Source organism: Diplotaxodon limnothrissa, linkage group LG10 (assembly GCF_057381915.1).
Source record: "Diplotaxodon limnothrissa isolate DT_005_m linkage group LG10, D_limnothrissa_male_GT1.1, whole genome shotgun sequence".
Taxonomy (NCBI): Eukaryota; Metazoa; Chordata; class Actinopteri; order Cichliformes; family Cichlidae; genus Diplotaxodon; species Diplotaxodon limnothrissa.
Genome location: NC_140605.1, coordinates 27569842 through 27675551, shown reverse-complemented (window position 1 = coordinate 27675551; position 105710 = coordinate 27569842). Strand labels below are relative to the sequence as shown.

Here is a 105710-nt window from a genome sequence, read left to right as displayed (position 1 = left end):
ATATGACATCCCCTAAATACCTCACCTAGGAACCCTTACAAAAGCACCTTTTAATGCACAGAAATGTCGTCTCTATGCCAAACTCCTCGTCAAGCTTCTCACCCTACCTAACACGGTAAGGTGAGACCATTTGTAAAATAACGAACGAATAAAAATCAAGCTCACTCTCAGTTCCAACAAAGTGAAATTTAATATCTACAGAAAATGTGGGAGAAACTAATTTCAGTCAGAGAAAAAAAAAAAAAGCACACTTTCTCAGTAACATGACTTGAATATTTTGGTATTGTACTGGAGATCATTTCTAAATGAACTTTTTTCTGATCCTCATTTTAAAATGCAAAATTAATCTGAATTCTAGACAATTAAATTAACTTGTATTCACCATGTCCTCTTCTTCCTTGGAAAAAAAAAAAATCACTTGATATTCTCTCCATGAACAGTATTTTTCAGTCTGCCCTTCTCTTTTGTGGCCTACAGGGGGCATACAGTGCACATTTTATGTTTATGAAAAGCTACAGCCTGGCAGTGAAATTCAAAATGTGCAAAACCACTCTCAGCATTTTTTTTTAATAGGAGGAATCCTCAAAATGCTCTTTACAGTAATATTTCCAAAAGGAGATACAAACCTCAAATGTTCACCTGCATTTTTTGAAGCTATGATTGTTTATGCTCCCTCGCCTTAACGTGTATACGCTAAAGTATATACAAGAACTTCAAGACTGTCAAATCAGTAATAAAAACATGTAGAAGGCTTCATCAAGAATACAGGTACAGACAGTATACCCTCTCTGACCTTTAAACAGTTAATCATAGGGGGCTGTTTTTGCTTCACAAAATGTCAAAATAAATACCAGCCTTTACAAAATTAAATAGATTCTGAAGGCAAAAGAATACGTTCACAATGTCTCACAGGTTTAAAATGGCATTTGAACTAATTTGTATGTAAAATCAGGGAAAGAAGAAATGAAGCTTTCTGTACTCAACTTTTTAAAGATCTTTGTCATTTTGTTTCTAACCAGTTCATAGTCTATACAAGTAATATGCATTCAGCTGTAGAATAATATGTCGCACAACTTCAGGCTAATGATAAAGACCGTATCACTGAAATCTAAAAAAAACAAACAAACAAACAAACAAAAACCTGACGGATTTTAAAAATTTAGAGATGTTACATCTTGCAGATAACATCCTAAGATTTCTAATGCCCTTTCAAATGAAACAAAAAAAGTTAATGCAATAACAAGCCCACGGATCAAACAGAAGAGGTGTAGCTTTCTGATTGATCTGTTGGAGCTGGGATCCACTGGGGAATGTTCAACAAACTGCAAGGAGTGTTTGTGTTAACTCATATATCGCAACTTTTTCAACACCTGACTCTGCTCGATTTTTTTTCTCTACTCCCAACAGTGTCCGTACAGATGCTGCTGTGATTTTCTTGTACAAATACTGAGATCACAACATGGTTATCTCATTATTTTCTCAAACACATTCTGTTTTTCATCGGTCCATCTATGCATCTATTTTCTGGAGCCCCAGCCTATCGCAGGGCAAACACAGAGAGACGGACAATTTTGTGTCACCAATCACCCTAACATGTACACCTTTAGACTGTGGGAGGAAGCCGGAAGCTTTGAACCCACCTGTAGGGTACTGGTGCTACTTTTTCATCCACCAAATTGACAATCACACTGACTATACACACACATAAAGTGTGTCCTACTTACAAGTTTGGCCATTCACAATAATGACATAATCAAGCAGTGATCTATACCTAATAGAAGACCAGCAAACTTGGCTAACGGTGGAGAAACTCCTTTGTCTACTGATGCTGTGAAATTAAATGGGACCTTCTGCAAAGGCTTGTTTTAAAAAGAAAATATACACCTTCCTAAAGAAAAACTGTGAGAAAACAGTCAAATAACGAATAAAGAAGCATATATCAGACAATACTTCTCTGGTATATTGTTACTTTGAAAGTTGTTACAATGTTAAAGCCTGCTATGATCTGCACTGAGCATTACAACAGGAAACCTATTCATTACTAGTGAAACGTTCTGACATGGTGTGCGTCTGTGTGACCCAATAAAGGTAAGTACCACAAAGAAAACAAAAGAACTCAGCATGCAGTTAAAGGACTAGTGTCACGCGTAAGGCAGCTGAACATCTCGGTCGACTTCCCCGTTCAAAAGCTCTGCAAAGACGCTGCTCGACAAAGACGCTCATCAGAACAGAAGACAGAAATGTGTTAATGAGCATTTGGTGTTTTTGGCAGTTTCTTCTGTTTTTAAGAGCCACAGCTGTACAGCAGAAGAAGAAAGCGGTGTTTGAGGAGAGCGCATGAGCTTTAAGAAGAGGATAATTAAGCGAAGCATGTATACTGCTTCTACCAACGTTTCCCCTTGCAGTCAATGACACGCTGGGAGGATTTGGTAATTTAACACATGAGCAGCATTGATAACTTTGAGGAGATTTTGACAGGGCTGCTGGAGTGTCTCAATAGTTCCACTTGAAACATTTATCATCGAAATTTCTACTTTGAGGCTATTAGATATGCAACTTCATCATGAACTTCTTTAAAACTGAAGCTCTTCTTTCTTGCTTTCCTCTGTCTCTCATAATCATCGTCATCAATAATATCAATTATCATGCACAGTTTGTCCCGATAACCTACACATTCAAAGTTCATTACCCGCCCGCCCCTCAAACTTCAATACAACATGCCACAGGGTACAAAACAAAAAGAACACAAAAGGAAAAACAACAGAAATCATCACCTTGACAGGTAACATAGCTTATAATCAGTCTAAGGCAAAAAAGACAAACTAAAGAACAAGTAGTGGGTTAGTGAATTTAGGAGCTTTCTGAAAAACACTTTTCGTCCTCGTCCTCACCAGCCTTCGTCGTGGGAAACCCTCTGCACTCCTGCACGGCCTGATTTCCTGGCTGGCGTCTACATGGATTACTGATGTGGGGAACGTTACACCCTGAAGCTCTCTCCTTTGCCATCAATATGGCGCAGACGCAGATAAACATCAGTGCCAATGCCCTGCATAGACTGAATAGACAGAGAGCCACCGAGGTACTCCGCATAGGCCCTAGACGTGGGTAGGCCGAAGCCAAACCTGTACAACACACAGGCAACAGGTTTAAGGTGATTACGTGAAGTGACAGAATCACACCAGGCTGAAAGTGATTTACTGTAGGTGAAACATTAAGCTGCAGGTAAATACAGGCAGCCATCAGAGCTTTTACTGGCTCATAAAGAAGCCTACTGGAATCATCGAGACTGGATAAAATCAATACTCCTCTCTTATCTCTGACACAAACAGAAGTGCATCAGTAAAGAGCTTACCCATGCATAGGGTTAGACTGATTCCCACTGTTGGTGATGTTGTTGAAGAGGTTGCTCATGCGGGGATCCTGTGCACTCTCCTCAGCTGTGCTGAAGTGGTAGTCCATCACCTTGTCTATGATATTGTGAGGGATACCGCCGCCGCGATCCGAGATCCTGAATTAGAAAGAAATGGCAACAAAAACTTGTAACGATACCTTCTGTTACAGGAAGTCTCCCCTGCAGCAGTGAGGAGCGCACAGATTTGCAAAGGAAGTACAAATTATTGGTCCTACACATTAAAAGAAATCAACTGGGCTGGTTTGGGTATTTGGTCATCATGCCTGGACAGGTAAACCTGCTCAGAGGCTCAGGACACACCTGGATTACAATTCTGGCACTCACCTGATGACAAAATCTATGTCGTTATTAGCAATGGTGACAACCACATCGGGGAGATTGTATGGGGTGTCCAGATGGCTCTCCATGGTGGCCCTGAAGATGCAAATTGAAGATCGATGTGACAACTGTACTCCCATTTAATAACAATCCACTATGCAAAAAAAAAAAAAAAATCTTTTTAATAATACTTTTGTTTTTCTACAGTCTGTCAATCAGAGGAGGCAAGAGCAAGTATTCAGCTCATTTAATTGATTAACTGATGCAATCCACTTTTAAATTTAAGTTGTGTGCTAAAAAGCAGATGTGTAGTCTAAACTACATACTTTTTCAGGCTTTTGAGCGAACAGTGAAGATTCTGTTGCAAACCTGTTCTTCTTGTGCATAATACTAAATTAAATTGTGCCAGAGCCACTGTTGTGACACATGAAAATCTCAATTTTTCCAGGTGGATGACACACAATAATCTTTCTAAATGCTGGTCCAATAGCCCAGTAAAAATTTTTTAAAAAGGACCTGTGTGCACACCGACTTGGACTTGGCTTCTATGTCCAAGCTGAAATCAACAACATTCTCTACACTCGTTAAAAGCTACATCAAAAGAGCCAGTCATTTTCCAAACTGCACCCCTTCTCTCCCGCTGTTGCCCTGGAAACCATTAGCAACAGCTACACTGGTGCCAACATTAAGCCAGCTCCAGGGCTCACTCACACCAGTCAAACAGCACCAACTAAAATCTTCACTGCTCTCCCTCAATGATCCTTTATTGCCATCACATTATTGCTCATCTATTATTTTACTGATTCACATAATTTTTCACTGTCAGACAAAAAAAAAAAAAACCCAGCCAAATCATTCAATATAACTTTATTTAACACAAGCTGATTTGAGGTCAGTGGACATCTCCGTGGGTGAGTGAGTGGTTAGTTTACCTCATGGCGTTCTTGAGGAGCTCTGGCAGGATGTAATCCAGAGGCAGAGGGATGAACGGGAAGCGAGCTGCTACGTGTCCGTTGATCCTCACCCTGGGCGAGTTACCGTACTGGTGCTCGCAGAGACGTCTATCAAACACCAAGAACATTTCTCATAATATTGAAGACTACAAGGTCAAAAATATATACAAATTCTCTGCTTCCACACAACGAGTGAAATGAAACTGTTTCATGACACTTTTTAAAAAAATATTAATGACTTTTTTACCTGATTAAAAAAAAGGAGGAGGAGCCACACGTAGTGTAGGGTGTTACCATGGACAAAGCACTAAGTAAACCTCACAGTTATGGGAAAGGTGTTAGTTTTGTCTGCGTGGGATTAGAAACCAAAGCAGTGGACCTACTAATGCTGCTGGATGACAATTACAGTTCATACAGTTCATTAAATGGAAGTCCAATTTCATTCATACAAATGTTAAACTGTAACGACAGAGAACACGCTGTATCTCTGATTGTTTCTTTGCAAACTTCCTTTGAACTTGGTTAAAACAAGTCTATAAAAGGTCACTTGATTAGATTACCAAAGACAAACAAGAATGAGAGCCCATTCACAGCTCCACATGCCATTTCTGAAAGGTTATCTGATGAACTCTGGTTTGCCTCGGTCAGCACAGAGACAAAGTCACCGAAAGGTGAGATAAACTAAGCCGTACCAAACACTCACCTGGCAAAATCCACCCACTTCTCGATGATCTTTTTGGGTGAGAGACGTCTGCATATGATCCCAACAAAATCAGGCTGGAATGAACAAAAAAACAACAACGAAAAAAACAAACATTCTTTTTAGTCAAGTCTAAAAAGTATTTCACAAAATAACTAAATCCCCGCTGATTAATCAATACGGTTGGTTTAATTACACAATAGCGTTTACTTAAATAGCCAGCTGCCAAAACAAACATGACGTATTTTATGCTTCCTTGTAGCTGAAGGTAAACACCATGAAACCAGCAACTTCTATTTGACAGGATCCTGTTGTCCCAACCAGAGATGGGCAGTAACGCGTTACTGTAATCTGATTACTTTTTTTCAGGTAACGAGTAAAGTAAGGGATTACTATTGCAAAAACGGTAATTAGATTACCGTTACTTTCCCGTAGGAACGCTGCGTTACTGCGTTACTAAAACCGTGATTTTTTTTGCGAGAATGTCTCATGTCAGTGACGTAAGCGAGTCCGTGACAACAGCTGTGTGCAGATCAACAATGGATCATATATTGAGTGCCGGAGAGAGTATGAGCGTGCAGCGTTTAAAGCGTGGAAGTACTGACCTTGCTTTGAGTTTGATTCCATAAAAAGTGACAAAAACATTAGCGTCCGTTGTGCGTGGGAAGAAAACTTCTTTTTACAGCGAAAAAAAAAACCCCTAAACTTCCAAGCAAGCACCGAGTGCGCAACGACGTAATGGGAAACTCACAGAGAAACTCGCGGATTCTTCAACTGACCGCGGCACACCTGCACCAGGGTAAACCTCCGCCTACCCAACTCCTGCTTTACAGGTGAAAATAGAGCAACAGGACCGCTAGTCTTTGATGTTATTTATTTTCTGCTGTGTTTTACTTGCATCTATTTGAAAGACTGAGTGTAAACACACAAAAAAAAAAAAATTTATGTGCTGGAATGTGCAGAAAATAGGTTTAAATGTTAAACAAATTTCTTCCAGTCAGAGAATGTTGCATATAATTAAATTTTTGCTTGATGCATAAAGTTAAAAGATTAAAACTGATTAAACAAGTTTTAAAAAAGAGACTTTTCCATTTGATTACATTTTGTATGATGGATTATGCAGATAAAAGTAGAATTGGGCTGAAAGATCTATCGCTTTATCACCTATTCAGGTTGTAAATTGTGTTTTTAAAAAGTAACTAAGTAATTATTTACTTTTGAAAATAAGTAATCAGTAAAGTAACGGGATTACTTTTTTGGGAAAGTAATCGGTAATTAGTTACTGATTACTTTTTCTAGTAACTTGACCAACACTGGTCCCAACCCAACATTAATCCCATGTTTGCAGAAAAGCTGGACAACTATCACCTTTCCCCTTAACAGTTACCGCATGATTTGCTGTGGGTAACCGTCACCGTTCAGAGGTTTTCAAATCCTTTGAATAACAGTTGCACGTACATTATCTTCATGAAGGGCGAGATGGTGCGTGGCCAGCATTCGTATTCCCAAACGAGAGCACAGCGTTGTATCCAGGAAGTTGCGGATGACCATCTCATCCTGTGACAGCAAATAAAAAAAAGCAACTGAAACTTCACAGTTGAAACTAACTTATCAACTCTAACAGCTTTTGGTGAATCACAGCAAATGTTTTATTTTAGCTCTACCTCCCATAAAGGTTCTGACATAAAGATGTGATTTAATGACCATTAGAAAAGTTTCCAGGTTTTTCCTGTGTAGCTGCAAATGCAAAGACCGCCCTCACTAACTTCTAATGCAGCCCCAGTAATTTAGTTCTGTAAGCAGGCCTGAAATATGACATAAAGAGCCTCAAGAGTGACTCCCTGAAAGCTTTAAGGAGTAAAGAGTTAAAGGCAGATCAGCAGCTTTCTTAAGAAAACACATCATTGTTAGCTGAGAAAGCCTTAAATAGTCTTTCCAAATAATAAAATAGTGTTTAATTAAACTGAATAACAAACAAACTGACATTAATAACCTAACCTGTGCAGACCGAGAGTAAGTTGTTTTAGTAAGGAGTCATTTCCAGCAAATGGTGAATCAGGTCAGTCTTAGTATCTCTGTACCTGGATGTGTCTGCGACACTCCCTGAAGCCCTGTGCCAGCATTGTGACCACATCCTTGTGGTCGTCCAGCAGCTGCCGCACTAGTTTGCAGAAACGAGCCTCCACGTCCTGATCCTTGATCTGCAAACAGAGATGCTTCACACTAAACCCGAGAAACCCGACGTTTAAAGAAACAGCCTGCTCTAAGAAGAGCCTTTTAATTATTTTGGATTTTATATTTATTCTGGCTTGAATGACTCAACGCTTCATGTTTACCTGCTGCACTGATAGAGTCAGCTTCAGCGCAGCAACGGCCTCATACTCAACACTTCTACTGCACAGAGATTTTTTTTTTCTTCTTTCACAGAAACGCTGCTTCCATTTATGAAATTGTCCGTTTCTGTCACGACTGGAGCTTCACATTAACGGTTGTTTAAATCCATAAATGGTGTATTGAGAAATAAATAAAGAATGCACAGGACCAGTGACTGAGAATCAGTCGAGCAATTCTGTGCAAACCGCTGTCATTTTAAAGCCACCAATGAGAGAATTCAAATGTAAAAGCAAAGCAGGTTTCAGGCATACAGATAAAAGCCGGGTGAGCGTGACCTGCCTCTGTAGCACAGAGATGTTTTTAGACACTATGATTTCCCCTGAGAGCTATTGTAGTATAGGTGACTCCAACCCAGAGTCACATTATCTGATCCTTTGTCTCTGTAGTTTCCTCTTAAATCTAGGGACCTTTTATTTTTAGCTAACCTTGCGTCTGCCTCATCTCTTTAGAAATGTGTTTACACAAGAGAACAAGAGGAGTCTCAAAGTCTCAGCACAGTGCAGTGTTGCAACGCTCCATAAAGAAGGCACACACCTTTATAGGCACTGAAATAGGTGTTGTTTTTTCTTAACCTGACAATGTTAGGGTTACTTATCAGATTTTAGTGTTTACATTAACACAGAGGAAAACATGTTCAGCCAGTTTGAAATCTCCAATCATACATGTGTGAACACACTGAGCAACTGGGTGTACTCGTCTGCTTTGTCCAGACCTAAAAAGAACAGAACACAATGATCACTTTGCTACTGCATGCAGCAGTCAGTGAGACAGTTTGGCACTGATAACCCAGGAAATGCATTACATCTAGCAAGCAAGGATGACTGTGATGGAACACGTGTTATAGCCCTGACAGTACACAAATAAATACAAACAATAATCAGTGTCGTAGAAAAGCTACAAATCCTAAACTCGATAGCAGAGAAGAGTTATCCACTAACCTTCCCTCTACGACCTTTCAATGCCAAACAGAATGATTGGCGAGAAACAGATTTTTATTGACTCGAACAATGCATACGGCTAATGTTTCATTAGTTTTAATAACAGAGTCACGGCTTGTTTACTACTCAAATGAGCCAATCCTAAAGCGGCTGCGGGCAGATTCATCACACGTCTCGACAGGAAAAAGGTTCACACTTCCTGTTTTTGCTCATGAGCAAACCCACTCCCTGAGAAATAAAACTAACTTGTGACCCGTGTTTGTGCGCGTGTGTGTTTACTGTTCGTGTTTGAGTGGGTCGGGCACTCACCTCTGGAAAGTCACTGAGCATGTGATAGGCTCTGATATACAGTTCATGCTGTGAGAAAAGAAGAGAGATGCGGGCTATGGTTAGACCGATTTCTCTGTGATCGTTCACTCAGCCAGAAAACATCACACCACAAGCACTGTCCCCCCTGACTGGGCCTCACTGTGTTACTGACAAGTCCATGTGAGGCTTACACGTGGCAACTTTCTCCAAGCATCAGTGGGATGAGTTTTCTGTTACTTGCAGAGTTGAGCAATTTCTCTGAATCAGAATTCTGCATAAATGACTAGACTGGCTTATTAAAATCCATCTGATCATCTTGATGTGCAAAAGTTGGAGAGTTAAAATCAGTTCCAGCAATTATTTCACTTCTGATCAAAGAGCTAAACAGTGAAGGTACAGTCACTCCGACGTCACAAGTAGTGGCACAGAAAAGGAGCTTTTGCTTTATGTAATCGACACAGAGCGGTTCCGTGATACCAGAAAAGGAAGGAATCTGGGTGAAAGTTCACCAGCAACGAGACATGCAGAGGCAGCGAAATACTCAAAGTGCTTGCAGGGGAATTAAAGGCTCAGCGGGAACAATGACAACAACAATTCTTTTGGTGTCAAAGAGTCTGTTATATCCAGACACATGCGTATTTTTCTCGTTAAGTTTTTGAGATCTATGTATAAAGGAGCTTTAAACCTGACCTCTGTCTGAAATGGCATCTGAAAAACTAAACAGCCCTGCAAGATCAGAATCCTGCTGATGTGGACAGTTTCTGCTGGAAGAAACATTTCCCATGAAAAATTAGGAAAGTAGAGAATGACAGCATAGTCATTAAGTATGAGTTATTGATATGACAGGCCTAAGTCATGTGTGAAATAACAGTATCAAAATTATTTACTGGACAAGGTGTGGCACTGATGTCGTTACAGTTAATCAAAAACAACCTTGCCTGCAAAAAGTTTGGAAGACTGTCAGAAACTTAAATAAAACAGTGTTTTCGATGTCATTTAAACCCTATTTATGATTTAAAAATAGTACAATGGCAAATATTACCAAATCTGAGAAATTGCATTGTTTCAAAATATTTTGCATTTGGTGCCAGAAAATCATTCCAAAGTAGTTGCGACAGCTGGCAGGAAAGTGGAAAGTGGCAGGAAAACAAACCACAATTAAGTGCCAAAAGGCTCCTCGAATGGCCACATGAGGTTGTTTCTGAAAGTGGATCAATCTCCATAGACTCCTGTGTTAAAATGACCAACTAAACAGCCCCGGAAAGCATCCAGAAAATAAAAGGTTTTGTGGGACTTTTTTCTGCTTCCTACATTTGGATACTGTTGAAGCTAACCGTTAAGGGCACGGCAGCTTAGACTGACAGGTGTGCTGACACCTTACTGCCTGCGCTCACCTCTGCTAACTCAAATAAGTGAACTGAACCTCTCCACTGTGTTTGCAGTGTTGGTGCCTTCTGAAGTTTTTTTTTTAAATGACAAATAATAAGACAAGCTTTCTGATAATGACCATCCAGGCAGCCTGTGCTTCAGTTTTGTGTATTTGTCTGTTACTAAGCACCACTTATGTGTTTATAAGCATGTTTATGATGCATATTGCAAACCAAGCTTCCTAAAAAAAAAACAAAACAAAAAAAAAATCAGATGATAACTTAAAACCCCATCACTTTGTCCAAATATGGGAACTTCCACCTAAAAATGTCAAATGTGCAATTTGTTGCGGTAATATGCAATGCTCTTCCTGAAAAACAACATCTGGGTGGCAGAAAACAAAACCTGCATTTATTGTTCAGCATTAATAGTACCCAGGACAGTTTTACTACAAACCTGAATACAAACATGTGCTTTCAAATCACAAGCTGCAGCTCCTGCGTCAGCCATTGATGCTCTTTATTTTAATAAAAAAACAGAACGGTACAACATTCCTGGTATGACCCATCTTTACAGGATATGGATATCCCATAAAGAGTCTACAGGTTGTTTGATGTCACCATTATGTGTATAAATAAAACCCCTCCTTTCAGTTCTTGCAGTCGTATTTCAGCTTGGTATTGAACCATAAACCTGCTGTACCTCTTAATGCACAGCCATACCTCCCTGTCCACTCCCGTCAGAGTGGACAGGGAGCATCTTAAGAGCGCTTTCTGTCAAGACTTTCCTGCGCAGTATTGTTACTTTCTATTTATATAATCAGTTACAGGGCCCACTTCCTGTATAGCTCAGCAATCTGTAAACTGTATTTGGGTGTGTCTGGAGAGCTGTGCGCTTACCACTTGCAGAATCGTGGGGTTGCAGCCAATAATGAAGGGCAAACTACGGAAACCCTTGATGCGATGAGCGATTCGTACAGGCAGCTCCTTGTGGAGGTACTTGGCACTGCTCTGTGAGCGTAGAAACACACAGAAATAACAATGAAGAGTCTCAGAAGTCTCATTATTGTTACACTTTACAGAAATCCCAGCACGGCTGAAATATTTACCAAGATGTGGTGTCCATCGGCAGACTTCCCAGAATACAACAGGGTTGCTAAAGTCAGTCGAACAGAGGCCTAGGGAGAAAGCGGCACATAAAATTACACACACAATCATAACAGCAGGGTTGAGATTGTGTTTTAGTTTCGAGTGTGCAGCCGTAAAAACACACATGATTGTTATCCACATAAATGACTGGCTGTTTAGCCTGTGACAGATAAAGTCCTTCAGGCAGTTCATGCAGATTTTTAGCTGGGACACTGAAGGACACTCCATACTTGTCTTAGCTGTACACTCTGGTCCAGGTGACGAGCAGAGCTGAGTGTTCGCAAAACATTACGAAACATTTTCACTGCGGTATATAATTTATATTCAGAAAGTCCATAATCTGGCCTTCCAAACTGCAGTAACTCAGAAAACTAAAGCATTACTTTGTGATTGTTTGATGGCGGTTAAGTCTACCCAGACACAGAGACCTGGAGCTGTGAAAGCAGAAAAGACAGCTGTCTTTATCCAATCACTACATTTCTAAAAAGTCACACATGTAAAAACATTAGCAACTTTTTTTTGTCTGTGAACTTATTTGCCTGGTCGTGAAACAAAGGTTCCTGAGACTAAAAGCTCTGGGCACTTTGAAAAAACTGCAAAAGTGCTCGGAGCGAAACATCTAAAACTCAGCTTGTTATACGCTCGCTGCATGACTGTGTGTTTTATTTCCTCTCGTGAGGCCAAGCCTTCAAAAGCATGCACCGATGTCGAAGGCAGGATATGGATGTACAAAACAGCACTGCTATTTTGATGTGCTTGCAGCAACAATGATGCATTTGCTTAGTGTATTATTATGTTCTCATTTGGTCCATTTTGGTGCTGTAGATAATAGAAAGAACACATGAAACACTCCCTTCATATCTGCACACACAGAGCCTGAAGCAGAAAAACTGGTCTGCAGAGAAAGTTGATAACCAGCTTCGTGATACCTGTTATCACTGACTAGGCCTGTAGATTTTGTTGACTCAATTTGTTAAAACAAAGCCTTAAGACTGTTAAATCACAGTTCTGATAATTGTTTTAATTTAACAAAATGCATTAGAAAGAAAAGACGGTGGCTGCAGCAGACACCCTTCATTGTTTTAAATGCAATTAAATGTTAGCACTTCGCTCTTCTCTACACACAGCCCACAATTAGCTATCCTGTCTGCTAACGCACTGCCAACAGAGAACCATGTTCAGCGCATTACAGCTTCAACATCACCTAGACATCGTTGTTAGACTTTCTTGTAAGAATACGTTTGTTTTCAAGAATTATTTTCCATCTCTATATCGATTAGAATATAATCAGATTTAAAGAAAAAATTATCGATAGAAAGACAGGGAAGATATATATCTCTCAGATAAAGTCAGTGTCTGACAGTGATAGTTACTAGAGCAGGGCGATATGGCCAAAAATATTTATCACGATATATATTTGAAAATTTGCGATAACGATATAACCGACGATATAATTGATGCGAGACAAAATACAACTCCACAACATTACTAGCGCAAAAAGACAACCTTCCATTTATATTCACTTAAACAAGAAGCTGGTTTTTATGTACATTAAAGCTTTATAAAAATGTAACAGTACAAATGCAAATTGCTTGCTGAAAGTTTAACCAAAAGGCATTTCCACTAGAAATGGGCTGACATGTCCTGAGCATAACCATGTATAATATCCACTGAAGTTAAAAAGAGGTGCTTTGCAACATTAAACTGCAGTGTGCAGTACGCATTTTTCGGACCATAAGGTGCACGGGATTATAAGGCACATTAAGCGAAACAAAGCAGTCAGATACATCAAACTTTATTAAACTCATTCTTCTTGCTTCCTCCATTTCTGTACCATTGATTCCTTAATGTTGAATTCTCTGGCAGCTGCTCTATTCCCATGTTGTTGCAGTATATTAATGACTAACCTCGTATTGTGGATGGATTATCTCAGTTGTTCTCCTGACTGAAGTTTGGTCCGTTTACAGCATCCTGCCATGCGATTGCATTTGTCTCTAACCATGAAGAACCTTCACGTTAACTTTTATAAGTGGAAAAGTGTTAGTGTTCGTCCTCCAGCTTCAGTTTATGTTATGCTAACATAGCTGTGTCGCTAGCGATCACGTAGCACATCATTATATACCAGCTAGCCCAACTTCAGTAACCCTACAAACGTCACTGCTGTTTAGTTTCCTGTCTTCATTTATGTTGCAAGTGATAGCAGAGGTGTACGTTTGATTTTTTTCAGAAATCTCTCAGTCAGAACATGCAATATCATGCTTAGGTAACTAGCGAAACTAGCGAGCTAACTTCCGCTAGCTTCCTGCTAACTTCTAACTCCGTTAAATGTAATAACTTTTGTTTTCATGGATGCCTGGAAGTTAAACTTTATAGTTACACCTCGTAAAGCAGCAATGCTGATCGTTTTATTAAAGATGAAAGAATTTAGACAGTTTTTAACTCTAAGTGATGCTGCAGTGTTGTTTGACCTGAAGCATACGGAGTTTAGGACCCAGATTACTCCCAGATTTAAGAGCATCTTAGTCCGACAAATACGACAATAACAACGGCCGCTTGCATGTTCTGCAAAAAAATGTGCTTTGTTGTGTATCTGACGGACAAACACCAAACCAGTTCCACATCACGGAAGTTGCACCATTTTTACAAACCAATTCTGGATCATCTGTTTCACTCAACAATCGGCCATGTGCGTATGAAAACAAAGGCACTGCGCATGCGCGTTTTACTCCCATTCTATCGCGATATTTCATTTTCCTATCGTTGCCTAACATTATACCGGTATTACCGTGAACGGTATAATATGGCCCAGCCCTAATAGTTACAGAGGCTAAGATGGAGGTAAGTCACTGTGGTAAAGCAAGTCTAACATTTAATACTGTGCTCAGTCATCACTGACTAATGTATGTAAACTTGCCACATTATAAAACCTTACAACGGAGCCACAACTTCACCAACCACAGGCATGTGCACTATAACAGTGCACATGCATGCATGCAATGTTACGGTGTGCTCCAGTACTTTATAGCACTCCAACTCTGCTCACCAGCTGGAGCAAGTCGTGGCATCAGCTCCAAAATGGATCCGAGGGTGCCACAGCGAGATGCCAGTAGCACAATCTGAGCTAGCTAGAAAGACAAGAACACTAAAGAAATGGTTCATGGTTTGGATTTCCTGTTGAATCACTGCAGTAGCCTGATTAAATCAAACATACTACAGTGTGATAAAAAACATAAAAACTGTAGTAACTGTTAGAATAATGCATCTTTAAATTGCAGGTCCAGTCAATAACATTCATTCACACCCCACAGTAAGATGCAATTTGCAGGTGCACAAGTAAAAAGCATTGTGTAAATACAAGCAGAATGCACAGCTGTATGCCTGGTGATGGTCTACAGATCTGGGAACAGATCTCAAGTTAGAACCCAGGATAAATGGAGCCTAACAGGCACACCTAAGTCAAACAGGCATCAGTTTTATAAGCTCTAGCTGTGTTTACCCCAAAAGGACACTGACACTCCAGTGCTAAACCGACATGCACAAGTGGAGAATGTACAAGTGGAAAAACACTACTCATTGCTCCAGGATCTAAATGCTAAGTAATGTCAGTGCAGTCCTAATGTTTGCAGTAGGTCCAGTGGGTCCTACACCCGCAGGTAGGACCCACTGGAAACAACAATCTGCTGGATTGGTCGTATTACATTATGTATACTGATGCAAACATTAAGCCATCGCATCGATATCACTGTACAAAACAATAACATTTGTCTTCCGTAAAGTGAAAATGTTGTCGTTGGGTAGTGTTTTGTTTCAATATTTCAATTCCTTCCTCTTTTTTGCTGTAAGAGTACTTCTTATATTCACTCCAGTAAGTGAGTAAGTAAGTAAGTGAAAAAAAACTGAAGAATGTGACCAAAAAAACAAAACAAAACTGAGCCAGGAGGAAGAAAAGCATCTATGCTATTTTTATTGGTAACAATAACAATAATAATAATAATACTAGTTAACATGGCGACATTCATTCAGGAGTTGTGTTTTCTTTCTTTTATTTCACTTTAAGGCAAAGTATTTTAGAGATTGGCAGAACAGATTGTTAGACTTGCTTCTCATTAACTGGGGCAACGTCAGCTCTGCTCCATCGCTGAAACTTTACACCATCAAGTCTCCTGTTACTGGACAATCGTCTTATGTCTATAGTGTAGCTAATATTACAATTTTGCGTTGGCACCTCGTCTGGTCCGGTAAACATCAGCGACAGCAAAGAACCGACGTTATAATTTGTCTAGAAGCTCAGCAGGCTGCAGATAAATTTACCCGGGCGTTGCGTTCAGGTCTTCGGTACCGGGCATGTCAGCCGCTTTACATTATTACTGAATTATTATTATTATTAAATAGACCATTATAATTCAATACACTATATGACTTAAAACAACAACAACAACAAAATAATAACAGAACAAAACACGCTCTTTTCTTTTGCTAGAGGAATCTCCGAAATATTAAAGGAAAATTACAAATTACAACTACAGACACTGCAATGTAGGTGACAGCTTTATTCCTCTTATAGAAGGAATTCGTTTTTAAGCTTCTAACTGACAAAACATTAGTTCTGAAGGCTAAAGCACTGCTCTTTTAAGTAGCAGCATGTCACTGTTTTTCCACCTGCCCCTGAACGTAGCACAACCCTGCCGCAGCTAGCTACAGCTAGCTTAGTTACCCAAGAGTTCTGAGACCTTTTCAGGAGAAAAGACCGGGAACCCGTCACATTTATTACCTTTTCTGCAGAAGAATCTATTGCAGACTGGTTATAAAACGACGTGACAGTCTTCGACCGCTCTCGTGCCATCTCTGAATATCCCTGCATCGAGGACGTTGACCGAAATCTCTGGCTCCCCGTGCCTGCCAGCGGCGGTACTGTTTTGGTGGCGGGGGCCAGCAAGAAGGTGCCGAGCCTCGACCTAGCTCTGCTGGCTGCGCCGCTCAGCATCTCAGCCGCTACACCCGCCAGGGCCAGACGCATCTGGAGATGAGCTGTGTGTGCGAACAGGGCTGCCCTGCTCTCATACAAACACGGAATATCACAGTCGCTACGAGGCCATTAGGGTCGCGTCGTACTAGAGCACAAAGGCATGTATCTCTGAATACAGTTGCGTTGAGGGTGCAGAGAGGGCTTTGTGCGCATTGGCCAGTGGGGAAGAGAGCTGGGGGAACGACATGACAGCTCAGCCAATCAGTCCACCAGAGGCGGAGCGAAGCAGCATCAACAACACCCCGGAGCCCAGAGTCTGCAAAGCCCCCCCGCAATGTACTGTTCTGTACTGTACTGTACTGGAGGCAAAGCAGGAACAGCCGATTGTCAAATTGCACCAGTCATAAGTTTTATTGGCCGACTTGAGGCTGAAGGGGACATTTTAACATGTATGTTACTTGTGAATCGTTTATGCAGGTAGAATCGAGCTCAGGACCATTAATTAGAATGCCTTTTGCTACTTAGGATTTTTCCTGTTTGTTGAAAAAAACAAAACGTGGTTCAGGGACCTGCAGTTAGTGTTTGCTGTGTGCCTGTTAAGAAGTGAAAAATGCAAATCCCACAAGTTTCACTTCCTGTTAAATAAATGTAAATAATGATAGAGAATGTCCCAATAATCCGCCCCAAGAACCACGGATTGAACCGCCCAGCCTCTTGCCTTTTACTGCCACCCAACACACTTTGAACCCAATCCTCATTGGGGATCCTGTATGTGGTGAGCCCACAGAAGACCCTGTCCCTTAAGCTCCTTCCCCAGACCCGGCCCAAGAGTGCAACTCCAGTAACCCTAACCCCCTAACCCTAATCCAGAGTAAACAGGTCCCTTCATTTATTTATTTTTTTTATCTTTCATGGTACCCTCATCCAGGATTTGCCTTGGGAGACCCTACCAAAGGCAAAAGCCCCCTGACAACCCTGGGATCTTAGGATACATAGATCCCAGAAAATAGCTTCCTCCAAACGGTAGATCGCTTCTTGCTTAGAGATAGGGTGAGGAGTTAATAAGTAATTTGGGAGGGAGTCCCAAATGAGTTTTCCAGGCATGTCCTAACAGAAGGAGGGCCGAAAATAGGTGTCACAGGATAGGTGTTAGAAAATGAAATGATGAATAATAAAGAATGATGTGTCATCATTGTGTAGAATTTTTTCAAACTACTGGTGAGAGGGCACTTCTTAATACCTGCTATATTTCAATGTTAGGAAGATGACTAGGGCAGAAACACTGAAGGTGAAGAGAAAGACTCCCTCGGTCTTGTTTTGCACTCATATAGCCTTACATGAAGTGTGGTTGAATTAATACAAAAGTGCATTCTTTCTAAACTGTTAACAAAGGGACTCTGCTGACCTATGAAGACAAAACAGGACAAAAGTCTGAGGTAAAAGTTTGGACATCCTGCATGGTTGGATAACCTGCTCAGTAAAACTTGTTTGGGGAAGTTTTTTTTTGTAGCAGCAAGTCTTTTGATTCTTGTGTAGAGAATTTACAGCCATCCCTGCCAAAGTCTTGGGTTCCCAGGAGTCTCAGAACACCTTTAGGAGATTTCCTATTATTGTTTAGGTTTGTGGACCGGGAGAGTCACGTCAAAACCTTCATCTTACACTTTCTGAGCTGGTCCATTGTAGATTTTTCATAGTTTTGGAACATCTTCTTCTTTTCATCTTTGTCTTTTACAGATACTTCAATGTTTACTCCTGGAAATCATTTGTGTAATTGAATCCATTCTTCCTTGTAGCACCAAAGTACTCCCAGTAAAATAAGCTGAGTGGTTCTTTTCATCTAATTTTTGAACCCCTTTTCCAAACATATGATTCTGTAATGAAATCTTCTGTTTTTATTGTTTGTTTTTTAAGCATATACATTACTGGGCACAGTGGGTAGCAAGCACCCTTCAAGTAAATTCCTTCCAAAGAATGTAGTCTGTGTTTTCAGAGCTAAGGAAAAAACAACCATGCCAGCCACCAAGTGGTTAAAATGAGAATAGTCAATACCAGGTACAACAGAACAACCTGTTTACATCTTTGCTGTACTTCTTAAGAATTCAGACATTTGATTCAACAACAGAATACACTTAAAAGCCAAAAGCAGTTAGAAGCAAGCTAAAAACTTCTTTAATTAAATAAAATAAAAAAAACAGTCCACTTTCAGCTTTAAAGCATAAAAACACAATAAGCACACTGACATGAGAAGTATTCAGAAAAGTAAATGTTGCAGCAGTTTCACTCTTCAGTGTTATCTGATCATTAAAAAAGTAGCACAGGAAAATAAAAGCCTCAATCATTCACATTCAAAAACTATACTTATCAACAAAGCATATATTTCAAAAAAGAAACAAGCCGCAGACTCTTGACGGCTTAAATCTGAATGAACCAATTTAATGTGAAACATGAAGTTTGTTACAGTGAAAATGTGGATAAACTGTAGCCCTTAAAACATCCTGCAGACACTGAGCAGTCTTATTATGTGGAGTCACAATCTGCTGTGTGCTAGGACTGCTTTTTCTGCAAAAACCAGGTCCTTACTGGTGGAAACAAGGGTGATGGAGGGGTGAGACCTTACCACAACACATCATTAAAGTTAGGAATAATTCTTTGACACGAACTCGTGACCGTTCTGACATTACACACAGATCTGCTAAAAAAAGTTTAACAAAGCTTTAACTAATTCAAGTTAAACTTAAACCAGCTAAATGGCTTTGTTAATGTTGGGCTCGCTTGTACTTTTACACTGAAGTTTGCACATCCAAACTGTGAAACTGTGCCAGGGAGTAGAAACAAGAAAACAAATTCAGTCATCAGCTGAATTTTGAAGTCCACGGTTCATTATTGTAACCATGTAGATCTAAATGGAGCCGTTTCTGTCCATTCTGGACAAATCAACGGATAATTCTGTCACAGTCAAAGTCACCTAGCTATGATCACCTATAACTCATAACAGCAGCAACTTTAAGTAAAAACAAAAACATCTGAAAATTACAGTTTTATGTTTAAACTCCACATAATACATTATTGTGTAAAAAAAGTAACAGAGTTCTTTTGTTCTTCAGTCTGTGATGCTTTTAGATGCTGATGTAGCATCAACACTCGCAAATTATGAATGTGCACATTTTCAGTAATGGGGCACACTCAGATTCTTTATGGCTGTGCAGTCCATGGTTGCTCAGGGCGACTCCTCTCTCTTCCACACTATCACCATATTCTTGTCACTAAGGGCAACTAGATAGCATAGCTCAGGGTCCATGGCTACGCTGTTGATGGAGGGGCCTTCTACCTTGCCGTGGCCGTTCTTAACTGGGGTCGGCCACTCCAACACCTGCCAAAAACAAACAACATGTTAGTGCTGAGTGGAGAGAAAAGCGAAATGCATCTGAAGTTTAGGCTCATTACACGCAGCCGACGTGAAGCTTTGGAAGTCTCAAATCACTAGTCTTTACATTTCATGTGCAGGCTGAAAGAGGCAAGCAAACTGAGCTCTCTTTAAAGAGTGAAGATGGATAGTGACATTTATTTCATTGAAATGTAGGTTTAAAATGTCTCCATCCTTTACGTTATCTTAATGGCCTGCACAGGCACTCCTGTGCACGATAATCCTGTGTTTATATGTGAGAGCTGGTCATTGTGTAATCTTCCAAAATGAAACAAAAATCAACTACACAGCTCAGATCTCTCATATTTATGGTGGTTGCACACATCTGTTATCAGAGATGCAGACAAAATCTGAGGAAATTATGCTGAAGCTAAAATAATACTTGAATGGCCCGTGTTTATCTATTGTAAGCTTCCTGTGTGCATTCCTGTGCACGTGTATTTCTCTAGGAACAACACAATTAACTGCTTCTGCAAATTTAAATGTCTTGTGAGTGCAAGACAAAGAAACTCTCTCTTTACGGGACTTCAGTGGATTCACACATGAAGGACAATGTTTCAGCCCAGTGCTGAGATCTGGGTATGTTGTGACATCACCAGAAATCCAGCTGGAAAACAAACAAGTGGGCGGATGAAGCTCCATGTGTTTTCACTTTTCAGAGCTAAGATTGTGAAACAACTTTAATAAGACATAAAAGTAAAAGAGAGCAAAAACAAGGACAACGAAGGAAAGTATAACTGATGATTAGGATAACGTTCACTAATCTGAGAGTTTGTTTTGTCTGACTGCAACTACCTCCCAGACTAATTTAATAGACTCATTTTTAGGAAAAAAAAGAACAAAAAAACAATCGATATTTCTCTAAACAAGAATCGTAAGAGAAAGCTACTGTCTGAGAATACAGATACCTCAGTGGGCAGTATGGGTTTCCCAGTGTGGAAGCTGTTTTTCTGGAGGTTGGGGATGTGGTATGTCCATATCTTGCCTTTGTCATCACCGCACACCATGTAGGCTTGACCTAATGATAGGAATGAGAACACAGAAAAGTACACGTGGTGAGTATCTGTGATGTTCTTGGTCTAAGCACTAAAGTAGTTTTTTCACAAGTTACTACCAGGAACCTTTAAATGAACTTTAAAGTCCTTCAGGTCATTAGCTGTCTGCATTTCAAGATCTTCTAAATTAGTTCACAGCATAGAGTGATTGAGTTACATCAGCTGTCCTCTCTGTTGTTTCAGAGCTGCAGGTCTGAGTGTGTGGCTTCGGTGAAGGTGTGCACTCATCTATTTGTGCTTTAGAATGTTTTATTTATCTGATTCACCACAATCTGGAGGGTTAAAATCATAACCCTGGAACGTAATTTAGATTGTAAAGTGAAAACATCCAGTTCTACAGTAAAGCCGACAGTCAGGGCAACTATGGAGTGGCTTCAGACCCAGTCTGGACTGTCCTTCTGTGTCCCAGCTCCCAAAATATCTGTGGTGACCGGAAGATGGCAGTTAATGAGCTTACTGCCTTTGTCTACACTGATGATGACCTGAAATGACGACTGAATGTTAAATGCATCAGAACTGATGAGATGAGGTGAACTTACCAGGACAGGTGTTGAGAGCCAGGTAGGGAATCTGAGTGTTGGTCCACTGCAGCTCAGCCAGAACCACAGCACACACTGCTTTGCTCTTCTTGTCAGGCCGCTGAACCTTGGTCCTGCTCCAGCTCCACAGGTAGATGCAACCATACAGGTAGTTCTTGGATGCTATCATAATTGACAGAGCGCGCAAAAGATTAGGAAAAAAAATGAGAAAAGGGAAGTCAGGAATAGTAATAAGCAGGAGATTTTAAGCTAGACAATTTTATTTATGTAGCACCAATTTACAACAGAAGTCACCTCAAGGCGATTGATATTGTACAGTGAGACTATGACACTACAGAGTGCCAGAGTCAGATCCTCAAACTTAAATGAAGTCAGGACCAACCTGGACTGACTGCCAACGCCAAGCATCGCTGAAAGGTCTAATTATATCCAGCATGAGTCAATGTTTCCAGCTCAGAGTGGCATGTGTTTAAAGGCACTGTAAATAAAACTACAGTGGTATTGTGGTACACTTACCCACTATGTCATCATTAAGAAAACTCAGGCCGTCCACCGTGTGGTAGTCATGGTCTTTGTCTTCCTTCTTGTATATGGGGAAAGTTATCTCCATTTCCTTTGACCTACCAAGGAGATAAAAACAAAAACACTGTAATTGTTTCTGGGTGGGCCACATATGTATTCATAGTTTTCTCATTAAAACATCAGTGAACAGATATAGTGAGCCAGTATAGTCTAGGTCACTGACTGTCACCAGAATAAAGGTAGACTGGGAGAGATTCAAATCTCACCTCTTACTGGTGTTGTTGGCACCGAGCTGTGTGTTGTAGCAGTGCAAGCCGTCCTCACAGGCAGTCAGTAGGTGTGCACTGGGAGCAGTGGGGGGCAAGCAGATGTGCAGAGGGGTGGTACCGATTTCCAAGACCAGCAGCTGACTGGAGGGTCAAACAGCAAATTTTCAACATCACAGTCTGAACCGTTCATCTTAATGTCAATGGTAGCAGTTTGAAAAAACATAAAAAATATATTTAAAAATGTATTATTGATAAACAGTTATATATTTTAGAAAAGTCAGTACAACAGATGTGATCTGCTAAAGAAATTGCATCGCAAACACTTTTCCTGGCAGAAAGACTCACACAACTTTGAAGTTGTACTGGCTGTCCACCCCGCCGATATCCCACATCAAGATCTTGTTGTCGTACGATCCCGCTACAAGACAGAAGTTGAGGCGGTGTTACTTTACAAGTAACCCACTTTAAACAAGAGCAAATCAAACTATGTAAAGCCCACTACTCTAACAGGTGAGCAAATTATTGCTAAAGCAATATCAGTGAGATGTGAGGACTTAAGAGCAGGCATAGCTAAGAATACAACTAGAACACAGAGACAGGAGTGTCACTTTCCATAGCCAACTGTTTACAAACGGCATCAGATCCCTAAAACCTTAAAAAATATATCTAACAGAGAGAAAAACATGAGCAGAAAACAGTCCAGCAAACATTCAAAGAGGTGGTAATAATTCCTAACTGGACAATTACACTACATCAGATCACAGCTGAAGCAGAGGTTGATATGTAAACAATGGTAAATGATTACAACAGACATGGGTAATCACCTCGCTATTCATTTGTTTTCTCTTTATAAGTTTAAGCCTGACAAAAGATTTATTTACAAACCATCTGATTCTCTGTCAGAACTTTAAACTCCCAATTTTTATCCATACTCGCTATTATGGTTTGAGTTTGTGTAATTAATTACTCACTGAAGAGGAAGTTTCCCTGCTGGTGGTTAAATCGGAGGACAGACAGCGCCTTTCGGCTGGCTCTGAACTCTCCGTAGGCCACGTTGTTTCTGGGATGAATCAGTTTGACTATCCCTCTCTTCCCACCGGCTGCAAGAATGCTGCAGTGCTGCGCTGAAGCATTGCCTCCTCTGGACATCAGCACTGTAGTCCAGGCCAGGGAGAAGAACTCCTGGTGTAAAGGAAAGCAACAGACAGAGAGCTTTATTGTTTTCTTGCCATTATGAACCAAGTATCCTACGAGTCTGAGCAAAAGACAGAGAGAAAATTCAGGTTTTTAAAGCCTAACTACTGCAGACTAATCCGAATAAATGGAGCATACCTCCCCGGGAACTTTGTACTTCTTCATCACCATCCCCATTTCACAGTCAATCAAACAGATAGAGTCTCCTCCACAAGTAGCGACCAAACGACTTCCTCCAGCGTTGCCTGTTAATAAAGATAAAAAGCCTGAGTTTAATCCCACATTTACAAAAAACAACAACTTTCAAATCTCTTTCTTCTAATCCTTAAAGCTTTGTTTGACTTGGAGATGCCCTGCAACTGTTTTTCAACGTGTATTCAAACAATACCAGCAGAATCAGGCAGTGGCTGGAAAGCACAGGCCCACAGCTGGGTGGAGAAGTCCTCTAAGCTGTCCTGTTTGCTGTGGCACTGAAGAACATGGAGCGGCTTGAGATGCACCGGCTGTTGGAGGAAGGAATCATGAGATGGAGAAGGGAGATAGGGGGAGAAACTTTAATGAAGGCACAATCTGATGATACCTATAGTGATGCTACCAATACTGATGCACACAAAGCTCGAGCAAAAAAAAAAGAAAAGTGGGGGGTTCACAGCTATTTTGACAATAAACCAGGTTATTAGACAAAAGAAAAGACCTGTTGGAGCTAAATGAAAAATTAAAGAAGAGCCAAATTACTAAAATTCATCAAGAGGGGACATATGTTCTGTACCAGCTGCCAGATGTACAAGTCTGCATGGAAACACAGACTAATACTGCCACCTACTGGCTGTCTCAAGATACATTTTGACTTCAGGTATGTTTTTTCCTTTTTTTAGATCTTTTGTCTTGGGAATTCAGGCAGATCAATTTTCCAGTGATCAATGGCATTGGCAGCAAATTTCCTGAGAATCTGACTGGCCAGACTAAAATTTAAATGACTGCATTTAGCAAAGAAGGTATATTTCCCTTACCTGTGTGTCGCTGCGAATTTCTACTGTTTGCAGCATGTCAGCATCTCTCCGTGAATCCTTTTTGCCCAAACTTTCCTTCCGTTTCTTCTGAGCATCATCCTCGCTGGTTTGCTGCTCTTGAAAACTTCTCTTGGGTCTCTCTGATCTCCTCTCTCCCCTGCTCGGGGTAATGGGAGGCCGACTTGTTTTGCTGGGGACATTCCTGATTGTGTCGATTGGATCTTGTGTCTGAGGCTTGAGGCGGAATCTCGACTGGCGTGGACTGTCTGAGGCTGCAGAGGCTGCGGGATCTGTGCGAGGCTTTTTGTGAGGCCTCAGTCTTATGCTGGTGTCTATAACTGATTCAGTTTGTTTCCTCTTTGCGGGCTTCGAGACATCCTGTGTAAGACGAAGCCACTGTATGAACTTTAAATCTTCTAACGTCATCATCAGCTGACTACAGAACTTTGGATATAAAAGCATATTCTGGACTAAAGCAGAGACACTAAGTAGGAAGCTGCTGATCTCTGGTGCAACTTCATTAATGCAGCAATATTTAGTGCACACAATGACTCACAGAGTTATTTTGAGTGCCTGTAGTCTCCACGCTATCAACTTCTTTCTTTGGTTCTGTCAGTGAGAGAAGATACTCCTTAGCTAATATCCCCACCTAGGATCCAAAGGAGACAAAGAAGAAGTTATTAAATGTAACAGAAAGCAGCCAAAAACAAGTGCTAAAGCACTCTAAACTTACCCTCCACCTGGTGAAGTCACTGACTGAATTGGGCCCAAATTTAACTTGATAAGAAGCAGTGCTGACAAACTTGCTCTCCAAGACATCTATTTTCTCTGCTGTGATGGGATCAGGGAGGCAGAAGCTATTCTCCCAAAGAGCAGCAATCTAAAATAAACAGCAATAGTTAGGACAGCGATTCCAGGCTACGTGATGAAACGATGACGCATTGCCACATCTGGGCCAGAAGTTGTTTTTTTTCCCAAAACAACAGCTGCTAAAAATCATTTTTTGGTGCATGTTATGACTTTGTACAGTATCAAATGCAGGAACATTAACACCAACACCATGAAGTAGAGCAAAATAAGATATTAGTTCCATACCCTGGTCCTCAGATTATCACTGTAGACATAACGCAAGTGGTTGGCATAAGTACTGACATCTTTACCGTTGTAAATCCTCAGATTGGGCAGCAACACCATCAGCTTGTAAGTGTCACTCACCTGATAACCAAAAGAAACGTTAACAATTAAGTCAGTGTGGCGGCATTTTATGATGAAGGGACCTAAAAAAGCAGTCTCTCTGTGAACACTTTCAAACATACTGTACATTTGATATGACTGTGCAAATGTGGAAGACACTGGAGATCACAGCAAAAAAGGAAAAGAGTTTAATTCCTCCATTATTTGCAGTTCAGTGAATGATTTATACTTCAGAATTATTATGTAATTACTCATTCTGATCACTGAGCTGACAAAGATCATATATATTTGTTGTGTGCCAGCTATTTGATCTTGTTTATGAGTGGCAGCCAATCAGAAGCAAATGATGAAAATGAGCGGAAACCATTTTTAAAAGAATTTCTCTGCTAATAATACAGTTTTCATTGGGGCACTGGGATAATAAGAATGCAGGGATGTGTTTTGCTTTATCATATGAATCACCTAGAAAAACAACCAGATCCTACAGAGGAGCAAGGATTTCCTTATTTCCATTTATCATCTGCAGGATAGTGGGGGCTGAAACTGTGTCTCTTTCACAGTGGGGGGAAAAGGCTGGACAACAGTCTATCTTAGAGTTGACACAAAAAAGAGCCATTCACACCTACAGGACTTCATTTCACATCATCAGCATGTGTTTGCATTGCAGGAGGAAACCCTTAAGACAGAATACACAAACTCAGCAGACAAAGGCCTGAGCTGGCTGAGGGAGTCAAACACATGAATATTTTATTGTCATGACAACTGATGCAGGGTGCTCCCTTGCAATGCTAACACTAATAATCAGCTGATATGATCATTCAGCAATGTGGCCTGACTCAAATATTTCTCCATGAGCCAAGCCAGACAGCAGTAGGTGTAGATGTATGTGATTTTATGAAATACTGATGACAAGTGTCAGTTATAACCTGTTCATGTATTTGCCATTTGTGCTGTAGCTGCAAAGAGTGACACTAAAACAGGAGTGTAAGGAGAAAACAAAGCGATGTGCTCACAGTGATGTAGAGGTTGCCATCCATCCTCAGCTCTTCTACGTTGCTTAGCGAGTCCAGAGTGGTAACGTCCTCGATCTGGTTGTCGCTCAGGTCCAGGAAACGAAGAGCAGGAAGCTCCAGGTTCTTGGGAAATTCCTGCAGCATGTTTCCAGAAAGATCCAACTTCTCCAGAGACTGGAGACGGGACAGCAGCTTGACAGGTAGATCCTGAAGCTTCAACCTCATCTTAGACAGGCTGAAACACAAAGAGCACCAAAGTTAGTGTTTCCATGGGGTATGAAATAAAATTACATATGACACCGTTTAGTGATTATAGTATTACATCTATAATCATTTATTTAAATCTTATTGCATACACACAAATATCACAAAAGTATAAAAATATTTCCATTAATTCAATGTTTTATTCCAGTTTTTAAATAGCCAACTGGAAAATGTCTTTGACTATTAGGGCCTTAGCTGTTTATGTGCACTCAGCATTGGTATAAATGTCATGGTCATTTAGGGCTTCATAATTTCCAGGGTGGAATGAATGGATACATTTTAATTACTTTAAAAAAACAAGAATCATCATAAAAATACCATGACAATCATGCCCATGATGAGTGGATGTAAACTTGTCACCACAACTGTAACTAAGCATTACCAGTTTACTTCAGTGCAACTTTAACAGCAAGACAGCAAGACACCTACAGGGCATAATAAGAAGAATAAGAATAAGAAGAATAAGAAGTCCTTACTTCAAAGTCATGATTTGCTCCAGTTTGTTGGCTTTTGGAGAGGCTTTCTCCAGTAAAAGTTTCTCAGTGATTTTTTCCATCGCTTATCTGCAGGAAGAAGCACAACTCAGGAGTGAAGATGGCAAACTGAAGCTAGGGCTGAGAGAAGTGTCCTCCTAGTTTGTTTATATTGTCAATCCTGTTCTAATCACACAACCAGAGCACCGCCCACATGGCCAAAACAAACTGACTACATCAAGGACTGAAACTCCGTAAAAGCTCTTTAAGAATAATAATTAGATACAAACAATAGGGTAAGGTCTGTAACTGCTTTAGAAGGCCTGATTAGTAATCAACACCACTGATCAGCCTCGAGAACAATGAAAATTCCTGTGGATGAGAAACGCTGTAGTACAGACAAAGACTTAGAAAAGTAGATTTGTGTTTAATATTATTACACAGATATTGTTTACAACTGAGCTTGTTCCACTTGTTTTAGCTGATCTAATTACTCTTTTTTGGCATTTTTTCCATTTAGCAATTAAAATCCCCTCTAGCTCCTCAGCATGATGAATCTGTTAAAGAAATGGAAGATTTCCTCCAAAAACAGTTTACAATAAATTAGCGGCTATTCAACAATAACAGGCTAAATGCGATTTCATAACGCGCTATCCTTTAAGTAACGTTATCATAACGTCTATATAGAGATCCATACATACTAAGGTGAGGAAGGATATTTCACTTAAAGAAGATGAGAAAGTGTTATATGAGAATAAGTTTGAGTTTCTTCTAGCTAACCACGTTGCAGTGCCGACAGCCGTATATATCTCTATATATTTATATTTCTCGGCTACAAACACAAATAACAATTATTGGCTTAATTAGAGCAAGCGTTAGTGGTTTTGATTTTATTATTAAACAACTTAAAACTTGCCAATATCTGTGATTAATATCACTTACCAAACACTTGAGCGAACTCAAAACACTCTTGCCGAAACCGAGCTTTCCCGGGGAAATGTTACGTATATCCGGTGGGCGTGGTTTAAACACGAGATTGTTTTTACAGCCTGGGTTTTGCCTGCCAGGCACTAACCTTAACCCTATGACAATTGTACAATAACTTAGTTTTTATTAATATGATTCTTTTTCATTTACTTTAAGCACATTGAGTTTAAGTGTAATTAAAAGTGCTGTATAAATTAAATTGACATTGATTTAAAATTACGTTATTTTAAGTTCTTTGGATCACAAAGAAGTGAAATAGTATTGACATTTCATTCCAAAAAGCCATCATCTGAATATTTTCTGCTTTTGTATAGTTCCAATGTGATAAAACAAAAAAGGTAAAATTCATGTCATTTTTGAATGATTTAGTTGAAGTTGTGCCGTTAATCACCACTCAGAACATTTTCAGGATGTGGTTCAAAAGAAAGGGTCTAGAACTGAAGAGTAGATTATGCTGTCTGTAGCCCCTGAAATGCATTCATTCTGGCACTCCCAGTTTAGAGCAATGAACAATGAAGACTTTAACAGAACGGCAAGGAGGGGCAAGAGGTCTAGGCAGGGTGGCACTGAAGTATATGAAAATCTCTTATATGTTAACGGAGTCAACAAAATATCCGCAAAAACACTTTAAAATTATTTATTGTACCATTATCTGTTCTAAGAAAACAAAGGCAATAAGAGGCTTTTGGACAAACAAGCAAACAGTTTTTACAAGTATTTTAAGGACATAAAAGTTGGAGGGCAGATTTTTAAGGCAGCCACTCCCGACATTTACCCTTATATCACGATCAACAATCTCTCTATATATATATATGAATAAATATATATATATATATGTGTGTGTGTGTGTGTGTATTTTTTATATTCAGAAATGTGTTTTCTTATTTGCATCCTCTTTTAGCTTTGGTTGGATAATTCTCAAACCCTGAAAATACCCGCATTCTCCGCTAGGTGTCGATAAAAAATGTTTTCGTTTGCTGCCTCTTCCTGACACAAGAAGAAGATGCAGGATAATGGCTCCCGACACCAGTGACGACGTGCCTTCATGCGCTTGTAAAGGTGTCCGCCGGTGTCTCGTTTGCGAAGGGTTGAAAGAGAAAGTACAACCGGAGGCGAGTGAATCAAAGGTACTGTTTTCCAACAGAATACTTATATATTGTGCTTATAACAGTTAAAAAAATAATCAAATACTGCTAACAGCAGCGCACACACAACAAGCTACGGGTGCCCTCTGAGGACATTCCATCCTTATTAAAGGGATATTACTGCGGTTATAAATGTGTGCCAACAGCTAGTGATGGCCAAATGAAGCTTTCCGAAGCACTGAAGCTTGTATTGAAAAACGGTTCATTACTCGAAGCTTTTCAACACAGTCCTCTCCGGTGACATCTGGTGGTGAAAATTTTGAAGAGCAGCTTGAATCTGCAAAATAAAACGGACTGCTCAATTATCACTGCTCACTCAAGAGTGGAGTTCTCTCTGATATTGGGCCACCGTTCCGTTGCTTTGAACATGTAATTGGTTTTGTTTTCTCGATTGGGGGGCTGAAAAAAATGTAATGCGTATCTGCGTAATACATTTTGATCAATAAACTTTCCCTATTTAAACATGCACTATGGTGTGGCCTTTCTTTGCTCATAACTCCTTGATGTTGGTAAATACAATAAGTGAGCAATATATATAATATACATATGAGAATGCACAGCACATTATGGAGTATGCCCCTGCTGTGAAGTCCTGCCTCCATCTACTTGTCGTTTAATCACTGGACAGCTGGACAGGTTCATACAAAATATTAGATTAGGCCAATTCCTATACATATTTTTGACCTAGGGGTGGGATTGATTGTGAACTGGAAAGGGAAAATGCTTAGGGGGCTGAGTACGGCTGCATCGTCACTGATTTGTAGAATCATTTTGATTCGATACAGGATCCGATTCAATTTGATTGGAATCTGGAAAGTTTTGCCTCAGTCAGAAATATTACAAGTCTGATCATTTAACAGTATATATCCATAATTTCGTATCTATTAAAAGAAAGCTGACACATGTGAGACTTAATTAGAGATGTAAACAGAGAGTTATGAAACCTGCAGCTGCAGAAGCCAGCGGAAAAAAAAAGAGGCAAACACAGCGCGGACCCGACGACGCATCAAAATCTGATTCTGACGCGTCGGGTCCGCGCTCTGTGTTTACGTTTGTATGCAGAATCCGTAAACCTGCTCCCAGTTACTGTTTTAGCTGTATGGTGTTTGACGACATGTTGTGAGGTTTAACCTGAGATGCTGGCGTTTCAGGCATAATAACGTTAATTTACAAATCGACACGGGATTTTAATGAATCAATATCACTTATTCAATTTAGCATGGATTGTAATCAGAAAAGCGATAATCAAAACCCACCCCTAATCAAGAACTTGCAAAGTAAAAACATGATCTATGTAAGGTAGCCCTTTTGTTATTTACATTTAAAAAGAGGATTAGTGTTACTGTGCGCTGGCTGAGTCTGTTTCTTTTCTTAGAAATAGTTTCTCCTGCCCTGGAGAAAATCCACTTGCATGGAACAGAAGAGGCTGTGGAGTGCAGGAACTACACTGCAAGCTGGTAGATATGCAGGTATTCCTGGGTCCTGCAGACTATCACCTAAAAACAATAAACAAAATGATTTTCTAAACTGTGTAGCAATGTAATGTACGTATAGTGTCAAATACATTTTTGTAGTCTTCATTAGCTTTAATTCACATGGAAGTGTTCCTAAAGTCATATGCTGTAATGATATTTACATTATGAAAACATGATTTTGGACATTTCAAGTTTTTCACTTCGGCAGATAAAATGAATTGAGCAAAATCAACTCAAAATATTCCCACACGCCAGAACGTCCTCTCTTCCTCGCTGGCTCCATATCTGTCAGTGGAATGATCACCTCGTCGCTATCTGTCACCATCAACACACTCCACGAATCCCGTGGATGATTCACTTCCTTATATCCGTTTGAATCAGGTACCGAAGCAGTTACGTGCGTAATGAAGCTTCGGACGTCACTGGTCACGTGACTTTTGCCAAACGAAGCAAGCCTCGACACAGTGCTTCTGAACCAGTGTGTTGTTTTTTTCGACACACGCTCCGGAGCGTCAGCTTCAAGCGGGCCATCACTACCAACAGCGTTTGTCATTATAACAAAAAGGAATTCACTACAAACTGTCAATTTCATCGCCAAAATAATAATAATTCTAGGAATACATTTGCGTTACTGTATAAATAACGATGTTTTTCTATTTATCTATCTTTCTGTGAAGATTGTCCATCATTTCCTCTACGATCCTCAGTCGAGGCTCGCTGTTGGAAAAGATGCCCAGGCTGCATCCTTCCCCTTTTCTGGGGTCTTTCTGTGGGAGAACTTCATATCAGAAGAGGAAGAGAAGGAGCTCATATGTGCGATGGACCAGGATGTGTGGAAGGAGTCGCAGTCCGGTCGAAGAAAACAGGTTAGCATGTTATCAAATAAAAACAGACAAAACATTTTTGTTTAGACTATGATTTATAGAAGCGATTATCAGGGCTGTAAAGTCAATATAAGTGCCAGTCCGAGTTTACTCAGGTCATCAACAGTGATTCACAGAGAGTTTGAGTCATACTTCTCCATGCTGCCTTCAACACTGTTGATTGTTGATCGTGATATTTTAATTCAAAGGCTTCGTGATTCAGTTTCTCGATTGGGTTTCATCATGACTAAAGGGTAAATGTTTCTATGTGTCAGTTAATATTTTTAGAACTGCAGAAATAAACATTCTGTCAGTGGTTACTTTTTAACCTTATCATCTAACTCACAGGTGTCGAACTCCAGGCCTCGAGGGCCGGTGTCCTGCAGGTTTTAGATGTGTCCTTGATCCAACACAGCTGATTTAAATGGCTAAATTACCTCCTCAACATGTCTTGAAGTTCTCCAGAGGCCTGGTAATGAACTGATCACTTGATTCAGGTGTGTTGACCCAGAGTGAGATCTAAAACCTGCAGGACACCGGCCCCCGAGGCCTGGAGTTCGACACCTCTGAAACCTGTTCACAAATTATGAAGCTACGTTGATGACATTAACTTGTGGATGTCTAGAATCTTTCTAGAAATGAATAGAGACAAGATAGAAAAATCCAAAAAAGTCAGAGACAGAGAAAATTTGTTCATATTTATTATCCCTTTCTCTGAAACACAATGAACAAGTCAGGCACCTTGGCATCATTTTGGACTGTGGTCTCAGTTTTGATAATCATATTAATAAAATAACCAGAATTGCTTTCTGCTACTTAAAAATGTATAGGTTAGAAAATTCTTATCTTAAACTGACTCTGAAATTGGGCCATGCTTTCAGATCAAGCAGGTTAGATTACTGTAACACTCTTATTCTGTGGGTGGGACATGAGATGAATTACTACTGTGTATGTGTTTTATTGCCTTTAAATGTTGTAGAGCTACATAGCTTTTTTTTTTTTACCTTTTATGGTAAGCATACTAAGTGTACCCATAATAAAATGTACTATATAGATAACATTGTTGTCAATTCTATTTGATATATGTAGTATGGAAAATATATATATATATATATATATATATATATATATATATATATATATTAGTAATGGAGTCCAATATTGTTGCAGGACTTTGGCCCGAAGGTGAACTTCAAGAAAAAGAAAGTGCGTGTGGGTGGCTTCAGTGGACTCCCTGCTTTGAGCCATAAACTTGTGCTTCGGATGTATCAGGAATCAACTCTAGCTGGCTTCCAGCCAGTGGAGCAGTGCAACTTGGATTATCATCCTGAGCGAGGTGCAGCCATTGATCCACACTTAGACGATTCTTGGCTATGGGGGGAGCGCTTAGTCACCATTAACATGTTGTCAGACACTACACTCACCATGTCTCTGGAGCTGGGCCTGCCAGAGCTGGGACTAACAGGGGAGGTCCATGTAGCTGTGCACCTTCCTCGCAGATGTTTAGTAGTTTTATACGGCGAGGCACGGCATATATGGAAACACGCCATTCACAGGAAGGACATTCATATACGTAGAGTCTGCAGCACCTACAGAGAGCTATCTGCAGAGTTCCTGCCTGGAGGGCAGCAGGCAGACCTCGGAGCCCAGCTGTTGAATATCGCCTTGAACTTCCAAGGCTCTCCGGTTTAATCTAATTTGATGGATCCAGAGGGAGCTGCAATCTAAATCACTTGGACTTGTCTTAAACTGTGAAGATGTGTCCTTTAAGGCACCCTAGGGCTTGTTTGCTGGATCTGTGCCAGCTCCCCAAACAGTGAGCAGTGCTCACGAGGCTTGTGTGCATTAATTAGTTGAACATCTGCTTTGCTGCGAAGCCAAGCTGAAGTCAAATTGCTTTGGAAAAAATGTTGGGGAGAAATTGTTTTAAAATAGCTGCAATGTCATTATTTTATTCCACCACAAACTTCAATTTTCTTTTTGTTTTATGACAAATGGAGAGAAAATATACATACACACTTATTTAGTGTTTGGATGATGGAGAGCACAGCCTTACACATCTCTTTAATGGTTCAAATCTGGTGAATGGTATGGCCAGAGTAGATACCTTAATAATAATAATTTAGTAAGCTTGATTATTTTTATTGTGTCAAAATAATTTTAAATATGGCCTTTAAAGTGAATTGTTGCACTGAATTGCATTTCTGTCTCTGTCATTCTTGGAAATAGACGGTCTCAAATTACAGATGTTTAAAAGTGGAAGCTTTTATTGACACATATAAATATGTGTGTGTGTGTAGAGAGAGACTGACACAAACCTAATCTTTGACGTTGTGATGATAAGGACAAATCTTTGATGACAAGCTGAATAGAGAATTATATACTTGTTGGGATTGAAGCTTTTTTTTTTCTCCTTCAGAACTGCAGTTGTAATTGTTAAGTTAAACATTTAACAGTAAAGTATGACTTAAAACAAAAACAAATCTGATTGCAAAAGTGAATCAAAAGATCTGTCACCTGAAACAATCATGTGCAATAGCTGCCCTTTAATATCTGGCTTTGTTGAATCAGCAGTGGCTGCGAGTCATTGTTCGGAAACCCAGTTTGTCCAGTTCCCGATGAGTTCTCAGACACAGAGTGAGAACTACAAACAGGATGTGGCCCGCACACTCAAAACTGACTGCCTTTACAAAGTTTTTGTGTTCAAGTCATTCTTCTTGAAGTCATTGTCTATTTAAAAGAAACAGGAAATGTGCAATGGTGTCAAAGCTTTTATTTTTCAGTTCTCTAAATGTGTTTTTGAGGTTGCTGCCGTTATCCACACATTTAGCTTCAGTGGTCACAGATGTCTGTATTCACAACACGTCTCCGGTTCATCCAGCTGGCAACATATGAATTTGATTAAGGACTACAAACATGAAGACAAAACCTTTATTGTTACTGTGTTCAGGATGTAGAGGGATTGGTAGTGCCGCTGCTGCTTAGTGATTTACTTTGTGATATTTAAAGGAAAAAATAAATTATATTGTAAAAGAGAGAACTTTTCAATAAAAAGCCAGGGTCAAATGAATTATTGTCTTCTGTATTTCCTGAATAGAGTGTTATTTCTGCTGGGGTTTGGAGCAATTTCTAATAACATTTTTCATGTTGGGGGAAATGAATTGTCACTGGAGAGATTACTTTACTAAACAATACATTTTTAAAAGAAAGCAGTTAAAGTTATGGATTTCTTTTTGCAGCTCATGAGTCCTTTGAAATCACTTGTAAGCTCAGTATTTTTTAAAGATTTTGAATAAATGGCAATTTACTTGAAACAGCAGCTTAATTTAAATGCTATTTTAGCTGTTAGCAGAGTTATAATTGATTTATATTTTCAATTTTTTCTTGTTTCGTTTTTGCTTTTTATTTTTCTAAAAATGTTTAGTTTTAGTTTAGTTTTTTTTGTTTCAGTCTCTTTAATTAGTATTATGTGGAAAGCATATGGGGGGTGCAAGATTGAGGGAAAATTAATATATCATAGTGAACTGAATATTACAGTAAAAACATTTTTTTAAAGCAGTTGACTCATAGTCTAGTTTTGTTTTGTTTTTTTGAGTTAATTTTTTTTTACATTTAGATTTAGTTCTTAGTTTAGTTTCAGTTAATTATTATAACTTTGGCTATTTGGCTCTATTACAGGTAATTTACGTTAAGCCAGTTTTAATTTTCCCAGGTTCTGCGTGTTTGTTGACCGTGCTTTTACTTTGAAGGTACGACCGGACATCCTTGTTTACTTTAGCTGCTGGCTTGCTGTTGGCTGGATCCGCTTCTCAACCTGTTTGTTAATCGCGCTGTGTGGCTTATTAACGCCCCGAGTTTATAATAAGCCGGGCTGATTTCTCAGGGGGAGATTTGACTTGCCGTCGCCGGGAGGCGGTAGGTCTCTTTTTGAGGACAGATTAAGCAACACGGTGAGCATGTCCTGAGCTCGGAATCAAACTGAGTGGCTTTTCAAATGTAGCTTGTTAGCTAGCTGCATCGCGTACAGTGTACACACTGCCTTTTTTGTTCTGCTCATGGACAGCCTCTGCATGACAAATTATTACCAGTGTTGAGTGCAGGCAGGGCACGAAGACAGCGATCGTTTTGTTTGAAAACGTGTCAAGAACTGATCTTCGGTTGTCAGCCACCCACCCCCAGCCCCGGGCTAACCCCCGGTCACCGACCGAATTAATGGCCGGAAATCCGAGAAGGGGCGCCGGTCTCATCGGCTTGATGAAGGACGCCTTTCAGCCTCACCAGCAAGCTCTCCAGCCTCACCAGCCCGCAGTGGTCGACAAGAAAATGGTGGAAAAATGCTGGAAACTCATGGATAAGGTACTGACAGTGGTTTTCCGGTAATAAATCCTTTACAAGAAAGGGGTTTGAAACAGTAAACGAAAAACTTCTTACTTGACTTTTTTTCTTTTTGTCTGTAACTCGACATCAGAGACAAATGCAAGGCCACTTTAACTGATTTTCTTTTCTCACATATTGAAAAAAGATTTAGCTCAACTTTTCCATATGCTCCTTCACTTAGCGTGAAACTGCGGTTATATTGAATCATCACTAATTCCCTTTGCATGACATGAATAACCTCCAGGACATCCACACAGGAAGGTGCTTTGGCTTAAATTTTAAACAATAACCTTTAAAGCAGTCTAAACCTGAAGCCTAAAACTGGAGTACAGTGGTGTCTGATTGTCTAATTGGGGTCATTTCTCCTGAATTAGGTCACATTCATATCCCTAAGAGGACACCCTATATTTAGTATTGGATAAGAAGAGGTGTACATGTTGCAGGGGCAAAGCAAGGTTCTCTATAGTCATTGCAGCCTATTTACTTTCTTTTGCAGTTGGCTATAACTAAATCAGATGAGCGGGAAGTGCAGAGAGATGGTGAGACAAGAGCTCACAAGATATTAATGCAAGTGAGCTGATGTAGGAAGTAACAGTGCATCAGATAATAGAGAGTGAACCACGGCATGCATGTGCAGTGTTCTGTGCAGACTCATTTACACCTGTGCTTGTAAATGGCACGTTTGAGGTCAAAAGCTTTCACACCTGGGTGGTATGCTTCAGGGCTGGGTGCTGAAAATTTTTACTACCTTGCTGTAAAGTTGTATTGTGGGAATACATTGCCATCAAAGTAGCAAAATGAGGAATCCGAGGGTTTGGGGGAAGGGCTGGATCTGATATAAAGAGTGAGTGTGCAAATGTATGCAAAAAAGAAACAAAACCCTACTTGCATGCACAGTTGGTCCACAGCAACGTGGGGAAAAGATGCACTTAAATGAATAGTGACAGCTAAGTTTCTGGTGAAGTTGATGCAAATTTTAGGTATTCAACGTGTTATTGTACTATGAGCCATTTCATGTTTATGGTCACAATATATTGGAAGTTATTTGGTGGGTATGGGAGCATAATTGAGTGCAATTTGATAAGTAACCTTAGTTGTCAGGTGATTAGTCGGGTAGTAAATGTCCGTCACAGATTAAAGAAACAGTTCCTGGTCAAACTTTGATCTACAGCTTGTGCCGCATTATTCTCCGATTACCGAAAAGACTTTATCAAGAACATTATCATCATAAACATTAGGAAATATTGGCTGAAACTTCAAACCATGACATCTGTAAGAATGGCAATTTTGTCCAGTAACATCACATTGCAAAAATCGTGACCCAGTTTTATGAGCTTAAAATTTATAGACACATCCATATCCAAACTTGCGTGCGATAGCTGATGATCTAGCTGGAAAACTGTCACGAAATCTGTGAGGTCTCTTTAAGCGCCCTGAGTATTAAACTGGTTAGTCCTGTATTTAAATGACCTCAGGCTTTTCTCCAGTACCATACTTAGACAAACTTTGTGAAACATGCACATTGCAGCATCTCGCATTGCCACAGCTAAAGGTTTTAATCCTGTTTGTTTTATTGTTTTTTGTTTTTTCGTTGTTTGCAAGTTAAAAAAAATAAAAAAATCTCTGAGCCGTTGCGTTCTCTGTCCAGGTGGTACGTCTGTGCCAGAACCCCAAGGTGGCGTTGAAGAACAGCCCGCCCTACATCCTGGACCTTTTGCCGGATACCTACCAGCATTTACGCACCATTCTGTCCAGGTATGAGGGCAAAATAGAGATCCTCGGCGAGAATGAGTATTTCCGCGTGGTCATCGACAACTTGACGAACAAGACGAAGCAGACCATGAGCCTTTTTAAGGAGGCCAAGGAGAGGATGTACGAGGAGAACTCCCAGCCCAGGTAGGCGCACGTTATATCTGGTCAAAACGATTCATCTTTGTGGGGGGAAACGGAATATTGCACCAGCAGAAAGCCAGGATGCAAAAGCTGTGAAGCAGGGAGTATCTGAATCATGGCACAGTTAAAGAGCTAATCGTTGTTTTTCTTGGCTTCCTATCAATAAAATAATCCCTTAAGCTCATGATGGTACGATAATTCGAGACCGTCTCTGTCCTATGGAGCACAGAACTGAGCTTTTTCACAGCATCTGTTTTGACATGAAATAGTTGGAAAGCACAGATGTTGATGATCACATTAATAAAGATCGTTACCTAAATAGAATAAAAGCTTCACTAATGGACCACCTTTGTCTGAAGGTCTGCTGTCAGCATTGGCTGACTTTTTTTATTTTTATTTTAACCAAAATAAAAAATGGGTTCTTAATGAAAACCTTCTAAACTACCCAAGAAATACAACTCATACTGAGATTTTTTGTGTGCTATTTTTTTTTCTCCATCAGATGATTAAAAAGATTAAAAAAAAAAAAGCGGCATGCTTGCACATCTCTAACTCTGTGCATTTAAAATGACTAGAAAACTACTGGAATTGCTGATGTCATTTAAGCTCTATAACATTAAACATGCAATCTTTTTGTAAATATTAATTTGAAGTATTGAAAAAGTTTGTCTTTTTTCTCGAAATGTTCTTACAAGTTTCCATCGCTGCGATTAAATCAAACCATATGAAGCAAAGTGAACTTTATAGGGAAGTGATTGCACTTTCGCAATCATGTGTACTTCCTCTGCTTCTCAGAAAGTCTTTGCTAAGCAAAAGTTCATCCTTCCTTTTACGCACTGAATTTTTATCAAGTGTAAGATGTTCTACACAAACAGCTGTGTTGGCATTAGCAAATGCATGTATAGGTCATCGGAAAGCCTTTTAATTGAACCTTCAAAGCTGAGGTCATGCTCAGACGATGTCATAAACATATATATTTTAAAAAGTCGTTGCCCAACTGGCTGTGCTCAGTATGCGTCTGCGACTTTTGGTTCAGTTTTTTGTCATGTGTCACCTTGTGCCTCCTTTTAAACTGATTTACTGTTTAAAAAAGCAAAACAAGTAGGACTAGATTATGCACCCGCACTGGTTATGTTCAACCCCAATGAGGGTGGACTCACTTCCTCTGAAAAGTAGCGTTTCGTGTAGACTGCTCAAACCAGTTATCTTCAAATGTAAAGCAAACGCAAGTGTAAATGTCAATTTTCAACATTGCTTCCCTTCTTCTGCAGTTATGTTCATCATTTCAGCTCTAAGTGGACATATTTTTATAAATTTGACACTTGAGTTGTCAGGAATGGGGTTCGTTTATCTGGGAGGTGGTGCAGCCGGCCACAAGTAATTTTACAGAAAGTGCTTTATATGCATTTAACAAAATAACACCAGTTGTTTCAACAGCAGAAAAAGAAAAAAGCGAAGAAGAAAATGTCCAGTTGACTATTGTGTTTGTTGAGAAAGAGGAAAAAAATTAACTGTAGATCCATAAAATGTGCCAGAGGAGAGGGAAATGTACGAGACGAGTGGTACCATCTTTGATTCCGCCTGATTGTTTTGTACTCGAAAGTGTCTGGCTGCTGAAAACTTCTATTTCTGTGTGCATGCAAGTGTAACTTCCCCTTTTTATTTAAAACCGAACATGGCGTTATAGAATACTAAAGACATTAGGCTGATGATACCTGTAACTAACTTGTTGCTACGGTTTCCTTTAATTGTCTCTCTTCCTTTTCTCTCACTTAGGCGAAACCTTACCAAGCTGTCTCTGATCTTCAGTCACATGCTAGCGGAGTTAAAAGCCATCTTCCCCAATGGCCTATTTCAGGGTGACAACTTCAGGATTACCAAAGCTGATGCTGCTGAATTCTGGAGAAGGTCATTCGGGGACAAGTGAGTTTTTGTTTCAGCTCTTTATTCTTATTCTTGGGTGATGCTCGAATGACTCATATTTCACAGTAATCCTTATTTATGTCATGCTGGCCATCGATTCCAGTTCATCTCTGGCTGATACAAGCAGTTTTATCTTACTTACTGCTTCCTGCCTCTTGCAAACAAAAGATTTAAACAGAAGTCAGATTACCATATTAGCATAGTCACATTCACGGGCAACATACATACGCAAAGTAAAAAAAACACAACAAAAGCGCTGAAACTGAGCATTTATAGCAGTGGGAGGTCTGGGTTTTGGGGTCATGAGTTAAGGCTACGTAAGATGACCTCATGATTTGAACCTTTGACTGTGAGCATCCCAGCCATTTTATTAGGGGCACCTTGCTTCAGAGATGCCTTCATTTTTGTGGCATTGATTCAACAAGGTGCTGGAAACATTCCTTGCTGATTTTGGTCTATAGTGACATGACAGGATCATAAGGTTGCTGCCACATACCCAGGTTTCCCTATTGGACTCTGGAGGCCATTTGAATGCTATTGCTTGGATGTTACTTACTGTCATGTTTAGAAAACCAGTTTGATTGGAGCTGTATCACCTGATATGTTATTTTACTGAAAGCAGCTATCAAAAGATGTTAGAGATGTTTGTGGGGGGAAAATCACAGCAGATCAGCAGTTTATGAAATGCTCAGAGCAGCACCAACAAGCATGTCCCATTCAAAGTAGAGATGGACCGATCCGATATTACGTATCGGTATCGGTCCGATACTGACCTAAATTACTGGATCGGATATCGGAGAAAAATAAAAAATGTAATCCGATCCATTAAATATCACGAAAGCACCTCACAAAACTTGCAACACGCCGTAACTCACCTCAGAACGTTAGCACGTCGAGCAGTATGCATCACGTGATAGAGCGGCTGTGGCATGCGGGACCTGTCGGTGGTCTGGATAGCATGTGGAGCTTCGCTAGCAACCCGGCATTTCATCTCCGACAAAGTTATCCCCGAGAGAAGTAAAGCAAGTGTGTAAGTCCATCTCTGAATGTTTGTAAAGCATTCCTGCGTTAAGCTTAACAAGCGACTGCCTCTCGCTCTCCGGCTGCTACTTCAATCATGAAACTGCTTAATGATCAGCTGATCAGCTTTTCTGTCGCGAGTCTGTCTCTCGTTTGTTTTTGGCCCACTTTGCACCAGAAAGAGGAAACCAGCGGCTGAACAACAGCAGCACGTTTAAGCTCGATCAGCTGTTGTTAGAATTTATTTATTATTACTTTCTACTCGAGGATCTTTTTCTACGTAGCTGACGTAACTGTGCAGGGGCGGATCTAGCAAAGTTTAGCCAGGGGGGCCGATAGGGCATTAACAGGGAAAAGGGGGCACAAAGACATACTTTTCTTTCTTATTCTCATTTAAAATGTCGAGCTTTTAATAAATAATTATCCGAATCTTACACCCAAAGTTTTAATTTGATGTAAAATGAATAGAAGTCCATTACTGTATATAGTAACTATTAAGTCTAATATATATACCCTAGTAAGCTATAGTACTTTTTCCTTTGAGAAGGTACCATCTGTGCAGTCTGCAATTTTGTTGAAGAAAGATGTTGAATCTATTTAATATTTCTTGAAAAATAATTGATTTCTGTGCATTTTTTTTTCACACTGCATCAAATTAAGGTTGATTACGTTGATTAAGCATCATGAGGTGGAGTGTGAGGGGTGGTTCCCTATTTTTTATTTATTTTTGTTGTTGCTGGGAGTTGGAACCCTATTAGTTAGGTTGCTTAATATTTACGCTAAGTACTCTTTAAAATACCAGAATAGGGAGGATGGTGTAGGTTTAAGTTTATTAGATTGATCAGTATTGCTGAACTATGAAATTTTTTTTTTTTGCATACAGGTATAACAGAATAGCTTTAGTGTAGTTGTTGTTTTAAACTTGAGTATGAACTTATACAAAATGCAGCAAGATATTTTTAAAAAAACAGTTTTGTTGATTAAAAAACACTATATCGGATTCATATCGGTATCGGCAGATATCCAAATTTATGATATCGGTATCGGTATCGGACATAAAAAAGTGGTATCGTGCCATCTCTAATTCAAAGTCCTTTAATCGCTCTTTCTCCCACATTCTGCTCAGTTTGAACTTAAGCAGGCAGTGGTAACCATTAGAGGTGGGAATCACCATACATCCCACGATACGATATTATCACAATACTTAATGCACGATATGATATTATTGCAATTTTTTAAAATATTTTGCGATATTCAGATTCTGTACATAAAGGTAAACTTTATCAATATTCATTTTATCTAATATCAAAGTCTCACACTCAGTCTTTCTCTCATTTCAGTCAGTTTTATTGCTGACAAACTGAACGGTTTGTATTACAGTCTAGTCCAACTTAACTGAATGCAACCATCTGGTACAATTATAGCTATTCTGAACTATGCAATTTATGAAAACTATGCAGCCCCTTCAGCAACTGAAGAATTTGAAAGTAAATGAAAACAAAATATAATTTTACATTAAATAAAAAAGTTTTAAACTTAATTAAAATAAAAAATGTCTTAAATTAAAATAAGTAAACTGTCATGTTTTTTGCTGCCAAAAAAAAGTTAATCTTTTGCTCAGAAAAAGGATCAACATGCTCTGTTCCATTCCACAAAAACTTTTTTTTGTAACAAAATATCGATTTCTGCTGTCCCTGTATCGATACATTATTAGCAAACAAAATATCACGATACTTCACAGTATCGATTTTTTCCCACACCCCTAGTAACCATATACATATGTGTCTGCATGCATAAATGCACTGAGTTGCTGTCATGCTCAGATATTAGTATTAATCAGTAGTTGAACACACGTATCTAATAAAGTCACAGTTGAGTGTGTGTATTTGAGGAAAAGCATACCAGGTCCCCTTTAGTCAACTAAAAATACACCTGTGTATATATTTAGAGTTGTGTCTTTATAAAGGTCTGCTGCCTTGTTAGCTAGGTGTTAGCTTAGCAAATCTGCAATTTTATTACATTTTAGGTTCTGTTTAACCCCAAATTCTGTCTTAACTAATAGTGAAAGGCAATGTTCCCACAACAAACATTTGTTTCCTCTCCCTCCCTTCTACCCAGGACTATAGTGCCATGGAGGACATTTCGGCAGGCTCTTCATGAGTTTCACCCTATTAGCTCAGGTCTGGAGGCCATGGCGCTCAAATCCACTATCGACCTCACCTGTAACGATTACATCTCTGTCTTCGAGTTTGACATCTTTACAAGGCTCTTTCAGGTACGTCACAAAGCATTCAGAGTAGTTCACTGTAAAACTGCACAGTTTACTAAAATGTTATTAAAGTGCAAAGGCGGTGAATTACATGAGGACGCTTAAATTTGTTTATTTGTTTAAATTTGAGTCCAGCTTAGTCTCTCCTGTGTAAATGCAGCAGCAGGGTCTGAACCCACTCGCATATGTTTTTCTGTAGTGTTGCCAGCGATCAGAGTTGGTGTTTGTAATTTTATTGCTGCAAACAGATCTTCTGTCCTATATGCATTATAGTCTCATACCTGATTTTTGTTGTGAATTCAACTTCAAAACAGCCGATGTACACAACATAAATAAAATGTTTGCATTTGTGAATCTGTGTCTTGCAGCCATGGTCATCTCTTCTAAGGAACTGGAACAGCCTGGCTGTTACACACCCTGGTTATATGGCCTTCTTAACCTACGATGAGGTGAAGGCTCGACTGCACAGGTTCATCCACAAACCTGGCAGGTAGGCCTCACAGATCAGATATATCCTATAATACTTTTGGGGGGAAATTCCTACTGTATTAAATATTTTGTTGCAGGAGTTTGTAGCTGTTGGTTGAAATAACTCTCTCCCACAGCTATATCTTCAGGCTGAGCTGCACTCGGCTGGGCCAGTGGGCAATTGGCTATGTGACAGCTGATGGGAACATCCTGCAGACCATCCCGCATAACAAACCACTCTTCCAAGCACTCATTGATGGATACAGAGAGGGATTGTGAGTCGCATATCATCGGGGTCAATGAACTAGTATTTAGTGTCGATTTATAGCACTATTAAACTGCAAGCTGTCAGGGGAGGGTATTGTCTTTCAGCCTACTGAGTACATGTTACTTTAGGTTACTGAATTAATAGTGTGGAGGGTGGAGTCTTTGTAGTAGTTCCTCAAAATTTAACAAAAAACCTTACGAGGAACAGGTTGGAGAGTGTGGATAAAATGGTGTCACAATCGATGTATAATTAACTAGTTTGTGTCATCCTGCAGAGAAACAGACCTGTTTTGTTGTTTTTTAAGGATTTTATAATGAGAAATTGTTTGGCAGCCTCGATGAATTGTAAAAACATGGCGAGGTTGTTGTTTCTTACTGTTGATTTATAAAATCTGAAACTGACCCTTTTTTCGTGACTTGGTTGCGTTTCTGTGCGCCGTGGTTCTCCAGCTATCTTTTCCCAGATGGCCGTGCACAGAACCCAGACCTGACAGGGTTGTGTGAACCGTCTCCACAGGACCACATCAAAGTTACTCAGGTTTGTTTCTCATGTGCGTGCATGTTTTTAATGCAGAGAACAAATACAGATGCATAAAATGACAGATTTTTAGGAATAAATCTCTACAGGATGAGAGTAACATGAGCAGCCGGTGTTGAACGGTCTCCCTCTTTCCCTCGTTTCTCTGTGTAGGAGCAGTACGAACTCTACTGCGAGATGGGCTCTACTTTCCAGCTTTGTAAGATCTGTGCAGAGAACGACAAGGATGTGAAGATCGAGCCGTGCAGACACCTGATGTGCACCTCGTGTCTGACCGCCTGGCAGGTATGACCTTATCTGCCACCTCTCCATTTAAACTATAAACTTTTATTACACTGATTTGAAGCAGCTCGATAAATCCTGACAGGGATCTTCTTTTTCCTGCTGTAGAATTTTCTTTAAATTCAGTTTTTTGTGTTCAATGGTGCCTTTTTAAATAGGTCAATTAATAATAAGTCTTTGATTTAGATTCATTTTCAGATTGCAAGTGTTTTACTCCACTCTCTGATCTGCATGTTTAAACTTAAGTATAATGTCTTTTTTCTTTTTTTAAAAAATTATTAGTAGTAGTTCTTGCAGTAGAGGAGTCGTGTCATGTTCCTCAGTGTAACTGTTGCAGTCCCCAAACTTATACGTTCGGTTCTTTGAGCCATAAGATCCCACAGTGCGGCTGAGTTTTAATAATGAAAGTGTGAAACAAAGGGAAGCAAAAGAACTCCGGCTAAAACAAACAAACAAAAGAGGAAGGAGACCATAAACGAACCACACCAGACTGTCTGCTTCAGGCGTCACCCCTAAACTACTTTTTTTCTTCCTTTTTTAACTAAGAACCAAAAACAAAATCAAAAAACAGGCCTGTAGCAACAGAAAGGCAGAGGGGAGGGACAGAGATTCCAGTTACTAACCATCAAGCTTCAGCAGCCAATCGGCACTAAGAATAAATCTAAAGTGAGATCAGGTTAACGAGGGTGCTGATAAAAACACAACAAGGTGACGACTGGACCAACGCACCGAGGTCACGTGTAGCTGTAACTTTATTGTTTTATTAACGTGATCTTACAGTCAGTGAAGCTGAAGCACTTTCTTTTTGTACTTCCTTTAATAAAATCCTTCTTGTTACTAACAACTAACAACTTTTCCTCTTCAAACATAAAAGATTAAATAGACTTTACTGGCTGGGAACATAGACTTGCTAAGAGTGACACAAAGGACTTGTTTGCCATGAGTGAGTGATTAAGTGAATTAATTTGATGTGCTGTTTATTCTTGATGGACTTTGGACTTTAGACTTCCTTATATGGAATTTATTTTGATTGTGGTTGACATCAGACGAACAATATAATCGTTGTCTTCCCAAGCACAGTCGTGTTGTTCTCACTACTCTGCTTTCACGACAGAAATGCTCTCCGGGCTAATTTAACAGATTAATTAATCGCAGCATGACTGCAGAGTTCTTTAGACATGGTTTTTGTTGAAGTGCTCCTTCTGCAGATCTTTGATGTACAACATTTATTTGACATCTTCAGTTTTATTTACATTATAATTCATCCTATCCAGGTTGACTCTTTTTGTGGTAGTTTTCATGGTTTCCTCCTTCAGCTTTCATTCTTGAAAAGACTTGCAGCTGTAATTTGGGTTTAAATCAAAGCAAAGCCTTTTACAAATGATGAAAGCTTCAGTCTGCTCCTTTACCTTTACCTCCTAACCTTGCTGTGTCTTTCTGTGTGTGTGCATTTCAGGAATCGGAGGGTCAGGGCTGCCCGTTTTGCCGATGTGAGATTAAAGGCACGGAGCCTATTGTAGTGGACCCCTTTCACCCGAAGGCCAGTGGGGCTTCCTTTGCTGGTTTCCAGGGGTCGAGCAGAGCAGAAGCCGCAGGCAACGAAGAGGAAGAGGATGATCGGCTGGAAGACCAGCAACTTGTCATGAGCAGGCTGGCCTGCACCAAAGTAAGACGAGCACGTACATATATTTAGACGCTCACTGGGTGCTTTATTAGACGCAGCTGTTCGATTGCTTATTAATGCACATAATTAATCAGGTAATTGCTACAACAACTCAGTAAATTTAGCTAATAGATATGGTCAAGATGACCTGCTCAAGTTCAAGCAGAGCATCAGAAAAGGAATGAAAGGTGATTTGAGTGATCCTTATCGTGTAAATATCGCTGAGGAATATTACAAGCACTTCATCTGCTACAAAATCTGTAAATCAATGTGTGGGTGTGCAGGTGGAGCGCCCTCCATCTCCAGTGTCTCAGCTGCCTCCGGTGCCTCCGCGACTGGACCTCTTACAGCAGAGGTCCTCTGCCTCCCTTAGTGCACTGAGTCAGGGAGCCACAGCCAAAGTAAGTACACGCCTGAGTGCACTAAAGACAAAAGACTTTGAGACCGACTAGCTGTGGAAAAGAATTCAAAGGGTGGAAAAATAGTTTTTAGAAAAACACTTGCATTGGCCAAAGGTGCATTCAAGACTTACCGGTCACTGAAATATTTTCCCTCTGAATAGTGCCTATAAGAAGAGCCCTGTGCAAACATACAGTTGAACCAGAAGTAATAACTGCTTAATCATATGGAAGTCATATGCAAAGTGTTAAGGCCAACACCTGCTGCTGGGACGCAAACTTCATTACAAGAGCAGTACATTTAGGTCAGAGTAATATCACAAACTAACCACCTCCTATTACCAGCTTTAACTCACTTTTTATATCAATAAATGAATGTATATGAATGGCTAACGATATAAATATCTAATGAATATCTTCTCTAGAAAAGAGCATTTATAGTTTTAGTTGTGATCAAAAGAGCCTGTGAGATAAAGCTGTAATGAGCCCAAGTATATTTTAGTCAATATTTCCTAGAAGCCTTGAAGTTACCACAGTGTGTGTCAGATGTCCATTTGATAGTCAAAAATAATCATGTGTTAATGTGGCTGCAGATTCCTGGAAATTATGTGAATTGGCTAAGTGTTGGTATTCACAACTGCTCAATTGTTTGTGTGTGACTTAAAGATTAATAGTCACGCCTTTTTATTAAACCTCCAGTGTGCTGCCAGCCCTGCTAACACAATTATTGTTAATACCAAAATAGGATGTGTGTGTGTGTGTGTGTGTGTGTGTGTGTGTACTTGAGTCTTCACATCTCTAACAAAAACATCCTGTACTGTGTCTTCTGACCCAGATGGTAGCCACTCACAGGGACAAGCCTCTACCTCTGCCTCCAGCACTGAGAGAGCTGCCCCCTCCTCCCCCACCGGAGCGCCCCTCCCTGGTCGGCCAGGAATCCAGACTTCAAAGGAGACCCCTCCCCTCCACCCCGGACCAGCCAGCCTGGGCAGCCAACTACATGGTGCCACGCCCTGCAACGAAGGCCCCGTCGTCCATCCCTCAGAGCAACGGAGCCGGCGCAGAGGGGAGCAAACCGCAGACGGCGATCAATGCTGTGTACTGCCTGGCTGCACTAAGGTGTAGTAGACAGGAAATAATGTAGCGAGACAAGAACTGATGAGGAGCGAATGGATATTTTTCCATCTTTCTTCGACCTTGCCAGCAGCGTTCTTAACATTTGTTTTGGTGATGTAATGTAGAGCCACATCAGTGTTCTGATCTATCAAAATGATGCCTTTCATATATTTCTAGAACTAGTAAAAAAAAAAACTGTCAGTGTGTTTGCGTTTTGTGTCTCCTTCAGGATTTCTCAAATTTGTCATTTACGACTGATGAGAAAAAACACGCTCTGTGATGTCTACCTTTGCTCAGGTCGTTGCCAGGGTCAGCGGTGTCCAGCGGGGAGAAGCTGTCGTCAGACGGTGAAGATAATGAGTACATGAGTCCCACATCCCTTCCAGCTTCCGGTGCCCCGTGGGTAATAACAGGCTCCTTGGTGCCCCCACCACCAACCCAGGGAAACAACCACAATGACATCAGGTAAACGGAACAGCAAGGGGGATGAAGTTGCTTCTATTAGAAGAATGTTTTTCAGGAAAATGACCTCTAAAGGCTTCTCCGCAGCTGGAACGTATTGACACTTAACATGTGGGCTATTTATTTCCCATATTTTTAGGTTTCTGGATTAGTTTTAGTATTCTGACTCAGTTTTTAAAGGCCAAACATAATCAATGACCAGAAGAAGAACACAGCTTAACAGCATTGAAAGTATCACAGTGTAAGGAAAAAAATAGACAACACTGGATTTAGACTACAAGTGAAAGAAAATCAGACCCAAAGGGAGCATAAAAATGACACAATTGGTCCCACTGTCATCTTATTAATGGAGTATGTATAGTGTAAAAGGAAGAACTTTACACCAGATCAGGTCAGATGACTTGAAGCTCCAGGGTGTGCTGTCTTTTGGAACAGGACTATATGGCGCTGTCTTTAAGGGAAAAATATAGATGTTGGGTTGTTGGAAATACCAGCAGATCAACAAACATGCTCAGACCTTCCGGCAGGTAATAAAATGTGCTTATGTGTGTGGTTATGTAATTGTATAGTGAATTGCAGAGAAAAATCTCGCTGGGAAAGGTTACAAGTGAATTTCAAACAGTTCGTAGAGTGAAAAGTGAGGAAGTTGGTCTATAAACAAGTTAAAGGGATAGTCTGACACACAGTAATGCAACCCTCAAATCTGAAGCTGTGTATTTTGTCCAGCAGGGTGCTCTCGAGGTTCCCATTCCTTAGACAGAACTCTCGTTCACTTACTTGCTGTTTTTCACCTCCTTAAATAATTTAAAGGGCATTGCTTGAAGATGACGGCAGCTGCATCTCAGCTTGTCTCTTTGATTAAAATGATGAAAGTGTCTAAAATGTAGGGAATTCGAATGGATAGGAAATCTGCTTAAATTTTAAAACTCGAGAGCTGAAAGTTGTGGTGTGAGCCTACAAAGATGCCTTCACTGGGTCCATGCACGACTAATTAGGCTTAAAATGTGTAATATTTGGAAGCATTCATACCTCTGTGTGATTGGTGGATTTTTGTTTGAAGTAGAGCTAGATGTTTAGCGGTCTATTTGTGATGTTAGCACACTGAAATGATGAGTTTTTGATCAGAGGTTTGGTGATTTAGCTTACAAAGTGTAGATTCAGTCATTGAGAATATTACTTTCTCTGTGAGGATTAGTTTGTGTAAGAGTCAGGCATAAAGGATCGCCAACAATGGCCCTTTTCAAAATCTGCTTCTAATACTTTTTCCTTTCTTTTTGTTTATTTTGGTCATGTAGTGTTACCATGGTAACTAGACAAAATTTCAGATTATGAGTTAAGTGTAAGGGGCTCAGGATGCAGACTTTCCAGGCACACCGCTCTGTCCCCAACCACCTACAGTTCAAACCTGCTGTTTGCAAGGGGCATCCTATCAGAAGAAAACTGACCTTAAGGGGACGGTGGCCTGAAAGTATAAATGGCATTATTTATTTATTTATTTATTTATTTAAAATCATGGAAAACTATTTGAGTCCAAGAATAAGATTCTTTAAATGAAAATAAGCACAGTTTGTTCCCCTTTAAATGATTCCTCTATCTCTCTCCGTCTCGCTGTGTGCCTGCAGTGAGGTGGGGGACAGTGACTCTGAGGACCCCCAGGTTTACGAATCCATGTGTAACATCCAGGCCCAGGCTGGCTCGTCGGAGACGACACAGAACTCTGAGCTGGGTAACGTTCTCAGTTTCTCACTTCAGTGTATGGGAAGTGCTTGATCATTGTGGATTACTAACAGTAATCGGACTATTTGTTCTAGTAGTAGTGGATAAACTGACATCACAGAATTAAGAATATCAGTGTAAAACCTCATTTTTATTTACATTTTTTTCCCCCTCCAAGACCTTCCTCAGCATTCAGCTGTTCCGCCGGACAAAAAGGAGGAGGCCAGTGTGGAGGATGTTTACGAGTATGACTTTCCCAGACCAGTGGTCCCTCCTGCCCCCGCCAGAAGAGCCCTGTCAGATATCGGCGGCCCTTCTTCAGCCTTCAGTAATCTCAACATAGACTCTGCAGTAGATCCCAGTATGTGTGGGTTTTTTTTTTTTTTTGTTGTTTTGTTTTTTTTCTCCCCCCTTTTTTAATTTCTAATGATCAGCAGGTGGCGAAATTTCTGGTTTCAAAAAGGGAGTTGTGGTCATTAGTTACGTCGTACTGAACACAGCGTGATTTATATTTTAATAGTGATCACCAGTATGCTCAGCTTGGGGCTTCAAGATGATGCACGAACAAACTGGTGACATCCAGTTCTCTGTTGTCCACGCTATTAATGTTGTTTTATTGAGCATTTTTCCTCAGGCTGGAAATAAAACAAAAAGTGCCAAACAATTTTTTTGGCATTGAAGCTAATCACAATTAAAGAAAAATCAAAAAGTCCAAACAGAAAAGTAGTTTTAGTTAGACTCTGTAGTGGTGGACAAATGAATATTAATTTGAGAAGTAATTAGGCTACATGAATGTAACTTGAAACTTCTTGTTTAACTTTGGCTTCAGCAAATTACTGCTTTAACCACACTGAAGTCAGTGATGGAAATTGCTTTCATAGATACTCTAACACATAGTGCTGCATGTCAGGCCAGCTTGTGAAACTGCTCAGGCGATTCATGAGGTCAAAGTTGCAACAGAATCCATCGTGCCAGGCTTGAAGCTATGTGCTTCTAGATGAACTACAGGTAGTTTGGACCAATCAGCCTTCTGTTAGGAAGCCACATTCATTCTAGGAGCAAGTGTCACTGCTTGGCAGTTTGCTTGGTAACAGTTATTTTGAAGCCAGAACTTTAATGTCAGTGATAACCTAAAGGCCTTTTTTCCTGCAAGTTTTATTTCTGTGGCACATGCTGTTTCTTTGCCTTTCACAGACTGTTACAGATGATTTATCCAGTGTTTTAGTTTTTTCAGAGTGCGGATACTTTTAACAGTTTTTAAGGACTTCTTAAATGTTTCTGTTTCTCAGATGTTTCAGGTTAGCAAATGTCTGGTTATAAAGGCAAATATTAAATTATTTTTCCCACAAATCATCTACTCATCAGTGCTCATGTGTCAATGTAAATGTGTATTTGACGTGTTTATTTTGTATTTGACTCATCACGTTTCTTATTTTTCTTTCATTTTCTCTCATTTGTTTCAGGTATGTTTGTAGCAGGCGGCGACCCCGAACGTCCCCCAAAACCTCTCCCGCGGCGAGCCAACTCTGACCGACGGCCTCGTCCGTTAAACCGCGAGCCACCTCCGCCGCCGCCAGACCTCCCTGGCCCCTCCTCATCTGCCTCCCCTGTTCCACCTCCGACTATTCCTCCTTCAGGTCCTGGAAGCTTGGCCCTAAACGGGGAGATTGAATGCCTCATATCCCAAGGCTACTCCATCCAGGACATCCAGAAGGCCCTGATGATCGCTCAGAACAACCTCGAGACGGCCAAGAACATCCTGCGCGAGTTTGTCTCCATCCCTTCCACAGCGCACATCGCCACATAGTCACTTTGCGCAGGCTCATCCTCTGTCTCATCTCTCTCCACTCTGTGCCATTATCATTTACCAAGCACTTTCCTGCAGGGCCACAAGTACTTTCAGAAGGCTTTACTCTGAGGGATGATGCTGCGTTCATGTTATATCTCATCCAAAGTCATTTGTAGTGGGAAAACAGCAACGTGGGGTGGGGTGGGGGGACTATTGTTAAAGACAATGTCAAGCGGCTGAAATTACAGTCTCAGAATCTCTTTTACTTGTAATATTCATTTGGAGATTGAGGGTTTTGGCCTTAAAGGTGAGAGGTCAACTGTAAGTCCGATATGACCTGAACACAGCATAAATGGAGAATCGGAGCCTTTAAAATGGGCTTGCTGTGACCCTGCTGTGATTCGCTGAGTTAGTTAAATGCTGCGGCAGTGTCTCCCCTCAGTCTGCGTGCACGCGCTCATTAAGCTAAGTGTTAAAGCCGTGCAGACTTTGTTCAGCGAAGGTACCCCGCACATAGTCGTGTCCGACTGGGCGTCCCACTGCCTGCAGCCGCTCGGTCTGGTGCTTTTACTGGCTTCTTTGCAAATCGTGGCGTACGAATATGTAGCGATACGGTCTGAAACTGGTGATTAACTGTGTGGCAGTCGTGCTCGTGCTGATGAATGTGAACGTGTAGTCGCGGTGCAGTATTGCAGGGCTTCGATGTCGTACGCGTCGCTGTGGCTCGCTCCGTTTTCGATGGTATCTGACAAGGTGAACACAATTCAGTTGCCGTCTGTCAGCTCCAGGTTCGGTGATAGTTCTATGATGAAATAACAAATTTAATGTTTAAGTACTCTCATAATGTGTTGTGGTGTGCGTAGTACTAACAATGGCTGAGTTTGAGTTCTTTTTAATTCCATCGTTTCCTGCCACCGCTAGAGGTGGCCCGACACTGAAGGCTGGTTTATTTAGTTGCAAAGCTTCTCTCTACGCTCGTAGTTTCTTAGTTAATAACCGAAAGAAGCTCTTAGAACAGCTTCACTCAGTTCACTGGGAAATCACATCAAACTCTAAAGCCTAAAGCAAAAAACAAAAAACTGAAAGTGGGGTGAAGTCACGTGGACTCAGGTACTCAGTAATAAGCCAGGTTATATGTAACGAGCAGATGCTAAAGGACACGCTTCCTCCATCCTCACAGACATTCCATAGAGTGGATTTTCTTTATATTTTTAGGTTTCCTGCAGCATATTTACATACAGCTACCATAGTTAAGATATTAAAATCTGTTTTCTGATTCTTCGATGAGCTCGTTTACGTCCTCTAACTTTAAATTCTGGATATGACTCGAATGTAGCTGCGGTAATTCCATCTGTCCACAGTCCTGTATGACCATTTTGTGGATTTCAGTCACTCTGCAGTTCATAAAACTCTTCATGGGAGGAATGTTGGGGAAAGGCAACAAAAATCTCAGGATTGTATTAATCCGTCAAAGCAATTTACAACACATTACAGCTGTCACAAATGCCAACAAATTTCTAAAACATGTTTTAGAAATTTGTAAAAACTTTTTAAAACAAAATTGTATTATTAGTTATAATGTTAATAATGAACAGAATTCATGTTTTTCAGGCATAGCAGTGAGCCAGTAAAAACTTTCTGTGCAAGAATGCAAGAAAATAAGTATGTGGCATCTTAATTTAAAAAAAAAAAAATTGTATTTAAACCAAATTAATGGACAACAAAAATAATTATATTCAAGCATTAAAAATAAAATTTCAATCAAATAGCTTGTTTATACTGGTGGATTAACTGGTATGGAGATGATTTCGGTAAATACTAACACTGTTCATTTAGAGCAGCTGGGGCACAAACCTTACATTGGATGGTGGTCTGATAAACGTGTTGTATAGCCAGCTTCTAGATGCGCAAGTGGTAACACTAAACACGCTCCTGATCACTAGTTTCAAACTTAGAAAGCCAATTTTTGGGGGGCTGATTTGAGCTATTTGCAGATATATTTCACTCTTGGTACTATATAACTGCTACTAAATGGAAATTAAAAAGAAAAGACTAGATGAGCGAAACATCCTTCAAAGATTTATCCGTGATGTTTCGTAGTTTTCCACCAGAGGGCACTCTGTAACTTCCCTGTTGGCAACAGGAATGTTCTGAGCAGAGTGAGAGAGTAAACGAGTGATCCATGACATGTATTGTCTGTATTTGTGTGTGTATAGACTATGCATAACAAATTTGTTTATTTCGGCTGCTGAAAGAAAAACAAACTGTTGATATCAGATTTTTAAATCACTAAATATCAGTTTTGTTTTATCCTATATGGGTCGGGAATAAATGCCCAGAATAAATTGGCTTGAAATTGTCACAAAACCTTTGAACAGGGACTCGTAGACTCTGACTTCTATTTTAACTTTGGTACAAAAAACAAAGAAATCAACAATCTGCTCCAATTTTACTAACACGTTAACTTCTTCGCGTAAAATTTCAAGCATGCGTGCTCTTCATCACACCAAAACTCTGGTACCACCACTAAGGATGAACTTAGATTGTAATACTTGTAGTGTTGCAATCCATTACAAATACTAGCTTTCCTGTAAAATGTCTGAGTTGACGATACGGGACTTTCTCCAAATTCCTGCTGTGACCATGTGCAGCTTCGCTGATTCATGTACGCTACTGTGTAGTTTTACTCCCCTTTTCTCCTCTTTAAAAGCTGCTAAGAAGTAAACATCTGGTGAGATCAACACTCTTCCCATACATACTTTTATGAACTGCTGCTTTTCAGTGCACAGAGACCTTAGGTCCTTAACGCGCCAATAAAATATCCAAATTGACACGTAAAAAGCCCTTTAAAGGTTTGGATTTCTCTCAGGTTATATTTTCTTGTCAATGGACCAAAAAATTCAGCAGCTGCCACTTCCAGGCATCACCACACCTATAGCGTCTGAGATGAGCCCATCGGTGGTATTCAGCGTCATACCTGCATGAGGGCTGTTGGTTTGTCTACTTAAGAAACTAAAGAAAGATTCAGATTAAAGACATTAAAGGAGAACAGTGATCTGATCTGAATCCAAACACAACACAAAAAGAGTTGCAACATCTGGAACATTTATGTTTTTCTGCATGAATATTATTTAAACCATAGGCTGATTTTTGTTGTTGTTCTTACAAGTCCTAAAGGTAGATGACAAGAACCCAGTTTAATCAAATGAGCCTGACAGTGAAAGGAAGCTCACTGTCAGCTGGTCACCTTTTCATTCCTCCGCAGCGACATGTACAGTAAACGTGCCTTCTGTCCATCACAACTTGCACATGCCAGCAGGCAAGCCAAAATAACCCCTCCACATTCACCATTTAAATGTGTTGGAAACTACTGCAGATTGTTTTCAGGTCAAGCGCTCTCTTGATTTCACCATGGTAACACTATATCAGAACTACAGTTTATGCAAATTTACCTTTTTAGATTAAAAAATTTTAACTGACTTAAAAGTGTTTCAGAATAGAGAGAGCTCCACTTTTTAAAGTCAAAATAACAAACTTTAACCCTGATTTGGGTGAAAGGGCAAAGGGTGATTGACTTATATTAAACATGAACTTTATCTGAAAAATGTTTCTCGTAATTATCAGACACTAGGATCTCCCACCCCCAATAAATGTGCTGCTGGATTTGGAGACAGTGCAAAAACCTAATACTTCAAACGGAACTAAATGAAAAGAAATGTTACTAAATTTCTAAATCTGATGCTAAGGGGGAGAATGGTAAATGGTAAATGGCCTGTATTTATATAGCGCCTTACTAGTCCCTAAGGACCCCAAAGCGCTTTACATATCCAGTCATCCACCCATTCACACACACATTCACACACTGGTGATGGCAAGCTACATTGTAGCCACAGCCACCCTGGGGCGCACTGACAGAGGCGAGGCTGCCGGACACTGGCGCCACCGGGCCCTCTGACCACCACCAGTAGGCAACGGGTGAAGTGTCTTGCCCAAGGACACAACGACCGAGACTGTCCAAGCCAGGGCTCGAACCGGCAACCTTCCGATCACAAGACGAACTCCCAACTCTTGAGCCACGATCGCCCCCCAGAAAAAAAACCCAGTAAATCCTGTTAAGAACCCAGAATACCCTGGAGTTGTCCTGCTGTTTTCTGGCTGTCTGATGCCGCAGAAATGTTGCAGCTTTAATCTCCCCAAACCAAAAGAATCTTAAAACGTGTGCGTGCGCTGCTCCTCCTCCTCATCTTCCTCGAGTTGCCCCAGAACAGAGACCACGAATGTGTCTTCAGTCCCCTCAGCTTTGTTTTCACTCAGTCTTGGCGTTTTGTATCAAGGCAACCAACTAAATGGCACTAACTCCAGGACTGTTGTAGTCCTGATGTGTGATGACGCACTCAAGGCTCATTGTCCTGCTGAATCACTGCCAGAGGCTCCTCCGTCTCACACGCTTTCTCTCAGTGTCGCCGGTAACCTCGGCCGGTGTGTTGGTTCTGATCCGCTGATTAACAAGGAGTGTGTGCGTGCGCTTTATTCATGTTAACTAGCCTTCTCAACAGGAACTTGCCTACTAAAAAAACTGTCTTCATTGCTTTATTATTGTCTATGTAGATATTTTATTTATTGTGTTTTTAATATCCTCGGCATTCATTGTGTTACAATGTTTTCATGCCTAAGCCATTAAGATTTTTAATTAAACTGTATTTTCTTTAACATTTGATCTGTGTGGTTTGTCACTAAACATAAGCAAACAGATTCTCTATTAATGTGTTTGAGCATCAGGTTATTTGCATTTATCAAACTTTATGGGACACGCTAATGAAACGATCCTGCAATAACAATTTTAAGACTTGACACAGTACGCTGCAAGACTGTCATCTGCAGTGCATCACATTTGTAAACGTAGTGGGTCTCCAAACATTTACTGCTGCATTATTCTGCATTCATTAGCGGTTGTGTTTCTGGCTACATGCTGAAAGTAAAGCCAACGTTCTCCACAAACTCCAGGAGGAGCTGCTATTTCTCCTTTGTTTACTGCTAGAGAACTTGGTTTGTCTGCTTTTATCAGACTCAATTACTGAACAATTCTGCCTGAAGCGAGGTTAATGAGAGTGTACTCGACAAATTAAAAGATCAAAAAGGGTTCAGCAGAGTTGAAGGCGACTGTAGAGTCACTGCAGGCAACTTATTAATCTAAAGGTGAGCTGCGACCACTGTGCTATGAATTATGTTACAGTTATGGGACACTGGAGGTGAATACATGTTTTAAAAGTTAGGTTCTCACATGTTTAAACACAAGTTCCACTGTTTCTGCATGCAGACAGTTTTGGTTTTACTCGTCGAGGTTCTGAGATTTATCTTAAATAACATTTTTAAGTCTTTTTCCATGAGTAACACCTGCCTCCTGCTTATTATCTAGACAAAGTTATAATATGGCTTTGTCAGTTTTTTGCATTAGAAAACGTTCCTGTAACATTATACCCAGCAGCCTACATGTGTATAAAGGTATGCATGACAACGGCTGCACATTTCATTCATTCAGTTTCTTTTGTACTTCATGGGGTGGTTTAAATCCACCATCTGGCCAGGGCCATTCTGCATGGAGTTTGCAGGTTCTCCTCATGTCTCCAGGGGTTCTGAGTACTCTAGTTTCCTAAAGATATCCACTTAGTGGGTTATGTTAAGTAGTGATTCTACATTGCTCATGTGCAAATAGCTTTATCTCTGTTGTTGACCTGTCAACGTTGTACACTGCGGGGATAACTCTGGGATAAATGGGGGGAAAAAATTGCATGATAAATCTTCTGCCATCACGTAAGTATGGCTAAGATTGACAAAAGGTGTTTGTTTTAAATCTTCAACTGTATTTGAGAAACAGAGGAGCTGATGTGGGTTGCAAAGTAGCTTGCTTTGAGCAGGTTAAATACTGCAATCTGTGTGAGAGATGCCTATTGGATGTGTAAAAGGGTGTCTGCTGAGCCATCACAGCCTGAACTAACACTGTGCTTAAAATGTTCAGTGTGCATTTTTCCTGTGAGGCACCCAATCACACACAATTTATTTCTGATTTGGGTTCTGAATTTACACTCAGACATCAAACCTATTAAGAACCTCTGAAACAAACCAGCTCACTGGGTTCCTATGTGTTGTTCCCCCACTGTTAAATAAACACTAAATGCTTAAAGCACAAACTTTCAGTGTAGAAAATATGATGTACTTTTGCGCTTTTCCCTCAAAAAAACCCGTCACAGGCAGCAATCCATCCAAGCAGCAAAAATGCAAGACAAAGCCAAAGTACCGAGTCGTAATCATGGTGGCAGCGCCTCCTTTGGAGGCTTTACACTAAATGAAGAGAGAATGGCTGATTTGATTCGCAGCTACATGAGCTAACGCTGCCTGAATTCATTGCAGATGTGAGCTTTGTTTCCTGACCTGCCTCCTTCCAGACTCCAGCTGGAAATCTGAGCTACTGTTGGAGTCACTTCCAGTTCGTGCTGACAGCGGTTTGGAGGCTGCACTCCTTCCTGTCTTCTCACTGTGGGACTGTGCAGAGCTAACACACTGAGCTCACATTTGCTGGGGTTCATATTTAGCCTCTGGGCTCTCACTTCAGAGCTCCCTTATACCTCTGCAAAAGTAATAACACTTTAAATGAAAACTTTAAATGAAACTTTATTTGGCTTTATTTTCTTGCGAAAAATATAAAAAAATGCAAGCTCAAAGAATCACATGTACAGTACTCAATTTACACACGTAGAGAAAAAGAAAGAACACAACATTTTTTTCCCCACCAGTGAAAAAAATCCAGAGCAACAAAACAGAATCAGAAATGTTTCACTGCACACAGGACACTGTCGGCGTTATGGCTTCGTGCAGCTTTTCTAAACCATAATGACAGTTATTGCCTGAGGACAACCTGTACCTGGATATTTCTTCCAACTTCAGCTCAGTGGTACAAAAAAAAGACACAAACCAAAAGCAGATAACAGAAAACACATCACTACTTTGTTAATGTTGCAAGTCATCGGGGCAATGTAGCGCTCTCAGCAACAAAGTGTATCTTTTTCACAATGATGTACACAGTGAGCAATATTCACAACACTGGGCCAAAAAAAGGAGCGCACCAATATTTTTGCCTCTTTTCCCTCATCAGGCAGCCGGACTGCATTTGTACAGAGTGTTTAAGGTTAGCCACAGTTTCTGCCTCATGTACTATAATTACATGGGAGTAACAGAGTTGAGCACTTACTGAAATATAAATCGTTGAAGGTGTTTCAAAAAGCTTTGAAGATATTTTTCAAGAAACAAATCAACGTGTTGCTGTGTACAGAAGAATGGAGGCATAAACTCTTGTTTACATTGTACAAATGAGTCGAGGAGAAGCAGCTCATCATTTCTGGATATTGTTTTTTAAACACTGTGAGAAGAGTCTTCCAAATATGTTCAGAAAATCAGTAATGTTTAGTTTTCAGACTTCTGGGTTTGCTGAAGATTGTTCAAGCCGTTCTCCTCCAAAATGACAAACTGTAGACTGATATTTCAAGGTTTGAAAAAAAAGCACTTGCTTTAGTTTGGCAGTCCATAACAGAAATCTTAATGTCTGCAATTTATTTTTGTTGAAGGTTTGTGATAGTTTAATGGTAATGCCAAGCCAAGATTATTTTAATCAGTCTGGCACAATGCTGACCAGAAAACTAAATGTTCAAATCTCAGGTCTTCGCATATAATTTCTCAAAGTCTACAAAAACAAAAAGTGTGGCTGCCTGAGGGGGGAAAAAAGCGCAGAGCCTGCAGCCAGACTGGAAAACAGTATCTGCAGCATGTGTGTTGTCTGGACTCACACATGCAAAAACACTGGGACGCCTTTTCAGGCAACTAGCTCTCAGTGGAAACACAAAGCAAACAGCAAACAAACAAATTCAGTGTATGATGTATTCTCAAAAACATAGGCACAGCAGATCTCTAACCTTTGACCTTTTCACCTTCAGTAATAGTTCAAGGCCACCACTAGCAAGTCTGTACAAACATGTATTTACAAACAGTACACGAGCTTGACAGCAGTTTCCAAAGAAGCTGCCAGTGTGTTGTGTCGTTTTGACGCTCAAATTAGTGTTGGGATTAACCTGCTGATGATCATCGATTCGGGCTGAAATTACTCGTCCTTTTCTTAAAGTCAAACACACTGACACCCTCTCAGTATGACTGTATCATTTGGTCTCTGACAACACGTCCTGCCTTAAACATCACCTGGAACCATGAACACGGATCAACATGCACAAGACCCAGACGCTGCCATGAAATGAAAATCTGAGTGCCAAATTCCTTAAATAACAAAATATATATAATATATACACTTTGATAAAAACAAAAAATAAAATAACATGATGCACGTAAGATGCCATCATACACACTGAACAACAGCAAAGAGCTGAACACAGTTTCAGGAAGTAGTACAAGAACTAATGAATGGAAGAAAACATTCACTCAAAAGAAAATACAGATCTCTATGTACATACCTGTGTGTGTTAATGTGTGTGCGTGTGTGAGTGTAATGTGCATGTATGGTTGCAGTTCTGTGTCGATCATCTGAATACTGCTGTGAACAAAGCACGGTGGGTCGAACGTCCAGACTGTGAGGTGGTGTTACTCTGCAGGTATCAGGTCAGTGGGAGCGTCTCCTGCCTCTGCTGTTCCAACACACACCCACTGCCGGCTTCATTTATCCTGCTGTCTGCTGCACATCTTCACAGGGGCTTCACCGGAGACAAAGAGGAGAGCGTCAGCTTCTCAGATACTCCTCTCAGTCCAGTGATCACACTGAATAAATCCTGTTTCCAGCTGCATGCACTACATGACTGTTATTCTATATTTATCACACATTCAGTGCAGCCCTGAATGTTACCCAGAATGCGACGGCACAAATGTCTAACTTGGATCAAACATTTAAGTTTAACTGAACAGCTACCAAACATGTGAAACTAACCACAATATAGACAATTTTCAACTTCCACAGCCTTGGCAGTTATGTTAAATCTTCACAGAATAAAGGCATTTGATGGCAGTTTTAAAAATGCTGTCACTACAAAAATTGTTGTTGGTGTTTGATGAAATGAAAACTATAGTCATGGTTCACACAAAATTACTGGCTATACATAGAAGTTGAGTGTAAATTGTGACTGTTCATCCACAACAATAGTTACCTGGTCATTAGGGCCCTTTTTGTCTCCGTTGACAGCCTTTAGGAGGACGGCTTCCTCATTCTTTGTGTTGGTCTTCATCTCCACAACAATCTCATCTTTGGTGGTCTTCTCTTTGGTGCTGACGACAGAAAGAGATGTTGGGACATGTATGTCATGGCTAAAGGCCCAGGCATCAGTGCTGGGCTTGATATGATGGCAAATTCCAATTTAGACAGTTTACCTCTGGTTTCATAGACTCAGTAATTCCATTTTTCCTTCTTTTATAGAACATACTAATCTTACACACGACTCAAATAGTCCTTTATTTTTTACACTTGAAGCACTTCACTTTACAGCCAATTCAGAATCACTGCTTAACTTAGCATGCATGTGTTTTAGAGAGCCAAAATCACAGAATTACTTAATCATTTGGAAGAAAAAATGGATGGATGGCTAGATAAATGGCGAGAGTGTAAACCCAAAAATATATAATAAAAAATATATAGCGTACACATTTACTAACACGTTGCAACAGTGCAAACTGGATGCAGGCGTAAAAAATATTGTTGGCAGCGTAGTGGCACGATTGCGTGACCGTGACCCTGTTGCAAATGTATCCCTGTCAGTTCCCTTTTCAAGATGCAAAATATAGGGAGAAAAATATTTAAATAAAGTGCACAAACTGATTTACAAACATCTACGATGTGCAATTTAATTGAGTTTATATTAAACACAGAAAAAGCATGTTTTGTGCTTTATATTGATAAAGAAACAACCTGGGTGTTAGAAAGCAGCACAACTTTTATAAATCACCCAGAAAACTAGCCACACTGTCAATGCTCTTTAGGGCCTATTTAGTAAATCTGGCCCTCACAGAGTAGCTGGAGGCTTCAGACTGCTCTAGATAGCCTGTTTCAGCCTGTTTTTTCAACTCTTTTATCTCTATGATGCAGACGTTGCTAATATACTAATATCAGGGACATGTGATGCCCGTGAGCACAGAAGCTCCACCTTACATTTTGTTTGCCATGGGCAGCAAGTTATAAAGTTTAAGTGTAAGAATGAGCACAATCGGTCACCTTTAAGCAGAATGAGTAGAGACAATACTTACATCTCCTGCTTGCCAGAGCGTCCACAGGGGATTTTTCCCTTCTTGTGCAGGAAGTAGATTACACTGCCAAGGAAGGCCAGCAGCAGCAGACACACTATGATCACTACAATGATCACCCCACTGCCCTCTGCGTCACAAAAACACAGACAGAGGACACACTGATCATAGGTTCATCTAAAAGGTTAATCAGGTTAACCTAGTTAACTTTATCAATAACGTTTCTGTTTACTGGTTCAACCTGCACATAACAATCACACTACACTGAAGATACATGATTTACTTTAAATCACTCAGTGCTTTCGTGCCTGTTTCATAACATCACTGCAGTCGCCGGAGGAGCTTGTACAGCTTAGACTTTAACAACATGAATATGAAACAGAAAGACGGTGTCACATGTGTGGTGTTGTGAATTTTAAAGCTCTACCAGGGACTTAAAGTGTAAACATTATTGTAACGGCAGCATTTTCTACTATTCTTCTCTTTAACTTATCTCTTGCAAAACCCTGTAACTATAAGGAAGTATAATGGGGTGTATTTACATACTGCATTACTTGCTGCTCTGCTACAAAGTAGTTTATTTAACAAAGTTCTTCTCTTTACGCGTAAGAAATAATTAACTGACTGTGAAATTATGTCTATTATATTGTCTCTATCATTTAACTGGCAGTGGACGCTGCAGTGCAGCAGGACTGTATGAAAAATCCTTTATTCATTCATTTATAATCATCATTTATTTTGCTCAGCATCTGTGACCCGTAGCCCTAATAATTGACTTCATTTGAATTGCATTATCCATCCAGAATGTAGGGGAGCTGTATTATCACGTCGAAGTCTACTGGAACAGCATTTGTAAGAAGTAATAGACTGGTGGGAAATAATACGAATATTTTAAAGGAAAAACAAATTCTTCCAGGGTAATATTGTATTTTGACTCAATGTGTCATTTCAAGTCCGAAATAGCATTCCTTGATGGCTTTTTCTCACCTCATAAGACTTGCCTGGTTGCATGCCATCATCAAAAAATGTCTTAGACACCTCATGTAGCGGTAACTATCACAAATGTTGTTTTAAGTACTTTGGGGGTGTTTATATGCTGGTCTGTCTGTGACCAATCCTGTCAATGGAATAGTGATGCAGTGATAAAACTTTACCGGTTTAGTAGCTGAAATAAAAGTGAAGGCAGGCATAGTCCAATCAGTGGGCACTGAAGGCATCAGAAACAGAGGCACCATGCCATCACTGGCATCCCACAGCCCTGTTACTCATTAATTTTAGTGTATTTGTAACTCACAATAGCAACAATCGTTATCTGATGCATAAATATGTAATACAAAAGCTTACATCCTTTCCTTTTAATCAAAAGTCTTTAAAAAAACTTTTGCTACATATCATACAGCCACTGGTACATCTGTGTAGTCTCTCTGTGTCAGTTCATTGTATTGTCCGGGTCTTCTATGACTACAAAACTAGCAACAAGGCCAGGTGGTTATAAACTGATCTGCATTTTCTGTTCTTTTAATAAAATAAAAAACAATTAAACGCTTCCACAGTCATGTGTTCCCAAATCTAACTCCAAATTTCTCAGTTTAAATCTCAAATAAATTTTGTAGTTTGTATAAATTCCCTCGACTGCACTGCTCTAAGCCTTCTGAATATATACTCATTGCAATAAAGATGACAGCTCTTTGTGTCACGTTTATCTCCAAACAACAACGACAACAACAACGACAACAACAACATCTACGACAACGTAAAAACTACAAATTTAACCAAGTGGCTTAATAGCCTCTTTAATAGAATTCTTAACCTTTGCATAGGTGCGTGGGATGAGAGGCTATATAACCTTTGGCACTGAAACATAATTTTGCACAAACAATGTGAATGAGACACTCAGCGTGCAAAGACATGGACAGAGAGGTGACATGGGCAGAAGGATTAGAATAAAGTGATACTATTATCTTTCTATTCTGCTTTCCTAGAGAAAGATGCATCCAAAGCCATCCAATGTAAGGGAGAACTACTAAGAAGTTAGTTTTGAGGACTTCTTCAGGTGTTTTTATACCCGTGGACACACTTCACACTTCACAGTCAGAATTCAAAGGTCATGATATTTTTTTTGCATTTCATCCACTGAAATATCCACGAGTGTCCTGAATCCATATAAAAATTGAGAAGCACACCAAACACGGTGCATAGTGTTAATTCACTCTAAAAATACACATAACTGCAGTATTTTGAGTCCAGCCAATCTCCATGTGAGATAACTACAGCTCCCGATAACGCAGTAAATAAAAGTAAACAAGAATTTACTTCCTATGAGCACTCTACCCTAAATGGAGCACACACTGGGTTTTTTACTGTTGTTTTGGTTCCTTTGTATGGCCCATAGGGCCGATGAAGATTTAACAGTGACTGCTCAGATAACGTCAGAAAATTACTTTAATGCCCCTCGCCACAAATAAGTGCAAATTTTCCAGGTATGTAAAAATCTGCTGTAAAACAAGAGGGGTGTCTGGAAAAGTCAGTAAAAGTGAGACAGTGTCTGTTTTTAGTGTTTAATAAGTTATTTTATTTGTTTTAAAAATTCTGGTATAAATAAATAGTATTTGTACCAGGGCAGAGTGTTTGGTCTACGTACCATTCTAGCTTCTGCTGTGCTTGAATTTGCTGGTGTTACGATTTTTTAGTCTATATCAAACAGAATATTTAATGTGCCCACAGGCCATCCCAAAGATCTGCCAGCGAACCAAAGACAGGACTCGTATCGAGTCACTGAAAAGGATTGATAAATAATGTATGGACTCATCCAACCCTTCACTGTCACACACAAAACTTAAGTCAAAAGCGTGAAAACTGAGACACAAGTTGATAGAAAGTGAACGAAAGAAAAATAGGCGTCTTTAACAAGAAGAGACTGAAGGGCAATAATCTTACCAGGAGTGAAGGGAGCAGTTGTGGTGACCCTGGGAACTGTGAACAAGTAGAACAAAACTTAGAGCGGGTAGCTGTTCATGTCTACCAACATCCGCAGAGCACACACAGACACTCAGATTTAACTGGATTCTTTTCATTTATTATAAAAATCTACTTGGACTGTGTAACACAAGTTTCTGAAGCATGCAAAGCACTTTTCAAAGAATCAATAATGAGTCACTCAAAGATGTTCAAAAAGCTACTTTAACATGCGCCCTTATTCACAAGGGGTCGCCACAGCGGGTAGCTTCGATCTAAATCTGAGGTTTAATGCAGACTTTTACGCCAGATGCCCTTCTCGACACAAACCCCGAGGGATTTGTGTCTCCTCCTTGGACCGGAGCAGGGATTTTTCACTTGTTAGATATTTGATCATTTAAACAAAGATCAGTTTATTAGCTGGAACAAGGGAAAGTTTCAGATATTGTTTAAAACATAGCTACCAATTATTGAGTTCAGTTTGGTAGCTGCAGGCTTCTTTCGTTTTATTCAACTGAATGTGCTTTTTTTTTCTTTTACTTCGATCTAAATCTGAGGTTTAATGCAGCAGCCTTCAAGCAATCACAAGACTTAAAGAGATGTTAAAAAAAGAAAGAAAGAAATACTTTGGTTTTTCAAAGATATGTTTGAAAATATCCATGATATCCAAGAATCCATGAGAACCTTTTTATCAGTAATCATAGGGAGACGTGTAATTTTCTGAGAGGCCAAAATAGGTAAGAATCACTGCATTTATGTGATAAACTAAGGTGTGATGTATTTACTGTGGTCTAAACCTCTTAACAATCATTACCACTGACATTCATTCAAATTAAGTCTGATACGAGGTGTCATCATAAAGCCTTTGTGTGACATCCGTGTCACAAATGTCATGTAACATCCGCAAGTACCTTAAGAGGACACATTTTACTATCACAGAGACTGTCGAGGTGGACCGGACAATAAAACAAAAGAAAGCTTTATTCTGTCAAGGAATAGAGCTGCATCTATATTTCTTACAGAAGGAGACACAGACAGAGACTTTAGATGCTACTGTAAAATTTTAAACCCTTTTGCTATCTGTGACTAGAAGTCTGACTTTGTTTATCCCTAATCTAGAACTAACCTGCTCTGGAGCAGATTAGTACAAGCCTTCAGTCAGGAGCATGACCAGGAGCATGCTCAGCACATTCATTTGCAATATGAATTAATTGCTAAGGGTAAGATTATAAAAACCAAACTTCACGAGGAAACCACGTGAGCAAGTGGTGTGCACCACTCTAAGCCATTTTCAGTCATCACTCACCCTACTCGAGTCCCTGTAACTTTGTCCTTCAAACCTAACTTCCAGAGAGAGATTTTAAAGAGGGAGGAAAGGGATTTGGGAAGCTCTGCCCAAGGAATGACTTTAAAGGTGAGATTGGTCAAATTTAAAGCAGGTGTGTTTTTTTGATTTTTTATGGATGGGGGAGTTAATAGCTTCACCTCATGAATGCATTCTGGCCTAACGGGTCTTCTGAAAAAACAAAACAAAAACAAAAACAGAAGACATGTTAGGCCTGGGCTTCTTGGGCTGAGGAGGAGGGAAAGTTCACCAAACCTTGAATGATTTGGGGGCTACAATAAGTTCATCAAATAAGAAAGACCCACGCTGAGTTACAATTATAGTGCATGAGAAGTAGTGATGTTTGGTTAAAATGTGACAATCAATTTTTTGGTGTGTCCTCAAAGTGCCTGAAAAATGCATTTAATCTATTTAATACTAAAAAGTCATCTGCTTGTTTTATATCATCTCACGGTACCCTGAGACTCTTCTTTGCAGACATGTATGCACGCAAACATCACCACATATATTTGTACCACATTTTCTCTATATTGCTTATTTTATTGTTTTTTATTATAATATTCATGTTGAAAGTCCAGCGTGTTTTTGAAAGTCGTGTATTTTCAATGTGCAAATACGAAGGAAATCAGACACTAACGTTGTGCACTGGGACGTTACTAATGATTAAGAAAAAGTATGAAGAAGATGTTTGAGGGCTTTCTCCATATGTGAATTCACAAAGCATAATCAACACACCAGCAGTGCCTCTACAAAATGTTTCATTTCTCCAACTGCACGGATAAAAGGAATCAGCATTATGAATACTGAGCAAATGACTTCTGATTAGATTTAGGAAAATAAATGTTTTCTGGAAAAACCATGTTTCCAATCTTTCCTTTTGCACAGTTATTACAGAGCAGGCGGCTAGTAAGTAAATGGAAAATGTATTTGAAGATTTAATGTTAGAACCAGGGCGAGCTAATGATGTTCATTCATTAAGACTTGAAAAGCAAAATAAGTTTTAAGTTTCAGCACTGATGCTGCCTGGAAGAGGTCAGAAAATTCTGTCCTCTTCATAGCTGTACTTTTTAACTCCCTTAATTAGCCAGGAGCCAAATATTGTGCAAGAGTTGTGGCACTGTGTGTAACAGTCCTGTCAAATGGGAATGCAAGCTGGAATTAAACGAGCTAAAAGATGAAAGAAAACTTGTAAAGCTCTTTAGCACCGAGAGTTTCCAAACTAGCATGCTGGAGCAAAGGTTAGCATTGGGAAAACATATATGTAAATGAAGTCATAGTTATAGTGTTCTGGTGTAAGTGAGAGAGAGGCACTTACTGGCTTTGATTTTGAAAATCTTGACGCCAGAGCCCCTGTCACTGGAAACGTTGCACTCAGCGGTGATGTCCGAGGTGACTTTGACCGATACCACGCTGTGAGTCATGTGCTTATGTGTTTTTTTATCCACTTCATGCCAGCTCTGTGGAGACACACAAACACACTAACTAAAGCTGGACTAAAGCTGTTTGAGAATACTGTAATAAATGCTAGCATCATCGTGACATGTAAACAATCATAACAAATCGAGCTAGCTTCGACTGAACATGAACATTGTAGGACAAATGTCATCTCCCACTGTGAAGTAAGTTTGCACTGCGAGGCAGACTAAGTACCTGGCTGCCAGTGATGTTCCAGGAGATGCTTGGCAGTGGATTGCCCAGAGCCTCACAGCTCAGGTTCACCACCCTGCCTTCCACTTCATCTAGCTGGACCTCCTCCTCTGAACCCACCAGTTCAGGACCACCTAGAAGCACACATAAAGAAATGAAGATCATTACATGTCAGTGACAACACGGTCAAACTCTCACAGCCTTAATGAAGTCTTTCTAGTTTAAGTTCTAAGAATCACCACAAATCCCATCACTTGGCTGACATTTACTGTAATTAGTTTTCAGGGCAAATCAGAGGGATGTAAAAACAGAGGGAGCAAGTCATGACCAATAAAGAGAGTGCAACAAAAACATGTCCACATATCTAATGCTGTTTTCACAATTCATTTTTTCCCTCCAGGTCACATAGGTCCTCCTCTCAATAACTTCTCTCAGAGAAACTAAAGGGCTTTGCTGTTATTGCCCCCAGACTCTAGAGTAGTCTGCCAGCCCATGTAACAACCTGTGCAATCAATGACGCTTGTACGTCACCTCTAAAACCTCAAAACTGCCTATTTTAGTCAAACATTTGTCGCTCTTCAATTTCAACAGTTTTTCCACCACTATTAGAGTTTGTGGGTTTTTTTTAACCCTATGTCTAAATTTTATTTTGCCATGTTTATTATATTTTATTGCTGCTATTGTTCTTGTGTTATTGTAAGGAGACCTTGAGGGTCTTAAAGGCGCCTATAAATAAAATGTATTATTATTATTAATATTATTATTATTAGGTATATATTTATTTTTATTTTTGACTTATTCTGAAATTGTTCTTTTTTTTGGAGACCTAGAAAACACTTGGGGTCAACTAATAGTTATAAAATGCATTATATGAATAAAATTGACATGACTTGATATGTGAACTCTGAAGAATGCAAATCAAGTCTGAAGTTGCCCAAAGCGCTCTTTTCTCAAATCCAACAGATGCAGGACACAGAACACAGAAAGCTCGATGCATTCTGCACGCTGAAAATACTTTTCAGCGCGGGGTGGTGTCTGACTAGAGCATGCCAAAGGCAGAACACATGACTGCTGTGAATTCTCCACATAATTATCTGCTCTACCCAAACAAATGGGGAAAATTCTTTAATGTGTTGTCTGAGTGATTTGCACATTTGCAATCTAGAATGGAGCTCCTCGGGGTCATTTCTCGAGTATTTTACAAATGGTGTGTAAAAGCTCGATTCTCAGGCACAGAGATAACAGTCCTGTTTTAGAAACCAAAAACATCCACATTACGAGGTTGCAGGGATGGTAAAGTTGAAGTTGCACAATTGTCACCCAAGAGGTCACAGTTTGTAAAGTGAATAGTTTACTAAATTAAGTTGATTTTCACTCGCTTTAGTTCTGCTTTCAACTACGGGCTGACTGACTAACAGTTACCAGTTACCAACATCCATTATTACTGCAATATATAACTGCACAAAATGCTAAGAAACAATTGCTAAATAGCTACAGTAGTAATTTGTACACTCTTTTCAAAAACCTTAAAACTGAACCTTTGAGTCAATTCATGCAGTTGCAGGATGGTGGAAATTATGAGTGTGACACAGTCAAGGCCCATGAATAGCAGCAAGTTGGTTAAATGGGGGGAAATTATGACTTTTTTTGAGTGGAGCAAACCACCATCTAAAGAAAAGAAGAAAAAAAGCACAGGAAGTCTTGCATAAGCTTGTCTTGTGACTTCAGTTGGATGTCAACAGCCCTCAGTACGAGCACTTCATCTGTCAGTAGACGTTCTCTAACACTAGCATGGTGCCAACCAAGTGTGAAAGACGCCCTCAACCAAACATGTCTTCTCAGAGAAACTAAGTTACTTTGATTTATCTTTATTACAATTTTCCAACCTCACCTAATTTTCACTCTAATATTGTTTATTTCCCATTGGTTTGTCGTTATTATTATTATTTTTTCTTTTTAGTCACGTTTCATCATTTTCTTGGCTCTCCACTGGGACCCAATCTGTGGATCGCACTAAACCATCCAACCAGTAGCATTACTGAGAGTTGAAAAACTGTCTAAAGTCTTTCATCTTTAATAAAATGATCAGCGTTCTGCTCTACCAGGTGTAACAATTGAGTTTAACATCCAGGCATCCATGAAAATGGAATTTATGACCTTTAACGGAGTTAGAAGTTAGCAGGAAGTTAGCTCGTTAGCTTCTATCTAAATACAATATAGCATGTCCTGACTGCGGGGTTTTAGAAACAAATTAAAACGTACAGCTCTGTTATCACTTCCAACATAACTGAAGACAGAAAACTAAACAGCAGTGACGTTTGTAGGGTTACTGAAGTTTGGCTAGCTGGTATATAATGATGTGCTACGTGACCGCTAGCGACACAGCTATGTTAGCATAATATAAACAAGCTAACTTTTTTTCCACTCGATAAAAGTTAACGTGAGTGTTCTCGGTGGTCAGGAACAAATGTAATCGCATGGCAGGATGCTGTAAAAGGACCAAACTTCAGCCAGGAGAACAACTGAGATAATCCATCCACAATACGAGGTTAGTCATTCATATACTGCTGCATGGGCTGGGCTGTAGTTACATCCTAAGGGTTTAAAAACTGAGCTTAAATAAATGATTAGCGGTAATAAAAGCCAAGGGAGGTCAACAGTGATCACTGACTGTTTTAGGAGCTTTTTGAGATTAAATAGAAGAAAATGCATAACATTAAACATGTTAGCGACACAAAAGCCATATTAAACGCAGACTACTTTAGGCCTGGAAGTAGGATTCGTGATGACCGGATAGATAGTTAGTTAGCATATCGTTAAGGCTGGATCAGGTGAGACCGAACCCACCCTTGTTAAGCTGCAATAGCCTTAAGCTTCTGGGAATTTCCCATGATGGACAAATGTTTCTTCTTCACTCACCTCTTTTCATTCTGTGCCTTTATAAACTACTCTGTATTAGTTATTATTAATCTCTGGCCCTTTTCCACAGTCTGTCTTTTGTCTTGTCTCCCCCAACTCACCATCAATCAGGCAGAGGTTAGCCCCTCTGTGAGCCTGGTTATACCAAATATTAAAAAGGTTTCTCCTTTCCAATGTCATCAATGTCACTGCCAAGGTTGTGTGATTGTTGTTGTTTTCTCTGTATTATTGTAGGGTGTCTACATAACTCTCTCTCCCTCTATATACACATATACATTATATATATATATATATATATATATATATATATATATATATATATATATATATATATATATATATATATATATATAAAAACACCCAGCACGCCCCTGCGGGCGGTTTATCCTTCAAGCTCGGGTCCTCTACCAGAGGCCTGGGAGCTTGAGGGTCCTGCGCAGTATCTTAGCTGTTCCCAGGACTGCGCTCTTCTGGACAGAGATCTCCGATGTTGTTCCTGGGATCTGCTGGAGCCACTCGCCTAGCTTGGGAGTCACCGCACCTAGTGCTCCGATTACCACGGGGACCACCGTTACCTTCACCCTCCACATCCTCTCGAGCTCTTCTCTGAGCCCTTGGTATTTCTCCAGCTTCTCGTGTTCCTTCTTCCTGATATTGCTGTCATTCGGAACCGCTACATCGATCACTACGGCCGTCTTCTTCTGTTTGTCTACCACCACTATGTCCGGTTGGTTAGCCACCACCATTTTGTCCGTCTGTATCTGGAAGTCCCACAGGATCTTAGCTCGGTCATTCTCCACCACCCTTGGGGGCATCTCCCATTTTGACCTCGGGACTTCCAGGTTATACTCGGCACAGATGTTCCTGTACACTATGCCGGCCACTTGGTTATGGCGTTCCATGTATGCCTTGCCTGCTAGCATCTTGCACCCTGCTGTTATGTGCTGGATTGTCTCTGGGGCATCTTTACACAGCCTGCACCTGGGGTCTTGCCTGGTGTGATAGACCCCAGCCTCTATGGATCTTGTGCTCAGAGCTTGTTCTTGTGCTGCCATGATTAGTGCCTCTGTGCTGTCTTTCAGTCCAGCTTTGTCCAGCCACTGGTAGGATTTCTGGATATCAGCCACCTCCTCTATCTGCCGGTGGTACATACCGTGCAGGGGCCTGTCCTTCCATGATGGTTCCTCGTCTCCCTCCTCTTTCTTGGGTTTCTGCTGCCTGAGGTATTCACTGAGCACTCGGTCAGTTGGGGCCATCTTCCTAATGTATTCTTGGATGTTCGTTGTCTCATCCTGGACTGTGGTGCTGACACTCACCAGTCCCCGGCCCCCTTCCTTCCGCTTAGCGTACAGCCTCAGGGTGCTGGATTTGGGGTGAAACCCTCCATGCATGGTAAGGAGCTTTCTTGTCTTTATGTCAGTGGCTTCTATCTCCTCCTTTGGCCAGCCTATTACCCCAGCAGGGTACCTGATCACGGGCAGGGCGTACGTGTTGATGGCCCGGATCTTGTTCTTACCATTCAGCTGACTCCTCAGGACTTGCCTGACCCTCTGCAGGTACTTGGTGGTTGCAGCTTTTCTAGCGGCCTCTTCATGGTTCCCATTCGCCTGTGGGATCCCCAAGTACTTGTAACTGTCCTCTATGTCTGCAATGTTGCCTTCTGGTAGTTCAATCCCCTCAGTTCTGACTACCTTCCCTCTCTTTGTTACCATCCGACTACACTTCTCCAGTCTGAACGACATTCCAATGTCATTGCTGTATAGCCTGGTAGTGTGGTAGTTCTGCATAGGCCTGAACCCCCCTCAGTGAGATCATATATATATATACATATATATATATATATATATACATATATATATATATATATATATATATATATATATATATATATATATATATACATATATATATATATATATATATATACATATATATATATATATATATATATATATATATATATATATATATATATATATACATATATATATATATATATATATACATATACATATATATATATATATATATATACATATACATATATATATATATACATATATATATATATATATATATATATATATATATATATATATATATATATATATATATATATATATATATATATACATATATATATATATATATATATACACACATATATATATACATATATATATATATATACACATATATATATATATATATATATATATATATATATATATACACACACACACACACACACACACACACATTTACATTATATACATATAATACATCAAATTGGGGGGGGAAAAGAAAAACGATTTCCTTGCAAGTAAAAGTGATGGGAAGTTGTTCTAGCAGTGCAGGGGATTACTAACCTTGGACGATGATTTTAACAAAACCGTTGGTTTTCAGGTTAGGCAGGGAGGGGACCGTCACCTCACATTTATACACCCCACTTCTTTCATAGGTGGCATTCTGCAGGTGGAACGTGTTCCCTCGACCCACCACCATCCCATCCTATACATATCCACAGAAAAGATGCACAAACATAAAAAAAGGCTATGATAGCTGGTCAATCCACTGTGGCTACTACAGAAACATCATCTCATCTATTAAATAGACTGGAACAGTCGTAGAAATGTATCTTCCCTTCAAGGAGAACTAGAACAGCAGTGATGTTTACTTACTTCTGTTTCTTTCTTTTTTACTCTGATCAAAGGAAGCAGCTGTAAACTCAGTGTTGTGTTTTAAAGGTTCATACCTTGTACCAGACAGTAGATGTTGAGCGGGAGGACAGAGCATTGCAGGTTGCAGTCAGATCTTCTCCTTTGTGCATTAACTCTTCATCTTTTGGTACCACAACAGCTGTATCCAAATCTGGACACAAGAAAAAGAGACAAAACAAGATATGTGAAAACACAGTTTAAAACAGGCTGTAATTAACAGAGTAAAAGAATCTGTGAATTAAACTTGGTTTTGAACCAAAAAATATGCAAGCCAAGCTTGCCAATTAACAGAAATGCAAAACTCAAAAGTCTGCAAAGACAGGCAGGAATTACGTCCATTGAGCTGTTGGGCAGCTTTGAAGGTTTAATAGTAACAGCAGCTTAACATCCCCCCAAAAAACCCAGAACAGCAATGAAGAAACCATGTACTGTAGAACAAAATACACAGAATTAAAATTAAAAGCCTTTTTTCTAGCAGAAGCAGAAAGATTTACTTTGTGGTAAATACAGGATATGTCGAGTTTAAATCAACATCAGAGCTTCTTACTATAATATAAGAAAAAAATATTTAAAATTAGAGAAAGAAAGTCTTCAGGTTTAGAGGGAAACCTGAGAATTATTAGTAAACTTTCATTTGTACAAAACTGTTTCCTCCCATATGTAAGTATGTATGCCATTCATATCAAGTTGCTCCTTACAATGCACTTTGAGCTCCACTTCTCCTTTGACTTCCATGACGCCATCGCCTTTCAGAGGGTGACATTGGTAGGTGCCGCTATCTTTCCGTGACACTGATGACAGGATCAACACATCCCTACTGCTCTCGAAATTCACATCAGGCTCCTGCAACAAATACTTTCATTTTAATTTTCATCTAAATACATTTTACTTTGGTGTAAAAGCAATAACAGGTAATAATAGTTTGCCTTTGACTTCACTGTACCATATTTGGGCTTGATTAAAAAAAAAAAAAGATAAATGCCTAATTGAAAATATTATTGGCAGGAAGCAAAAAAGCAGTAATTGACTTTTATCTATCAAAAACAGAATCTGTGGTTGGCAAAGAGTTTCCTCAATCCTCTAGTGAATCAAGTAGTCTTTTGTGTCCTCTTAGAGAACGACCAAAGACAGACTCAAAATTAGTAACTTTAAACACAAATATTTGATGAATTAAAAGCAGATCCTTTCTTGTAACCTGCTATCTTAGACAGACAGTCACTTAGAAAAAGAGTTGATTTTTTTGTCCAACTTTACCAAAATCTTCTGAAGGGACAACAACAAAGTCACCCACTATTTATGGGTGAGTCCATTAATAATAAGCACATATGGCCAGACAATTACCAAGTGTACATACGAGAAAGCAAAACTAAAAGGCACATAATGTCTGTTGCATTATTCATTACAGTGCAAAAACATTCTGTATACAGCTATGATACAACTGTTAATACATCATGAAAGGTCTTATGGACCTCTCACCCCAACCGGTCGCAGCAGATGGCCGCCCCTCCCTGAGCCTGGTTCTGCCGGAGGTTTCTTCCTGTTAAAAGGGAGTTTTTCCTTCCCACTGTCGCCAAAGTGCTTGCTCATAGGGGGTCATATGATTGTTGGGTTTTTCTCTGTATCTATGAAGCGCCTTGAGGCGACTTTTGTTGTGATTTGGCGCTATATAAATAAAATTGAATTGAATTGAATTAAAAGTGATGGGGTGAGTTATTAAAACTTTTCAAGATCTGTTTATCTGAAATTCCAGAAATTGGCTAGAGTCAAGAACACAAATTTTTGTTTCACCTTCATAAATACTAGTATGATCAGGACAGTGCAGTAAGGATCTTGTAACAAAAGAGTTCATTTTACAGTTCTGTTTATCATTCAATGGATGTTCCACACTTCAAACGGCTTGACTGACATCATTTTTTTACCATCTTGTCTGAGTTTTTAGCTGTTACTGTGTGAATAAATCATGTAACCTCGATGATGGCTTAACAAAATGGAGAACTTTTCTTTATTTTCTCAGAAAAAAATCTTTTCCAATTACTCTTATGTGCCCAAGTCAACAACCGCGAATAAAAAACCCTGACAGCCAAGTTAAGAAAAGTTGACAAAAGTGGACAATACAAAAACTCAGCTCACTGCCACTTCAACTTTTCTTAATTCGGCTGAGCTGAGGTTTTTCATTGTCTATAAGTACAATGAGTGCGTGTCTGACATGGGAATGAGTCCTACCCATGAGCCCTGTCATTGTGGCCTCTGGTCTCAGACCCCAGCCTGGACCTGCAGGGTCAGAGCTGACAGAGTCTTCATAGACCTTGCACACTCATGTCTACATGGGTCCCTGTGAGCTATGCATATCAAAAACATTCCCTACATGTCTCTTGTGTGTCACCCATTCTCTCTCTGGGACTTGCAGGATGAGAAAAGGCCGTCCATTCTTACTTCTACTTTGTTGAAAATGAAGTGCGGTGGGGGGTTGCCATCACCCTGGCAACGCAGCTCCACAGTATCCCCCTCTTTGACCAAGCCCTGGGGCGACTCCTTCCAAAGCTCCACCATGGTGGTGGGGTCTGTACGCACACACAAAATCAAATTAAGCAGGCTTATTCAGCAAGCTGTTAAAGTCACTTTATAACGCCATTTCCATATTGCTGACAGCACAGACTGCATTTGGCTCTGCCTGCCAATGAAGGAAAGAGGAGATACTGAGGCTGTTAAAATTCTTATAGGTGACGGAAATTGAAATGAAGTTTGTTTTGATATTTATTTTTAGTGAAACAAGGTCATTTTATAAGTTGAGGACATTTTTAAAAAGTTGGGGCCCAAAGAAGAAACTACTGTACTACTACTGTAAACACCATCTTAGGATGAGTATGGACAGATGCTGTGAAAGACAAGAGACTTATTTTGGGATTTGTGTGATATTGTCTCTGTTTTGATGGCTTTTGTTTTTCATTCTTACAGAATAAACTAAACCAGCATGGTTAAAAATGGTGAGCAATAATAGCTGTAGCTTCAAAAACACCTTTTTGTACATTTCGATACAACAAGCATAAACGTTAACAAGTAATCACTGCAGCTCCTTTGATGTGTGTCTTATGAATATTCCACCGACTGTGAGCAAGTTCAAACAAATTAGCATCTATTACAGTAAAATGAAACACAAGCAGCTTCCTTTGAGGATGAAGCCAGTTACCCAAATACAAAACAAAGGAAAAGGATTTCATATATATCCAAGGTGTTAATATTTCTGTTACGTTATGCTCTGTTATGACACTACATATAAAAAAGTGATAATCAATTAACAACAAATGCTATAAAACAGACCAGAATGTTAGCTACAGTTCAGCTCATGATACATCACAACTCACAGGTTAATGTGATGTTTGAATACTAGAAATAAGGTTGTGAAATCTCTTTTAACAAATTATCCTGTACATAAACAAATTCCCACAAACCCAGTTAACCTGGATAAACTAAAAGTTTATAAATAAACTTGATGAAAGACTAATAAAGTCATAAAGAAATAATTGCTTGACGTTATTGCTTCTAAAGATGGTTCTATAAGCTACTGAATCTTGGGTTATATATTTACTTAGTACACTTATTTTCTTAAGTTTACATGACAATATAAAAACCCTGAGTGTTAACTCACAGTGGACAGTGATGTTGACGCTTGGGGACTTGATTGTCCTGATACCGTCCGGGACAAAGAAGCTGACTTCACAGGAGAAACGGGCATCCTTGTCCTCCTTTTCCACCTTGTATTCCAGAGTGCTCTGGACGCTGTAGAGGTCACTGGACATCCGAGAGCTCAGGATCACTATGTTTACACCTGGAAATTGGACAAGACTAAATGTGAACATGCATCGACCAACACCATTATGTAATTTAATTGCAATATGCACAATGCAGCATCATGCAATCAGCTAATCTGAACGAAGTGCACATATTTTGCTCCTGTTTGAGTCCTTGTTCATGGGAACAGTTACAGAGTTACACTAGGCTAATATTGTGTTCCCATACTAACATGATCACAAGGTAAAAACACAGACATTTAACATGTAGTGGTTAACATTGTTACAACTTCAATCCAGCTTTTAGTATAGCTTGCAGGCAGTTTTTCCTCTAGTGCTGGACATTGTCAAAGGCAGCCTACATAGAGAAATATTTACTGAAGGTGATGGATGTACTGATCCAGTATGACAGCATTCTTTTAGATAACTACACGTATGCATTTTATCATTTCCTAGCTGGTATGTGCAAAAAGGATTTTCTGTTATAGTCCTGTGGGGTGTGTTTGAGAAAACTATAATAAAACAGGAGAAAAGTGAATTTTAAACAAAGGGAGATTTATTTCTTATTTGATCCATCTGCAGTTTGTACTCACGTCCTGATTCGTTCATCAGTGGCTCGCCGTCCCTGTACCAGGTGATGTTAGGTTTAGGGAAGCCGTTTCGTGTCTCACATGATGCAACCTGGGTTAAAGGTCACATAGAGAAATCTTTGCTATCTTTAACTTGGTAATTTATTTGTTTTAGTGACTTTCAGATGCCTCCTTCACATTGCCATCTCAAAGAATATTTATTTGTCAGCATCTAAAATTGAATGGCTCACCTTAGATGGTGTGTCTTTAGTGACAGATATTCCAGTAGTGACACTCTCAATCTCTGGAACATCTGGAGGAGCTGAATAAGAAACAAAAAACAATTGTAGTGGTTTATAATAAATAAAGATAGAGCTCAGTGACATTCTAAATGTTCCTTTAGATCGATTAGCTTGTTTTCTGTGCTTTCTTACCAAATACTCTGAGGTGTGTCTTGCGCACCCCGCTCCCAGCAGCCAGCCCATTAACATGGCAGTAGAATTCCCTCTCGTCAGACAGTCTGACGTCCTGGATTGAGAGTCGAGTTCCTTTCTCGTCAGTAACCACGTTAATGCGGTCGGTGTAATCTGTGCCGCTATCAATCAGTTCTTGATTGGCATCAGCGTAATAGAGCCGTGACCGCGAGCCACCACGTTCAGCCTAGTAGAGAAGGACATACAGTAAGAACATGGCATATTTAAAGTTCAATCACTCTTTTTCAGTCAACTCAGTTTTTCCTACACAGAAAAACAGTTTGCCTAATGGGCAAGTCCCTGGCTTTTATTTTGAAAGTTTAGCTGTTGCTAAACAGCTATTCCTACTGACTGGCTCATGTCCCTCTGAGCTAGAAAATCATAACAAGCACTGGCATCCGAAACAAAACGTCCAAAATGGCCAAGTTGGAGTTCATCCTCGCCCCCAACCAGCCGTGGCAGATGGTTGCAGCTCCCTGAACCTGGTTCTGCCTGTTTAAAAGCAAGTTTTTCCTTCCCACTGTCACCAAGTTCTTGCTCATAAGGAGTCTGATCACTGGGTTTTCTTAATTTACCGTATTTTCACAACCATAAGGCGCACTTAAAAGTCTTAGATTTTCTTCAAAAAGTACGGCGCGCCCTATAGCGCAGTGCGCCCTGTGTGTTGTAAGGAGGACGTAGTAGAGAACACCATGAGAACGCTAAAGGGTGAAGTGTGGGCGCAACCCTGAAAATGGCAAAGAGACACGCTTATGAAGCACAGTTTAAACTGAAGGCCATCAGCTACGCGGAGGAACATGGAAATCGAGCAGCGGCGAGAGAATTTAAGATTAACGAATCGATGGTTCGCAAATGGAGGAAGCTAGAAAACAAGCTCCGGCAGGTCAAGAAAACGCAGCTGAGTTTCCGCGGACATAAGGCGAGGTGGCCCGAGTTGGAGGAAAGACTCGAGCGGTGGATCATCGAGCAAAGAACGAGCGGGAGAAGCGTTTCGACGGTCACCATTCGGCTAAAAGCAGTTTCACTTTCACTTTTTATGAAACTGTGCCATTTTTCCATCCAGGATTGTAGATGCTTGGGCTAACATGTCTGCTGGCACTGTTGTTCGAGCTTTCGCAAAAGCCGGCATCATTTCCGAGGAGCCGCACGGCACGGAAAGTGACTCTGACAGTGAAGAAAGTGAACCTGGCATGTTTGATGGAGATTTAGCGCAGCTGTTCAGTTCAGACACAGAGGATGAGGACTTCGATGGGTTTGATTGATGATAAAAATGTGAGTACCAAACTTCGTTTTGCTCCTGCTTTATTTTTAAATACGCACACTTGTATGCTTGTGTGTTGTTGATGATGACGATTACTGGTAATAAAAATGTGAGTAAGGTACCAAACTCAGGTTTGCTCCCGCTTTATTTTTAAATACGCATACGGTACTTGTATGCGCCCTATGATCCAGTGCGCCTTATGTGTGTGTTAAATACAGTAATGGCACACATAACTGAGACTGCGCCTTTTAGTACAGTGCGTCTTATGGTCGTGAAAATACGGTACCTTAATTTAACTTACCTCAAGTTCCTTGAGCCAACCTTTGCTGTGTTTTGGTGGTATAAATAAAACAGAATTGAATAGAACTCACTTAAGAAGCTTGGATTTTTTATTTTTAAACTGCACATTTGAACCCTATTTACATAAGAAACCCTGCTATGTGAACAGATCTGCATGAATCAAAATAAATCTAAAATGAATGAGAGCCTCAAAGACTTAGGATTGCATGTTACTTCACAAATAGAGCACTTTAAGAAATCTCTGGAAATTACACAAAAGTTTGATGTTGCAACAAAAAAATGGAGCTCAGGGCTCCCTAATGGTGAGGTAATTGCTTGACTTTAAGACTTCATATAACAGCAGTTGATAGTTTCAGATAGTCTGAGCATCAATTTTCACTCACCGCAAACCACTGGATCAAAAATCTGGGCTTGCTGTCACTGTTCGTGGAGGTGTACTGGCAAAGGATCTCAGCCATGTCACCGATGTACACATCCACAGTCTCATTCATAGACAGCTCTACCTTGGCCAACACTGAAAAAGACAGAAATACATGTGCATAAATCAACTTTATGCTTCCTGTAAGCACTACATGGTTATCAAACATTATTCAGGAATCGTGTAAATCCAGAGAGCATTGTCCAGTGAAATTGGATGTATTCATCCTTACCAAACTTTAATTCTTAAAATATGTTTTACTTCTTAAAGCATTGCTCCTGACAGATGATTGACTGTCTTCTCAAGCCAAACTGAAGCTAGGCTGCCCTGTTAGCACAACAAAGAAGAAAAGGCTTCCTGTCCACATGGCATAATTTTAATCTCCCTTCTGCCTGACTGACTGTAACAAAAAAACCCACAAAAACATCTTGGCCAGAAATGTAGTTCCCTAGGCGCCGTTGGGAGAATGCAGGCAAGAAAAAGACTAGCCAGTTTGACACTGTGCTGTTGATTCAGAGAGCCAAGAGCTTTTTCAGCCATGTTGGACTTGGCTGCTGTTCCAGAGGGGCCCACTCACACAGTGATGAAAAAACAGAAGGATGGCACAATAACGTGTATTTTCTCTGCTTAATCTTGTTTGGAGTTACTTTGCAAAATGGCACAAGATACCCCCACCTTCTTACACTGTCAGGCGTCACCATGCGATAACCATTACAGTAACTTGTATATTTTCATTCACAAGTCAAGCAATCACAGGATAGAACAGATAGAACTTGTATGAACAGTTGCACTTGTGTACCCAGACAGCAAATACCAACCTCTCTTTCACACTGATTTAGCTTAAGTCAACTTTTGTATTGAGCAGATAGCTGCAGAAATAGCCGAGCTGTTGGGTGTGCCATCATCCACCGCAATTTCTTTAGCCACAGCAACACAATCTTGATTCGTAATCTGCCCTACTTCCAGATACTCCTCTGACTTTGTGTACTTCCACAAAATGAATATCAAGTTAAAGATTTGCTGTTTTTACCCACTGAATGCGAGGTCAGCCAAATTTAAATCAAGTTAGTTTGTAGAGTTTTACGGGCCGATTCCCAGAGCACTTTCAACACATCTTATAAGATTTATTTAGTCCAGGGAATTATTCATGGATATTCCTTTAAGTCTATTAATAATTACTACATACAGATGGGGGGAAACAAATTGCATCGCAATTTTTTTTTTTACCAATGGCTTCTAAAACGAAAATAAAAATAATGAGTCAGAGCTACACCATGGTGCCCTCAAGTATGTTTTCAGCGTTGGTTGAAACCGATCAAGCATGAAAGGAGCATTAAGAGTCCAGTTGCCACCCTGCTGCCCCCATTCTGCCGGCTGCTCCCCATCACCATCTTGTCAAGCCCCCCTTCCTCGGCACCAATCATTTTCGCAACTCATTTTTTTCTTTCTGTCCCTCCCTCCTCTGCGTGGGGCTATGCTCAGCCAACCATTCCTTTAAGACAACGGGCGAACTATTGTTCCCCCACCTGGGTGGACCAAATCCCCCCCTTGCACACATAAATAAAAATCCCACACACCAGTCAGCCAAAAAGTGTTATTTTCATCCAAAGCAAAGGTTAGCAACAGTTCATCATGTACTGAATACATTGTTTACTGTGACAAAGATGACGTGAAACGGCTTTGAGACAAGAAACAGATTACGGGCACTGAAGAGCAAAATATGTCACAGAAGTCAGTGTAAAAAATGCTGCGTCTCTTTGGGGCCATGCTGCTAACTTTTCAGCTAATCCGATTAGCAGTGGGGGGATTTAGCTTCGCAAGCCAACCTGGGACCAGTCTTATCTGTTCCTGTTGTGACTTTATACAGCATGGACTAAAGGACAAGCACACATGACCCATGATCTATGGAGCCTGACAACCGAAACTGCTGCCTGTGGGTGTGAATGCGCATACATTTGTGGCAGTCTGCTGTCTGTGTCTGGATGATATAGAGCTAATTAATTCAGGAAAAAAAAACCACTACTCCAGAATATTTGGATGTGTTGACAGCATGAGGGCTCTGAGTGGACCTTAACTGAGTGGCCTGTCAAGAGGACAATATAGGAGGACTGGAAGACAGACCAGTTACAATGCAAAATTATAAAATAAAACATTAAATATTAAATATAATCCATTATTCAGTCAATTTCCCATAATGACAGCAGTAAAGCAAATGAAACCACCATGCTAGAAACAAGGAACCAGGCGTGGTTGAAACATGAAGCCAAACAAACCAAGTGACTAAAACGGCACTTTCTCAAATAATCATAGTTCAGGCTTGAACTGAAAGAAGAGTTCATCTAAGGAAGCGCTGACTGAGACATTTTGGATTATTTCTGATACCAATGTTTAAAATAACAATTTAGTTTATTCAAATGAATTGAATTTTACTTATTTAGCAACAACAGTCACCTCAAGGTGCCTAAGGTAAAGAGCCTACAATAATACAGAGAAAATTCACATTTCTAATACTAATATTTATTTGTTTAGCAATAAGTTTTCAGTATAAAAACTTAGTTTTCCTCTTTTGTTTAAATATCACTAAGAATATTGTCTGAACATGTGGCTGTTTTAGTTTTCAAAACCTGTTCTCCAATGTTTTTGCATTCAAAGACCAAAAACAATCACAGTTGTTCTCTGCAGACATGTTGGTGTCCTCCATGAAAACTACCAGAGACTGTAGCAATCTGCGAGTAACACTAAGTTTTGGTGCCGCACCTTTTTGTGACCAATTACATCAACCACTCGCCAACCAGTCGGGGAATACACGTCACTGTTTCATCAGAATCAGAATCAGAAACTTTATTGTCATTGTCACGAGAACAACGAAATGAAGAATGGTCCCCGATCATTGCATCATGTAAATGCCTTCAATACAAGTGTCTATGTAGCGTGTAGATGAAGACAATTAAGATTCTTAATTAACATCTCAAATGATAAAGGCTGATGTGTGAAGTATGCACAAATTTATTAACTGCCTTGATACAATATTACTCAGACTAGGGATGTTTAGTCCGTTCTGTTGATCCAGTCTGGAATTGAATTTGTTAGAAAGTTTCAGTGGATTGCTCTCAATGTTCAGCTCAGTGATTCCTTCACATTCATTTAAGAAATTGCTTTACTTATTCTCTTATATATCTTGGCATCCAGAAGCATTGAACTGTATACAGATGTTTATGATTCCCACTAAACTGAGCACAGTGAGGTTCAAACTCTGATGTCCTCTTTGGGATAAATAGCAATTTTCATTTTGTGCTACAATGATCCCTGACAGTCCTAATGTATTTATACAGACTTGTGACTATTTTTAATAAGATATAGTTCAGTTCAGTTCAGTTCAGTTCATTTTTATTTCAAACATTTCAAACATGTGCCTTCACAATCATTACAAAATATCATTCCATTATTTGTTTGAAAAGGAGTAGGCTGAAGTATTTACTTATTTGTCCCTACCCCCTCAAGTTTTACCTCTCATTCATTTAATTTTTTTTTTGTCTTAAATTAAACAAACAACATATGAAACATATAAACATATGAAGTAAAACAAAACATAACATACATAAATCAAAAACAAGAAATTAGCAAGCCCCACCACAGTATAGTTTCTTTCATATGAAAAATACAGAATGTGTATATTTGCAGATACACAAGTTATGGAAGAACAACAAACCAAAACAAAACAAAAAAACAACCAAAAAAGAACCGCAACACCATTACCAGCAACATTACCGTCCTGGGTTAACCCCGTTTTCTTCATTCTTATACTTATTTAAAATTAGGTTTTTATATTTTACTTTAAACTGTTTTATGTTTTGACTGTCTTTTATTTCTTCTGTTAGACTGTTCCATAATTTAACTCCTGCAATTGAGATTGACATAGTTCTTAAAGTTGTTCTAGCACTTTGTATTTTTAAATTCCATCTCCCTCTTAAGTTATACCCACCTTCTCTTTCTATGAACAATTTACAGATTTCTTTGGGAAGCAATTTATTTCTGACTTTATACATTATTTGCGCTGTTTTAAGCTTCACCAAGTCTTGGAATTTAATAGCTTGCATTTTGACAAAGAGTGCATTTGTATGGTCCCTGTACCCTACATTATTTATTAATCTAATGGCCCTTTTCTGTATTATAGTTATTGTTTGTGTGTTACTTTTGTATGTGTTTCCCCAGACCTCTACACAGTAGCTCATATATGGCAGTAGTAAAGCACAGTATAAAATGTGCAGTGCTTTCTGATCCAACATATGCTTTGCTTTTCCCAGGACGGCAATGCCCCGTGCCAATTTCCCCCGAACATAAGTAATGTGTGGCTTCCAACAGAGCTTGTGGTCAATGATCACCCCAAGAAATTTTATTTCATTTACTCTTTCTAAATATACATTGTCAACACATATTTCTACTTCGATGTTTTTCTTTTGGTTTCCAAACAACATAAATTTGGTTTTATCGAGATTCAATGATAATTTATTTATATCAAACCACTTCTTTAATATCGTTAATTCCTGTGTGATCATTTCCAAAACCTGTGGCAATTCCCCACCTGAACACAGTATATTTGTGTCATCTGCAAATATTACAAACTTTAAAATCTCCGATACTCTGCAGATATCATTTAAGTACATAATAAACATTTTTGGACCCAGTACTGAACCTTGAGGTACTCCACAAGCTATATCCATCAAATTAGATTTATATTCATTTATTTGTACATATTGTTGCCTATTCCCTACATAGCTTTTTAACCATTCCAAAACCACTCCCCTAAACCCGTACTTTTCCAGTTTTTTTAATAGAATTTCATGATTAACAGTATCAAACGCCTTCTTTAGATCTAAGAAAACTCCGAGCGCATACCTCTTATTATCCATACATTCCGTTATCTTTTCCATTAAATCTATCAGTGCCAAAGCTGTTGATCTGTTGTTTCTGAACCCATACTGACTATCTGTCATTAATTCATATTTTTCCACAAAACTGTCAAATCTTTTTATGAAGAGTTTTTCCAGTATCTTAGAGAACTGGGAGAGTATTGACACTGGTCTATAGTTTGTAAAATGATGTCTTTCACCGGTTTTGTAAATGGGAATAACTTTAGCAACTTTCATTTTTTGTGGAAAAACTCCTTTTTGAAACGACAAGTTGAATATATATTTTAATGGTTTTACGATACCATCAATAACTGTCTTTACCGTTACCATATCAATATCATTCCAGTCTGTACTGGTTTTGTTCTTAAGTCCTCTAACCATGTCATAAATCTCTTTCTCTTCCACTGCTCTTACAAACATTGAGCTACTATTCCTTTCAATATTTTCACCAGTGTCCCTTTCTATTCCATCAACCTTTATTTCTTCTGCCAGTTTTGGCCCTATGTTTACGAAGAATTCATTAAAGCCATTTACTATCTCCTCCATGTTATTAATACTTCTTGTCCCTTCTATAAAGTACCCAGGGTAATCATTATTCCTTGATTCATTTTTGATTATTCTGTTTAATACATTCCATATATCTCTTGTGTTATCTTTATTGTGTTCTAACCTTTTAATGTAATACTCTCTTTTACAGGATCTCATTATATTAGTTAATTTATTTTTGTAAGTTTTATACTTCATTTCAGTTTCTATTGTTCTCTTTTTTATGAATTCTCGATATAGGGTATTCTTTTTTTTGCTGGCATTTTGTAGTCCTTTTGTCATCCATGGTCTTCCTGCATAGTTGTGTTTCCTATTGATTTCAATTACGGGGCAGTTTTTATCAAGTAATGTGTTAAATGTTCTTAAAAATCCTTCGTAAGCTTTATTAACTTCTGTTTGTTCATATACATATATACATATATATATAGGAAAAGAAAGAGCACTGGAGAGAATGGGCTGAGGTGGCTGAGATGGTTTGGACATCTGCAGAGGAGGGATAATGGACACAGGACGTTGATTGTCAAGCTGCCAGGCAGGAGGAAAAGAGGAATAACATAGAAAAGATTCACAGATGCAGTGAAGTAGGACATTCAGAGGGCTGGTGTGACAAAGGAGGATGCTAGGGATAAGGTGACATGAGAGAAGTAGGGGAAGACTGGAAAAGTAAGAGAATCCACAGACGAAACCATTTTGTCTGATTTCTGGGTAAGACTCACATGCTCTCACAATACTAATAAGACAATAATACACATTATAAGGGGATAGTTCCAGGATAGCATCTGTGTACAGTCACTCATTATGCACGTCGGACAATACTCAGACAGTATCCTCACATGCTAACTAAGTAAACTGCCATTACTGCAATCTCCATCCCATTAAGGCTGCAAGCTTAGGCCTTTAGCAGATCTGCAGCTCTGCTGCCGATAAGAGTCCAAATCAACTCTGACATCACAAATCTGTAATCCTGCACATGCCTGGTGACCCGTGAAATAGGACTGAGTGCCTATTAGAACAGGATTTTACTGAATGAAAATCAAATTGGTTAAGATATATTTTGGAATATTCAGATATAGTTAAATCAGCACATTTAATGTTATTTATTTAAGCTACTTTAGAGAAAATGTATGAGAAGATTAGCCTTTCAAAATTTCAGAGACCTGGAAACGCCCAGAATAAAAGCTGTACGCGGGCACTGAGTGTCCCCTCGGAGAGTGAAGGGTGTAAAAAGCTAGCATGTAAGTGTGGATGACAGGGTGGAGGATTTCTCAATATGCAACCCTGGTTTGGTGCTGAACACCTGCGGGACACTGTGTACCGCCTGACATCAAAGAGCACACACACACATAGTGAAAGCATACAGTGAAGAAGAGCGCTCCTTGTCCTCCCAATGTGGCTGTTCTTTCAGAAGCAGCATCTGGCACAAATCTCCCAGCAGCCCCTTTCCCGTTGGTGCAGCAACTGTCACCCATGCTCTATTCTTTCACACAGACAGATAAGGAAGTGCTGCAAATCTCCTCAAAGCCACCTCTTTATGCATGTGTGATCTCTCCTTTCATGCAGTAAAGCATATCGCAGCTTCAGGTCAAGACCTCAAACAGTCCTCCATGATCAATGCCGAGGTGAACTCTCTCAGATTCACGACAGTGCACCCTTTAAACTTGGTTGCAAAGCATTTTTAAACTATGTGACCAATTTGCATTGCACATCTTTTGCAGTTCTTTGACTGTGAAGAATTCTCAACTTCAAATGTTGCATATTAACTTTAATCTTATATGATAGCACTGCAAAAAAAACCAAAACATTTACAAGTCCAATGGGATCAGCCTTATCGAGGTTTCTGCACTAAATGAAGGTGACTGATTGTTTTCTGTCAGAACAATACTTACCTATACCGCAAATTAGGGCTGAACGATTATGGAAAATAATCTAATTGCGATTTTTTGCCCCAATATTGCGATTGCGATGCGATATGCGATTATTTTTTAAGGTCTTTGTCTTCTGTATTATTAAACAAAGACAAGCAATACATCATATAGTATGGCCAATACTATATTACATTAATTTTAAACTGTTCTTTCCTGGAAGACAGACCTCTGTTATGATGACATGAGGTGATGCATGAATTGATGACTGACATTTTTATTTAACTTCTTCAATCACAACAGTATATTTGAACATACACAATAGTTTATTTTTAGCTTACAAACATCTGAGCATAAAGTGCTGACAAGGAACCCTGGTGTAAACATTAAAATGAAAGTCAGTACAATGTGCAGATTGCAGAAATATACATAAACAAAATCAGTGGCTTTACCACACTCAGTTTTTCGACATCTGTGAACTACTAGACAGTCATTCAATTAAAAAATAATATTAAATAAATAAAACTAATAAATAAAAAATACACACATCTTACTGATCTCTGCAGTCAGTAACATTACACATAAAGTGCAAACATAATAGCAATTGTATAAACACACACACAAACACGCCTTTAAAATTTAAAGGCGTGAAATTGGACGGTCTAGCCTTCTGATTAGCGTCACCGCTGTCTTGGTGGAGTTTAATAAACTCGGCCGTCTGCTTCTTGCTATCTAAAATATAACCAGACACTGGCGTAAATTCTCGACTGTCTCATACTTCTGTTTAATAAGTTTTCTGTTTGACGTTTAGTCAGCTGTGTGAAAACCAAGGAGGAACCCACCCGGGGGATTAATAAAGTTTTATTTTATCTAATCTAATAACTTTAATCTCAGCCAAACCGATTTACTCACGAACAAACAAAACACTGAAAAAAGCCCAACAATAACATTTTTAGGTTGTCTAAGTGACTTATATATATCACGTTTAACCCGAGCAGCGAAACTCCGCGGTGATCTGAAAATGATGTGCCGGGAGTTGTGCCGTTCTCGGCCGCATCAGTAACCCTCGAGCTCCCGGCTAGCTGTCGAGCTGGTGGGTAGCAGACGCCTCTGAAAATGTCGAAGCACTTTTGCAAATATGGGATATCTTGATAAACCGAGCAGATATTTGATGTTTACACAACTACTTTCTCGCCTGAAAATATGTTAAAAGTTTATTTTGTGACCCTGAAAGATTAGTATGAGTAATTTTAAAACTTAGTAGCGGCCGCCATTGTTGGAAACTGGAGTTTGGCTGGGCCGCGCTATGAATTCTGGGATATGGTAGTAATTTGGACAGCCTTCGGCGCGTCGCTGTGACGTAATCGGTCTACAAATGCGGCCTCAGGAGGATGCAGCCCATGAATTTGGACATGTCCAGAGTATAATCGCAGCCTTTGCGGTTAGAAAATTGCACTTGATCATGTCGCGATATTATCGCAAATGCGATATATCGTTCAGCCCTACCGCAAATTAGAAAAAAAAAAACTGGTTAAAAGATACATTCTCACTAATGATGTGTCTGCATGTCATCAACGTGCCGAGTTATTGTTTTTGTCATTTGCTTACTAGACTTTTACATCTCCTGACCATGTTCCTTGGTCTATGAGTGAGTTGAAAGTGGCAGGCTGCCCACAGAAACATTACTTATTTGAGATTAAAACTATTTAAATGTCAGCTTTGCTGCACTGGTTTTGAATGTACTTTGGCAAAGCTTCCTACACACCAGGTCTCTCTTTGTCTTTTATTATTTTCTTTATCACTACCTCAGCCAAAAAGGTTGCGAGTCGGTTCAAGTATGTCTGACTGTCCGTCTGTTTGGCTGGCAAATGGGGCTTAGCCCAACTAAACATTTTTCAGTTCATTTAAATCAACATTTGGATCCAGGAATTTTTCGGAAGGATTCTTTAACCCCGAGGTAAAGGGTAAAAACTGTACTTGTCACAATGTATTTTCACAAATATATATAAATTTTCAATAAGAACATCTGAGAGACATTGTTTTAATATTACAGGGTACAGGGAAAAGGTAGAGATTTGATAGGGTGTTCTTGTCTAATATTTTCATGTGTGTGCGCATGCACGGGTTTGTTGGTATGGATATATATATATAATTGTAGGCTGTGTATCCTTGAGGTGTTAATGGGGTTATTGAAAATGTGTATATGTGCGTATGTGTGTATATACGTATGTATGGATAGATAGAAACATATATGTGTATATATTTAAAAAAAAAAAAAAAAAAAAAAAAAAAAATTACACATAACATATAATGTAATTGCAAGGAGGTATTTCTGTAGTCTATTGATACTAGATAGTGGAAAAGGGGTGGGATTAAATAAGCTTATGCTTCTTCCTGCTCCTTTTTGAACATGGACGTTATTTGGAGTTGTGGTTGCTCGTTTTCCTTTTGTTTGCTTTGTTCATTTGTCTCTTTTAATTCTATTTTTTTTTTATACTTTTTCAACATGTTCAAAATAAAGATTCAATCAATCAATCAATCAATATTCTCATGATGGTCTTTGCAAACATCCAGATATCCTGCAGGATTTGGGGGCTTAGTTCATGCATGATTATGGGATAAAATTTCAGCCATGGTAGAGGTATGCATGACTGCTCTTGTTTAACTCTTATCCACCTTACCACTCAAACCTCTGCTCACATACCTGGAGATGGCTTACAGACACATACTGGGAATGTTTCTCATCTTTTCTCAACTGTTTCACCACATCTTCCAATCACCAACAAACACAGTGCCATTTTTGGCTTTTCAGGAATTACTAATCATTCCTGCTGGTTAGTAACTTCTTCAGCAGCTGCATACATTTTTAATCATCACACCCGGTGGGTGAAACTTCATTAAAGAAGCAACATGAATGTTTTATTTATGCTTGTATCTGATGTTCAGCACTGAGTGCCGCTTGTTCCTCGGTATCTACTATCCATCAATAGATCCCCTACAGAGCCGCTGGGCTCTGGCACGCAGGCTGCTCCACAGCCACAGGATGGATAATTAAAGGTCAATAGGCTAAACACTGTATCAACATTATGGGGGGTTCCTTTTACTATAAGAGAGAACAAAAACATCTGGAAAATAAGCCTATGGTAAGTCGTTTTGCTAAAAACAAAAACAAAATTACACATATGTTGCGTAGGGGTGGAAACTACAAAGCCACCAGCTAAAAACATGGAAATACAACCAATATATTACACAGTCATTCCTCTCACCAAACACTGGTTTAATCCAGTGTAACAACTGGATACATGATTTTATAGTTCCTAAATGTTAGTAACAGTAACTGAAGTCAGACTAGGAACAAGAGCAAATGCAGCTCAGCAATCCAGAAATACCCCTGACCACAATGTTGCTACTGCTATTTGGTTTTCTCTTTAAACATAAATATAAATTCAAGAATAAATGGCGTGGTTTCCCTCTACTAAATGGATAGGTTGGATAAAATATTAACCACAAGTTCAAAGAAGGTTCTGACCTATAACGACATGTTTAAAAATCCTTTCCATTAATTAATTTAGTTTTCAAAAGCAGGTCATGCGATCCTGCTCTGTGAAAGGTAGGCAAAAATGATTTCTGAGGTAGACAGAATCTGGAAATGACAGCGATTCCTTCTTCATCTCATATTAACGTGTGTGAAAGACGAGACATTAAGGTAAAAGGGGCCAAATATGAGGCTTTGGCTGTTATCCTAACACTATAAATAGGAGACCTTCTTTCCAATCAAACCTCTGATGACAGCACACTGACTTGCTGCTCTACTCCAACAAAGGCCTTCTTATCCCAGCCCCTGTGGTCATCATCACAGTGCTGAATATCCTTGAAAGCTACAAACTAGGTGCCAACTAAATCAGCTTTCCCTCAACCGCACAGCAAAAAGGCCTGGGATGAATTAAAGTCCCCAGGAGCCAAGAGCTCTGCTAACTTTGAATTCAAAAAGTTATTATAGAACAAAAGCAGCAATATAATCTATATTTTTTGGCACTTTTGGCTTTACTTCATCGTTGGCAGAGTATTTACAAACAGAAAACATGCAGATGTTGTATGTTATGACATGAAACAAGAGTAACTGGCTTGAATAAAACTCATTATATTTTACATTTCAATCAACAGGACATTAGCAGGATTTCTGCAGTCCTGTTTTCTTTAAGTGTGATGTGTTTTCATGAAGTTTATTGCTACAAGATTTACTTCCCTTCTTCGGGATCTTCCAAGCTGATTATATGTTATTCTTTCAATACCAATGCAATTATGTTATTCCTTCAGAAATCAAACTCACTAGTGTAAACCTACGTTATCCACCACAATCGTGGTTTTTTTGCACATTTTGCACACTCAACATGTAGCTGCTGGTTTTAATCTCTCTGAGGATACAGGTCCTATCTCTTATCGTCAAACAGACTAAGGCTTAAAGATGTTCAACATCAATGGATTCTAATCACTAAAGTCTCTCTTTTCTGCTAACCTCAAAATTGGCGACCTTTTTCTTTAAAAGTTAAGTAGATGGTATAAAACAAATCAAACCAACTAACATACACTCTCATTGGAGCACTGTAACCAAGAAAGCCCCCCCCCCCCAAAAAAAAAAACAAAAAAAAAAAAAAAAAAAAAAAACACATAAAGAGGAATGATTAATTCCAACTACATAATCATGTATGCAAACAGGTCAAATCTATTTAGTGGGATGTTCTCTGATACAGCCACACACTGATTTGTCAGCCGAGTTTTCACAGAAAAAACAAAACGTACACATTTATCTTTAATGGTGATTACATGCGATGTGACACACCAAGTTGCTCACATAAACACATATTTCTGTGCTTATGAGCTTCCATGTGTTTGAATTTTTGTGGATTGTTTTGTGCATCTGTGTCTGTTTTTATGTGTGTATTAGTATTCAGGCAGGCCTGTGCTACAACAAAGGTCTAATTGTGCTTTCGCTCTCCTTTTATCCCATCACCCAAACATGAGGGGAGCTGTCGGGCAAGCGTGCCACACCCAATTCACCGGGATCAAAATGCTGAACCCCAGCCCCCCCAAATCCCACGCTGAGAACCCTAATGCTCTCAAAGAGAATATCATAGTGATCACAGGTGCACTGCTGTGTTAATGAGGAGAAAAGGCTACTCCCTGTGCCCAGGCCAGTCGTACCCTCCAACATTCACAAAAGCATAATCCAAAACCAATGCTGTTTTGGTATTATTAAAAAACAATCTTAATTCTCATAGCACACTCCCATCAAGAAAATATCTGTAGCCAGCAGTCCAACAACCACGCCCAATTTCACTGGCGACAGGGCAGTTTGAGAATTGGCCACAATCTCTTCAGAAAATCTGGTTTCAGTTTTCACAAATCATCATATTTGCCACTGAACTAACCATTAACGGGAAAACTGAGAGAACTGCTAATCAGATATAGATATAAGCCAAATAATTTGACATAAATAAATGGAAAAGGGAGACAACAAAGGAACATTTTGTGGAAGAATGGTGTTCAACACCAATTTAAAACACCAATTTTTTGCAAAAAGACTGAAATGAGTGGTCCAACACTTAATTTAACACAGGGTTGATTGTGGGGAGTTTAATACACGTTTTCATTTAAAGTTTTCAGTAAATACAGTTGTAGTCAGAAGCTTACATACACTCATCATGGGTAACTTTTTGACTGTACAGGATACATCTTTAATGCCTAAAAACAAAAATTGGATGCACACAGTTGAATCATTTTGGATTTTCTCTAACCCATATGGGGTCAAGTGTATAAATACTAGCTCGAATATATACATACACACTCACTAATACTTGGGTAAATGTTCCTTAGCAAGTTGCACCTTAATACATTTGGTAGCCATCAAGAGGTTCTAGCATAATTCCAGCTGAATATTTGACCAGTCTTGGCAAAGTCAAATTTAGGTTGATATAGGCTTGGGGTCAGGCTACGTTCACACTGCAGGCGAAAGCGCATCAAATCCGATTTTTTTGACCCTATGCGACCCATATCCGATCATGGTTGATCTGATATCCTCATGTTGGTGTTGTTCCCAGATCATCATACTAAATGTTGTTCCAGGATTAACATTGCAAGTGACCAATCAGAATGTTGTGACGTCATACTTTTGCGACTTCGGGAAAAACCGGCGTAAAACAAAAAACCGTACTAAAGCTGCGTGAAACCGCCTCTGTCTGCCGATCAACGGACCCTGACCCTAACCCTAACCCTAACCCTTTAATAAACAGTAAGAATCATTTAAACTGCTGTTTTGTCTCTCCTGGCCTCACTTGCGCTGTTCCCTCTGAAGAAGCGAGAGTAATCGCGAAACGTAAGGGATGCCTCTCAGGCCTCTCAGGCCAGCGTGAGCAAGGTTTTTACCTCCCCCAGAATAAGGTAATTAGAAGTTTTAATAGTCTTTTTAGCCCTAGTTTTTAGTGGGAGAGAAACACACTTTTTGTTCTCCCATTCAGGGCTAAATTGAATAATTGAACCAGGGAGTGAGGAACTTATGCCTCCCACTTTTTCATTTTAACTTTTTTAACTCAACTCAGCGGGAATAAGCAAATTAGCCCTCCCGACTGAGAGTTTTAATATTGAATTGGGAATAAGCAAATCCAGCCCTCCCAATTCATATTTTAAAGTTTTAGTGGGATTAAGCAGAATTGGCCCTCCCGGTTTTAAGACTATCCTCTGGGGGAGAGGAAGAGATTTTATTCTTTTAACCCTTTTTAACTTTCTGGATTTTAAGAGGGGAACTCCAATGTTTTTTTACCTGTAATATCCTGTGTGGCATAAAGAGTTTTTGCAGCGTGTGAATGAACCACAGTCAACCAGGAACTCCACAAAAACGACACTGTGTAAAGGAGTAACATTAAGAAGGGACTTGGTTCAAAGACACTTAAAAAGTACAGCACACTGCTTAAAGGCCCTGGAACAACAAGTGACGACGTTTCTGACAAGATCCAGTGGAAGCCTAACCGCAGATGTAAAGGCAGGTGAGTTCCCCGGTAAGACTTTTAATCTTGGAGTCCAGAGTGATGAGGGTTGAAGGAGGAGGCTCAAAGGCTGGTCTGGGAGGGGAGGTGGGGCTGGGGGGAGACAGGGACATGTGTTTTGACGTTCTAGGATTAATTTTAAGCCAAGAAGGCTCTTAAACATTTAACACACAGTAGGAATATGGTCAGGTGTTGTTTTAATTTTTATGGTTTGGGGAGGAGGGAGGGAAGGAAAATAACGAGGGTGGGATTAGGTGGATTATGTTTTAAATAGATTGCTTTATTGAAGTGATTTTTATTGGTCTTATTGGTCTCTTTTAACTTCTTTCTTTTTATCTGGCCTGGCTCGACAGGGACATCCACTCCACATGACAGGATATATAGCTACAGCCGAAACAGGCAGTACATTGGGGAGATGATGAGAAATGTCCCAAATTGGGCCAATGCGGTCTACATAGGAGTAAATACTTCATGTGACTGCACAGATCCCCATTCATTTTAATATATCAGTAAAAAGTGAGGCTTGATTTGAGGCGGCGTAGTTTAAAGTAACACTGCTGCCAATGAAAAAAATCATATCACATAATCATGTGGAGGCATAGATTAGATAAAATGGATGCACTTGGGAGCGGGCTGGATACTTTTAAAGATGAAAAATTAGATAAACTGACCTTAGGACCACCCAGGATGAAGAGAATTTTAACATAAATATCATCCTGTGGGTTTTAGTATTGGGTAGCTTCATTGAGCTGGTCTTTTAAATCCACTTTGGACAGCCTGGCGGTCAGTGGAATGGTCTTGGTTTTATTATAATTCCCTGTGAAAATGTGTTTTAGCTTATTAATGCATTTTTTAACATCGTGAGAGGTAGAATAGGCTTGTGTTTTAAGGTTGTTTTTTTAGGTATAATTATTTATGTTTTAATGATCATTTATGTTTTTTTAAAGTTTTTATAAGTAAGTCCAACCCAAGTAAGGGGACTAACAAGATTACCGATATGTCAGCAGATCTTCCTGAACCTCCAACAATGTACTAACACGGATGTGTAAATAAAAGTGTTGAAAAATAATTGTGTTTGCTGTGTTTCATACCAGCTGCATGACTTTTTATATTTACTAACTCCAAAAACTAAAATTAACTTTCTTATAAAAATGGGTGAGATTTCCCCTATGGAGGTGTGGGAGGGTCTGTTCGCATGTTGGTTTTTAGTTGAGTTTTTATATATATTTTTTTTTTTAAACTTTTTTTATTAAGACCTGAGCACTCTTAGCCATTCCCTTGATAAATGCAACCAAACAGGGACTATATATTGGCATCCTCGCCATATGCCATCATGAGGGATGCCACCAAGACTCACACAAAAAAAAAAAAAAAAAATGAAACTGAGGTGAAGCACATATATCATGCTATAAGATCACAAGGAGAATACGGGTCCAGTCAGCCACTAGGACCGTGCACTGGAGCTCCAAATGGAGACAACTAAGACTTAATCTCCTAATACCTAACCCTTTAATAAACAGTAAGCAGAATTGATACTGTCCTTGCAACATTGGAATTTCATAAATGCACGAATGGCTTGGCGCGCAAAAGAATAACGTCACAACAATGTGATTGGTCACTTGCAATGTTGAACCTGGAACAACATTTTCATGATGGTCTGGGAACAACACCAACACGAGGATATCAGATCATCCATCCGATCATGGTCTGACAGTGTGAACAGCACAAATCGGATATTTCCAAATCCGATCTGGGTCACTTTCGTATGTGGTACTGAATCCTGTCACGGTTCTGGGTCATTTTGACCCAGCTTTTTCAGTTTTTTATATTTTGGTATATTTCTATAGTATTGATTATTATTCCAGATTAAGTTCAGTGTCTGTCTGCCTCCTTGTAAATTGTTTCTTGTTTCCTGTTTTACTTTGGAGGTTCGTGTCTGGTGTCAGTGTGTTCGGTTTACGTTTCCCGTCTCGTCAGCTGTGATTTCTCCCAAGTGTGTTCCCCTCCTGTCTCTCATCCCTTGATTACTGCCGTGTGTATATTAGCCCTGTGTTTCCTTTGTTCTCTGTCGCGTTGTTAATGTCTACTCACCCTCAGTCTATGCTCTGTGTTTCGGTCCTTGTTTATCTGCCTGTTAGTTTATGTTTTCCCAGTGTAGTTAGTCCGCTGTTCATCTGCAAATAAAGCTGTTTACTTTGAGTTCAACTTCGCCTCACTGAATCCTGCATTTTGGGTCCTTCCTCCTTGAGGATTTTGAGATTTTACTTATACTGCATAATCTGCAGATTCTGACAGAAATCTGCAACTATCCTTTGAAGCACCGCTCCTCTCTAAAACAGCGGTCCTCCAGGCTTCATGCCCTGGAGGACGGGGCTGTGGCCCCCCCACACCCTCTAGCAGATCATTACATGAAGGAACCTTTTAAAAAAACAAGCGCGTCCATGCTCACAGGTGTACACGCGGGTGATCACACCCACAAACTACACCCTTTTTGGCTTCTACCTCAAAGCACACTGTGTTCTGTTGATCTTATGTGCTGCACAATAATGTTTAATATTTAGTATTTACTGTCATATTCCCATATATCATTGTGATGTTGTTTATTCTATTACTCTCGTTCTCTTCTGCTTGTTTTCTTTTTTCTTTCTCAGCAGGTGATCCAGGTGATTGATATATGCATTTTTTATTTCTTTTTTTTTTTTCTCTGCTCATTCTGTTGGTTTTTGTTTTTTGCCCTTCTCCCCCGTCCCTCTTCTCAGCTGTTTCTCTTTCCCTCTTTCTTTCTCCCCTTCTTTCCCCCAGTCAAGTCTGTCCCGTATTCAGTAAATGAAAATAAAATAAACAATAAAAGGTGAATCAAATGGACCATTACGGCAAGGCTGGGATGGTCAATTTGGTAAAGTAAATCCGTTGGGCATCTTTCTTTGCCTTTAGACAACAATTCTGATGGCAAAAGAGCCAAACGGGACAGGCAAAAAAAAAAAAAAAAAAAAAAAAAAAAAGAGAGAGTTGCACTTTAAAAGGGCTTTAATGGAACCAATTATTGGGAGTATCTTGCCATCTGATTGTTCTTGTTATAAATGTTCCTCCTTCCCTTGTCAGAGTTGGCCATCCCCATAGCCAACCCACCTCACATTTCATCTCTCCCCATTGTATAGTGATGAGAAGGTCGATAAAGTAGTCTTCACAGTCCTTAAACATTTTCCATATTTCCTAATTAGGCCAGGTTGCATGTAAAAATGAAGCCTATGGACAAGTACTTTCTCACACATGCACATACTGAACATATTCACACTTCATAGTGTGTTCACTAGCAAAGTCTGACTGGGAATCTGATGTTTCTCACAGGTAAAGGCAGACTGCACAATACATAGTTGATGTCTAGTGGTTCATTTCATATACTTTACACTTGACCAAAGCTGTCAGTTTGTGCTGTCTGCAGGTGGCATTCCACAAACTTAACATCTGACATACTAGAGAGGTGCTGGACAACCCATCCTTAACACTGGATAGAGGGGACTTACCATAATGTCAGTGGGAGGAAGGATGGAAAGAAGCAGGCAACAGTGGAGAACAGAGGAAAAGGGCCACTAAAGCCTTTGACATTTTGTTCATGCTTGAAATCCTCAAGTTGTTCTACTGAGAATCAGTCGATTCAAGTACTAATTAGCAATCAGAAGAATGTCATGGCTCCAACAGTAATTGTGCATGTGTGTGAAGTTACCCCACAGCTGTCCTAATGTGGCGACTGTTTCTCCCTTCCCTGCCTCTTCTCAGATTTAATGCAACCACTGCTGCACTAAAAACCTTACAAGCTGGAAACTCTTTGACAAAACAAAGTTTAAAAAAAAGAAAAAAAAACAGCAATAAGAATAATTATTAGGTTATCTACATTATTATGTAAATTGTGGCGTTGCGTTGTGTGTGACGTCTTCTTTTGCACACTTGGGCCACTTTGAGGGTTCACACTAGAGCACGTTTGCTGTTGCATTTTATTTGTAGCGTGAACAAGCAGACAAAAAAATCGGAATTGAGCATTAACACCTGCAGTGTGAACGTAGCCTTAATGTCATCTCTGATGTGTATTTGGGATAATTATCCTCTTTCAAAACCCAACTATATCTAGTTTTCTTAAAGCTGTTGATTTGAATTTGGAGGTAGTCCTCATTCCATTCACGTTGCGCAATGTACCAGTACCACTGACAGTAAAACAATCCCACAGCATGATGCTACCACCACCATGGCTGAGCTGGTACAGCGTTCTTAGGTTTAAAACATCACCTTTATCGTATCGTAGTGAAATATCAATCTTATATATTTAATCTCTGTAATATTCAGGATATTTATAATTGAGCTATTTGTATATACATTAGAGCTATTTCTTTCTTATATTTTGTAACTTTGTAATATATTGTATTATTGAATTTAGTTCACATTGTTACTGCTCTTATTGTCTTCGAGCAACTGCGGCCACATAATTTCCTTAGGGATTAATAAAGTATTCTGAAGATCCTCAACACCACTGGTTGAAACGTAGCTCAAACCATGACAGAGCCTCTACTGTGTTTTACAGAAAGTTGCTTGCCCTCATGTTTACACCTCTCTCCTGTCCTCCTCCCTATATATTGAAGACGATTTCAACCAAAAACTTCAACTGAAATTCAATTTGTCATGAGCACGAGTAAACCTAAATGTTAAATGGACATACTTAACATTTCACTTTCATCAAACCTATTATCTGAATATACATATCACATGTTAAGTAAATACAAAAATCTAGCTGGTTCAAGTAGTTTCTTATCCGCATTTCTCTCTCTTTTTTTCTTTAAATTGTAACTAATAGACTTTTAAAATAATCAGATTTCTAACAGTAACTGCCATCTTGCTTTTACACCATGGCCAATAATACAAAGAACAAGAGATAGCTTGCAGAAGCATTGTTTTCTAACGTTATTTCAATCCTTACTCACTCAAGGACAGAGCTGAGGTTGTCTGATTGTCAGCGAGATTATGCAAAAACAACCAAACCTCATGGAACCAGCAAATTTTGGGGCCGATCTGGTTCTCTTGCTTTACAAATTTTCAAACAGGACATTAGCTGTGGCTCAGGACTCCCCAAGCACACATCTAGGCCAAATAGTTTTCACAGAGATCAGTCACGCCTGCTTTTCACATTTGAAGCAACATTTGAGCAAACATGCATTCAGTTCAGAAGAAGAGAAAAGAGGAAGATGAGAATACAATGATAAGAGGGTCTGAGTATATCTGTCTGGTTGTACCAGAATGTTATCAACCACATCTTCCAACTGCTCTTTGTGATCACACACTCACACAAAGTGAAGAACTGTGGCAGGGATCACACCGGATACGGAGGAAACCCAAAAAAGGGAAGAAAAAAAAAAGGGAAAAAAAACGTGGATGTCAATTTTTTTGTTATCCAGGTTTACTGACTGATCGATCTCTAGGCATGTGTGAGACCTTAAGCATAAAATTACATCTAAATCTTAAATCTGACTGACTTAAGAAATCCTTTTAATTGCACTTCACAACAAAATGAAACAAGTCATCTGTTAATTAATCCAAGTAAATCCAAAAAGACTTTGGAACTGGTTGCCAAAACTTTTTCTTTTTTTTTTCTTTTTTTACAATGGAAACTGAAAATCTGTTAGCAGTAACAACCATTATGCTGTTATGCTATTATGTCACAGTCAATAATATAAAAGAATAAGAGATGACTTGCAGAAACAGTGCTTGCTCAAGTAAACCTGGTCATTACTCTTCCAATGAGAGAGCTGCGGTTGTCTGCTTGTCAGCAAGATTACACAAAACTCCCAAGATGAATTTCATGAAAATTTGTGGACAGAAAAGTGATAAAGAGAGAACATTTATACATTGGCTGTGGCTCAGCCAAGCACCCATTTAGGCCATCTATGTTTTGCTGAGATCAATCATGCCTGTTTTTTATATCTGAAGCCAGGTTTGAACAAGCACGCATTCAGTTCTGCAGTGAGAAAAGATAAAGATGAGAAAGAAGTTATAAGAGGATCTGAAAACATGCATCTACACTCCTGCACTGGAATCTTATCAACCACATCAATCAGCTCCACCTCTTCAGCAGCTATACTGAAGTAGCGATCCCATCAGCTCCAAAAGAAGCCCAAAATAAATATAATTCGTTTATTTTTTGAATGTTAGTGTTTTGTCTAGTTAATCAGTAGATCATTTGTTTGTGGCGCTTTGCAGGTCTTCTGTGGCTGGGTGAACTTGCATTACTTGGTGGTTAGGGGGTGTGCAGCTGAGATATCGGTAAACACTCAGAGACGGGGGAGGGAAACTTGTGGTGGAGGGCAGAGCAAGAAGCAAACAAAGAACATGTAGGTTTTACTGCTACTAGATAACTGCAAGCGTTTAGAAATGCTGCACAAGCAATTACAATGCTTTTTCTATAGCTAAAAATATGTTTATGCTTCACAACTTCTAAGTAATTGCTGGCGATGAATCACAAATCCCAAGACAGCAACATCTCACATAAATTAACCGGTTTTAGAATTTCTTACAATCCCCAGGGTATCCTAAGACACTTTATTTCAGTGATTGAAAACATCTTCACCTTCACCTTCCAGCAGCCTCATTGACAAATTTCCGAGACCTAAAAGTCGTCTATTTTCACAACAAACCTGCCTTGTATTTCACATCAAAACACAGACCTTGCCTCCGGGAAGTAATAAACACTTTCTCCTTTTTCTCTAACAGGAGTCAGATGCGTGCAGTCGGTCAGACACAATGTCAAACACAATGATATATCTGTGTTCAAAACTCATAACCAGCCGCATTGTTTGATATGAAAGTAGTGAGCAGCTCAGCGCCTACTTTATCTTGATCTCCAGACTGGGAGACTCCAGTTCTCAGAGCTCAGCAGACAATATCCACCACTTGTTTTATTCAGTGGGCCGCAGCATGCCAAAACCTTGAGCCAGGGCCATGGTTATGACTGGATTCCTAGTCGTCGGGTGGCAATGTGTCCTGCTGGGTTGGGGAGGATGAGGGCGGCGGGGTTCACGTTGACACAAGCAGCTGTGAATAATAGGAAAGTCGCCCACATTCCCATGCTGCAGGGAACGGGGCAGTTGGGGGGGGGCAGCAACACCTGTGGGCAGCCCATTTGTCAAGTGATTTGTGGGGCAGAGTGTAGAAGCAGTGAGAACAGAGGACCGAGGGCAAATAGGGGTGTGTGTGTGTGTGTGTGTGTGTGTGTGTGTGTGTGTGTGTGTGTGTGTGTGTGTGTGTGTGTGTGTGTGTGTGTGTGTGTGTGTGTGTGTGAGAATGGAGGATGGGGGGGTAACTTTGTAGAGTATTATTACAGGACCACACACAATGTCATGCCTGTTGATTTCCGCTCTTACACACACCTGTGCAACTTAAAAAAGGCTTCACTTCCTCAAACTACAATTGGAGTGGAAAACAGCAGAATCCAGCTGAACTGGCCTGAAAGCAATGAAACTGTATGCCTGCAAGCTTATCGATTTGTTTTATCAACTAGGGCATGTTTTTCTCACACCTGCAGACTACAAAACACTGATGTCATAGCACCAGAAATTTTCCACACCTGAGCCACATGCGTGTCTTCGTGCTCTGTTTCAATTCTGGGCTCAGACTAAAAAGATAATAAAATAGCTGCGCTGATCCTGAAGATCCTGAACCATGGCAGTGGCATCAATAAAATGCTGTGATCTTATTGCACTTTGTCCTACTCCTGTCCAATATCGACATTCTACATTTTTACTCAGGTACTACCTAAGCTTAAAAGTCCCCAAAGAAAGATGACTCTGGCTAGAGCTGGGCGATAGAACGATAACGATATGTATCGCGATATAACTTTTACTCGATAGAGAAATTAAGCTATCGCGATAGACCTCGCCGCTCTTGTCCTCTTAAAAAAAAAAAAAAAAAAGGTCAGCCAATCCAAATTAAGTAGCGCAGAGCCGAACCAATCACAGCCGCAGCGTCACGTCGCGTGACTTGTTACGTACAGCACAAGTGCCAAGCCGCACGTGTGTTTGTTTGGGAAGCAGCCAGCGGGTAATGGAGCCAGCGCGTAATGGAGGAAATGAGTGTGCCGACTAGAAAAATCAACCGAGCGTGACCGAAGAGAAAACAGATGATGGTTCCAATGCCGGAGAGATTGTCGAACGGAAGAGCCATAGAAGTTCCGTAGTGTGAAGGTATTTCGGCTATTTCAAGTCTGACAAAAAACAGAGTAGCGTGCACTGTAAATTGTGCCGAAAGCAAGTCTGGAAATACAATAAACTGGTGCATGCGTCACACTGTGCGCCACGTTATTGTTTCGGTGAAATGAATTTCTACAATACTGTTACTGTTAATTCTACTCTCTGCAGTGTTTAAATGCTTACATATACACACAGTTACTGTCCGTCCACACATACGACTCGGTTCTGCTTCTATGCCCCAGCTTTGTTTACTTTTTCCCACCGAGGCTTCTAGACTTCTGATTGGCCAACATTTCTGCACGGTTAGGAATCTAGCGCCACCTGCTGCTTTGGCATGTTCATAGCAGCGTTTTCCTTCATTTCTGCCTTTATGTGTGGACGGGATTATTTTTTAAAACGAAAACGGAAAATCTCCGTTTTCAAAAATACCCGTGTACGTGTGGACGTAGCCTCAGTCTCTGACTGGAAGCGCTAATTCGTCATTCGGCTTTTGTCAGACTAAAGTAACTGTTAAAACTGTTTGAAAAGCTAAGCTATACAAGAAGGAGAGATTGAGAATTTCCTTTTAGTTCTCAGTTTATTTGATATTGACAAAAGTTAGTCAGTTTTGTCTGTTCTTCTGTAAAACAAACTAAGATTTATTTTTAGAATTAATATTTTGTTTCTAAGTGGAATTGACAATTTAGTCTGTTTTGTTTGTTCTATTTTGAAACTTAAACGCTTTAGCGGCTGCCTTTTGTGTAGTTTGCAATATTTGCCTTTATTTATCTGAAAAAGTCTCATGTTCCTTAAGTACATCTACCCTGTTGAACTTATTATGGGAAATAAATATTTAAATAAAAACAAGCTGCTGATTATTTCACATTTTACTTGTGAGCAACGGCACATTTAAATCTTACAAATATAGTTATTTGGCTTATATTGTGATAGATATCGTTATCGCCTGAAATGAAAAAAACATATCGTGATATGAAAAAATCTCATATCGCCCAGCTCTAACTCTGGCACAGTTTATCCATTCAGAGACAAACAGAAAGCTAGTCAGGGCACTATCTACCCTATTCTTACAGCTGGACTTAACACAGTGTAAATTTAATGTAAAGCATTCAGCCTGGCTCTAATGTTCCCAGAGATTTACTCTCAAACTAATTCCAACCATTTAGCGAACAGAAAGAAAATTATGACTATTACAAAGTCCAGCTCATCAATAGTAATAAAGTCAGTGTGTTGAATTTTATTATCAGTGCATTATTTCTTGTCTATGGTGTATATTTTGGTTTACTTTAACCGCTCTCATCATAAGTGCTTCCGAAAGCAGCAGCAGTTTGCAACTTTCAGTGGAAAAAGGATCTGATAAATGCGACCTAGCAGGTCAACACAGTGGAGAACTCAAAAATAACATGATGTGACCACCAGGGATTTATATGGTTTCATTGTTAGAGTGCTTTTAATTAATAAACTAAAAGACTGAACATCCATTATTTAATAAGTGTGGAAAGAACAGTAGCTCACAATAGCAGAAGAATCCACTCTCACAAGTGCCTGTAAGACAAAAGTTAGATAACCCAATTTTATGCTGAAACATGTATAAATTAAGTTCCACAGATGAGCACACTGGGAAAATCCTCTGCTCAGAACACTGCTTTTTGATTAGGCGGTTGATCTTTTAACAGCGTCCAATATCAGGGCTGAGGGCGTGGGGGAGGATTTGATATTTAAGCATCTCTTTATCCTCTTCCTTTTGAAATGTCAAGTTCAAAGATCCAGACCAGCAGCCTTGATCTGTGAGCTAAGACGACCCAGAGAACTACCCAGCAACTCCTAACCATCATCACACGACAGCTTCACGGCAAGTAGCAAAACAGTACACATGGAGTTTTATTAACTCTGATTACATTAAAACCAGTAAATAGGCTTTTGATGTTTGCGCCTCGTGCTCAGTCAGACCGTCTAAATCAAACCAAAGCTGTGTTTTCTTTGTAAGGAAATGCTCACTGGATGTCTGAGCCTACTCTAATCAAATAGAACTGATTCAATTAGGAAACTTTCCCAGGCAGACTCTCATAATCCCACAGTGTATCTTCAGTTAGTGGAATTTTTAAAGACAAACAAAAAGAAGATTTTGATGTCTGTAATGAAAAGAAGTGATACGCTGACCTTTAGTTTTAAGCAGGGTGCCAGTGCTAGTTAATGAGTTACTGCCAGTTCATCCAAAGCCAAACCAAGCATGATGCACTACTGAACCTGATTTCATGGCTCATGAGAGAAAAAACACAGAAAGGCAGCCCCCCTATGACTAGATAAAATCTAGACCTGCCTTGCATTTAATTT

At 39.7% G+C, this 105710-nt stretch overlaps 5 protein-coding genes across 5 annotated transcripts; 2 read left to right on the top strand and 3 right to left on the bottom strand.

Moving 5' to 3' along the window:
• Positions 1 to 250: 250 nt before the first annotated feature.
• Positions 251 to 16673, bottom strand: bckdk (branched chain ketoacid dehydrogenase kinase). Its single transcript, XM_085364054.1, has 11 exons — positions 16312 to 16673; positions 11501 to 11569; positions 11292 to 11402; positions 9025 to 9072; positions 7465 to 7584; positions 6842 to 6940; positions 5387 to 5460; positions 4663 to 4791; positions 3737 to 3826; positions 3353 to 3508; positions 251 to 3122 (listed from the first exon to the last, which is right to left on the bottom strand). Exons 1-11 carry the CDS (start codon positions 16555 to 16557, stop codon positions 2978 to 2980), a joined length of 1287 nt encoding a protein of 428 aa, XP_085220180.1. The 5' UTR covers positions 16558 to 16673; the 3' UTR covers positions 251 to 2977.
• Positions 16674 to 19723: 3050 nt separating this feature from the next.
• On the bottom strand, positions 19724 to 27546 carry lrwd1 (leucine-rich repeats and WD repeat domain containing 1). Its single transcript, XM_085364053.1, has 15 exons — positions 27467 to 27546; positions 26727 to 26961; positions 25615 to 25734; positions 25253 to 25399; positions 25076 to 25168; positions 24520 to 24897; positions 23898 to 24012; positions 23648 to 23754; positions 23287 to 23497; positions 22661 to 22733; positions 22313 to 22456; positions 22041 to 22144; positions 21525 to 21686; positions 20839 to 20948; positions 19724 to 19876 (listed from the first exon to the last, which is right to left on the bottom strand). Exons 1-15 carry the CDS (start codon positions 27544 to 27546, stop codon positions 19724 to 19726), a joined length of 2232 nt encoding a protein of 743 aa, XP_085220179.1.
• Positions 27547 to 29454: 1908 nt separating this feature from the next.
• On the top strand, positions 29455 to 34098 carry alkbh4 (alkB homolog 4, lysine demthylase). Its single transcript, XM_085364052.1, has 3 exons — positions 29455 to 29577; positions 31748 to 31936; positions 33104 to 34098. Exons 1-3 carry the CDS (start codon positions 29464 to 29466, stop codon positions 33623 to 33625), a joined length of 825 nt encoding a protein of 274 aa, XP_085220178.1. The 5' UTR covers positions 29455 to 29463; the 3' UTR covers positions 33626 to 34098.
• Positions 34099 to 35746: 1648 nt separating this feature from the next.
• On the top strand, positions 35747 to 52345 carry LOC146624666 (E3 ubiquitin-protein ligase CBL-like). The gene is made up of 15 exons (XM_085364051.1): positions 35747 to 36289; positions 37959 to 38206; positions 39980 to 40126; positions 43265 to 43421; positions 43784 to 43905; positions 44021 to 44158; positions 44601 to 44688; positions 44842 to 44973; positions 46427 to 46636; positions 46918 to 47034; positions 47867 to 48150; positions 48445 to 48612; positions 50232 to 50335; positions 50504 to 50686; positions 51789 to 52345. The coding sequence occupies exons 1-15, from the start codon at positions 36146 to 36148 to the stop codon at positions 52130 to 52132; spliced, it is 2586 nt and encodes an 861-aa protein (XP_085220177.1). The 5' UTR covers positions 35747 to 36145; the 3' UTR covers positions 52133 to 52345.
• An 8912-nt stretch (positions 52346 to 61257) lies between these two features.
• Positions 61258 to 80962, bottom strand: mcama (melanoma cell adhesion molecule a). Its single transcript, XM_085363464.1, has 14 exons — positions 80759 to 80962; positions 78776 to 79001; positions 78593 to 78663; positions 78366 to 78453; positions 77631 to 77810; positions 76418 to 76545; positions 74683 to 74827; positions 74020 to 74135; positions 73634 to 73775; positions 68349 to 68479; positions 68014 to 68155; positions 65336 to 65371; positions 62402 to 62528; positions 61258 to 61429 (listed from the first exon to the last, which is right to left on the bottom strand). Exons 1-14 carry the CDS (start codon positions 80960 to 80962, stop codon positions 61258 to 61260), a joined length of 1908 nt encoding a protein of 635 aa, XP_085219590.1.
• Between the last annotated feature and the right edge of the window lie 24748 nt (positions 80963 to 105710).

Coding starts and splice junctions, on each gene's coding strand:
- bckdk (XM_085364054.1), bottom strand. CDS start 16,557: ATGCGTCTGGCCCTGGCGGGTGTAGCGGCTGAGATGCTGAGCGGCGCA. Junction 11,570..16,311: donor TAGATTCTTCTGCAGAAAAG/GTAATAAATGTG, acceptor CTTTCTCCCTAG/GCCTCTGTTCGACTGACTTT. Junction 3,827..4,662: donor CTCCTCAAGAACGCCATGAG/GTAAACTAACCA, acceptor TTGCATCTTCAG/GGCCACCATGGAGAGCCATC.
- lrwd1 (XM_085364053.1), bottom strand. CDS start 27,546: ATGGAAAAAATCACTGAGAAACTTTTACTGGAGAAAGCCTCTCCAAAA. Junction 26,962..27,466: donor GAGCAAATCATGACTTTGAA/GTAAGGACTTCT, acceptor TTTGTGTTTCAG/CCTGTCTAAGATGAGGTTGA. Junction 24,013..24,519: donor AAATTCGCAGCGACACACAG/GTAAGGGAAATA, acceptor TTCCTCCAACAG/CCGGTGCATCTCAAGCCGCT.
- alkbh4 (XM_085364052.1), top strand. CDS start 29,464: ATGGCTCCCGACACCAGTGACGACGTGCCTTCATGCGCTTGTAAAGGT. Junction 29,578..31,747: donor CGGAGGCGAGTGAATCAAAG/GTACTGTTTTCC, acceptor CTTTCTGTGAAG/ATTGTCCATCATTTCCTCTA. Junction 31,937..33,103: donor AGTCCGGTCGAAGAAAACAG/GTTAGCATGTTA, acceptor ATATTGTTGCAG/GACTTTGGCCCGAAGGTGAA.
- LOC146624666 (XM_085364051.1), top strand. CDS start 36,146: ATGGCCGGAAATCCGAGAAGGGGCGCCGGTCTCATCGGCTTGATGAAG. Junction 43,422..43,783: donor TCTTTACAAGGCTCTTTCAG/GTACGTCACAAA, acceptor TGTGTCTTGCAG/CCATGGTCATCTCTTCTAAG. Junction 50,687..51,788: donor AGACTCTGCAGTAGATCCCA/GTATGTGTGGGT, acceptor CATTTGTTTCAG/GTATGTTTGTAGCAGGCGGC.
- mcama (XM_085363464.1), bottom strand. CDS start 80,962: ATGTTTGATAACCATGTAGTGCTTACAGGAAGCATAAAGTTGATTTAT. Junction 76,546..77,630: donor CGTCAACATCACTGTCCACT/GTGAGTTAACAC, acceptor GTGTGCGTACAG/ACCCCACCACCATGGTGGAG. Junction 61,430..62,401: donor CGCTCTGGCAAGCAGGAGAT/GTAAGTATTGTC, acceptor TTCTGTCGTCAG/CACCAAAGAGAAGACCACCA.